General features: G+C 32.0%; 8 protein-coding genes across 10 annotated transcripts; 4 read left to right on the forward strand and 4 right to left on the reverse strand.

Moving 5' to 3' along the window:
* Nucleotides 1–1,574: 1,574 nt before the first annotated feature.
* Nucleotides 1,575–26,391, forward strand: LOC125067870 (SKI family transcriptional corepressor 2). Its single transcript, XM_047676762.1, has 9 exons — nt 1,575–1,667; nt 2,196–2,421; nt 5,533–5,674; nt 6,987–7,241; nt 7,784–7,947; nt 8,316–8,442; nt 8,659–8,815; nt 23,450–23,597; nt 26,321–26,391. The coding sequence occupies exons 1-9, from the start codon at nt 1,575–1,577 to the stop codon at nt 26,389–26,391; spliced, it is 1,383 nt and encodes a 460-aa protein (XP_047532718.1).
* A 2,055-nt stretch (nt 26,392–28,446) lies between these two features.
* LOC125067841 (60S ribosomal protein L17) lies at nt 28,447–32,670 on the forward strand. Its single transcript, XM_047676640.1, has 4 exons — nt 28,447–28,514; nt 28,711–28,798; nt 28,886–29,158; nt 32,429–32,670. The coding sequence occupies exons 2-4, from the start codon at nt 28,718–28,720 to the stop codon at nt 32,636–32,638; spliced, it is 564 nt and encodes a 187-aa protein (XP_047532596.1). The 5' UTR covers nt 28,447–28,514; nt 28,711–28,717; the 3' UTR covers nt 32,639–32,670.
* A 16,304-nt stretch (nt 32,671–48,974) lies between these two features.
* Nucleotides 48,975–86,534, forward strand: LOC125067972 (acetylcholine receptor subunit beta-like 2). Of its 3 annotated transcripts, none has more exons than XM_047676923.1 (11): nt 48,975–49,074; nt 49,490–49,683; nt 50,442–50,570; nt 51,611–51,772; nt 53,020–53,176; nt 53,770–53,897; nt 54,816–54,991; nt 56,517–56,669; nt 59,705–59,820; nt 60,016–60,128; nt 86,298–86,534. In XM_047676923.1, the coding sequence occupies exons 1-11, from the start codon at nt 49,023–49,025 to the stop codon at nt 86,514–86,516; spliced, it is 1,599 nt and encodes a 532-aa protein (XP_047532879.1). In that variant the 5' UTR covers nt 48,975–49,022; the 3' UTR covers nt 86,517–86,534. The 3 variants fall into 3 exon arrangements, with proteins under 3 accessions (XP_047532879.1, XP_047532880.1, XP_047532881.1); XM_047676924.1 differs by lacking the exon at nt 54,816–54,991 and adding an exon at nt 55,024–55,199; XM_047676925.1 differs by lacking the exon at nt 48,975–49,074 and adding an exon at nt 49,182–49,228.
* Nucleotides 86,535–88,652: 2,118 nt separating this feature from the next.
* On the reverse strand, nt 88,653–95,837 carry LOC125067897. The gene is made up of 5 exons (XM_047676793.1): nt 95,796–95,837; nt 94,526–94,657; nt 93,966–94,039; nt 89,664–89,771; nt 88,653–88,815 (listed from the first exon to the last, which is right to left on the reverse strand). The coding sequence occupies exons 1-5, from the start codon at nt 95,835–95,837 to the stop codon at nt 88,653–88,655; spliced, it is 519 nt and encodes a 172-aa protein (XP_047532749.1).
* A 4,503-nt stretch (nt 95,838–100,340) lies between these two features.
* Nucleotides 100,341–105,305, reverse strand: LOC125067861. Its single transcript, XM_047676700.1, has 6 exons — nt 105,171–105,305; nt 103,447–103,528; nt 102,323–102,454; nt 101,727–101,800; nt 101,317–101,424; nt 100,341–100,492 (listed from the first exon to the last, which is right to left on the reverse strand). Exons 1-6 carry the CDS (start codon nt 105,197–105,199, stop codon nt 100,345–100,347), a joined length of 573 nt encoding a protein of 190 aa, XP_047532656.1. The 5' UTR covers nt 105,200–105,305; the 3' UTR covers nt 100,341–100,344.
* A 3,752-nt stretch (nt 105,306–109,057) lies between these two features.
* LOC125067898 lies at nt 109,058–117,337 on the reverse strand. The gene is made up of 6 exons (XM_047676794.1): nt 117,259–117,337; nt 116,820–116,913; nt 113,873–113,998; nt 111,742–111,836; nt 110,196–110,297; nt 109,058–109,196 (listed from the first exon to the last, which is right to left on the reverse strand). The coding sequence occupies exons 1-6, from the start codon at nt 117,282–117,284 to the stop codon at nt 109,058–109,060; spliced, it is 582 nt and encodes a 193-aa protein (XP_047532750.1). The 5' UTR covers nt 117,285–117,337.
* Nucleotides 117,338–121,267: 3,930 nt separating this feature from the next.
* On the forward strand, nt 121,268–125,940 carry LOC125067838. The gene is made up of 4 exons (XM_047676635.1): nt 121,268–121,406; nt 122,559–123,043; nt 123,483–123,593; nt 125,760–125,940. The coding sequence occupies exons 1-4, from the start codon at nt 121,299–121,301 to the stop codon at nt 125,938–125,940; spliced, it is 885 nt and encodes a 294-aa protein (XP_047532591.1). The 5' UTR covers nt 121,268–121,298.
* A 2,183-nt stretch (nt 125,941–128,123) lies between these two features.
* Nucleotides 128,124–141,265, reverse strand: LOC125067823. The gene is made up of 4 exons (XM_047676611.1): nt 141,115–141,265; nt 137,573–137,802; nt 129,660–129,776; nt 128,124–128,399 (listed from the first exon to the last, which is right to left on the reverse strand). The coding sequence occupies exons 1-4, from the start codon at nt 141,262–141,264 to the stop codon at nt 128,252–128,254; spliced, it is 645 nt and encodes a 214-aa protein (XP_047532567.1). The 5' UTR covers nt 141,265; the 3' UTR covers nt 128,124–128,251.
* Nucleotides 141,266–143,652: the final 2,387 nt, after the last annotated feature.

Raw genomic sequence — 143,652 nt, forward strand, 5'->3', positions numbered from 1 at the left:
TCCAATGCCTGTAGTTACACAGACTCACTCAGTCTTTGAACCGGAACTCAACACTACAAAGTATTACTGCATGGCGATAGAATATGTGATAAGTGGGTGGTACCTACCCAGATGGGCTTACTAATACCACTACCACTACCACCAAGTGAATGAAATGATGTTCCTAAAAATTAAATATTTGACTTTAAAGTGGGCAACCCTCTGTATTTAGAATGATGAACATCCCTCTGTTGATTTTAAACATTGGGGGCGACCGAAGAATATCAAGTGGCGATTTATTAGATCCTGACATGTTTTGTTAACTTTTAAATGATGTCTTTTTGAATAATGGGGGGGCGGATTACGATGGATTTCATTTTCATTGTCTATTATTTTCATTAATATTTAATTTTTCTAATTATCTCGTTTATAGCGTTTCGAAAACGGATAAGAAGAAGAATGTCGTATGTCATTAGTTCTCAGAATTTGATCCTTATTATCGACACTATCGATGTTATAAAAAGTGTTTTTAGAAATCAATCGAGTCCATTGATAAAGGGTATCTGATTCGTTTAAGAATTTTTCACTATTCCTCATTGTTTCGGATTTAGCATCCACACTTGCTTAAACTTGAACTTTGAACGAACAAATATATATTATATCTACATATTTTATTACTATTATTTATATTATATATATAGCTCGATTAAAATCTATCCCAAATATTAACGATCAATCAACTAATACTTAAATAGTATGTTCTAATCCTAACATTTGTTAAGACATTTGTGTCGAACGATACGCGGGAATACAACGCAAATTGTTTACAAAAGGCAGATCAACCCTCGTGGGGGCGTTGCTCCATACATTATCGCCCTTGCTCCAAATATCACCAATTGATATTCGATACACTAAATTCACACGCATTATTTGTGTGTTTCGTTTCTTTTGTTACGATTCGACGGTTCACTTTGGTTTATTGACCGGCAAAATATTCCGATTCATACAATTTATTTTATGCGATATAATTATGGCATTCGGTGTGAATATGGCTATTTGTTTTAATTATGGCATTACGGGTTTATTTTTTAGGGTTTATTACTGATTACATTTTTATGTTTTTAATTAAGCGTTATATATTTTTAATTAGTATGTCCGGTTTTTGAATGTACAAGAACGGCGATTTCTTGAAGCGGATTATGATATTAAAAAATATAAATGTATTAAATATTCGATGGTAATTTTTTGTGCATAGTAAAATTAGTCATTTATTGCCAAATATCATATGTAGGTATATATATATTTGTGTGTGTAGAACTTTTGTCTGAGTGATGTCTACGACATGGTTTACTCAGAAATGTATTAAAAGTGACATTTACTTTTCACAAAACAGAGAGTCCCTGGAAGAGATAATTTTAATTGATAAGGACATTTTTGACCGTATGTGTCCACAAAATATTAAATATATATATTAAACAGACACGCATAGACGCGTTATCTATTTTTATTTTAATGTAATTTTGTTTATATTTATATAATATTGAATGACGAGATTAAATTATATATTTTTTTAATTTCTTGCGATATAATTTAGAATGGAGGCAACGAACTTGGCGATGTCACCGCGTGAAACGCTCAAGCCCCGCTCAGAACACAAAGCGCTAGAAATGAATAGTAAACCTAACCAAGTAAGTACATTTTTACAAAGTAATTTAGCATCTTAAAAGATTTTCATACATAATGATCGGAGACTCCATTGAATATCGAACAAAAGAAAACTGTGGCAATTCAAAAATCGAATATCACAAGATTCCGTTTATCATTTATTTTAATTCAAGCCGTTTTTTATTTTTGTAATTGAAATGTCCGATCCTGTAAGTCAACTTTACTATTCGCAGACGTCTATTTGTGAGTTTGAACAATTTAAATTTCATCGTATTTGTTTATTGTCCCTTTAATTTTGCGATATTAATTACCTACTTAAATAAATGATATTCGGGTTTTAACAGCGACCACAGATTTTTTTAGTCTACATTTTGAATGAGTTTCTACTATGGTCACGATATGACTGAGCTGAACTAACTCAGATTACCCTGTGAAGTTGTAAAAAGACTTTAACTGCAAATAAAATTCTAATATCATTTTTTTATTATTAAGTTTGATAAGCCTGCTGTCATAATAGCTCTATTGTTAATATAACATTTTTTTCTTAACAGGTGGGTACGGTGTTATTATATGGCGTGCCAATAGTCTCACTAGTCATCGAGGGTAACGAAAGATTGTGCCTTGCCCAAATATCGAACACCTTGCTAAAGCAGTTCTCGTACAACGAGATACACAATCGGCGTGTGGCGTTGGGCATCACGTGCGTTCAGTGTACACCAGTGCAGCTGGAGATACTGAGACGAGCTGGAGCGATGCCTGTTTCTTCAAGACGTTGTGGTATAACAGCTTTAACAATTTCTTAACTCATAGCTAAAGAGTAAAAGTATTAAAAAGGTCTGGTCTAAGACCTCAATTTGAGAAGGAGTTGGAGTTTATTCCACCACGCTGCTCCAATACGGGTTGATGGATACACATGTGAATTAGACCGATGCATGTTTCCTCACGTTCTGTTTCACGAAGCGAAATTACGTCATCATTAAAAATTTTTTAAAAATAAATTAAACGTAATAAATCTCAGTGACCGTTTTGTACCCCTAATCTAATGATAATCACATATTTTAAACATTGTTCTATCTCAGCGTGAATAGCAGCCATATGAAATAATAAAAAAACATTGTAATATTTCTCCTGCTATGTAAGCTTCGATGCTATGTACATTCCTGTTTGATACACACGTGTTACATTGTTTGACATTTACGGGTACTGCTCCACTTTTAATGGACGCAACGTATTTTATGTATTTATAGACCATTCTTAATAAAAGTAATAGATAACGCAATTTTGTTTTACAAATGTTTTCGGTAGTTTTTCTATTTTCAATTTCAAATAGATAGGCGGACTGGCAATGGCCCACCTGACAGTGGTCACCACTGCCCATAGCCCTGCCCAACTGTAAATACATATCGCCAATGCGCCATCAACCTTGCGAACTAAGTTCTTATATCCCTTGTGACTGTAGTTACACTGACTCACACATTTCAAAACAGAATACAACAATACTGTATTGTTGCTTTTCAGTAAACAAGATGATAAACAATAATATAAGTTGAGTGAGCGGTACTTACTCAGACGGGCTTGCACAAAGCCCTACCACCTAGTAAATCTCCGGTAGTTTCTTAAAACATCAGTTTTTTAATTAGCGATGCGGATTAAAAAATCTGATTAAACAAACCAGTTCAATATATTTTACACATATAGTTTGACTCCACTGCTTAGGGTCGTCACATGTTCTAGTCTATACACTTCTTCGCTAGCGGAAAAATATTTTTGACCTTTCACGCGAAATGTTTAATCCGCTTAAGCTGATACTAAAGGCTTTGCCTTAGATTGAAAAGAAAAAAAAATTAAATAATATTATTAAATATTCGTGATCGAAAATTTTCTCTGGTTAGGAAGTGACTTCAAGTGGATTAAAGTACTTTATATGTACATCGAGCAGCATATGTTCTTCTGGCGGAATCGGATATACTGTCTTCCAAACTAAATAAAAAAAATAAAGTTTATTTGGTGGTAGGGCTTTGTGCAAGCCCGTCTGGGTAGGTACCACCATCTCATCAGATATTCTACCGCCAAATAACAGTACACTGTATTGTTGTTTACCGGTTAGAAGGGTGAGTGAGCCAGTGTAACCACAGGCACAAGGGACATAACATCTTAGTTCCCAAGGTTGGTGGCGCATAGGTGATGTAAGAAATAGTTAATATTTCTTACAGCGCCTTTGTCTATGGGCGGTGGTGACCACTTACCATCAATTGGCTCATATGCTCGTCCGCCAATCAATGCCATAAAAAAAAAACAAAAATTAACAGTAGTATATTACTCTTATTGAATATAATTGTCTAGGTATTATGTATTAATTAGTTATTCCGTTTTATATTATATTCGAATCAAATTTATATTTAAATTATTTTATACAAATCATCTGTGTGTACGTGGGTTTACATATGCGTTAAGTACTAGAACTATTACTTCTATTGGAAACTGAGAAATGGATAATTAAACCAATTAAAATATACTTTGCTCAAGTAGTCTCGAAGATTCAGTAGCTATATATTCAAGTGAATAATTCGCTATAAATAACATTACAGAAGCTTTATTAGTTCGTCTGTAAATCATAATTGAATAATAATGCTATAGCCTATTCCAAGCGGAGAAGAGAAAAAGAAAGAGATAGAAGATAAACTAACCTTAAATTTACGTATTTGGTGCGATTTGCTAATAACTCAGCTAGGTATATTGTGAACTACTAAGAGTTTATGATTGATATGTATCTTTGTTTATAATACAACACTATTACTATTTTTCGCAAAACAATAATATCATAGATTAATTAAGTTTTCGAACGATAATGTCGCGTCAATTTGCTGTCAAATGTCAAATTTGACTTTTCTCCTTTTATAGTTGGAATAGGGTATTACTATTCCCAATAATAGAAACGTTTTAAATGTGTACCTGTCGGTAAGACAATGACATTTACTGCATTATTTTTTACATTAACAGCCTGTAGATTCCCCATTGCTGGGCTAAGGCCTCCTCTCCCTTTGAGGAGAAGGTTTGAAGCATATTCCACCACGCTGCTCCAATGCGAGTTGGTGGAATACACATGTGACAGAATTTCGTTAAAATTAGACACATGCAGGTTTCCTCACGATGTTTTCCTTCACCACCGAGCACGAGATGAATTTTAAACACAAATTAAGTACATGAAAATTAGTGGTGCTTGCCTGGGTTTGAACCAGCATACATCGGTTAAGATGCAAGCGTTCTAACAACTGAGCCATCTCAGATGTAATGTAAAATTAACTAGCCAACTTAAAATGAACATTTCGTTTATATTCTGTGTATAAACGTTATGTTTCGTAAATTGAATTATTATTTATATAATAACATTAAATTTACGGTAATATAATTATATTTACCCGGTTTAAATAAAATATAAGTACTCGAACAACATGAAAACACTTCAATTCTCTCGCGCCGTTGTAATCTTGAGCACTTCTGCTAAAGCAATTCTCAGTGGATTATGTTCACTTAAAGCGTCCCAGTACATAAGTATCGAAGCTTAGGTAACTTTCAATGATACGCACACAGTACGATTCTTCAGACATCCTCACACGTACACCGTTCCTTGTATTGTGATAAAGTCACAATCTTTATTTAATTTTTAATACAGAGGAATATTCATAATTTAGATATATTTTGTCTTCGTAGAAATATATTTTAATATGTATATGAAATATCTTAAAGATGTAGAGTTTGTCTGTATATTTAAACGCAAAAATCTCCGCGTCTACCGACGGAAGCAGCGTTGCATATATACATATAAAAAGAGAATCAATGATTATATTAAAATATAGAGTGCTTATATTATTGTTTCGTTTAAAACAGGTATGATAACCCGACGGGAAGCGGAACGCCTGTGCAAATCGTTTCTAGGCGACAACGCGCCGCCTCGGTTACCCGACGATTTCGCATTTGCCGTCCATCACGAGTGTGCGTGGGGATGTCGAGGTGCTTTTCTACCAGCCAGGTAATATGTAGTTCTAAAGCAATGTAAACTATCTTTAACTACCTCCTTTGTTTAATGGTTAGCTCGTATGGCGTCATCCCAATATATTAAAACATCTATAGATATATATTGGATAATATATTCTACCGATATCATATCACCATTAAATTATTATTCTCGTTTACTGGTAATTCACTATATAGCTATTTATTAAAATAGAGTTAGAGCCTTAGAGACTAGTCTTACATAACCTTCTGGTATTCTGTCACCTACAATAGATATTAATCAAAGACAATGAGATTTGGACAAAGACAATGTTACAACTTTTTAATGAATGATATTTTGCTAACACTGCCCAGTCGGCTCTTGTATGCCATGACCAAAATTAGTCAGGAAGACATAAATATCACAGTTTTAAACGTATTTATATAAACCTTCTAAATAATTAGTATAAAGTTTCAAATTTATTTATAAACATGTTTCATTTGATATTGTATCAAAACTTCAAAGTTCAAAGACTGATTTTCAATGGTCATTTCATAAGATTAAATTAAATGTGAAGGTTCGAGCAATTTAGAATTGTATTATATCGAGAAGAACCGGCGAGAGAGTCAATAATTACTCTTATAAGCGGCTTATACAATAATTAATTAGTTTTAGTAAGTTAGATGTTTTTTTAAAGTTTAATATAAGATTATGGTTATATATTAACGTAGACTTATATATATGTTTAAATTATACCTTATTAATACTTTATTGTATTTTTTATATTATTAGGCAGAATGGTTCAAATTTTTTTTCAAATACTCGAAACTCGAAAGAAATGGTGACAATAATTGTATAGACACGAAGGGGAAAGATAAACTAATAATACCTAGACTCCTATTTATCATAATTAATACATCCTTCCTGAGGCACCGTATTCGTTTCTATAATAAGATTTCACAGTTAGTTTTAACTTTTTAAATAATTTAAAGCTCATATAAAAAAAACATTAATGAATCAAGCATATTACTCAATACAAGATTAAAGATAACGCGTGAACTTTTTGTTGATTTGGGTAAGATGTATAAAAAATAATTGTACTTTATTGACATACTGTAATTAAAATGGTGGAAAATAGTGACTACTTGACGATTCTTCTCCGTAGAATACTTTCCGAACCGGTGACAGCTTTGAACACTGTAACGTGAAAATTCAAAAGTGCTTTTATGAGCCCACTCGAATAAAGATTATTTTGACTTGATTTGATTTGATTTAACATTGCAAGTTAAATGCCTGTAAGAATAAAACGAAATACTTCCGCTTTCATTTGAATTAATCTTTCGTTTAGGTATAATTCGTCTCGAGCAAAATGCATCAAGTGCGCCTATTGCGGGCTATTTTTTTCTCCGAACAAATTCATCTTTCATTCACACCGCGTTGGGCCTGGTGACAAATACGTCCAGCCTGATGCAGCCAACTTCAACTCGTGGAGACGACACATGAAGCTCAGTGGCAGTCCGCCGGTAGAGGTCGTTCACGCGTGGGAGGATGTGAAGGCCATGTTCAATGGTGGAACTAGGAAGAGAATGCTGTCTGCTGCTAGGTAAGAAATATGTTATGTCCAAATGTTAAATATGTTTCGAGATACGATTGTTAGCTGCGGTAGATATTACATATGTCAATAGCCCACGTGCCTGAAATGTTGCTGAAGTAGACGATGTCACAGAAACGAACTCGCTTTTAAATTTCTGGTTAATATACGAGATTAGACGAATAGAAATCTTTAACGTCAAGGCCTTCCACTAGTAGCACTATTGGTATTGCTAGTGGGTAACAGCCTTTATTGTTACAAATAAAAATAAATGCAATTTTATTTACCGTAATACTCTATTGCAGACAACTAATGTAAATATCTCACATTTAAGATTGTTCCACCCCTGGCAAATTTTTATGCGATGTCATTCTTTCACAGCTGATTTACCAAATTAATTCTTCTTATTCACCTAATTTAAAATAGAAAACGATTGAAAGTCCAATTCAAAATCAAAGATATCCTCATAAATATACTATGTTTGATTTAGACACGTGTGGATTAATTGTGAAATACAATCAGTTTATTAAGTTCGGCTTAAAATTGTGCTTCAGAAGAGTACCAATTCGCAGGCCCGAAGTTGAACCCGAGGCGAAGCGTGCTGCTGCCAGTCCTCCAGCACACACACCAGTTCCAAGACTTGCGGACTATGTATGGGGAGCTAGACTTCCATTGCCATACGCTTTACCCTGGTTAAAGCCAACTTTGTGGTCACCGGGTAAGTAGCTATGTTAAAACTCATTAGACTACACAGTTCTATAGTAGTGTTTAGTATTTTATTAATGCCTTGTAGTAAGGAGTTATAATATTCATAAAATAAATTATTGTGAACCTCTAAAAATAATTTGAATAGATAAAAGATATTAAACTGAGCAAAGGAATCTTTTGATATCGTCTCACGGTTATCCCAGATTTTCCCGCGTTTTTTTGAATCAACGACCAAAACTAGATGAACTTTGAATACAAAGAAAACACAAGACTAGGTCCTAAATCATAGGTCCAGATTTTAGTACGTGATCAAGATCCGCTGGCCGTTCTTAGCATTATCTAGCTAAATACCTATTTAAACTGGTAATGTCGTTCTAGGTGCATTAACTGCTTTAAGTAGCGTCGGTGCTATTGAAGAGCCTCGTGCCTTCCGTCCGGTGCGCTCACATCGCTTAGAGTCGCCTCAAACATCACCAGTAGTGTCGCCGTCGAGATCGCCGAACAGGTAAGTTATATAGTAAAAAAATATTCTACAAACACGATTTTTTGTGCAATAATAATAATTTTGTATTACCCAGTAATATAACTCCACATCCGATATTAAATGAATTATTTTAAAACTAGGAAATGAATAAACAAAATCTAGGAAGAATTAACATGATATGTATGCAATTTGGGATAAACAGCATACCTTTTTACATAATAATATATATTTACATAGATCACCAGCAACCTCGCCAAGACAGTCTCGTTCACCACTTCGTTCCCCGCTCCGCTCGCCGCTCCGCTCATCGCCCGCTCGCTCCTCTAAAAGCGACAGAGATAGCGATGAGAGTGTTGACATCGAAACCACGGAAGAAGATCAGACGAAGGACTTGGTAAGTCAAGCGTGTTTTTTAAACCACATATTTTTTCTTATTTTATTTTTAATTTCCATATATAGAAAAATAATATTATTTTAATTAGGTCGTTTACTAAAAGTACCTAGAGTATTTTTATTTCGTTTAAAAAACTTATTAACGTATCTTATAGCAAGCGGTTCTCAACTCTGGTTCCAAGTGCTTTTATAAACCGCGTAAACGTTTCTCAAAGATGCAATTTAATACCTAAGTATTGGAGCAATCGTATTATCTGGCGACATTCGAACCAAACGGAGCTCGAATTGGATCCAATTTAAAAAGTTGGAAGAAAATTTTTCCAATCACAACCCCGGCGTAATCTGCGATTAGACTCCTTTTTGAGTTACTTAGTAGCGTTTTACAAATTTTATTACTCGAAATATAATAATATAATACGAATCTGTTGGCCGGAGAATTTAATTTTATAAATTTATAAGTGCAAACGCTAAGTGCATACTGGAGCAAGCACTGTGACCTACTAGTATATAACTAATTTAACGCAGAATATAATCAAAACAAAATTATTTTCGGCATAACAGTTTGCCTTCCAAATATTCAAATTTAATATAAAAAAAATTGAAAGATGCTCCGATTAATTCAAATTCGTTTCCCAACATTCGCCATTAAAGTTTCAAACTGACACATCCCTCGAGACGCCGCCATTTTGTAGAAATAGCGAACACGAGCATTGCACGTCGTAAACTCTGTAATTACTGGCGTGCCGAATTCAAATGGACTTCATTTCGGTTTTAAATAAGAGAAAATGTTTAATTTAGCGCTGATCGGATTCCCCTGCACCAATTAATTGGGGATTTACTTTTTGTTCGATAAAAACGCAACTTTTTACAATTCCATCGTCCTCTATTGAACGTTAAATAAGCTTCGTTATATACAGTTTTCTTTTGATTTGTAAATATATTTATATTTAGAATATGCAAATGAGACGAATTCATTGTTAAATTATCATTATTGCTTCTCGTTTGTATTAAGCGTATATAAAAAAAAATATATACATCTTCCTAATGTTTTACAATTTGTAAATATGTGAAATGTTGCAAGGTAATAAAAAAAACTCTTTCACTCTGTGCAGTATAACATTGTTCCATTGTGTAATTTTTAACGTTTGAAAGAAAAGAAGAAAAAGTAACCCGCCATACGGTTCACGATGTAACCTAAATACGAATTCAGAGAGACAATTGCTTTCACGAGTTGTATACACGAATAAAGAGGTCATGAAATTTGAAAGTCTATTTGCTAGTTTTACAATATCCGTCTTTTATAATACAAAGTATCATCGGCTACTTGATGTTGCATTTGTTGTTGCGAAATTTAGTGTATTTAGATAACGTAATTATATTATTAGCGATATATTCAACTTCATATATGGCAAAGTTTCATTTTAAATTAATTTTCAATAAGTTAATCGTAATTGAAGTTGGCAATTCACCCTCATGGGCCTAAACGCGCTCTAAAAATTAAATCAAAATACTTTTTTACGAACCAGCGAGATAAATCGCTACACCGATGATCATGATTAATAACAAATCCGTATTTGTCTGTCTGTGGGGCGTGTAATTAACTACCCTCGTCCCGGGAGCCGACCGTATGTCATTCATATGCTTATTCAATTAACTATCGCCTCAGGACATTGCTCAACAAAACATATCATGCTGTATATTACTATCTATTCTTCTTGACTTAACTAATAGTATTTACTTTTGTGATATTCTTTTTTTAAATGTATTATCGCGGTAAATATTTGCATAGTAATTAAAGTTTTACGCATTATTAATTATTTATTTTTTAGACAAAATTTTGGCTGAATGATAATTGACCTTGCCTTCGCGGTCGCGTTCGGTTTCCGTTTAGAAAAATAAAGTGACAATCCTATAATTATGTCAATACGACAACATGCTTCTTGTCTTAAGGAAAAGGTTTGGGGAACGTGGTTGAACATCATTCGACGAATGCAGGATTTCTTCTCGATGTTTTTATGAATATATAATGAAATATAAACACATCAAAATTTTATTTCGCTCGAAATAAGATCATGAACGATCTTCGGTAAAACTTTGCGTGACGAGATACCTCGGCTTTACATTCGCATGTGGTCTGGTTTTAGCGCGTATTTATTGATTTTAGTAGATCTGTCTAATATTCGTATTATTATATTGGTTCCGTATTTTATAAAAATAATGTAGAGATACAATTTTTTTACAAAGTTTAAATTTTTAGAGTATGAACCAAATGTAATTGTGCAGATTTTTGCCTACCCCAGGGCATATTTTGAACAAGATAATTTGAGTAGTTGCGTTTGTCCCAGAATGAATGGGTACAAAACAAACAAATTTACTACTACTACTACTAAATTTACTACTATTGCATAGTGTTAGTAAGTCGTTTATGAAACAAAACTGTAAAAAACATAAACTGTTTCTATATTTTAAAAATACATAAATAGACGTATGTATGCAAAAGGTTATAGTTTATGGATGGCAGCACACTTTGGGCATGAAGCGATTGCCGGACTATTTCTTTCTTGAAGGGAAATTGTACCCGGTTTGTTTCTTCGACTGTGAGACTTAAATTCGAACTAAACAGCATCTAAACAAAATAACAAATTCGTCTTGAACACAAGATAAAAAGCCACACTTTAATCGTTTAAACGGCTAATACGTGACTAAGGCGTAGGGCACACAGCACTGATTTATACCGACATCAAGTGGGACAATTGAATCGTCTAACAAAGTATCTATTAAGAACGTGACCGGCGTGTGAAAACCACCCTTGTTTCGGTGTTGTCTTTAATGTTCGTTCTGAGGATTAAGGTCGATTCGTCTTTGTGATTGGAAATGTTTGTATTCAAGAGAGATCTTGAAAATATATCAGTATTGTTTCGTTTGTTTGAAAGTTTTTACAGTTTAAGATAAATTTAGGCGAATTTATTCAACTAAAGTTGTTGATACGTAGGTAATCTCGAACCTTTTCCATTTTTTTTTATTATTGTAATGTTTTTTTAAAGAGTTTTTTTTTTAATTTTCATATTCAAAGAAAATAATTACATACAAAATTGTTTTTGAAAAATATATAGACACGAAAATGATACTATAACAGCGTCACATTCACAAAACCTATATCTTATATGTGGAATAGATACACATAGAGTGTATCTATTCCACATATAAGATATACTTATATCTATTTTTTTTTTTTTTGTAAATATTGTGTAAGAATTTTATTAAATATTTGTTGAGTTTTTGTAAATATTAAATTAATATATTAAAAGGCACTACCAACGCGTGCTATAAATAATTATTAAAAAAAAAACCATTAACGCCTGTGCATTAAACATTCATAATACAATCCCTAAATTTACTTATCGTTCATATCTATTAGAAGAGCGTTGTTTTGTTTACAAAACGACACAACGTTTTAATTTAATTGAAATCCGCAGTTTGTCGCCGTGATCGAGTGTGCTTGTGAACGCGCCTTTATTTGTATTGAACGCCTTTATAATCGTATACTTGTAGTAGTAACTCTATGAAACGAAAATTTTAAAAATCGACTTAAATCTGTTGCTATGTACTTGGTTGTAGAGCTTTGTGCAATCCCCGGGTAGATACCATCAACTCTTTGAATGGTGACTGAGCCAGTATAACTATAATTAGGAATATAAATTCCTAGTTCTTAAGGTTGATGGAGGATTTATTTACTTTCTAAACTCTTTTGTGGGGCAATGTATACGCTTCTACAACAGGATCCCAGAAAGCGTTCAAAATGCTTCTGTTGCGAAATTTAAAAAAAATGTTAAGGAACGCTTGTGTGCGAAAGGTTACTATACAATTAGTGAGTTTATGTTTGATAGCACACCTTGGGAATGAAACGATCGCCTCCTGGCTGTTTGTACTCATATACAATTATGTATATAATTAATTTGACGTAAAAAAAAAGTCCCGCTGAGTTTCTTTCGCCGGTTCTTCTCAGGTCAGGGTGTTTTCTTTTTCCGAACCGGTGGTAGTGTTTAACTTGACAATCAATAAGAAAGTGTAATACTTCTATATTGAATAAAGGAATTTGAGTTTGAGTTTGAGTTTATTTATTTGAGTCTCCAAAAGATACATTTATATATTTATTAACATTAATAAATGTAAGGTTTTCAAGTCATCCTTTAATTAAAGACCATATAACAATTTTTTTTAAATACATTTACGATGAAAAGCGAAAAAATAACAGATAACAGTAAAAAAATAGAAACTTATATTGAAGAATTAATTTCAAGCTTGTTAATTTGTTGTTCGTTTAAATGGTAAATATTTTTTAAAGCTTCTATGTCTATGGGCGGTGATGTCCACTGACCATCGAGTAGCGTCTGTCCACTACCTAAATTATAAAAAAATTACAAAAACCTGACCATTATAATACAAACATAAATATATTTATATTATAAAGCTGACAACATTGCTCGAAGCGCTTCGTTAAGCCGATTGAAATCTAGACCGGCCTTAATCAGATTTAGGATTATTTATTTCAAAACAACCCGTATTGTTTGATGTTAAGTGATTAAAATATTTTAACGTTGATTGGAAGAGCAGATGTTAATCATTATTTTTATTTCAGTACTTCTAACGGAGAAAAATCTTGCTGAAAATATTGCTAAAATTATTGTTATGATTTTTAAAATATGATCCAAAGCAAATCTTATTTAAAACGAAAGGCTGTTGGAGCGTCCGCAACATTATAGTGGTAACCAAATCAAACTCTTACTTTAATTATTATTATTTATTGACGTATTAATGAATAATAATAATAATTACTACACACACTACTGAAAAATTGCATTCGCTTTTGATTTTGTATTCGCTTTTGTTGCTTTACTGTAATGTTTCAAGAGCTTCATCTGCCTTTTGTATGATGAAATAACGAACCCTAAACTAACACAGTGATGAGATTTTGACAATAGTAATGTAAAAATTCAAGCAAATATTCATCAAAATATCGTATAGTTAGTCGGTATTCAAGCTCTTATTTTCACTCGTGAAAGTGAGTTCTTGCGGAGAGTACTGCAGAATTCAGTAATAATGATTTATACATACTTAACTAGCTGATCCTCACGAAATAATCGTAGATGTTCCCATCTATAGTCTATTCCATTGGAAGTAAGAAAAAAAATAAACAAACCTTATATTTACGTTTTTCATGCTAATTTGCTAATGTTATTTATAATAAAACACTATTACACTTAACTACTCATTTCCATATTATTGTTACTTCGAAAATTTCGATAACAGTTTTGTCGAAGTTCAATACGCCATTTTTTCGCAAATCCATAGTGAATATCATAGATTAATCAAGCTCTTAACCAATGATATCGCGTCAATTTGCTGTCAAATGTTGTCTGTTTGGCCTTTTCCTCTTATGGTTGGTATAGAGTAGGTATAGGGGCGCCAATTACTAAAAAGTGGGCTTTTTCGCAATCGAATCGAATTGCGTTTCGGTCGAAGTTGGATCGAAATATCGGATCGTACCATAACCAATATAGTAAATAAATAAATACGTTATAAATTAGAAGAATTGGCCCTCAAACTGATGCAATGTCAAATTTAATTCGTTGAAGGAAATTATAAAACAAAAGACGCTACAAAATCAAAAGCGAACGCAGATTCTCGATAGCGTGTAAAGTAATTAACAATTTATTAATACGTAAATAATTCATGATTAAACTGTCATTAGTTTAACGTATTAACAAAAATATAATATATAAATAATAAGTGATGTCGTAAATAAACACATTTTTTGCTCTTACATTGCAAACGCTGGCTGAACACTACGAGATAGATCCAAATAATAATATACTACAGTATTGTACACCTTAAAAAGGTCTTCAAAAAAGCCCGCGATGGTATATGTTTATCACTTGGGAATAGCCCACAATAACCATTTTTTATTTTTTTCTTTTTACGAGAAAAAATGGCTCATTTACGAATCGATTTTAAGCAATACAGCGTTAATCCTTATCCAGTTGAGTAACTTAACTACATTGTGAATTTAATATGGATAAATGTTGCCTTTTACAGCATGTAATTTTTATGAATATTTTCGAAGATATTACAGATTTAAAATAAAGGGACATAGCGGTTTGTATTGTCTAATGACAAAACAAGCTGTGTACGTTGTAAGATATTCTGTAGTATATTTAGTATCATCATTGCAACCGTGCGAAGCCAGGGCGGGTCGCTAGTGTTTCTATATTTTGAATTTATCCTTATATCATATTCATAGTAGAATTATTGCACTTTCCTTTTGATTGCCAGTGTATCAGTGATTGAGAAACAATGATTTTTTAAGGATGAGTTACTAAACATACAGAAATAATTTAATAAAAATATTAGTCGGCATGCATCACTCGTTATGTATAATATATTGTTACTAATTAATAAATGTAATGTTTACACGAAACAAGTGGTTATTAACGATTAAATAATTATGCGCTGGCAACCCTTCCTTTGAAGGGATTACCCCAAGGGTCCCCGAGGCGCGTTAATTACTATCAGCTACGTCAATCATTCAGCTCCGACGCCTTTATTTAATAACGGTTATATACAAATAGGTAAATAAATACTTAATCGTTAATCGATATTGAGTTAACACAAGGTTACTGAGTTAATTTTATTTCTTGGTTAAAATTTTGTATTTTATTTACATGTTTTATTCAACTGTTTGTTTTAGACGTGAGTTAGGTATTTCATATTATAAATAGACCTATAAATATAAGCAAGGTCGCTTTCCTTTTCTGTCTGTATCTCGGCCAACTTCTTCTTAAGTATATTTGGCATTTGTCATCCTTCTATTCTCCTCTATTATTCGTCATCCGATCTTTCATATCCATCTCTATCATAACCCTCCTCACACACTTCATTCACGTCTTCTTAGGTCGTCCTCTCCTACCTACTCTACGCTCATGCTCATCACTCTTTTAGTGCCGTTCTGTCAGTAATGTCTTATACACATAATTATAATATTTAAATTGCTGCAATAATTAAAAAAAAAAACAGATTTATTGAAATAATTTCAAAAATGGAACGAGTAAAATAAAATAAAATCCTTATTCGTGTTCTTACTCGCGACGAAAATTATTTAAAAAAAAAAAACGAGATGTATGGAGCCCTAATGATATGTCGTAACATTTTACAATCAAATTATTGTACGAATGCTACTAGCGATGCTATCTATCAAATAAAACTAAGGGCGACCCTCCCCTTTGAAGTGACGTTTTGTTTTTGTTCTTCAATTGTTTGTATTAATAACGTTTAAGTGCATTATAGTTTTTTTTGTAAATAATTTAATCCACCTCCTTCATCAGTGGGTATACGGTTTTGTACAGGGTGACGACGTGGTTCTTTTATCAGTAATTCTGTCACTAAATATCAATACTTTGTAAGTGTGCAAATGTATTTAAAGAAACAATTAATTTAACATCTTACATCACATACTTTTAAACGCAATGACACTATTAAGAGTTGTTTATTTTTCTGTCAGGTCTAGAGTCTAACGGAGGAATCTTCTACTTACCATTGATCCATTTCCTCGTCTAATATGCTTAAGTACATGGGGCGGCATATTATGCCAAACATATAGGCAGTCCCTCTTAAATATCCTCAGCATTGAACCCTTAGTTCCAAATAAGTTTTGTCAGCATTAAATGTAACTCTAATCTTCTAACAGAAGAAAAGGTTCGACCATTGGCATATTACTGTATTTTTCTACCTATGCGTGGAATTATTGATTCTATCTGGATATACATTAATCTATATTAAAAAGGTTTGCTAGATTTTAAAGCTATTGGTTAAAAAATTGGATGTGACAAGCAACCAGTACAATTACTTCCAATACTGAAAGACGTGTTTTAATTCAAATTAACTTAAAACAGGTTTTTTAGAGCCGAGATGGCCCCGTGGTTAGAACGCGTACATCTTAACCGATGATTTCGGGTTCAAGCCCAGGCAAGCACCACTGAATTTTCACGTGCTTAATATGTGTTTATAATCTAATCATGATCATGATTATCTAATCTAATCATGTTTATAATATAATCATCTCGTGTTCGGTGAAGGTAAACATCGTGAGGAAACCTGCATGTGTCCACCAACCCGCATTGGAGCAGCGTCGTAGATTATGTCCAAAACTTCTCCGCAAAGGGAGAGGAGGGCTTAGCCTAGCAGTGGGAAATTTACAGACTGTTAATGTATGTATGTAATGATTTAATCTGATTGATTGTCAATGATCGGTTGCATTTCATGAAGCAATAGGTGACCCATGAGCTTCCCCGCAGATTAGGTATTATCAGCTTTTCATTATATTTCAAATTTAAAATAAGATCGTATCAGTATGAAGGTTTTGCTTATATCTTTTGAATTAAAATGAAATTGCCATGAAATTTTCACATACAATTAGATACTGGTCACCGATACTCGTAGTTTTAAAATCGTCAAAGAATATGAAAAAGGATATTTTATAATAATATATTACGTAAATCGTATGAGCATATAACTCCGGTTAGTTCTATTTGTAAAACAATACCCATCATAATCTACATAAATATTAGGAATTTAATGAGAAAATGTCATGAAAAAATCTATTTCTATCTATTTAAGTTAACTTTCAGAAGTATACAATATATATGTTTGTGATGTGATGTAAGATGGAGGCGTTGGGCGTGCGGAAACTTCTATTAGCACTGGATAGGTCGGTCGAATTCAGGCGCAAAGATTGCTTATCGCGATACTGCAGCCGATTTTATGGTATCTTATCTCATTTGACAGATTAATATCGTCATCTCTTTCTCAAGGTTAAGGTTAAAAAAGGATAGCAAGTGTATCGTTATATTTCAGAATGGCCATCGACTGAAAATATCACCCGCAAAGCGTTTCTGCTACGTCATATTACAAGAACACGAAATTCATCTGTGTTACGTTAATAGTCTAAGTACGAAGCGAGAAGCGCAGTTTATTTGCAACATATCAATCAAGTGCTCATGCTGCGTCTGTACCTACGCGGTATCCACAAAAAGTAGCAAAGAGATTTGTTTGCGGATTTTTCTCATGTGATTCACGGTGACGGTCTAGATGTATAGCTCATTCATCAAATCAAATCAAATCAAAATATTCTTTATTTAAGTAGGCTTTTACAAGCACTTTTGAATCGTCATATAACAAACTATTTTAAGTAAAACTACCACCGATTCGGAATGTAGATTCTACCGAGAAGAACCGGCAAGAAACTCAGTAGTTACTCTAAAATCTAAAAATACAGTCATGTTAGTTAAATACAATTATATATGTATGTTATGTCTCCTGTCTGGAAGTCAACAAGCATTAACTCCACGCTTTTTTATCATCTATATAACCTTGTATCGAATAATATGCCTTCTTTACCAATGTATTTTTTTACAAATGATTTGAATTTATGCAACCGAAAAGTTAAAAATGTGTCAATTGGCTGAAATTTGATTATGTATATATATATTATGATATAAGCATTTTATATAGACTCTTATTATAAACGTGCGAAGCCGGGTCTTGAAGATAGTATTTTATAATAAAACCTTCCTCGAAATGCGTCGCATCTTCTGATATAAATAAGTTATGTTTATATTAGTCGAGTAGTTTCTATAGTTAAGCATTACAAAATCGCCGCAAAAAAAATTTGAAAATGATTTACGTTTCGTAGCATTGCTTACAAATGCCGAGGTGACATTTAATTTTTTTATTTACCTACTTAGTTTTGATGACATTTCGGCCTCCTTTTTATCGGTGGGGCCGAGTGCGGAACATTAATTTTGTTACTTGGCACAATAGACTTTTTGTCGCGCGGGTGATTTATTACAGATAATACTATCTATATTGATTGATAATAATCATATAAATATAATAATTGCATACGTAACGTACTAAAATATAGCCAATATAAAAAATATAATATACTACCTAAATAGTTTTTTACGGAATATTCCGATATGACATTATATGGAACAATTTACTAATGAATACCTTGCCCCAGGTAGAAGTATCTTATATCGGAAAAAAGCTACTGGCCGATTTCAGAGCGGTGCTACCGCTGTATAAGAAAAAAAATATTTTAAATAAGGTTTCATCATTTTGGCGCCAAATGTAGATGAGTGACAGTTTACAATTAAATGAAGTCAAAACAAAACCATTCATAGGTTTTGAAATTCTTAAAAAATCTGTTGAATAAACGTTTATTCAAAAAGTAGTGAAAACTAGTGAGTTTATTTATTATATATAGAAGAAATATTTATTATTCTGCCCTGTACGGGTGAAATTAGAAATTTATTTTGTTACCAATCGCTGCGTTACCACTGGGTCCAATCTAAACAATTCAGAGACCTACTTAAACAAACAGAATAACGTCAAAATCGGTCCAGCCGCTTAGGAATTCAGAGACACGCGTACAAAAGAATTATATGTATATATAAAGATAATAAATTGTTTACTTGAAATAGAACTCTCGTGTGTAAAATCTTATTACACAACTTGTGAGGCTGATATTGCCTTGGGAATGAAACGATCGCCTCCTGATAATTATATATTGAATAATTGTAAACATTTACAAATTGCCAAAAATAACCCGCTGAGCTTCTTCCTCTGGTTCTTCTTTCTTTTCAGACCCGGTGGGAGTTTTTTATTTGACAATCTATAAGTAATTGTAATGCTATCACGAACATTATTATTATATACGTCGGCGGGAAACCACGTATTTAAGAAAAACACGTGTCCGGAAATTATTATTAAATTAATAAATAATATTATGTGAATTCTGAGATGTTAAATTAGTCTGAAATATTTTAGAGTCCATAAATAGGTGTTATATTGAGTGAATAGTGCCCCTACCCAATTTTGTTATAAAAGGCCGAACACCTATATAACAATAACACCATACCGGCGGGGTATCGACAGTTCGCCCGATGACGCTGTAGAGGCCACTCTGGCCAAAAGTTACTGTCCATTCGAAAAAAAAGGTATTAAATTAAAGGTATAAATATTTTGACAGGCTTGTTCGAGCTGTCGAAGCGATCGGACGTCCTCCACTTAGAATAAATTAAAGAAAAATATTTCCTGCGTTTATTTTCATACCTTCGAGAATGGATAGAAATCCAAACCTTGACACTCGTGACGTCAGCAATCTTGAAGTCATGTTTTTTTTAAAAACAAGCTGGGACAAGCTACTCCGTCATATATGAATAGTTGTCGTCCGGGGATACACACGCGTTTTAGGGGTTGGTCGGAAAATCGTTGCATCGTTTACAGACAGACAGAGTTAGATTTGGTTTCGTTTGATTCAATCTTTTAACGTACTTCGTATGTTTTTTTTAAGGAATTTATAAAATAGATTTATAGAATTTATCGGTTTTTTTTTCTGATCTGTAGTATACATAACTACAAATTACCACTGTCACATCCCTAACGCAGCTAAGACACACATAATACAACTTTACCAATAATCATAACAAAAAATCTTAGACAAATTTATCAGTTACTTTGGGAATTTATAATCACCCCTCTCTGGGTTATAGACACCCATGTGTAAGGAACATAACCTACTAGTTAAAAGATAGTTATTTAATCATGTAAATGTCTTTGTGTTGATATTGTTTGACACTGTCAAATTGACGGTAGGTACACCAGTAGACTATGTATGAGTAGGGTCTGTGGCGGATAGCCTTACAGTAATTAATACGTATATAAAGTATTAAGAGGTATATTAAATTAAATACTAACAGTATCATTCGCATTATACTTTACACAAAGTTATCTTCGTAATTCGAGTAAAATAAAATATTAATAAACGTCACGAAGAAAAACAGTAACTATTTATGACAATTTGCTTTTAAAGCGTATCAATAATCAAATATAGCTTATAATAATCGCGTGCACCTCACAATAATTATGAAAGTTTAATCGATGCAGGATTTATTTATTTAATAGGACGCCATTGTGCGCAACAGCTTAAATAATTACATAGAGAGATACGTAAATTTTTAATAAGTGCAGAGCTAATGAAATGTAGAATTGGAATATATATTATTTATTTTTCGTTCAACGCAATAATTTAATGTAATTTTTTTTCCATAATAATCAAACTTCATATTGGTAACTTTGGTTGCTTATATAACACAAAATGTTATGGAAGAGTGGGTCCCTCTGACACGAGTATAAATCATGCTCACTAGAGAGGCCCAACCTAAAATATGCTATGTAAACTGTGGTAACGAATAAATAAATAAATAAATATCTTCTTTAACAAAAGCTGGGACGAGCTACTCTACAAGCTTCTTTAACAAAAATATATATGTTTTTTTTTTTTTATTTTAAGTATGTAGTTCCTTGGTGTTTGTGCCATCTAAATGTTATGTTTTGTTCTATAACAGATTTGCAAGCAATTAATTTGTGTTTAGTATTTATTTTTCTAAAACACGTATGCGAAAGGTCAGGTGGGCTGCTAGCAAATGGTCATCACTGCCCAAACACATTGGTGTTGTAAGAAATATTAACCATTTCTTACAACGCCAATGCGCCATCGAACGTGCCTCTTTCGCATTAACATTTCGTGGAGACCTAACTATTACGGCGTCATACATTACTATTAAATATAAAATAATAATATTTTTAATTAAATTAATTACAGAAAATTTGATACGGTATTTAATATGTTACCCAAGTTCGTGTAAAAATGGGTGTAGATTTTAGATTTTCAAATTATAAGCTTGCAAGTCGGTAAGAGAAATATACTACTAAACAATATTATTAATCAGTTTATGCTATTATGATGTTGGAACTTCTTTGTCCTCGATGAGAGATTGATGTTAATCAAGGTCCAATTATTGTATATACTTATTTTTTAATAATATGCTTCTGACGAAAAGAGGCATGATTTTTTATTTTTATTTTATATTATGTGACATTTCTATAACGTTGTTAAGTCTGTACGTAAACTCGATTGCTTTTAAAATTAAACAACAATAATTACTGCGAGCTTTGTCAGTTACGACACTATCAGTAAAAGTTTTGAACGAGCGCGTGCTTCCAAAATTCCATTTTGCGTGATGTTTTTTATTGACTTTCCAGTGTACTTAAATATAACATATGTTTACACAATTCCATACAAGAAAAAAATATATAATAAATACAATATTATGAATTAAAAAACATTAGATTTTTTTATGTTTACATAATATACTAAAGCCTAAAATATATAATGTGATAAATATTTTTTGAAACTACTCGATGGTAAAATTTAGATTAATTTGAAAGAACATGGTTTTTAAGTCAAACCATATTCGTATTTCGGACATGGGAATTAAAACACGAATACAATAAAACACACACACTCCCTCTGCGTCTGCGTCCAACATAAACACACAAGCATTCATACATTCCATCTATTTGTAATGTTTATAGAGACGGACATAGCAAGACTTTACGACGGTTTTGACACGAATTTTGTCATTTTACCAAATTAATTAAAAATAATGATATATTTCCCGCGTGCGTTTCTATCGAAACTTATCTCTTACTTTTTGTTTTGCGTTTTTAGTTTCAATAATATCAGTAGTTTGAGGAGCTCTGAGAGCGATTGCGCTACAGTTATTAGTTAAGTGATAGACGATATTCGGTTATTAACATAATCGTCTGTTCGTGTCGCATCTGATATTGGATACGAGTACCTCGTGACTGTAATTGAAGTACACACAGCGCTTTAACACGATACACGTTACACACTCGAGTCTGGCTTACTTTGCTTTGGTAGATATGAATATAATTAGACCAATTTACTACTTAAGTATTTATGATATGACAAATATGGAAGCAATTTTTAACTCTAATTTAGTTAATAGTTATTTATTTATACAAAACACAAGATTTTTGTACGAAATGTGTAAATACCAGAAGACAATCAAGTCCCCAGATTGACTCCAAATGTCACTGTAACTGGCAACATTGTTCTAACATAATTTTTTATTATTATTTATAACATGTGTATCAACCCGCATTGAAACAACGTTATGGAATAAGCTCCAAATTTTCTCTTGAAGAGATAAGGGTGCTTTTCTTTTATGTTATAGGTTGGCGGGCAGTTACTTAGCTAAGGATCATACAGATCGTACAGGCATTACATTTCATCTGGCCCCACTGTAGAATGGGTAGATTAGACTATATGAAAATAAATGATTAATAAATTCAACTCTTTTTGGAAGCCTATTTTTTATTCAAAGTTTTAAACAATTAATTCCGCAAAAAAGTCCGCTGAATTTTACTACATTGTATTTTTACTGAATTGACTTGTGGAGCCAGTAAAGCCCAATTTGAGACTAAAAATATTTTATCATAATTGTTAGACATTCAAAGAAATTTGGACATTGACCTTACAAAAATTTTAATCATTATAGTAATTATATATTTCCAAATATAAAATAAAATATGCCCAAATGCAGATTACTAAGTAATCGTAGCTCAGTGTAGCTATTAGTTTTATCAGCAAGGAAAAAGATAGACATTGAAATATTCAGGTATTTCATTGATAAATCATTTATTACAGAGGTGTTCCTGGCCGTGTCGTTCAGCTCCTACCCCACGGCCTGAAGACTGCTGGAGTGGGTTAGTGCCGAAGATAGAGAGGGAAGAGGATCGGGAACCCTGGCGGTTGCCCGACCTGCGCCCCTCTTTGCATTACATGCACGATCGTGGTAACATCTTGTTCTGAGTATTCTAAAGATTCCAAAAAAGTTGAGAAATCAAAACGAAAGGCCGAATTCTCTCATTTAAAACAGTAATTTAAAAGCACAAAATAACATATAGTAGTACCACCCTGTCAATCAGCCATACGTATTGTTATGTAGTCTGTTTGTAGTGTAGTGTCTGTCTGGTTGTGGTGTAGTGTCACTACAGGCACAAGGGACATAACATCTTAGGGAACATGGGGAAAGCTTTGTGGTTAAATGGCGATGGAATTGTTAATATTTCCGACAACGTCATTCCAGGTGGTAATCACTTATTATATTAAAAAAGTTTTTATGAAGTGTTGGAAAAATAAAAATTTCAATTGAGAACGTCATTCCTTTTCTGGAATCTGTTGAATTATGAGTCCGCAAATACTGACTTAAACAAAATCAAATATTTTCATGGATAGTCACGAATATATAGATGTTATGAAAATATAATAAAAATATTTTTTATCATGATAAGCAATTAAAATAGACTTATAGACTAGATATTTAATCTATAAGATCCACTACAGCAAACTAGTTATTAATAAATAAGATTAAACCAGCTCTCCTATACATAGTTTTATACCAATATCATATCCAGCATAATATAATATCAAGAATTTCAGTCTTCAGAAAAAGATAATATTTGACTACAGCTAAATGGATATACTAAACTACTAAACGAGGACGCGATTTATTTGTAATGCTAAACTGAAAAAGAAATCTTACCCAATACACGTAAAACTTATGTCAGAAGATGCATCGCGTTTCGGAGGTTTTAGTTTATCAGAATAAGAAGCTATGCAGTATGCAGTTTCACCTTTAAATCTAGACTCTTGAAGTGTCAAGACTGAATAGCTAAAATAATCACGTATATGATGATGTTCTGACCGCCGGTGTAAAACACCAGGGAGGCTCGAGTAGCGAGCCCTCCCACTCCCTCCTAGCCAACGAGGCCACTCACATGGTCCGCCCTGACGCCGATCATGGACGTACCAGGAGCAGACCCGCGGCATCCCTCCCGCCAGTCTTAGCCGTGGCCGACGAGCAAGCTCAAGCCGGCCCCGTTGCTCAGGGTACACCACGAGGAGGTGACTGACATGTACCCCAGTGCACTAGTGCCTGCGCAAATACAGGTGCACTCTGTACTCCGTCACTGTTATGATCCGATGGGACGGCAAATCCGACGCTACCGGAAAGAGTTCAAGTGTAGGACTAACGGCTTTACTTGTTTTCCGAGGTATGGGTATATACACTTCCAACTTCCAGACTTCGGACTGTTACTGAGAATTTTTTGTTAGAAAAACTCAATAACTTTTGTATAATAACGAGGGTTTGGACTCAGAACCTCGGGATCTGTAGCCTCATATAAAGCCACTACCCTAACGAGTCAGTATACAATATAATCGATATACTTATAAGCGAAATACCATTCACTGCATCATCACGAGATCTCCAAAAGTATAGTTCCGATTGATTTTAAATTTTGCTCAGTTACACTTTTCCCGACGCAGACGCTCAATAAGAAGTTTTAGAAATTTCAACTTCTAGGAGAAGTGGTAATTTTATATGAAGTTTAACCGTTGAAAGTGGGAACGGACAATTTGTAGCACGTATATGCATCATATAAGTACAAAAGCTAAAAATAATAAAGTAATTATCGTATTATTTAATTAATAGTGACACTTTATAATCTTTGAACGTGAATGAAAAAATGAGACGAAAAATTGTATAACGATACTTTTTAAATGCATATTTCCTCGTGCTCGTGACTTGTCATATTCGTTGCTTGTCTAATTGATCCTTCCACGTCGCAATTAAATTCGGCTTAAGCGCCTAGTTGGCGGTCGATACGTTATTGAAAACGTTAAGCGTAAGTTACTAAGTAATACACTGTCGGTAAGGCTTTGTGCAAACTCGTCTGAGTATATGCCACCTATTTATACCAAACAGCAGTACTTTGTAATGTGTTTCTGTTTGAAAGGTAAGCTAAGAGTGTAACTAATACAGGCATAATTCCTATGATTAGTAATGCATTGACGGTTTAGAGAATTATTTTTATTATACAACCAAACATTTAAGTTCTCGTTGTGATGGCGCAAGACAATTAAAATTAACGATGTCATTAAAAATAATTAATTAGTAATCTATGCACAATAATACTTACCTATATCCATAAAAATATTTAATAAAAAGTTGATATAAATTTAAAAAATAAGGTGCGGATTTTTTAAATAAAAAAACAGTAGAGTTTTAATAATTATTACACTTTTTTCGTTGATAAAAAAACATGTCGTAAACTAAGAATATTAAAAATTAAATAACAGTAAATTGCATGTGTAGGTACATATGGAAAACGTGCGAAATAATTATTATCATTTTTTTTTAGTATTATTTTTTATCATTTTCTGTTTATAATAATGTGAACGCATTAAGAAAACGCTAATTTAACTTATTATATTTACTGCAATATGTGTATTTGTTCTCCTTTTTTTGAATTAAAATGATCGGTGATAAAATTAATGAGTAATTGATGGCCTCACTTAAACTATATATTACGGTATACGTCTTACGATGAAAACTTTTTTATTTTTTTATTTTTTAACACTTAGATATGAGTAGTGACTTAGGTATAATTGAACTGGTTAAATAATTTGTTATTTATTTACATGTTTCATCAATTGTTTTTCATTTTGTTTTAGAAAGAGATAGTTGCGCGGCTTGCGTCGCCCCATTACCTCTACTACCGCCCCCTGCACCAGCGCCACACTAACTACATACTGTAATCTTTTAGAATGGAACACAACAGTCAACACACAAAGCGATAATCAAAAGTATCCATAGATGGCACTGTATTGCAAAATCCTTGACATTTTGTAATGTTACCATGTTTATACTGCTTTAAAATTTCTTTAAAAATAATAATAATTACCATTCTAGTCGCAATGTAAAGTCATGTAGAATTATCATTTGTAGATCTATAAATATAGTTTTAAGTAGAATAAAATGTCGAAGCAATCAAAATGAATTTAATTCATGATTATGTTATTAATTTAGAATATTGTAGCTTGAAAATGAGTTACAAAAACTTTTAATTGAATTTATTTAGTACAACTTATATTTTAATTGTAAAGAACTGTAAACAAAAAATGATGTCATAATATTTCCGGTGAGCAATTGTTTTTAGTAATGTTGTATCTTAAATTAAAATAAACTATTGTAAATAATTATAGGTATGTAATAAATATGTTTGAAATCGTACCCAAGTGCAAATCCTTATGATTGTATTTATATCGGTAAGATAGATTTTAGTGTAATTTATTTCAGTAATATCTTACAGAAAAGTGTATAGTAAGTATTGACAATGGCGAATGTCGAAGATTATCGTTAGGATTTACAAATATAAATATAATTTCAGTCTTCAATACATATCATAACTTCCTAGTCTATTATATAATTTATATATAGTATTTATTATAGATGTAACCTATTAGCTGCACATTTATTACACAATAAATAAAATTATATGAGAGTTTTTGTTTAATTCGTGCCCATACAATCCCTACATGAGAAGTTAAAGATTAATGCAATATAATGCGCCTTGGTGATACAGTGCTTACAAATGATCCGCGATGAGAAATGATCATAGGTACTATTGAAATAAAACTAGTTTTTAACGGATTTAATCGCGTATATTAATTATTTTAACATCCCGACGTTTCGAGCACTTTGCAGTGTTCGTGGTCACGGGCTGTCTGCCCGATTAAATCGAAATATACGCGATTAAATCCGTTAAAAACTAGTTTTATTTCAATGTGTAATAATCGCGAAAATCTAAGACAACATTACATAGGTACTATTATTTTAATACCTTTTTTGTTTGGTAAAACTAATTTCTCATTAAACAAATTTGTCCTACCATATGGTATATATTCTTTTTTTTGAATGGGTAGTAAGACCTAGCGTTGTAAGATATTTGCACATACATATAGGTATGTAATTCACAATCAGATCGTGAAACATTGTTGGATTCTATAAAAAAATAATTAATTAAAACCTATAATATAGAATCTATCTTTTGGTTTTATTTACATTATTTAAAAAAATATCAACAAAAAAATTCGTATATTATTAATTTATTAATATTATACAATTATGCTTATAATTTTATAATCTCTCTATTTCACTGTGAGAGTACAAACAGACTGCTATCAATCTTATTCTATGGATCAATTAATATTATTATAAATTTGTAACTCCACAGACATGTTGTCGGTGTCTTTCTCTCTGTGTGTATCTGATCTTTAATTTGTAATATATATATCTCTGTGCATGCATATTTTTATTATCAGGCGGCATCATAATTTGAATATTGTTTGGTATTCCTTTGCAATTTGAATGCCTTTCTGTAAAGAAGTCGAGGATTCCAGAAGAGGTCCAGACAAACAATTAGATCTGTATATTCCTCCTTGAATAGCATATCTTAGACAATCAAGAAATACGGCACCTTAAATTCGTTGGTTTAAAACTAACACGATGATACGATAATTAATGCACACACGTTTACTTTACATTTAAATTTGACTACTTTCCAACCTAACAATACAGCATTGGCGAATAAAAAGCAACTTGGTTAATGTACAGCAAACGAATATAACTTTTTATTTATTTAATTTAAAAAAAATACAATCCAGAGACTCAAGATGTTTTTAAAAAATAGTTTTGTTTGAAACAATATTTTTTTATTTTGTGCGGATAATAAAGCATAACTATGCTTGGTGTTTAAAAATAAAGGTTTTTTAAACATGCAACACTGTTAAACTGTCAACTGTCAAAGTTCGTTAAACGTCAGTTTTAGTTGTCTGTTCCTTTTCCTGTTAAAAATTCTCTTGAGAGGTTGGTTTCTTATGTACGAAATCTAATTTCATCTTAATAAGTATTACGAATTAACTAAAAAATGATCGTGAATTGCAATTAATTAGTGCGCTCTTAATACTACCGAGTTTATTTTAGCGTTTTTGTGTAAATTTTGAATACTATAAATAATAACCTAAATTGTGTGATAGTGACATAAAGCCGCTCTGTGTTTCAGTAACAAAATGGGTCGTTATTCTCGGGAGCCTGATAATCCAGCCAAGTCATGCAAGGCTCGTGGCTCAAACCTACGTGTTCACTTCAAGGTATGTTCATAAATATAACTTACATCAACATCCACATGGAGTGTTTACGCGTTACCAAATATCAACATGGTTTATTTCAAATTTCAGAACACATACGAGACTGCTATGGCGATTAAGAAATTATCTCTGCGCCGTGCCGTTCGCTACCTTAAAAATGTAGTTGACAAGAAAGAATGCATACCATTCCGTCGTTTCAACGGTGGTGTTGGCAGATGTGCACAGGCCAAGCAATTTGGAACCACACAAGGTCGTTGGCCCAAAAAGTCCGCAGAATTCCTGCTGCAACTCTTGAGGAACGCTGAATCTAACGCGGATTACAAAGGCTTGGATGTTGACAGGCTCGTTATTGACCACATTCAGGTTAGCGATTTATTTGAACATTTACTATAATTTTAATTTCGATAAAAAGAGGAGAGGAGGCGAGAGGAGGAGCTCAACAGAGCGACATTCAAAAGCTCTTACTTTTTTTTAAACAATTTTGCGTGAATTTCTTGACTCTCTAATATTCTAGTATTTAGTTTTAACACAGGATATGATGTTCATATTCTTATTGAATTCCAAATATTATGCTTAGTTGTTTGTCTAAGGTAACCAAATCTTAATGGATTTTTTTGATTCATATATATATTTTAATTTAATGTTATAAACTGCAATTTGTAGCGCACAGCACGCTACCTGACAAGTGCTCAATTAATTTAAATTCACATTGGTAAAATGAGTTTAACTTTAGAAGCTATGTTCAAATAATATTTTAACATTTCAAACTTTTTTGGTACAAGATTAGTTGTAATAAGTATATAATATTTATGTTGCAAAACCTCATATTTAAAGTAAATTACCATAGATTCTTGTCCATGTATGGCATTTAGCTTCTAAAGATGACTACTGATGTTAATGTATTCAACTAATTGTATTATAAACCATTAATTACAATTATCATAACAATGCATGCATGATCGAAATTGGTTCAGCTGTTCAGGATCACCAGCTTTTTATTAGTTAGTTTGATATACGAATACATTTCAATTAATAAAAAGGTATCCTAAGATTAGATCGACACCTACAATTTATACTACGCTAACTTGAATTTTAGTTAAAATCGTTTTTTATACCAAGTTGCTTAAAATATGTTATTTTATATGTATTAAAAAAATTGTGAAGTAATATACAAAATTAACCAAGTTACAAATTTTATACAATGCTAAGTAAAGGCAATATTTGAAATAAATTGATTTAAATTATGTTAACTATTATTAATGCAATGTGCGTACACATTCGAGTTAGTATAAATTGTTGGTGTCGATATATCTGTCGGAGGAGCAGGATGCCGAACAGTTGGGTTCGGGGATTGATCCGACATTTGGAAGACTATGTGGGCGTGCAAAGCAACCATTGCATTTGAATCGTCTGTCAAAACATAATGACTCGCATTGCCATGACACTTAAACTCCATTTGGGGTGACCCGCTCTTAAAAGTAAATCAGCCATCAAACGTTATTGCCAACTACTCGATTCATTAATTATCCAAATTAACAACCAAAGTAACCACGCTCCGATATATCTATATAATTTATGTATCGCAGACTAATTTTGTACAATGTGGTAATCTCAATGGAGACTAGCCAAATAGTTCAGGTCCTTTGTTATATAAATGCGATTATATTTTTTAATCCTACGCTCACATTTTAAAATTACTAGACAAATATACCAATATTTACTATTATAATATAATTTTAATAATTTTGAGGTGAACTGTTACATTTAGTATTAAAACTTCTATTTACTCTGTTTAGTATTAAATTGTCACCATTGCCTTACATTGTCAAACATTGTTGCTATAAGAAATGTTACTATTCCTTACATTGCCAATACACCATCAATCATGGGAACTATAATGTTATGTATTTTGTGCCAGTTGTTATATTAGTTCAATTATTCTTCAAACTGGAATACAACAATACTAAATATTGATGTTAAGTGGTTGAATATATGATGGGTAAGTGGTTCCTAGCCAAACTGGCGGGGAATAGACGGCCACTAAGTAAATTTCATATGGTTATTATTATAGCTTATTTAATATCTTTTCATTAATAAGTAATATATCTAAATCATGGTACAGTAGAGTTATGGCTCAGTCATTTAAATGCTTTTTAATGATGACAAATATCAGGTGAACGCAGATGGTTACTTATATAGACCTTATATAGATTACATTGACTAGATTGATTCTTAAAGACTAGAAAAAAAATCCTAAGGTAGATTATGATACTAGTAATAAACATGCTGGCACAATAAAATAAGAAAAACATCCAATCCAACATAAAGATACCTACAATACCAAAGGCACCATGTCTGAAGCTACAAAATTACAATAAAAAAAAACAAAAGAATTATAGGTTATGCCTTTTTTGCTTGACAGAGTATACATTAATTATACAAACTGTTTTCGAAAGGCAAATATTAACAGTAATAAATTTTGTAAGAGTAACTTGGTATCAAGTTGTTCTAGTTTTTTGTTACTTACACAAAATTTGAACTAAAATTCTAATCTCAATTGGCATAATTTAGTAGTTTTTTTATATATAAAGATATTAGTATCCTCGTCGTGATAGTTATTAGTGAATAAAATTTTAAACTGTTTCAAAGATACCAATAAATGGTACCTGATGTTATATATTTTTTCATGGAAAAGGTTTTTATATATCTACAAAGTTGTAACTTACTGTTAGATGGCGCCGTATGCTGTATGTATTACAGGTGTAATGATGTCTGCTATTATAAGTGTTACTTGCACTCAAAATTTTAAATAATAATTACACCATATTGAAAGTAACTCTTTTGGACATTGCTTTTAATTACATTACATTGTATTAGTGTCTGTGTCCAGGTGGGGCGGGGCAAGTGTTAGGAATCTGACTTCTTTATTAGTTAAGACAACAAAACAACCAAATATACTTTCTCATTTATAATTTTTGTTAGTATATGATTTAGAAGAATTTATTAGTAAGGATGCAGATAAGGATTAATATTGATAGTTCATTTAAAAAAAACCTCTTATGTTATTGTTGTTAGTCATTCTTGGTCTTTAAAATTATATAATATAGTTTCTGTAACTATCGAAAAATAGCAGTAGCTAAACCAGAATAAGTAATAATTGAAATAGATAAAAATTTTCATTGTTAGTTTAATTTTTACTTAAAAACTGATTTGATATTTGTATATTTTAATATTACTAACTTTTAGTTTGTGTGAACCTGTTTGGTCATGAAAATGTAACAGATAGAGTTCCATTTGACTTTTCAATATAAGTATTTTCAATATAAGTAGTGTAAGTAATAGGTTTAAACATTTTGATATTTCATTTGACTCAAATCTTTCAACATTCCTTATTATCTCTCATATGCTCATTCTATATTTATATTGTATATAATTTTTTTTCGAGTTTTTTTTTTATTGATGTTATTTGGTATGTTTTCTGGTGTTTAGGGTACATACCTACAAATTGTCACTGTCACAAACCTAACACAGGATACAGACATTAGTGTACTATTTGCTTACTATATAAATAAATTATGTTTCGGCGGTACTGTTGTAATAGAATTATTTTCTAAATAAGAATTTCTCTTCTAGGTGAACCGCGCTCCCTGCCTCCGCAGACGTACATACCGTGCGCACGGTCGTATCAACCCTTACATGTCATCTCCCTGCCACATCGAGGTCTGTCTCAGTGAAAGGGAAGACACTGTAGCCCGAGCGGCACCAGCTGACGATGCACCAGCTAAGAAGAAACTTTCCAAAAAGAAGCTCGCGCGCCAGAAGGAGAAGATGATGAGGGAATAGACATTTAAGGGTTAATAAATGACTTACCACAATATTCTCTTTTAATTTATCTCATAGATCCTTTATAATAGGTTTTTATCTTGTCCTGAAATCTCTAAATATAACTAAATATATTTGGGTAGAAATGGCTCAGTTGACGCAACACAGACCGTACAACATGGACAAGTCTACATTATGGTTCAGTCTCTGGATCACACTGGTCTTCTGGACAATGACGGTCTCACAAAAAGAGACTACGGCCCTAGACGTCGATTCCCTGCGGATCATCGCCGACACGATTGCTCACAGGGAGAGGTCCCGTCCAATTTCGCGGACCAGGATCTGCCATTCCGCTTTCCACGCAGAGCACGACTTCAGCGTATGCTCCAGTGTGAAATTGATGGATGGGGATATATATGTTGCACATATTAGAGCCTTTCGATTAAGATTTACGTAATATATACTCTAAGCTTATATATTAATAATAATATTTCGCGTGAAATTGAAATAATATCTATAATTGTATTCATTTGCTTTTCATAACCCGATAAATTGGCAATACTTATCCAAGTATATATATATCCATATACGAAGCGAAAATGTAAACAGTGCCTAAAAATTATAAGATGTAAAGATAAATCCTGTTTATTCGGGCTTCGTTGATCTAAATTGTAAATAATCTAAAAAATCGGACCAATCATTTTACTAGAGGTACAGTAGAAAAATAAATGTTACATTACGCTATTAATGTGATTTGTAGTTACGGCATTACGATGATCTTTGAGTAAGGTACAATCTATGAAGTTAACGAACTCCAAATGTACGTTTTTGAAGTTTGAGTTTTCTGTTTTGGTCGCTTGGTTGTATCTTCCTTAATTTTGTTAGATGATTAGTGCTAAAACCTGGACGGGGAATGAAAAAAATTAAGAAATGACGACCTTGACAGAGACGTCATAGAATGTGACTAGGACTTACTCCTTCTATCCCTGCCTTAAAGGCCTGTTACATAGTCTTGCAGGGAACCAGATTTTTAAAGCTTTCAATTATTAGCTTGATAAAAAATGTAGACAAAAAAACCGTTATATTAAAAAAATATAAGCATAATGAATCTTTATATAGGTGATTTTTTTTTTAATTTTACTAATGTTGGATATAATATTATTGAATGAACTATCCATGAGATCTAATAGTTAAAGCATTAGTAAAATGTTAAAAAAAAGTTAAGTTTAAGTATCTACTACGAAGATCTCTAAACTAATAAATTAGTATTTAGACGTATTCCATCACTAGAGTTATATATAAGAAACAAAATAGTTCTTGTCATTTTTTTTTATTGCTTATTTTAAATACATTTTTTTTTTGCTGTTCATGGCACGTTTACACCATTTCATCGTGATGTTTTTTATAATTTACAAATTCAAAATACTTTTTGTACAATAACAGTGATACGAATCTACATTTTGACAATAATGGTCGATAATTTTGATATACATCTTACTTCAGTAAAATTTTTTATGAACTTATACTACAACATTTTTTGCAATTTGTTGTCACAGTGAGTTAATGTTTTAACGCATACAGTTCTTTACGAATGTCTTTTAATGCTTTTTCCAGATAATAGTTTGATTCTGCTACTATTTCAGCGTTCAAGCTTGCTTCTTTTCGTTTTCTTTTGGACAAAGTTATTTGATAACGAAGTATTTGATTTTCCGTTGCGAGTATTTTTGCTCTTTCACTTAGACGATACATTTTACTTATACGTCTTACACTTCTTATTTTTAAACTTTAAAGTTTTCTATTATACTCTTTAAGGGCACACGCTTTAAGTTTGGCTTCGTGAAGTAGTTTTTCTAATTTTATATTTTTTTCTTTTAATTCTATTGCCCTGGACATTTCTTGGTGTTGTTTGGTCGTAGCGTCCAGCAGTACTCGTTGAAGATGTTGGTTTTCTTTTAAAACGTCCTTTAATTTGGTTCCAAAATTGAGGCTTGATATTGTATTAGTCCTTAATTTTTGTCGTTTCATAATACACTAGTTAAATTTAAAATTCCGAAATGAATAATTTTAAATTAACCTAAATCTAGTTATCAACATATATGACATTTTTTTTTTTTTTTTTACATTTAAAACCTTTTTCAAACCTATTAAAATAGTTTTAATATTAAAAATATTAACGTAAGACTATCATAAAATTATAGTCCAAGTAATTACAATTGTATGTTGTTTTTTTTATCCCGTAAGGTATTTTAGATATAAAAAATACACACTTTTGTCTCAAGACATCGTTATATTACAATTAAAAAAAATTAAAATCTTGCTTTTACATTTTGTTTTTATGATGTTAACACTACCTTACAAAATAAATTATTATAATAACTTGTAATACCTTTTCCGCTTGCCATTGAAGTATCTTAAAAAAAAAACCGCTTGTATGATGTGCTGTCTAGGTGGAATCTCTTCTTGTTCGTCACTAATCCCCAAGATAGCATGAGACAGTGAAATGGGCAGAATCCTTAAAAGTCTCCAGACCACACATTTATTTCCATCAATCTATGTAAGATGTACTTACCTACGTTTTCATGGATACAAAATAATTTAAACAAAATATGCCATTTGACAATTGTTCTTAAAATTTAAATTAAAGCACCTATTTATGGTATTTAATTGGTGGTAGTGCTTCCTACTCATAACCGGTTTGAAGGGTGAGTATGCCAGTGCAACTAAAACATCTCAGTTCCGAAGGTTGGCGGCGTATTAGTGATGAAAAGGATTGTTAATATTTCTTACAATACCAAATCACCTGTTTACCTTCCTAATTTCAATGTATAATTACATATTTCTAATAGCTTATAATTTTTTAATATATTTACCTATTATATTTTTGTTTAAACTAATACTATATCAGTTTCAAGGTGCCAATAATTGGGTAGCTTACCCTAGATGTTATATAAATAATTATTCAATTAATTTCATGCTGGAAAATTTGCACTAAGCCATTTACTAGTTTATCGAAGAGTACTAAGTAATTGAGTAGTATTGTACCAAACGCCAACACAGTCGCACGTATGTCGCACGCGCGCGCTACAGTCCTGATCTGCGCGTGCGCGCTCGTTGCAAACATTGTTGCAATTCCTGCGCCGCCGAGGAGATCAGACAATAAAGGTATTATTACATTTTAATTCAAAGACCCAAAATAAATTCTGATCAGTTTAAATAATATCTGCTTGTTTAAAGTTATACTTAAATGTTTAATAATATTTTTTATTGGCAATAAAATATTTTAGTGAATAATGATTATTTTCAGTTATTTTATTAATTAATTAATTATTATTTGTGACATATCTGATAAACTATCGAATTCAACATTTATTTTATCGACATACTTTCATATGTGGGAAAGCTAGAGTTATTAAATGATATTTAATTTAGTTATTAACTCAATTCTTATATTAATAAACCAATTATTTATATAATATTCGTAAGAACATTTTGACTTCATAATTTTTAACAAGTTGCCTCCCAATGAATTTTCTTTACTTAGTATTACTTATTTATTCAGAAAATTAATAGACGAAATTGAAATATATACATAAATAACATATAAATCTTGATAAGACTTTTCCAAATATTAAAAATCTATTTATTGGGCGCTAAATATCTAAATATCTAAGATATATTACTTATCGTCATATATTATTATGCCGCCATTATCGTTTTCTTTAAATAAAAAAAAAGAAATAATATTTAATTACTCTTTATATAAAAAAAACAAAGACATTTTATATACATTCAAAGCGTATGTATATAATATAATAGACAATTGTTTTCTTTTCAAACATAGGATATCGAAGAAGCGATGAATAATTTCAACTTATTTTAAAATCGTTTTAAATATTTCATCCGTTAAAATCGAAGCAATATATTCGTATCGTTAAATTAACGTTTTAACAAACGCAAATAGAGAAAGAAATCGAATATTCTAATTTCAAAATTTTAAATTTTAATAGCAGTACTTATAGTACCATTTATAGAACTACGGTATGAGGTACATAGGTACGCAGAACTGGTTCAAGTCCCTCCGCATTACGTATATAGATCATTGACACCAAAACAGTAACGGGGCGCGGCATCTTTGATGGAGATGACCCACATCCCCGCTCTGACTGACACACTCTCACCCTATTTTAAGCATACTTCAACGAAATTACCTATGACAGTGTGGTGGGCATAAGAGTTCTTTCGATGTCAAAAAGTTAATAACGCAAGTTAGTTTAAGTTGCAACTTAAGTCGTAAGTAGGAATAAAGTTAATCTAAATTATATTAGGTAGGTATAGTATAGATACTATAGCGCTATTTAAAATAAAAAATATTGCGATTTAAATTTAAGACGTTGGTAAGTTAGACTTTAGATTTAATTTAAAAAAAAAAAACAATAATGGTATTATTTTGCCGACCGCACTGCACGAATGACAAGGCAGGTAAGGTTCACGGCTGATTTATTTGTAGAAAACAAAAAATAATGTCGTAAGCATTTAATCAAAGATTTACAAAAGACGATACGTATCGCTTCAACTAGAATGAATCTGTCTTAGTTAGAGTAACTGCTTTAAGTCGAAATAATTAATGCGTTTTTAAAAACTGTCAATTTCAAAACACAGATTGCTATGAAAGAAATATGCTACAAGTTCCATTGTTCATATAATAATAAATGTTCAGTCAATGTGTCATAAATGTTGTTAATTACATAACTGTCTATAAAACGTAATGAGCCAATTATTAGTTTATAAATAACTAATACATTTATCAATGGTCAGTTATAAGTAAGGACAATAATAAATATGTTATTATCCCACTGATAGGCAAAGGCTTTTGAGAAGAAGGTTTCGGTAGATATGGCAGATTGTCCAAAATTATAAACCGTGCAGATTTTCTTACAATCATCAGTTAAAATTCATGTCTTGTAAACACTGGGCCATCACGGCACACAGTCAGTTACACCTTCAGATATGTTTTCATTACAATAATATTTCCTAGCAATATTTATTGCATGTTAAAAATAAATACGTTCTAGTTCGCTTTTAAAATCAATTCTGAAACGTCACTTAAATTATACTAAACGATTATATGAGTACGTACGATTTTGAATTTGCGAATTAACGAAACAAAAACTAACAGGGTTTTACACACACATACTTGACCATAATTCGTCTACTAATAAGATAACTAAGATATATTATAGTATGTGTGTACAACTCCTCCCTCTTTCTTATACTCTTCTTCTTCATTTTTTTCATCTTCTTAGGTTAGAGATTTATCCCTATGGCTTTACGAGCACGAGAATAAAACTCTAAATACTTTGTGATTCTTCCGCGTATTTCTTAAAGAAAGAACAAAATAACAGAAAATCAACCAAGCATTTTATCTTCTCATATAAGTGTAAGGGTCACGTATTGATAGATCAATTCTGAAAGATCAAACTAGGAACTCATCGATGAACATCATCGTAAAATGTCGGAAATCGATATGCGATATTTACTGCAATTATGTGTAATATTTAAAACATACATTGTATCAAGCCTTACATTGAATAAAATAAATTTTCTTGAAAAAAGAAAAACAGAAACTGACAGAGTTCTCACAATTCTATTGTGAAGATATAAATTAATAATAATTTGGAGTAAATTAAAATCTAAAACATCATCGCAAGTCGTTTTTTAACATTTCACGAGTGAGTTTCGAAATTAGTTCAAACAGAATATAACTGTGTATCTAGACCATTAGTAGAAATAGATATGCTATAGCCATAAGATTGTACAACCAATCAGATTCTTATGAATTTATGAAAATGACCGCACCGTTTATTTGAAACTTAACTTAAGGCTATAAGCAAATTATTTCTACATGGTAGATGAATTTTTAAAATTAAAAAGAAATAGTTTCATTGTTATTGTGTTAAATATTTTGCTAGATATTTAATTTTAGTAAATATCTAGCAAATGGGCCCCAAATTCAGGTGTGCCCAAGAGCCCCAGCATAGCTTGAGGCCGCTGATCTGGACATACTATTTAATGATTTCTTATTTTAACTAGTCTGCATCGAAAATATTTAATACTAAATGTTGAATCAAACATCGTTAGAAGTGATGTTTGATACAAAACCGGCAAAGTGAATCTGTGAAAATATCAACTGTCAAACTATCACGACGGACAGTCTACTGACTGTCTCCCTACAGGACCCTATTACTGTAGTGTTCCGTTTTACCCTTTGGGTACGGAACCCTAAGAAGTTTAATTTTAGCCACTTGAAATAATAAAACTTTATGTCCATAAAACAATATCGTGAACACTTCATCATAACGCTCTGGTTGGTATTATATCTGGTTCGGTAAATTGTTCGCGCCTTGACACTCACTGTTACCTTGTTACTTTTTACTCACTTTATTAACAAGCTTTTATATTCTAAGTGACCTCTTTGTCTCGCTCCTGCCCACTTGATGGAAGAGGATGGAAGTTTCATTCGTTCAAGGATTTTGTTATTGCATTGTTCTTTCAACTAGGGAGTTGTTTTGTTGAAAAACTGAGCATGAGATGGGTCATTCAAATTGTTTTATATATAAACGATTTGAACTACAATAAGTTATTATTTCGGTAATATCCTAATTGGGAAAGCTTTAACTGGTGGATTGGCTTTCTGCAATCACAGAGGGTCCATGATATCGTATAATTTGTTGCGCGAAGTACTCATGGTACTGACTCGATAAGCAAACAAAAAAATGACATCTGTGAGTAATTTGAGTATCTAATGCATAAACCCACCAAACAATAAGATATAAACACATTATATGATAATTCTACAATAAGTAACGAGTTATGGGATCTAACAATCACCTAAATTTTACTCATCCCGTCAAAATTCGAAGTTTCATCCACACCACCTAGATGTCCGAAAATCCACAACCACACGCGATTTTTAAGGCATTTTTTGCTTCACACAACCACTTTATGGATTTGGGAATCTTAAAGGAAAGAGCATACACATTTCTTAAAGGCCGGCAACGCACTTGCAAGTATTCCGGTGTTGCAGATGTCCATGGGCGGTAGTAGTCACTTTTCACCAGGTGAGTCTCCTGCTGTCACCTCCTCGTTTGCCACCTAAATCATTAAAAAAACATTATGTCCGCTTCTATACCTCAATCTAATAATCGATTTGAAATTTAATAGGTTTACTTTTCATATTAAAAATATTACTGGGGTTATAGATCTCAACGTTTATTTTGACGTTATCGAAGATTGATTTGTGACTTGCTGATGGAAATCATTTATATCTCCTGAAAAAATTATACAAATAAAAATAATTTTCATTCAAGTAGGTTTTTAATAAACACTTTTGAATGGGCATGTTATTTGTTGTAGATCCTAGAGAATAGCTCCGTTGATAAGACTCAATATTTTACTTGGCGATTGGGCTTTGTGCGAGCTAATCATATAATTTATCGGCAAACAGTAATTCTTAGTATTAAAGTGTTTTGTGCTAGTAAAAATACAGACAGAAGGGGTAATTTGAGGAATGATTAATACATCTTAAAGTACCAATAACTTAGGGCTGCGGTTATATCATCAGCTGGGTCATTTGCTAGACTGGATTGGAAAAATATAACAAGTCTACCAATATGCAGAAAAAAAAATGTATGCGAACACGTGTTCGTAACGTAACCTTCAAGAAATTCAATAGCTACAATTATTAAAATCATATTTATAGATTTAAACGGACGTTACTTCACGTTATTCGTTCGAGTATCGAATACTTTTATATCATCCCTTAACATATCTTCAGTTTTGAGAATTTGTTCTAATTATTAACGATTAAAATAAATGAAGTCAAACTTTTTGGTGATGAAATTTTTCTATTAAATGCTATTTAAATGCTCATACTAAGTTATAAAAAAAATCAAGTTTAAATTTCGATTTCAACAGTTGTCTGACTGGACTAATGGACATTGTCGCAGTAAATTCGAGTGTGCGACTTGACCGTCCCCAAGAGCGTTTGATCGTAGGTCAGTGAACATTCATTTGAAATACAAATTGGATTACGACACGCGCTTATTACGATATATAGAATGTTTAATTTTGATTTGTTATTGGAAATGATTTATTTTTGCCAATTTCTGATATAATTACAATTTGTACAGTAAGTAGTACCTATAGTTCATTATCATTCATCATTAGCAGCCTGTAAATTTCCCATTGCTGGGCTAAGCCCTCCTCTCCCTTCGAGAAGAAGGTTTGGAGCATATTCCAATAGATTTGATATCAATGGCCCAAAGCTTGAATAATAAGTGATATTCATTATGGATTTGCGAAATAATGGGGTTTTGAATCTCGATGTAGCTTCCGCCACTTTGGAAGTAAAATTAAAGTGAATATAAGTAGTTATTCGAATGTTGCATTATAAATAAAGATATATAAATCAAGAACTATTAGTAGTGTATGATATAGCTGAGCTATTAGCAAATCGGATGGAATACGCAAATCTAAGGTTTGTTTATCTTCTTTCCTTCATCGTTTGGAATGGACTATAGTACCTTAATTAGGTTCCGTAATATCACTTTTATTTATAATAGTTTAATAACGTATCCACTTAGTCTGTTGTTGTGACTACAATATTATTTTCCATAGTATACAAAATGTGACTATTTAGAAATTATCTCCAAAAATTCATTTAAATTTTTTTATCAATTTAAGGGCTTATTATATCAAATTATTTTCTATAATGTAATCGTAAGTTTGTAGTTTTGAAATTGCGGTCATAAGAAGATATACATTTATGTTTCTTGAAATGATTCAAAACATTGTATTTTAAGAAAAATAGGTACAAGTGTCTCATTTCGTTTTAAAGTAAATCCGTTTTTTATATAATGAAGAGTCCAATAAATTAAATGATTAATAAATGATCTGAATATCAATTGATGTGTAATTAAAATAGTACCTAACCTCTGCTTACACGGTGAGTGCGCCGCTATCGATGGGATTAAATGGTTTTGATACTTGCTTCTTTGAAACTTATTCACTACGTCTAACATAAAGTATTGATGTTTATCGGTACAATATATTATGACGATGACGCTCGGTTAGGTTAGGTTAGGTTACAAACTACGCTATTAAAGTACATTTTATAATCAGTCCTCGACCTCGATCGGTTCCAATAGCATTAGTTCAAAAGTCGCCCGGATCGCTGCTGTAGAAACTTGAATCTGTAGTATATATATAACAAGAAAGAGTATATAATGACTTAATTTATATGTTATAATTGAACTAAATTAAGATCTGAACCCACAATCATCGGCAACGATCCACGCGTTCTAACCACTAAGCCTGAGTTCTGTACCAGTACATAAATAGGTATAAATTTAATAAGCAGGTTAGTGTAATAGGTCGGATTCCTCGTGTTGCGTCCAGTGGCCACCTACAAGTGATAAATTGTAACACTTCCTTACAGTTACGAGTACGTCTGTTATTATATCTACACTATGTCAGTGTGGCGAGCGGTGACCGTTCGAATGTCTAGTTGGTTTCGTGGGAATGAATCTCAGTATTTATATTTTTTATTGGTTAAATATTTTTTGGAAATTGATTATTAAACTACACGCAACACGTCATCGAATTGACGTAAATAATATTTGGAAATTATTTCGTTAAATGAATGAACTATTTCGTTTTGTTATTTGTTATATTTAAAAGATTGCTCCCAGTTAACTCAGTCTACTGAGCCTTACTAGTGTATTCTGTATTTTTAGCATCAGAATACGCCTAGCACCTAGAAATCAACAAATAATAATTAGAATATACACATATTTTTTATTTTATACATCAATCCTATATAAATATTTAGTCATAGACAATTTTACTACATTAAACGAATTTTCTATATTCAATATTATGAACAAATATAAGCATAAATACAAAATTAATCAATACAGTAAAACTCTTCGAAGCTGCTTATTGTGACCATAGATAATTTATATAAAGCAAAAAGTGTTTTTTTTTATTCAAGAAAATGACACACAGATTATAAAAAAATTAATGAAAGATGCTACTGTATTGTCTCGTATACAAGTCGATCAGTTGATGGAACAAAGAAGGGACAAGCAGCGTGATGCAATAAGATATAATAATATAGCAATAAGCAAACCTTCTCCCCCCCTAGAGAGTCAGTCTTAGCGCAACACGGACTGTTTACATTTTGTGTACGTTTTTAGGGTTCCGTACCTCTAAAAAATATATTCCTTTATAAGATCTACCTATCTGTCCGTCAATGCCCTATTCGTCAGAACCACGCAAAGGTATTACGTTGAAAATTTATTTAGGATACATCAGTGCAGTTCATACTGAGTTTCAGGTTCTATGCTAATAATTAAGACATCACATTTTGTCAGTATCGTAAGGAAATAGTATTAATATATATATCTAGAAGAGGGCTATTCGCGCAATCTATAACCTAGGGGCCAATTAATTTCTTTAAATTTATACCTCAAAGATTTTTGAGGTATAAATTTAAAGAAATTAAGATATTGACCGTTGCTTTTTAATATATATTCTGTAATGTTTTGTATGTACGGAAAAATATTAATGTTTTTATGAGAAAATGTGATTCTCATAACGTTGGTACAAGGCACAAACACAATCTTGTTACTCCTGTTACTCGACTGCATAGAGTCAGTAACTCTTTTGTGGGGCAATGTATACGCTTCTACAACAGGATTTTCAAATCACAGAAAGCGTTCAAAATGCTTCTGTTGCGAAATTAAAAAAAATTGTTAAGTAACGCTTGTGTGCGAAAGGTTACTATACAATTAGCGAGTTTATGTTTGATAGCACACCTTGGGAATAACAAAATAAAAAAAATCCAATAAAGTAAACAGACAGACAGACGGCGTTCCTTGTGGTCTCTGAGGAGAAAAACAATCATTCGATTACACCTATAAATCTATGACGTATAATTTTACACCGGCTCTTAAGTGAAAAATAGTAGTTTCACACCTACTCGTACCCACCAGGAAGTCTTGTACAAACGACATTTGATATAGTATCCGTATTTATGACGACGTTACTGATTTATCGTTGGGGTCTATTGTAAGTCTGATATACGATGACGAGTTTCTATGGCTATTCGAACAATAACAAAGGTCTTAAAGTATCATGACGCTGTTTCTTCACGAGTCTTACGAAGTTTCTTTCTGGCGACTTGAGGCGTCGATCTACTCAAAAATCAAAATATTCCATATTCGAGTAGGCTCATGAAATCACTTTTGAATCGCATGTTACAGTATTGAATTAATGTAAAGTTACCAACGGTTCCGAGCGTAGATTCTACCAAGAAGATCCGGCAAGAAACGCAGTAGTTACTTTTTTCCACCATTTTGATTACAGAGTATGTCAGTAAAGTTCAACGTCAGTCCACGCCTTTTTATCTTAAACATCTTTACTGAGTACTTATTTATCAATGTTTTTTGACAGGAGCTTAATTTTTTTTAATAGGTTTAAACTAACTGTGGAATCTTATTATAGAAATGAATACCGTGCCCCAGGAAGGATGAATTTATATTAAATGTATTCACTTTGCGAAGTCGATAACTAGGTGTTATTAGTTTACTTTACTTTGGAATATCAAATTATTTGACATTAAGAGATAAAAAGAAAACAAAATCAAGCGTATTTGGTCACGTAATTTTGTTTTTATTGCTCCATACAATCATTGAACCAAAGTAATGGGTCATTCTTTGAGGTCGGGGCTAGTTTGAGTTAAATTTTTTTTTTAATATTTAGAATATTAAAAAAAAATATTTATTTAAGATTTTAAATTAACATGGTTATTTTTATTACTAACAGTATTTAAAACGGGATATTTACCATGTTCACGTACCAGTCTCGTGAACAAGACATTCGTAGATAATGTCGAAATATCGAGCTCCAACAAATAAAAATAAAAAACATGGTAAATATCCCGTTTTAAATACTGTTAAAAATATTTATTGTTTTAAATACCGGTTATTGTTTATCAAAATGTACTAGTCTAATATTATTTGAACTTTATTGTATTTTTCTGAATATGTCAATAACATATTGAGGCTTGTAGGGTAGCTTACTAATCTTACGTCGACATTAATCACGTACCCGTTGTATGAGAGAATAAAATGACAGCGAAGTCTAGCAGTGGCACAATAAGATTGACATTGGTTACTCTTCCTAGGTACCAGGAAGTCTACGAGTTCGATCACCATTCCCTTCCTCGAGCGTTTGTTGATCCCACTTATATCTCGAGTAATCTTTTATTTATTATACATTATTATTTTTTCTCGTAATTATGGATATTTAGATAATAAAAAATATGTGATACTTATAAAATTTATACGTGAAACAAATATAAACTTCCTACGGTTATTTGAATTTATGGAGTCAGTAGTTTTTTGTGTGTCTATGTGGGAAGTGGGGTCCAAAGAAACGACTTAATAAATGTATGTATCCCAGATAATAACCAAATGACTTCTAAAAATCAAAATGAAAATATTTTTTATTCAGTATTAGGTATGCCTAATTTTTTAATGTTTTTTTCGACAGTACATTTTTTTAATAGGTCAAGTTAAAACTTAAAGTTCAGACTTCTGTTGCTAATTATGATATATGAAAATAATATTAACGAATGATTCTTTGCAACCGGTCTTGTTGTGGTTTGAAGGGCGAGACGGGTATTTAGGAACAGGGGACAGAACCCCTTAATTCGAAAGATAATGGCGCATTGGAAATATGAGGATTGATTAATATTTCTTACGGTAACATGTATGTACGAGTGGTGGTGACCACTTATCATCAGGTGGCAAATTAGCCAGTGTATATGAAATCAAGATATTATTTTTATATTTTCGTGTTTTATCAATTTAGTCATTCGACTACACGCGATAATTTCCTTGATTAACTTTAAAAAACGGTAATTTTATTTCGTTACAATTACAGATACTGAAAAGATGCCGCAGGAGAGGACGATTGTGATTAGAAGAGTACCAAACGCCTACCTCTACCCTTTCAGTCTGTGGCCATTGCCGAAGTACCCTATAACAGGTAATATTTTTGAAAGAAACCAAACCAACGTCCCCTTTAAACATTTATCATGTAATCTCTGTTATTCATTGTTTATTAATGAATGTTAAATATCAAGGTTAATTAAATATTAAAAGATCAATCATCTTCATTTGTTAACGTTACATTGTCAGCTGAAATATTATTTGCGCTACATACGGATTTAGTTAATCTTAAACAGATATACATATAATATACTTGATAGATATAAGGTCAGATTGTAAAAGAAAAACCAGCAGGAGCTCAGGGAAATCAAATGCAAATTCCAGGTAGTGTGTATAGTACTTAACAATTTGTTAAAACGCCAATAATTATTTATTAAAGTGACAGCACTTTTAACGTTTGAATTTGAATTCCCTTTAGCTTTTGTTGCTTCACTCTAACGTTACTTCAATTCCATCTGCCCGTTTTATAATCGGATGATACAAGAAATAACGTATTTATATATTGTATTACATTGACTATTTTATATACAGTGTTTAAAATATAAATATTAATTTTAAATTTGGACAAAAGGTTAATCAAATTAAGCACTTATCCTTAAATGAATATCGATTTATTCCCCTCTTTGAAGTGTTATATTAATATGAACCTCAACAAGACGATTTTTATCAATTACGTTGAGCTGATTTTGCGGGGGATTTCTTTAATCAATTTTTATTTCATGGGCGCCCAGGTAACTGTTTCATCATGTGGTCACAGCCTGTAGATATTAGCGTTTATTTTTTTTTTCAACCATCCCTTTTATCGCCTGTGGCTCTTACCTTGAGAACTGAGATGTTGTCTACCTTGTACCTATAGTTACACTGGTTTGTTCACACTTCAAACCAGCAACTACAATACTAAGTACGATGTTTGCCCGCGAATGTATGACAAGTGGGTGGTATATACCCAGACGGGCACCAAGTAAATTATGTAATGATATAAATATAATTTAAATTGTTTAAATATTTGTAATTGTTACAGAGGACAGAACAGTTGAGTATATCTACAATGGAAAGACTTTAAAAAAACTTAAGAAAGTGGAGAAGAACAAAAGATGAATTGTAATCAATAGATGGATGTCATGATGTATATTTAAATGTAAGGTTATTTTTTAATAAAAAGGCGCGGTGACTATATACAACAGTCGAATCGACTTTTCGATGTCACTCAATGTCTTCTTTTACACAATAATTTTGTTTAGTTCGATAACGAACAGACCAACAGTGGTTTTAAAAAAAAACTAAAGCTTTCTATCCTATAAACGAGAACTGGGAGCTTAATCCAACAAGCGGCTCCATTGAAGATATGTTAACTCAAACAATTTCCTTGGAAGTTTTATTTTAAAACATTTATTTTTTTAATTTTTGCCGTCTCCGATTTTACATCACTTAGAATACATATAATACCATCCAAATCGATTATAATGAACAATTAGATTGAATGAATATAATTTTTGGTCTTAATAAAGTCTTAGCCTTCGATCAACAAGTTAATTCGTAGTTTGGGAAATATTTTTAATACTTTTTTCATTTGTTTTTTTTTTTATACGTGTAATCGATTTTCGATTTATTTCAACCGAATATTTTTTAATATGTGGCTTAGGGATAGTTGTAATTTGTATCTTATAGTTTTAAAATAGCTTAAGACAAAAAAATAATGGTAACTTTTTTAAGTTAGGTATTTAATAAAGGCGTATGTTATATGAAATAGCCAGAATATTCTTTAACTTACTCCCTTAATATATAAATACAAGTTCTATTTACAAATATACTTCTTCCAAATAAAAAATAACATACAGGAATAAAAAAAAGTAATCGCTCTATGCCCGTGATATGAATGAAGTCTTAATGTGACAGAAAAAAATTAAAAAATGATACTTAAATTTTTTTTAACAATAAATTGGTTCCAAATTTATACGTATGAAGGCTGAATGGCTATCTTCTTTGTACCTTTCCAGAATGTACAGAACAGTACAGAACTGTTATTATATTTTAATATAATTTCACATTCAAAAAAGGTTCTTTATTAGCTACAATATATTATATTACTTGTATATAATACATAATGAAATAATTAATTTACAATTTATTTTACATTACATTAGCAGCCTGTAAATTTCCCACTGCTGGGCTAAGGTCTTCTCTCCCTTTGAGGAGAAGGTTTGACATATTCCACCACGCTGCTCCAATGCGGGTTGGAATATGCTCCAATGCAATACATATTTATAATTAATTATTATTTTTTTATTATTTATAAATGAATTTTAAATCACAGTATTAATTTATGTATAATATAATTATTATATGTAACTGCAATAAAGAAAAATATTTTTAATTTGTTTTTTTTTTTCATCAACTACTTTTTATCCGCGGCCCTGCATACCTTTAACTCGAGACATTGACTGCCTCCTTGGTCTAGTGTCTAGACATAAGGCCACAGATCTTGAGCTTCCTGGGTTCAAGATCTTGGTCGGGCACATTAAAGTGTGTACACGCCCATGCCTCGGACAGCACGTAAAGCCGTTGGCCCTGCACCTTAACTCTTTTCGGTCCTGTTGGATTTGCCATCCCATTTGATTATGGAAGTGAGCACACACTTCTGCACAGTTTCGTTTCTTTGTGCACCTTAATGTTAATTTTTAATTTAAAAAAAAAGAACATAATTTCCAAATTATGTTCTTTTTTTAAATTGTCAAGTGGACTGCCTAACGGGTCACCTGATTGTAAATGGCCATCGCCCATAGACATTGGTCAACTTGGGTATTATAAGCTACTTATCTATACTTCTACACTAAAATATTATAAGCGTGAAAGTATCGCTGTCTGTCTGTCTTTCACTGCCAAACCAATGAACCGACTTTGATGAAATTTAAAGGAAAGACATAGGCTACTTTTGACATGACAACCAACCCCTAAAACGCGAGCAAAGCCGCGGGCGACGACTAGTATTTAATAAATAGAGAGTAAATATAGAGAACAAAACACGATAGACTAAAAATGTTAATAGACAATAGTCACCGTGTAAATCTTCGCTTAACTTTAACTATAAAGTAACATTTAACCATAAATACATTTTTTTACAATATGTATCCAACTTATGCCATCTAGTGAGTGATATTGAAAACTTGTGCCTCGTAGCTTTCAATTTACGCTTCAATCGTTCGCAGCGCTAGCATCACTTCTACGGGCGTAGAGCCGTAGACTATTGATTACGCATGCGCAATGCATTGCCTTAATATCTAAGGGTACACCAGTTCGTAAACATTTAAAGATACTAGTCAAAAAGCAAAATGAAATTAGGGTACTTGTGGTTATTTCTGAACTATGCTACGTGTTGCTTGGGTAAGTTGTATTTTTGATTTATGATAATATATAATAAATTGAAATAAAGGTAAGTATACATCTACGTCTCTATAAAAGAAAATTGCCAACTGTGTGTTAATGCGTGTTGACGACCAAAGCTTCTGCAATTAGTCTAACTTGTCTACAAAAAATGGTACGATGATATTTGTTATTAAATTACTGATGAATTGCAAACCGTTGCCAAATCAAAAATGGCTAATTATTTCATTGAAAACGCACCATATAACGCACCTTAAAATTTGGAATATAAGTTCCTAATTACTTGAAAATGTAATATATACATTTAAAATCTTAAAATTCCTGTACAAATTTAAATAATTACAATAAACGGTCTTTGGAAAAATAATGCAATTTAAGCTGAAATCACAAATAATTTGGCTTTAAAAAACTCCAGGTGTTAAGTTACTAGAAGCGAATCCAGACGTAAAGAGACTATACGATGATCTGCTCAGCAACTACAATCGTCTTATACGACCGGTGATGAATGTTAGTGATATATTGACGGTGCGACTTGGGTTAAAATTGTCGCAGTTGATGGAGGTGAACCTCAAGAACCAGGTTATGACTACCAACCTTTGGGTGGAACAGGTGAGATAGAATTTACATTAATGATATGTTGGTAGATACTATGAGTCTTATGTTGGTAGATACTATGAGTCTTATGTTGAAGTAGTATGAAGTATGTTTTGTCCAAACATGAACTATGTCGTGAGTAAATATACTAGGCCGTGAATAAATTATGTTTCTTATAGTTTTCTCAAACACCATATTCGTAAGCATATTTTTTGATTCAAGCTAATTTAAGATGACGAATGACGTGCATTTAGATATCGTTATATAATTTCAATGTTTAATTAAAAAGATAAACATTAATTAGTGTTACTATAAAGGCATCAACATTCATTCCTGATTATATCTAGGTTTTCGAAGTTGTAAAATTTTTAAGGTTAAAAATAAGGAACTGAATAATTGTCCTACCTTTTTTTTTAGTGAAATACAGTCTAAGGAGACTGGCTAAAAAATATAATCTTACTTTATAAACATGAGTATTTTCGTTTGTCTTTCTTATTTTCAATAATTATAAAACATTTTAAAATTAGTTTACTTGTATCAATTTATCAATGTTGTGTTCATTTTTAATTGATATCAGTGAGAGTTAAAAAGTATATATATATTTTTTAAATAATATAAAGTATATATGTTGTAAATTTTCCTTTTTAAATAAAAAATAAAATACTGTTGTGATTATTAACGTGACTCGTGTAATTCTGATTAAAACTAGTATATTAGGATATACTTCAAATTAATTCCAATTAAATTGATTGAACAATTGCTATTAATTTCAGAAATGGTATGACTATAAGCTGCAATGGAATCCAGACGATTATGGCGGAGTTGAGATGTTGTACGTCCCTTCAGAACATATTTGGCTGCCAGATATCGTTCTTTACAATAACTGGGACGGAAATTACGAAGTAAGTAATGTTTTTAATGCATTTTTCAGGTTCACGAACAGAAAATTAAATGTAAAAAATCACTATCTCCATTTATAACTTTTGGTCTGTTTATTTCAATTCGTTTTAATAAACATTGATAGCTTTCGGTCAGCCTGTATGCTGAATACTACCCATATCAAAGAAAATACACTCAAACAGTAAAGTTTAAGCAAGTCAATCATTTAATGTACAGTTAATTTACTTTGGGTCTGCCAACCGCCCATCAGATATTCTAAGACCATACAGCAATACTTAGTATTGGTCCGTTCCGGTTTGAAGGCTGATTAGGTTGGTTTGACACAGGCATATGGGACATAACATCTTAGCTCCCTAGATTTGTGGCACAATGGTTAATAGGTATATGTTATAGCGCTAATGTCTCAATAGACATCATTGGCGATGACGAACACTTACATGAGGTGGTACATTTTCCGGTCTAGACTATATTTAAAAGTAAAAATGTTTTGTTTATGATGGTGCAAATATTTGGTCATATTTTATAAAGTCAATTTTTATTAATAGTTTGGTTAATCTACATAACTACGATCTTACTATAAAAATAAATCTCTATAAATAATAATTTATTATCTACTCAGTGACGCAATCAGCCAACAGGGTTAACATCAAAAATGTTTTAATTATTAAAACAACAGCCAGCACCGAGATGGCCCAGTGGTTAGAACACGTGCATCTTAACCGATGATTTCGGGTTCAAACCCAGGCAAGCATTTTCATGTGCTTAATTTGTGTTTATAATTCATCTCGAGTTCGGCGATGAAAAAAAACATCGTGAGGAAACCTGCTTGAGCTTGTGTCTAATTTTAACGAAATTCGACCACATGTGTATTCCACCAACACGCATTGAAGCAGCGTGGTGGAATATGCTCCAAACTTTCTCCTCAAAGGGAGAGGAGGCCTTAGCCCAGCAGTGGGAAATTTACAGGCTGCTAATGTAATGTAAAATGTAATGTATTAAAACAACTAAAAACTATACAGTAAATAAATAATGTTTCTTATAGGTGACACTAATGACGAAAGCAACTCTAAAGTACACGGGCGAAGTCAACTGGAAGCCGCCAGCGATTTACAAATCATCTTGCGAAATAAACGTTGAGTATTTTCCGTTTGATGAACAAACGTGCTTCATGAAGTTCGGTTCGTGGACGTATAATGGCGCTCAGGTAATATTTAAGCACTTATATAACAATTTATTTTTGGCTCTGATTCTGGAATTGACAATTTTAAGCATAGTTCCCTTATATGTGAAAAGTATTAGCGATGACTTTTTGTATCTTGTGACGTCATAGCTTGTAAATATTAACCTCAGTACATAACTGGTTTATTTATAAAAAAATCTGATCATATGTTTTTTATTTTATCCAAAGAGCAGTCATGATCATAACGATTTTTGTTAATTATCACTAATCTGTATATTATGTATATCTATAAATTTATACGTATGCTATATTTTTTGACTACAATTACGTAAAATTAGTTATAAAATACTTATAGAAAATATGTTAAAAAGTACAAACCAATTTACTTAAACTTATTTATATACACAATAATGTTATAAAATATGACACAAAGATGTATAAAAAACCGTATTGTGTGCATATTTTTTTTTGGAAACCTTCAATTGAATTGCTGGTTGACAGGTCATTGACAATATTTGATAATATAAGGCCGACTGAGGGAATTAATTTGTTATTTGAAACTGCTAATAATGGTCAGAACATAAATTTTAAATATAAAGTGACGGACCTTTTGCTTTCATTCATAGTTAGTTTTTAATGCAATACTTTCTTCATAAACGCATAAAAATTTAAAATCATAACATAAGTAAAGCCTGTAAAAGTCCCACTGTTGGGCTAAAGACTCTTCCCCGTTATTAGGAGCTTATTCCATAGCCCTGCTTTAATGCGGATGATGTATACAAAAACCCCACGATAAATTGTAAACACAAATATATACACTTAAGAATAAGGTGTTCTAACTTGGCTATCTCTTGCTTAAAATTACATAAGCTTGATTTTATGTATGTATGTATATATTTTAATAATGTTTTTTTCAGTTTAATTTAACAATTACTACTTTTATAAACATACCATTATAATGGATTCTGTTTAGTTCAAAGTTTGACTGGTAGAGAATGCCAATCTATTTAGGTCCACTTTTTGTTCCAACTGTGTTAGAAAACAGTGTATATAACATTTAAATATTTAACGCCTACATCTTGTATGTAAAAGCGTACATGCTCATGCAATGTCACTGCAGAAACGACAACTAAACAGCCAGATATGGATACATTTGTCTATGTAGGTCTCGGTTTAAAGGTGATTTTGTATTGAATCCATTTTTGTTTCTTGGTCATACTGATAGTTTTCTTTATAAAAATCAAATATATCACTATTTGTTTTTAACGCAGGTTGATTTAAAACACATGGATCAGCTACCGGGAAGCAGTCTCGTGCATGTCGGGATAGATCTAAGTGAATTTTATCTATCTGTCGAATGGGATATACTTGAAGTACCAGCTACTAGAAACGAAGAATATTATCCGTGCTGTCCTGAACCATTTTCAGGTAATTCACATATTGCATAGATTCTTTCGCTTGTCCTTTCTCTATTTCTTTCCCTTAAACCAAATTTTTCTTATTTTCCTCTTTACCTACTTTATAACCATCAATTACTATCGAATACTTCAATAATCCTTCTGCAAATTTAATGAATTTCAGAAATTCTAAAATTAAAACAATCACTATGTCTTATTTTAATTTTAGAATTTCTGAAATAGCGATGTTAAATGACTTGGAATGTTTAAAAATTAAAATGAAATCTTTAAAGGATTCTTATAGATAGATATTGATCTACAGATGTAAATTTATAATCAACAACTTATAAAATTTTTAACCGTAATTTAATTGTAAATAATGATAATTTTATTTGTCTATAAGATTCCTTTAAAGATTTAATTATAATTTTTAAAGATTACAAATGATATGGTGAAAACCCATATCATTTGTAATCAAAGTTTTACGCTTGTGAATATATAATTTAGTGAAATTAATATGAAAGACGATTATTTAAACGGTATGTATTAGTTCACTTAAATTAAGTATAGGTTTATTATTATTTTTCTATATGTTTTCAAGTGTGTATTTTGTGTTTGTTTCAGATATAACATTTAAATTAACAATGCGAAGAAAAACACTTTTCTATACAGTCAACTTGATAATTCCATGCGTTGGTTTGACATTTTTAACCGTGCTCGTGTTTTACTTACCATCGGATTCGGGAGAAAAGGTAAACCAATTGGAATACTGTCCGTGTTCTGATTATTTGCATCTCTGGTTTAGACGAGAATCATCGATTACTTGTAAAGATTGTCATCTCATAGTCTTGTGATTCGATAAATTTTCAAAATTATTTATCATAACGTAAATTGGGATCGGTCTGTACAGTGTGTGTATGTTAGTTACTTGCTAAATACAGAAGCAAAAGTCGTTGGATACGGTTCCTGTTCTGTAATATTATAATCACTTTCTGCTTTTCAAATTTCTTGACGTATCCAACAATTTTTGTTACGTCATTTGTATTTAGAGTTTCCGTTTGATTATTTATGTATTTATTTGCACTTAAGCATTCAATGTGTTTGCGTTTGAAGTTTCAAAATTAATCATTCAATAATCGCTTCCATCCTTCCATCCGATCATCCATCTTCCATCTCTGCCTGCTCCACAACCGGCTACGGTCTTTTTTGATTCATTAGTTAGATGTGTAAGTGTGCTAGTATCATTACTATGTTTCTGCTTATCATTTACTGTTGTCTTTCCACCAGGTAGTTATAAAAAAATCATTTAAAAATATTTAAAATCAAATAGCGTTAAATAATATTTACTTTAATTAGGTACTCTTAACTTAGTGATACATGTAAAATTTAATTCTTAACTGATAGATTTTTAAATTTAAAGTTTTAATTTATAAAAAAAGTACTCTTGATTTATATTTAAATGTCTAATCTTAATTACCCTGATTCCTAACGTTATTTTAAATCCCAAAGCCTAACTACCAATTGGATATGCATGTGTCCTTCTTGTTATTTTTTTTTTGGGCTTATTATTAAAATTATGTTGATTTTTATTTTAAGCCTTACTAGTGGAAAGACAATATAAATTAAGCTAACTGTGTACAATATCATTCAAAAAGGACTTTTCTCCTTAGATATCGCTCTGCATCTCCATCCTGGTGTCCCTCACTGTGTTCTTCCTTGGTCTGGCCGAGATCATCCCGCCAACATCCTTGGCGATCCCTTTGCTTGGGAAATATCTACTATTCACAATGATTCTCGTCTCGCTGAGCGTTTGGGTCACTGTATGCATTGTAAACGTCCATTTCAGGTAAACTATATATATTTCTTTCTCTCTCGTAGATTTCGTTAAGCATCTCAATTCTGGTTTCGCTGACAGTGTTTTTCCTGTTAATGGCTGAAATTATACCGCCAACGTCTCTAGCGATACCGCTGTTAGGGAAGTATTTGCTGTTCACAATGATTTTGGTGTCGCTAAGTGTTTGGATGACGGTATGCGTTTTGAACGTACATTTTAGGTGAGTGTGTGAAGTTTGAACGCTGCCCTCTTCTTACTATCCCTCGCTATATTTTCAGTTGTTTCTATTTCTGTCTTCCTTGTGTCCGTCTTCTTGTTTCTATACTGTGTTGTAGAACTAGACCTTTTTATGTGTATGTTATGCAATATATTAATTAATAGTAAATAAGTTGCACAGAATAAATCAACATCTTCTATTATATATTTTACGATATTCTTCGAATAATAGTTTTTATTTGTTTGAAATACGCGTCCTAAGCGGCCGAATACAAATGATTTAATGACATTAGGATATCGAAACTATATTTTTAATTTGTTCAAACTGAATATATTATTGGAATACACTTACTTTTGGGATAATAGCATTCAGGAAAGGGCAGTTTGTCATGAAATGGCTTGCTGCGAAATTGCAAAATAAAATAGATGGTCTAAAATTCTGGTATAAAGGCGCGCCTCATAAATCTATGGTTCTATTGTAACGTTTCGATAACGGAACAATGGGGCGTTGAAATATGCGATGTTGGACTGCAACCGGTTCGCTTTTATTGAATGCGTGTGCTTATGTCGTGATGAGCATTTAATGGTCTATTGAACTATCACGGGAATGTGTCGAAAGTTTAATTAGAGGGCAATCATTTTAAGATTTTTGATTTTATAATAGGTAAATTTTCTTTGACTATTTCTTTAAGTCTTCTCATTAGGACGATTTTCTCTTATCGCGTGCTATCAGGTTTTTTTTTTATTAAAGTGAGTGTATAGTTTATTGGTTGTCAAGCTCCGTAGCAATAATAATATTAAATATCATTTTTAAGAATAAAAGAAAACGAGAGTGTCGTGGGACGGCACGAAGTTCCTTCAGCTATAGATACAGTAAAAGAAACAAAATAAAAAATTATATAGTTATGGAAATGAACAATTTTACTATTAATTATTTTTAATGAACTTCGTTCTAATAATACCGATCTAAATTAAAATTTTCATTATTGTAATAAATACACTTAAATTAATAATATACTCTTCTTAAATTGGCTTTCAGAACTTTGAAATGGTTGGATGAGTCTATGTTATAGGCTGTTACCTATTCGCTTCACGCGACGTAAATCTAAAACATAAAATTTAAATAAAAAAATGACTTATGTACCTTTGCTTTGATAGTATTTTATTATCGCTAAATATTTAAAGTTAGAAAACCCTTCGACAATATTGTTGAATGTATATTGTCTAAGCCCGCGTTTTAATGCAAAATATAATCAACTCAAACGAATATATAATATTTAGAATTGTATTTTTTTCTTCTTGTAACAAAAAATGTATATAGGTCACCATCGACGCATACAATGTCACCCTGGATGAAGAAGCTGTTCTTACAGCTGATGCCGAAGCTCCTCATGATGAGGAGGACCAAATACTCATTACCTGACTACGATGACACCTTCGTTTCGAATGGATACACGAATGAATTGGAAATGAGGTTAGTTATTACATTCTAAAGTGAAGTGGAGTGAATTATGAATGAATGTTTGCGTGAATGAATTAAATAATTATAATTTTTTTGTGGTGTATGTAATCAATATATAATTATTATATTCTTTATTGCACTAAAATATGTTACAAAGATGGTACAGTAATATATGTACAGGCAAAGGTGGATTTATCTCTAAAAGAGATTTCTTCCAGTCAACCTATGGAGGTGAGTGACAGGGTGATGTAGCGGGCAAAATAGTGCATACTGTAGTATAAAAAATATGAAAATATAAATACTTACATAATTAAATATATATATATCTATGTATATTAATAAAAATAAAAAACAAACAAATCATTGTTTGACTTTACTTTTAGTTTCTATGAAGATTTTTTATTTTGTTAGAAATAGAAGTTGAAGTTTTATAATTATGTTAGAAAATGAGATTTACTAACACAATTATAAAACTCATTTTCCAAAGTTACCATTTTGGCGTTTAGCCTTTCTTCTTTTTCACTGACTATATGGTACTAAAAGTTGTACTTTATTGCAAGATTTTATTTGATTGCACGTGTTCGTATGTTTGGGTTAAATATTTGTATTTATTTATAATCAGAACCGTTTTATTCCATAACATCTTAGTTCCCATGGTTGGTGACGTATTGACGTTGTTAGGGATGGTTAATATTTCTTACAGCGTTTATGGGCAGTGGTGCTCACTTATCATCAGGTGGTCGATTTGCCAGCTACCACAACCATTTTTTTCAGTCTTTCGGTCTGGTGAATGGTCTGACAATACAATGTGGTCTACTAAATTTTATTATTTCCATGTATATAATAACATATGTATTAACATAAGAATAAAGGTCTTTACTATATAAAAAAAAGTTACTGTATATCATCACCGGTTGGAATGTTAGCACGAGTGCTAGGCTTCATGGATTAAATAAAAGTTTGTGATTCAAAATGTTTTTTTTTTAAATAAAAATAACATTTTTTAAATATAAAAGCGTGCGTTTTGCCAAAAGCTCGTCTATAACGAATAATACAGTTTATTCAATCCTCATCGTCAAAGCTTAAAAATGTTTATGTTTTTCTTTTAACAGTAATCGGGGCTTGCGATATTTTGTTACATAAAACTTCACGTACCGCTGGGCATGTGATGTTAGTAATGGATTTTTTGGAACTATTTGTTTGGTTTACAAATTTATTAACTAAGCGATGTGTATGATTAAATCTGTTTTGATAGAAATACTCATTACTTTTAATTCTGTCCTTCATTAATTACATACATACATTAATAGCCTGTAAATTTCCCACTGCTGGGCTAAGGTCTCCTCTCCCTCTGAGGCGAAGTTATGGAGCATATTCCACCACGCTGCTCCAATGCGGGCTTGTGGAATACACATGTGGCAGAATTTCGTTGAAATTAGCCACATGCAGGTTTCCTCACGATGTTTTCCTTCACCAACGAGCACGAGATGAATTATAAAAACAAATTAAGCACATGAAAAGTCAGTGGTGCTTGCCTGGGTTTGAACCGGCAATCATCGGTTAAGATGCACGTGTTCTAACCATTGGGTCATCTGGGCCCTTTGCCTTCATTCATCAGTATCCCTGCAACCAGGGATCGTGATATCCGATAGCAGTACCTCCAGAACCTCATCTGGTGAAATAACATTTTATCTCCTTGTTTTCCCGTTTTTAGATACTCGAACTGTTAAAAAGTTCATCGATTAAGATGTAATCTACGTTACAAGAGTGACATTTTTGAATGATAAAAGACATTGTGATTTTTTTACGATTCAAACTTTTATTGTACAGACCATTATGAAAGGATCGGAGCGTGACTATTTATTTCTTTTTATAAGGTTCTTATTTTATCGTAAATGTTTATGGGACGTAAAATGTAAAATATTTTACGATTTAACCAACGATGTTTACGCCGCAGGCAATGGTTCGCGTATTAGCGATAATTTTAGTCAATATTCCAGCGTTATTTGCGAGTAAAGCTTTGAACGTACCGAGAGAAACATACCGTATTTTTCATATGCTGTTCCTGTAACTTTGTATAAAATAGAAGTTGAGAACTGTACTTATTTATTCATATGTAGCTGCTCATCCCGACATTCTACTCACAATAAAATCGAAAATTTCAAAAATCCTTTTTTAACTGATGATTACGTAAAATAAACCTATAGTTCATGTTTAAACTTGTTAGACTCAGTAGTAATGACTGTACATTAATATACAGTCAGAACCAACGATTTTATAAGTACAGATTTTCAACAACAAATAAGCGTACCACCCACCACTTACCATTTACTATAACAACAAGCAATACTTGGCATTGCGTATTGCGCTTTGACAGCTGAGAGAGCCAATATAATAACAGACACAGGGAATTTGTTATGTATAATTGATACGCATTGCTAGTGTTCTTACATCAGTTAATGTATCATGAAAAATTATCATCAAATTTGCTTCATATACGACAACATCAACGAACTCGTTCTTTTTTTAAATCGATTAAACATCATAATAATTTTCGCTACTAAATAGAACTTGTCTAAAAGATTTGTAGTCACGATTATGATATCATTTTAACCAGATATGAATTCATACGTAACCTCGGTGTGTCTACAACTTATATCAAGAATTGTATTTCGCGTTTTCGCGCATTTATCAAGCGGAGCACGTGTCGCCCCCTAAATTTGTTCCCCCTTAATATAGAAATAATGAGTCTTATATTTGTCAATAGACACTGAAATTACTATAAAGCTTATTGTAAACAAAAACGCCGGAAAAGTTTACAAAGTAACGTATCGTTAAATGATCGCTTATTGGCAATTTCTTTCTAATTAAAAAAATGGAAAACAATTTCTAGAGATTCTTTCGCCGTTTTATACAGGCCTGGTCTATATCTGGTATTTATTTTCTGAATTGTAATTTTATATATATATTTGTAATCGTAGACTACTGTATAAGCGGGGCGTGGTTTTAAGTTCTGTTTCCAAATCTTAACGAATCATTCTTTGCAGCAGGGACAGCCTGACCGATGCGTTTGGAAGCACGAAGGGTGATGATGGCGACTATAGGAAATCACCAGCGCCAGAGGACGATATGCTCGGAGCTGGGGTTCATCAGAGACCTTCAGGTAATAATGACATATTCTTTTTTCAATTAAACGAATTTTTTAGCGCTGTACCAAGATTCATTACATTTAGGCAATTTTTTTAAATCAAATAATGAATGTTACATTATGCAGCTGAACACAAATTTACTTATTTTCTTCTAAAAGTGGTCTTCGTTCTTCTAATAGTGGTGTATAACAGTGACTCTTATCCCACAGTAACGGAGTCTGAGAATATGTTGCCCCGTCACCTGTCTCCAGAAGTAGCGGCCGCTTTACAAAGCGTGCGTTTCATTGCCCAGCACATTAAGGACGCTGATAAAGACAACGAGGTGAGTGTACTTCCTATACTAATAAACACAATGGACATATTACACAACACAAAGAAAAGTCATACATACTATTTTTTTTGGAGAATTTGGTCTTGAAACCTTAACATCCATTGGTATTTTTATTATTATTAATTCTTCCGTAGTTATCGTTCGTGCTGTGTTCGTGTTGTTCGTATCATTGTTGACGTCCACTCAGGGATGATAAAGGTTTTAGTCTTCTTTAAAATATATCACATCTATAAAAGAGATTATGGGACACTTAAATTAAAAACGTAAATGTACTAAAATTGTTGGTAAAGATAAGCCTTAAAAGCTAGGTATCACAGAATATTTACGATTATATTATTTTATATCCAAACCGAGTACACTCCAGTACAACAGAATACTCACTAGAAAACCCCTCTTCGGCGGGCGCCACGGGATCGCTTTCGTATGCTACCGTGATGAATGGCCCTTTCTGAAGGTTTCTACCGAGTGTAACAATTTAAAAAAAACGGGCTTAAGCTATTAAAATTGATTCACTGTTGCGTGATTTAGTAACAAATTTCTTAATATACAGGCTATAATATAATATCGTAGTCACAGATATTTTAGATACTTTAAATAATTCTAATTATATTTTCAACACATATTAATGTTATTCTCAACGAAAGTGTAATCACGAAATTAACTATAACACAAACTTGAAATTTGGCACGTAGGTTCCTTATAAGCAACATCCGCTAAGAACGGATTTTACAAAACTCCACACCTAAAAACGGGGTACAACGGGGAAGGAATGTTGTATTTTATAAATTTCGTGCGGGCAAAGTCGCAGCTACAGGTAGTATTCTTATATATACCGGTCGCTGCATTCCGAACTCATTTTTTTTCTATAATAGTTATATTTGCTCTAATTTACATATTCATTGACATATATATAATGTTGTATAAAGATATAAAGTGTTCGTTTAAATTTTTATAAATCTTTAATGCGATGATATTGCCATTACGGGTGAGACACGAATATTGCGTTTGTTGTTGACGAAATTTATAGTAAAAATGTCGTTTATTTATGGTTTGTTTAAATATTCACGACCTCGTCGAGTCGTAATAGTATCTCTGAGCGGGAAAAATACGAGCGATGAACGATAATGTGAGATAAATTGTCACTTCGATATTATTTAGTAGAAGTAAACGTCAAGTTTATAATTTAAATGACGTTTTCGAATTTAAATAATTTAAAATTGCTTTATAATCATACTAGCTGTCCCCGCGGCATTTTTCGCCTGGAATTCGTCGAATGCATAACAAACTGACAGAGTTACTAACGCGTTTATTATGTTATATTACAGATTAAGTCATAGATTCGGACCGACAGATGGATTTCGATTACGTTTTTACGATTATTAGCGTCTATTTTTTAGTCAATACAAGTAATACTTTTTATTGTATTTAATAGTCAGGCGGACTGACAAATGGGTTATTTGAAATGGGCAAAGACAATGAACCGCTATCCTTGGAACAAAGTTATGCATTAATATTTTTAATGTAGATTGTATTGTTTTCAATCTAGTAAGATCATTCGTTCATTCAAATCATTTAAAAGAAGTTTTTCTTTTTTTTTTTGAAATCCTTTCGCCTTTGACATTGGAATATCACTAAAGGGAATACCGACAAAATAGTCACGGTTCCTAATTAAAAAATCTTACTTTTCCAGTTAATTATTTCTTCAATCACGATTTGACCCCTGTTGAACCCTTTCAGTATTAAAGTATTTTTTTTTAAATTTTGGGCTACGTAATACACCTTTTTTGTCTATTCTTGTTGAGGACCTTGTAATATAAAATATCTATTCTAAAATTATAAATGCGAAAGAAACTCTATCTGTCTATCTGTTTGTTGCTCCGTCTGCTTTTTGAAGTTTTGTATGAACTCAAAGGGAGGACATCGGCTACTTTTTATGCCTAACACCTTATGACCTATCTCTACAACCGGAGCGGAGCCGCGGGTGAGAACTGGTACTCAATATAATATACAATAAATATTCTTATATAACGATCGTTTTATTTTTGGTTCTATATTGTTCTATTAAGATAAAAAAAAACGAAAAAGAAAGAAAGCTAAACCATTTTATATACCGCGATGCACCAACTATGAGAGCTAAAGCTGGGTTTCCACGGTTTGTGGTTTCACGCCAGCTCCGGTCTATGCGGAGCAGGAAGCAAGCTGGCATGTATTCTACTTCAAGGAGCGAACCCAACGATAGTCGGTAACATCAAAGGCTTATAATTGTCACAGTGGGTGGCCATTTTAAGATACAATTCCTTAAATCTGTATTTGATATCCTCGTTGGTCTACTGGCTGAATATAAGGCCAAAGATCCCAAGGTTTTGGGTCCAAAAAAGGTAGGGCCGCTAAATGGTTTTTTTTAGGCGAAAAATCTCAGTAGCAGCCCGGTGTTTGGAAGTTGGTACACTTCTGCGCCTTGGAAAGCACGTCCTGCGCCTGTACTCTTTCCGGTCGTGGCGGATTTGTCGTCCCATCGGATTATGAGCGTGAGAGAATAAAAAGTGCATTTACTTCATGGTCTTCCTAGAGTTTGGCCGCCGTGACTAAAATCAAATCAGGACGATATAACAAGATAGCAATCTGTTTCCCCGTATAGTATATGACTCACTAACCCTTAAATCTGGAACACAACTATGCAAAGTATTGTAAATCTCCTTATTGCTTACTAAAATTAACAAAAACAAAAAAAAAAAGCGAACAAAGACGATCTTATCTCAAACTCTTCCAACCATCCTTTGAGGTACTAGAAAGAGAATAAATGAAGTGGAAAGATATAAAGAGAACAAAGCTTAAAGATTTTAATTTTGAAAACATCACCGTCGAGATGGAAAAACATCTTGAAGTCACTTAAATATTTTGGAGCATGAGACTCCAAGAATATATAAGAGGAGCCTATGCCCAGCTTCCCAGTACACGTTCTGAAAATCGAGAATTACTATATTTTTACCCACCAACTCGCATTGGAGCTTAGAAGAATTATCTCCAAACCTTGTCCTCAAAGAAGGATGGACTTAGCCCAGCTGTGGGAAGTTTACAATTTCATGAATTACTTACTTTAAGTATCTCTAAGGCCTTTACTTAAAATAATACTAAGTATAATATTGTGATTTTAAAATACACGCAAATTGAACAGCACTTCATGCTGGAAGCTATTTATAGGAGAATTTTCATTTTTCATTGTTCCCTCCGCACTATGTACAGTCGCGTGCACAATTGCTTAAATCATAAAAATCTAGGGCGTGTATAAACTTTTACGATAAGAAAACTCGGTTCGGGAGCGCTTGTTGCAAGTATTTAAGATTAAATTTCGGGATGAAAACTTAAGTAAAGGGAACTTTTGGCTTAATGTCTACAATATATCACTACATATTATAAAACAACGCCCCCCCTGCTGTTTATTTGAACATTTTAAAAAACTACTGACCGGATTTTTTATGAGGTTTTCAAACTCTGAGCTGTACTTGATTCCGCCGCGTAAACTAATAGAACTATATATATTATGATATAATAAGCCGAGTTGGCCCAGTAGTTAGAACGCGTATATCTTAACCGATGAATGCGGTCTCAAATCCAGGGAACCATCATTGAATTTTCATGTGCCTAATTTTTGTTTATTCTATTTGAGAATTCATCTCGTGCTCGAAGGTGAAGGAAAACATCGTGAGGAAACCTGCATGTGTCTTATTTCAACGAAATTATGCTACATGTGAATTCACCAACCCGCACTGGAGCGGCATGGTGGAATATGCTCCCCACCTTTCTCCTCAAAATAGAAAGGAGGCCTTAGCTCAGCAATGGGACATTTACACGCTGTACATGATGTGTTATGATATAAATTTTCTATGTACCTTATTCTACCCGTGCGAAGCCGGCTCTTATAGGTAATTATTAAGTTTAAAAAGATATTCATGATAGCTTGGAAAACGAAGCCGCGAATAAAAGGTAGTGTATTTTATTTATATATTTTTTTCTCTTTGATTAAAATGTTTAAAACTGGTTTCCTTAAAAGTTATTGGTATGTTTTTTCTTTAATTGCGTATTAAAACTTTTAAACATTTTTCCCCCGATTGTACTTTCGATAAAGTAATCTTGTACTAAAAAAATGTAAGGAAATTTTTCGTTCATCTAAATAATATCGTAGAAATTACCTGCCAGTTTTAATTAATGTTATTTTGCTTTATTAAAGGTTATTGGAAATTGAAATAAATTGTCTTTGACGATTTTATCTTAACTTTCATTAATTTTTAATCTAAAAGATAATTAAAAATCGTGCAAAAATACAAGATTACATTTAAAATATTCTTGATTAAAAATATATTAAATACAAAAGTTACTCGAATTTGAAATATAATTTATTTACATCACTATTTCATCCTCACTTTGGTCAATCTAAATAATTTATTTATATTAAAAAAATAAAATAATGATGCTATTTATTTATTTACAAGAGTAGACGTTAACAATTTATATCCAATGGTTACGTTCCAAAAGAGATACTTAAAAATCCGCTCCTGTTAACACCGCCAGGCACTGCTATCGTACATGGTAGTTCTATATATAGCACGTCTATCGGTACACACGTAATTATTAATTATCTTGCAGAATTTCAGTAATAATTAAATCCTTTGAGATAATTCAACCTTAAACAATGCATTTTATTAGACTTATTAAATGGAACATGATCAACGACTATACTTTTCCTAAAAACTAGTCTAAAAAAATTAAACAACATAATGACAATATGACCACACACGCACGAATATGAAATTTTAACGGAGTAATATACCATTACCGAGAGAGTTCATTTTAATCATCACTCAATTTTTATGTGCTTAATTTGTGTTTATAATTCATCTCGTGCTCGGCGGTGAAGGAAGACATCGTGAGGAAACCTGCATGTGTCTAATGTCAACGAAATTCTGCCACATATGTATTCCACCAACCCGCATTGGACCAGCGTGGTGGAACAGCTCTAAACCTTCTCCTCAAAGGGAGAGTAGGTCTTAGACCAGCCGTGGGAAATTTACAGGCTGGTAATGTATGTAATGTAAATACCATTACCATTAAAAAAATTGCCTTCTTACGTGTCCGCGGCAGTCAAAACAATCTTGAGGGTGTTTGCAGATAGATGGGAATCTCCGATGCCGATGGAATATATATAAATATAATATTTGAATAAACTTTTAATTATTCTTATAATGTCGATATTATGATTCGAAAAGCACAAAAAGTCGAAAGTAAAAACAAATTAAACATTGAACAGCCTGTATAAGGATTCACAACAGTCCAGCAACCCAGTGACCCAGTACCATTGTTTCTCGATCTCTCCCAACAAACCGTATGTTCGAGATCATATGATATTTATATTGTTTGTTAATTTTTTAGGTCATATTTGCAGTTTCATTGTCGCTTACCCGTGTGATGTTTTTATGCTTTTCAGTTTAAAAAAATATTACCCGAATTCATACATTTTTTATTGATATAAGAAATTCGAATAGTAACAAGTTACGTATTATTATTTTATGATCGTAAAGTGGTAGAAATTCGACCATTATTAATATTGGAAATTTAATTCTAACAATTTTAATATTTCATTTAAAGTTTTTATTTATACGAATATTATAATATGCGAAAGTAAATTTGTCTGTCTATTGATCTTCACGACCTGAACCGAATTGGATGAAATTTGAAACGAAGGAAGTTTGAATCCCAAGGACGGACATAATCTAAGTGCCGGCGACATCTAGTTATCTTTGTAATTTTATGTAACGGAGACTTAATTAAAATTTCAAAATTCATTGAAAACATATATAAAAATGATGACCTAAGTTCAATATTAATAACTGCGTGGTTGACGACTTCGCTAACAAAAAAAAAAATCTAAATGCTTAATAATTGAAATCCTGAAACGTATTAATAAGAACATATAACATTCATTAATAAATAAAAAATAGATAAGAAAGGACGAGCAAGTGAGACCTCTCCCCTTGATGGTTAGCATATTATAAATTAGCGCCGTAAGAATTTTCAACCACTTCTTGTATAACTAATGCGCCACCAACAATGGGAACTGAGGTACTATGTCCATTGTGTCTGTAGGTTCTTTGGTTCACCCTTCAAAGCGGAACACAAAAATACTAAATCTTGCTGTTTGTCGGTAGAATATATAATAAGTTGGGGACAACAACCCAGACGGCTTGCACAAATTCCTACCAATTAAAGGGCTATTATTACGGGCTATAACAATGTTTGCTATTAAATAATAATACTTTTAAAATTAAATCAGTCGAATTGTTTACCCAAACCAATTGATTTAGAATAAATTGAACCTCTATATTTGACATGTCTGATTTTCACATCATCTATGTGAGGTGTAATTTTTTTGTTTTTAATTAAAAATCTCAATTGAGAAAATAAATTTCTACTTAAAATTATTAATAACAAGAAACAATCATTGTATAAAGCAACAAAAAAATGATTTTAATTTATTAAGACACTTTTTTTTTCTATTTTTAGATCTTTAAATTCTATTTAAAGATTAGCTATAGAGCTTTTATTTAAAATGTATTTTTTTTTAACTTTTTTTTTATATAAATATTGAAAGGACTACGCATCCTTTGATCAACAGCCTCGGGGATTCTACCGGCAACAGAATTGTCTTATATGTAATGATATTCACTAGAGATAAAATTTGCCAATGTGAAATATTTTTTTATCGTTATTCTTCCATTACGTTCATAAAATTCTGAGAAGTAATCCGAATATCCGGTAACAATATGATCACAATATTATAAAGTTTAATATAAGTATAGAGGTATAAATAAATTATAATAAATTTGTTTTATACATACAATTATTTCTTCCTAAATGTTTGGATAATCTACTAATTCTCCTCGAAATTTTAGATACAGTGATTAATCAAATATAAGTGAACTCACTCTAGTAATGACATATTTGTAAAATAAAATCATATTCCAAGAAATGGGAATCTGAAAGGTCCGGTTCGCGATCAGTCATAACGCACGCACGGCTTAACTTTGATTTTTGAGGCAACCCTGTCTGAGTTGGTTCACCCTATCATCATTTATATTACTGCTAACAGCATACTTATTATTGTTATGGTTCGAATTGAATATTGAGTTGATGTAATTAAAGTAGGTACTATATAGAATTAAAAAAAAAACTCAGTAGGTCCTCGTTTTCTATACATATAATAAAAATGGAGTGTCTGTTTGTAATATTGAAATAACCGCGTTTTACTAAATGCATATGTATGTATACACGGTACATATACCTAAATAAGATTTTTTATAATTTTTGTCTGTCTGTCTGTCTGTCTTTTTGTTCCGGCTAATCTCTGGAACGACTGGATTGATTTTGACGGGACTTTCACTGGCACATAACTGATGTAATAAGGATTAACTTAGGCTACCATTATTTTAGAATGATATGTAAATTAATAATAAAGTCACGCTTTTTTATTAAATTCAAATACGTACGAAGTCGCGGGCAGAGCTAGTATTAAATAAAATACATAGTGAACTATCAAACAAAGTACACGTTGTATGGAAATCATCGAAAACGAACGCGCATTTTTATTATATATATTATCTATTAAAAAAACACGAACAGCTGGAATTAGTCGTTTTTTACACTATTTTATATTTAAATCGAAAATCGCGGGTGCGACTCACAAGAGAAATACTCAAAGGTAAAATAGAAAAATACCTCAATATCGTAAGGTAAATAAATCGAGACCTTGAGGATACGAACTGACGAGGAAATCTTGGTCGCCAGATGTTTGTGAAATTTATTTGTTCGAACGAACGTAGCACGTGTTTCGTTGATTTTGCTGTTCTTGATTGTTGGAACTCGCGTACGTATTCGACACAAAACGGCAGAGTAAATAAACTAGAGATATTTTATTTTGTATTTGTAACTAATTCGAGCGTAGATGTTTTTTTGTCTTGTTGATATTTAATTAACACGTTTTGAGATAGGCTAGGGTTTGCGAACATACAGTCTGGTTTTATTAAAAAAATAAATAAAACAAAATTGATGCCATTCTCAGAGCCACACCAACGTATATGTTATTTTAATTTTACATCGTCGTGATATATTATAAGCATGTCATAGTACATAGACACGAAAGCGTAGTTGAATTAAGATGTCATATGCAAAAACTGCTTTTAGGAATAAGATTCATTATTTGCCATCATCACTAAGAGACGAACTTATACGATTACAAAATTGCCAGCGCACTTGTTCATAGACTATCCCAGTCTATGAACAAATGCGGTGGAAATTTTGGAAACTAAGAATGTGCCTTGTTTTTGTATTTTCGGTGATATCCTCGTTCTGAAGTGGTTATAACAAAAAGTTTAATTAAATTATGTAACATGACAAAAATGCTTAAAAAAATATCTTGAATTAATAAATTAAGTCTAATAAATTATATGAAATAAGTTTAATAATTTGTCAGGCCATCGCGTCACGACTTAAATAATGTCAAAAGCTTCGTTGGAAAATCGTCAGAGTTCCTAACAGTGTGTGCGTCTCAAATCTGCACTGCAAAGCGTGTACTAGATTTTAATTAAAGCAAGGCACGTAAACGTGAAGTTCTTTATAGACCACGACATGAAAGAGATAATTATGATAAAAAATTGTGTAATTATAGACACAAGAGACGTACAGATAGAAAGAATAAAATGATGTGTCACAACATATTGCAGACTTATTATAGAATAAGCGTAAAAGATAAAAACATATAAATAAATAAATTGGACAACATCCCATACATTACTCTGATCCCAATGTAAGTAGCTAAAGCACTTGTGTTATGGAAATCAAAAGTAACGACGGTACCATAAACACCCAGACCCAAGACAACATAGAAAACTAATGAACTTATTCTACATTGACTCGGCCGGGAATCGAACCCGGGATTTCGGTGTGGCGTATCCATGAAAACTGGTGTACACACTACTCGACCACAGAGGTCGTCGATGCAGACTTATTATACAATAAGCATAAAAGATGAAAACATATACACTTAAAACGGATTCATTGGTAATAAAAGGGTATAATAAATGGGAAGATACAGCAATTAACAAATGACGTCACACAGCATGCTCCCAAGTGGTAAGCCGTTCAATAGAAGCTATTACTACGCCCTTAGATGCCAAGATTGGAGCATTGATGTTGAAAGGAAGTTTAATGTTACTGCCAGTGACAGTGTCTATGTGCGAAGTCACTTAACATGTTGCCAATTTCTCGTCGTAAAATAATTAAATAAAAGTGTAATAAATTAAAATATTTGTAAACAATGACTTACTGTTATAGACAAGAGAAGGCTTACTTTTCGCCTTCGCCTACTTTACTATGTTACTGTCATTATTTGCCATCTTAATCGTAAATACACTATCATCGCGGGAGCTCGTTCTTGGTCGTAACATACTTGAAGACCATGAGAAAAAACATACATTGAATGTACCAGAAAAACGTCGTCGCTACGGCTCATATAGAAGAACATCATTATATGGCAATATAATAAAATCACATCATAGACATTCCATCATACGCATTAACTCTAAATATAGGACAGTTGTTAATATGTTTGTGTAAGCGAAAGATATGTATTATCAAACTACCACACAGCACCTTAATTGTGCCAGTGTGATTTCAGGAACAGCGGTTACGCCTTAGTTCCCATGGTTGTTGGTTGGCATACAAATTGATCGCGTAAAGACTAGTTAAAATTTGTAACAGTGGCCATGTTTAAAAGATGCGATTTATCGTGATGGCGAATTAAAATGGTCGTTTACATTACTGTTTTACCTAAACACATCATTGTAATCCGCCTTCTATCGATGGAATTAGAAGGAGTAATATGAAAAACTCTTCAATAAATCCATCAAGTTTGGCTCATTCAGTATATGTTTTGATGAGTCTTTTATAACATCAATAAAATATGTATTATAGTAACAGCCTGTTAATTTCTCAGTACTGGGCTAAGGCCTCCTCTCCCTTTGAGGAAAAGGTTTGGAATATATTCCAGGTTTATGGACACACATGTGCAGAATTTCGTTGAAATTTGACACATGCATGTTTCCTCCCGATATTTTCCTTCGCCTTCGAGCACGAGATGAATTATAAACACAAATTAAGCACATGAAAATTCAGTGGTGCTTGCCTGCAATGGAATCATCGGTTAAGTTGCGTTCTAACTACTTGGCCATCACGTTTCTTATATATATTATAAATGTGTATCAATGTGTTAAAAACTTTAAATTTATTTATTTCGTCGTCACGACATATCGTATTGTGTAACGAACTCAAGTCTGGCTACAGAGAAATTTCAACATTAAATATTCAAGAGGTATTAGAGGATAGAGTGTTAAAATATTTTGTCACTTGGTGAAGCTTCTAAATCATTGTTAATATTGTATTAAGTCCGTACTAATTACGTCTCCATCATTCAGTTTAACATTTTAAGGCATTTGATATATTTTAGCTTGAATTTATATAGCAAATAGTGCATTGTTACCTCTGTATTTGGCTTCAAGAGGAGTAGCCTGTAAATCTGCCACTGCTGGTCAAAGTTTTGCCCCACTTCGTCTTCATTTAATGGGCTTAAACGATTGCACTAATGTTTTAATGGTTTTGCAATACAATTGATTGTGCGAGAATATTTCGTAAACATTTTAATAACAGTATTCAATATATACGTATATTACACAACTTAGTGCAAATTTAATTTATGGATATACGCCATGAGACGTAATAAGTCATTTACTGGTTTAAGAACCTGTAGATGACTATACTATATACCACTATACTATACGCCATGAGACGTAATAAGTCATTTACTGGTTTAAAAACCTGTAGATGACTAATTGCTGAGCAAAGACCTCCCTTGTCTTGAGGAGAAGTTTTAAATCCCACTACTGCTAGCTGGTGGATAGACATGTGAGAGAATTTAATCCGCTACGTGCTGATTCTTCAAATTGTTTTTCTTCACCGCTAAACACGAAATGAAGTGTTAACACAATTGAAGTACTTGAAATCTCAATCGGGTTAGAGATCGAGTAATCATCAGTTAAGATCGCGTGCTTAAATTCAGGTAATATTTGTAAGAAATCTAAACGACTTGTATTAAATAATTACTGAATGAGAATTTTGTTCGGAGCTTTTTTCTTTAAACAAATAAAATATTTTTAATTAGGGATACTATATTATTTTCATTTTATGTTTTACTTGGTAGCAGGGCTTTGTGCAAGTCCATCTGGGTGGTACCTACCCACTCATCAGATATTCTACTGCCAAACAGCAATACTTAGCATTGTTGTGTTCCGGTTTGAAGGGTGAGTGAGCCAGTGTAACTCCAGGCACAAGGGACATAACATCTGAGTTTCCATGGAAGGTGGCGCATTGGTGTAATGTAAGGAATGGATAATATTTCTTATAGCGTCAATGTCTATGGGCGGTGGTGGCCACTTACTATCAGTTCGCCCACTTGCCCGTCCAAAATAAAAATAAAACCTCAAGAAAATGCGAATGCTAGGGGGAAGTTGCAATTATAAGCTAGGCAGCTTATAATTGCAATTTCCCTTTTTAATTGCAATTTTTATTTTTGAATTAAATTTAATATTATTAATTATAATTTTTACTGAGATTTTTTTTGAGTAACAATTTTGCATTCTTATAATGAATACTGGCTAAGCTCCAAGTATTGTACATGGAACCGATATGTTCATAAATTTTAAGTTGATCGAGTTTAACTAATTATATAGACGAACTGATAGACAAAATTATAATCTTGGTTGTGTCGATTATCATAAATTTAATTTAATATATTTTTATAGTTGAACTTTTATAACCTAGACCTCGTTGATGTGATTTCGTCGCGTCCACTCTACGAAAACAGTTATGGTATAGCCATTTTGTACAAAACAAATTCGAAAGTCACCGCAGAAAACTGTTAAATGTCAGAAAGTAATAAGCGACATTGTCTACAATAAATAATAGTATCTATGTTTATGCTATAGTATCGTTTAAATGGTAGATCTTTGTGGATGGGTAGATGGGTCATCTGTGTGGGTTATCCCCTACCAAACATCAACATTACTCCATATTAATGTGGTACGGTTCCCTTAAAATAAATTGTAAAACTAGAATTATTATTTTGTATTTTATAGTTGTATTTTATATATATATATATAAATAATTTTAAATGACAAGGAGAAGTATATGAATAAAGATAAACATCAGACGGAACACACAGCCAACAGATTGTAGTCTAGTACTATGATGAAATTTTTATCTCAATATTGAGTTGCCTACGTGAGTAATGCTCGAGAATCACGGCGGCGTATTTGCAGAGCTTATAACGAATCCGCTCACTCAGCGAGGGAGTGAACGAATTATCCCCAGGGCCCGGTGAGCTGTAATGAACGAATGAATGTTTTATTAAACTCGGCACGACACCTATAAATGAGTAAATATTTACATATTAAATGTAGGTTTGTACTGATTCAAGCGCACGATCGATGTTTGTAATTCCATAGCTTTATATCGTTTCTCTTTTATTAAAAATAGTTATACTTATTTAGGATTTAAAAAACTCAGAAAACTCTGTTTGGTACATACATAGAAACTTCTAAGAACCGTGACAAAGTTTTTAAGTTTTTTGTCGTGAAATGTCGTTTTTATAGCTTCATGAAGTTCTTTGCCTGACTTTAAAATAAATCAACACAGTAACTCGATATATATTTCATATTATAAAATAAATATAATACTTAATTGCTACGTATGTAAATCTTTGCATACAGTCGATTCGATCATTTGCATTATCGCCAACGTTAATCCAATAGACTATTAGAGTTTGGCCAACGTTCGCGGTCCCAACTACACCCAAAGGAGCTTGTGTAAGATCTGAAGGTATTTCCTCCGGGAGTGAGGATCGATTGCGGCAATTTAAATCCGCTGATTTCGTCGCTCGTAACACGTAATGAGATAGAGTAATTAGATTTGGCTCGATCCCCGAGGCCGTTGATCAAATAATGCGCAATGCCTGCACGATTCTTTTCGTGGAAACACGGCACATATATACATATATTACCGTCAGAACTATTCTCAGGTGAAACTGATTTGGTACCGTGTCAATTTTCCTAACCTACATAATTTGGTGAAAATGCTTTTAAAGCCCAGATGGCCCAGTGGTTAGAACGCGTACATCTTAACCGATTTCGGGTTCAAACCCAGGCAAGCACCACTGAATTAACATGTGCTTAATTTGTGTTTATAATTCGCATTGGGGCAGCGTAGTGGAATATGCTCCAAACCTTCTCCAAGGGAGAGGAGGCCTTAGCCCAGCAGTGGGAAATTCACAGGCTGCTAATGTTGTGTATGTAATGCTTTTAGCTCCTGATCTAAGTACAAGAATAATTTTAACTACGAAACGATTTGACAGTAACATTTACAAGACCGACTTTATTGGGGTGGTGTAAAGATTTTTCAGTAACATCCACTTTGGTAAAATATCTTGCGTTCTACCAAAAGAAATACAATGTTGCACTGTGTTCTGTTTTAAAAGGTATTATTATTTAATAAGAGAATTAATATCAACTCACTGAAGGGCTTATACTTTAGCATACCTATGTAATAACATACTTTTAGCAAATGGACCACCTGATGGTGAATAGTCAGGAGCCCAATAGACATTGGTATCGTCAGAAATATTAACCATCACAACATAGCAAATGCACCACCAACTTTGGTAACTATGATGCTATGTCCCTTGCTTGTTATTATAACAATACAGTATGTTACAAGTGAGTGGTACCTCTTCACACACAAAGCTCTACCACCAAGTTGTTTTATCTTATATGGCGTAAATGAAAATGTTTTCTTAACACATACATTAGATGCTTGGCAAGCTATACTAAGTCAAGCTTCTACACGTAAATAATCTAAAATTAAAACAAACTACATTACAATTTGCATACTTTAAACTAGTTGTCGCTTCCGACATGGCTCGCTCTTTAAGGGTTGGTTGTCGGGTGTGAGGCATTAAAAGTACCTTATGACCTTCTTTGGTGTTCAAGCTTGCTTCATATCAAAATTTCAGAAAGAGCCGTGAAAGAGCAACAGACAGACAGACAGACCGAGTTAATTTTGTATTTATTATATTAGTATAGATATACACGAATATTCACTGGCGGCGTTCATTTGTCATGTGTTTGAAATGTAAATGGATTTATTACGCTTATTGTTTTGATCAGATGAAATATTTTTAGTAGTGTTTAAACAAAGAACTTAGGGCTTTCCGGTGTCAGAAGGTAGCACCCACCCATCATAATATATTTTACCTTCAAGCAGCAATATTTAGTATTGTTGTGTTTCGGTTGTAATGGTGAGTGAGCCAGTATAACTACAGGCATAAGGAACATAGCTTCTTAATTTCCAAGGTTGGGGGCTTATTGGCGAGAAATTCTTATTGCACCAACGACTATCTATGGGTAGTGGTGACCACTTACCATTAAGTGGTACTTTTTCCTAACTATTAAATACAAAAAAATATAGTGGCATAACCTAGCAACAATTTATACGACCCAATTATAAGGTTCTTAGAAATTGTTTGAAAAAAATATTATTAGGTTAATTTTCTCATTAAAGTGAAGCTCATATTTACCGTTTGAATAAAACATCGCTAGAATGAAGCGTAAGGAATCTCAATAATTAAAAGTCATCATGTAAATTTTGTTTTAATTTGAATTTAAGACTGCGAAAATTACGTCCCTGTCTTATAAGGAATGAGTGAATGTAATTTTGTGAACATTAAGCAGATTAATATCGTTAATGGAGTTCGGTCCTGTGGAGGTGAACGAATTGTTCTCTAGAGAATGGTGAATGGGTATGAAATAAAGTTTGAATTTAGAAAATTAATGCATTGTACGAGAAGTTTGTTTCAACTATACGTAATATTTTCTGTTCAATGGGTATTATTGTAAATGGAGTTTTATTGTCTTAATTTATTTTTGAAAGTATTGTATGATAAAGCACGCTTGATATAGCGTTAAGGGGAAGTCACATTAGTCATAGAATTGATAGAAAAAAAAGAAAAATAGGTTTTCTTACACATGTTCGTTTTGTTATGTTCATATACGATATATAAATAAGTATAATTATATTTAAGCAGTATGTGGTAATAACATGTACATCTTTGATTGATGAAAAAGAGTAAATACTGAGTTACAGTTAGATTCCAAACTGTTGGTAATTTGACTTTGAAAAATTGTCTTTTAAAAAGTGCTTGTAAGACTAAGACTTCAAGACGGCATTGAATAATGCATTTTCAATTTCATTCACAATTTTACTGTCTTTGTGTGTGTAACAACTACGCTTGACATTCACCAAAGGTAAATTACTACTTTATTAGTGTGCGTGTACTTAGTTGGCCACTATTTTTGCGATGCGTTCTTTTTTATATGACAGGCAGAGGGCATTGGAAGTGGTCACCATCATTGACAATGGTGCTGCAAAAAATATTAACCATTCCTTTAATCGTCATCGTCAACTTATGTCTATAGTTACACAGGCTGACTCACACTTCAAACACGAACAAAACAATACTGAGTACTGCTGTTTCGCGGTAGAATGTCCGATGAGGGGGTGGTACCCAGAGGGGCTTGCACAAAGCCCTACCGCGCTTTGTTTGTCTATCTAGACATAAATAAATAATCAAAGCTAACAGAACATATCAAAAGCATTTAACTTTTTCCATTTAAGTGCTTCATTTAAAATGGCACTAAATGAAATGAATTTTATTTTCAGTTTGGCATTAAAATCATTCTGACATCAGTCTTGACTTCGATATATTTTTAAAAGTAGTTTTAAAAGTATTGCTATTTTTTTATTAAGATCTTAATTAGGTAGGTAATTTTTTATTACCTAACTACCCAAAAGAGTATGTATTTGAGTTATTTTATTTCACCGTATAATCAACTGAACACATTTGGATGTATGAGGTGTCGTTAGAATTATCATCCTGAATGACACTTTGAATAAATGACTATAAATAAATTAATGAATTTAGGGTAATATTGTTTTTAATTTAAAAGGTAATATGTGAGGCATGTTATTTTACCGTATATGTCTCTAACACATAAAAGTTAAGCTAAAAATGAACTAGACAGCGTAACTATCTCAATTTTTTTATGTATCACTTTTTATTTTTATTTTACGCTAGAGCGAGTAAGCTTACTGGTGCCTTAGGCCAATAGAGAAATTGTCTCTTGAAAAAAAATAAAAGCCGCATAATGTAATTTGTATTTAAATTACAAACCTTTTTTTTTTAAAGTGTAACCCCGAATATAAGATTAAGTTGGAATAGATATATTTTCATACACATTTTTTCTTGAACCTTTGATTGTGCTTAAAAACATGAGATTACCTTTTGTAACATGTTTTACTGAGAAATAAAATGTCGTCCCGAAATTCGAGCGCCTTTGTGGCTAAATTTTCCTTTTATGGACGCGGCAACTTCCACGAGATCTCATAATCGATAATCGATTCATATTATTATTACCATTACCATTGTGGTAACCTTACCTTATATTGTAAGTTCATTTCTAAAATTAAAGTTATAATAAAAAGTGTCAGTTCGTGATGGCTATCAGATAGCCATAGATAGACCTTAGATTCAAAGGTCTATCTGTGCTTCTTTCTTTCAAATGTCAAATTAACAATGTCAGAAAGAGATATCACTTTTTACTGAACTCCCGTTGAACAAATTGTATAAGTAAGGTCGTTGAATACTAACTCAATAAACTTAACAATTGTTCAATGTGAAATATTGGAATTTTCTAAGAGTCATCGTGGGAAAATATTTTTAAAAAATAACTAACAAAGCAACGTAATGATAAATTTTGAATAAGGTGTAAAAAAAAAATTGTCACGGGACATCCAGTTGGAACGAAGTTACTATTGCTGTATATTATGTATTAAATAAAAGACTATGTAATAAATAAATCAACAACGTTAGCGAACGATTAAATGTCAACAAATAAAATATTTATTAGAAATTCCGAGTGCAAAACAATAAAAAAATAAGTTGAAATAACTATATATAAAGAGATATAGAAAGAGAGAGAGATCGAGAAAGAGAGGGAAAGTTCATTTGGGGGGGGGGTCATTTGGGGTCATAATGAATTTTCCTCACGTGACGTTTCTGCCAGTTCACACTACCGTAAGCTACGTAAAGAAACTTCGTTGCGAAAAAAATAATTCTTTATTAAGGAGTTGGATCTTTACCTAGAAATAGGTTACAAAAGACATTCGCGGGCGTTTACCTTTGATGATTATTTAAAAGTTATAATCCAATACATCACCGTACGGTAATTGAGGCAAAGTATGAATATACGACGTGAGTACGCCATATTTCTGTAATATTATCAAAGAGAATTTAGAATTGCTAAGTGTTCATCAGCTATTAAACTTCGTAACTTCATATACCAAAGAACAATGACGTTTCAGTGAAGAATGAAAAGTTTTGGCGTTTATGAAACGATGTCGGCGAATGTACGAAGTGTTTTTTTAATTTATGAACCACCTAAGCATAGTCTTGAATACTTTGAATAGAAGAAAGGCTGTAGAGACATGTACGTAAGACTAACTTCACTAAAAGTTTCGTTGTTAAATTTCGCTCCAAGAAACGTTGAAGCACTTATAATTTTCTTATTAAAACTTTTCGAACTTTTGAATGGCGTGAGTATAATATTTTGATTACTTTTTCGGGTTGATTTATTTATTACTTGAATTATTTTGTTTTTTTTTTTATTCAGTGTTGATTGATTAATTTTTTTTGTGTATTGATTAGGCAAACTGGTGAAAGGACCGAAAGGAAAGGATCGAAGGTCACCAATGTCAGATATAAGTGATAATCTATGCGTTAATAATGGTTATGGAAATGGTTTAAAGTCCGCCTGGTGGTGTAAAAAGTTGCGAGATCGATTCTGACCCCTTGGACTATTCTCGTGCCCAATCTTAACTCGTCACCAATGTCAGATATAAGTCATAATTTATGCGTCAATAATGATTATGGAAATGGTTTAAAGTCCGCCTGGCGATGTAAAAAGTTACAGGATCGATTCTGACCCCTTGGGCTATTCTCGTGCCCAATCCTAATACAGCTTTAAGCTTATTCCTTATAATGAGGCATTGTTACAATTTTATACATAAAAAATGGGTCCCAAACCTTTTGACTAAGATGTTATGAAACGATTGGTATTCATAGTATCTATTTTTATCTCGGAAAAATGAACGTTGTCTGAGGTATATAGTTGTTTACAATAATTCTACAATTCTCTGTTCATATTGAAACTACGAAACGGTATTTAAGTGATTCATGTAAAATGTACTCGATAATAATAATTGAATTACAATTCACGCTTAACGAAGCGGGTATGTTTTATTAATTTATTAATTAAAAAGATAAAGAGATGACTGCGGTTGTTTGTATATTAAAATATTAACGAAAGTAACGTCTGAATAGCACATAGCTTGACCAAGGAGTTTTCATTGTTAGATTAGACCATGTAATGCGATTTGATGGATACATATGTAGCAGATAAATATACATAGGATTTTTCTTATCTATCTTCCTTTACTGCCGAGCACGAGATTATATAAAGACACAAACTAAGAACATGAAAATTCAGTAGTGTTGTCAGGATTTTAAAACTACAATCTTTGTTTAAGACTCATCTAACCTCTGAACCATCACGGATCTATATAGTATAATTAGTATTAGAATATGCTTAATTTGTCATGTACCCATTATCAAAACTATATCCTGCATGATCTTCTTTTGATTACCTAAAGATCCACACTCAATCAAAAACCAATAAAACGGTCAAATCGAACCAGTTCTATCCGGTTTGATCCGGCCGCAACTCGGCCAATTCCCCATAATCTCGCAAGAACAGACAAACGAAATTGTTATTCCGGACACGTTTTTACGGTCTTACAGATAACCGTGGTTCATTTTTGAGAAGCCGATATAAATAGCACCCGCTGGGCGAATAAATTTTAAAACCATTTCAGTGGATTAACCAAGGAATCCGGTCTGAATGTGGATTTATCTTCGGTGCCGGAGAGCACTTAAATCGTCGTCTTTTTAACTAGGTCTAGAGTTCGTTTGCATATCCGTTAGGTTATTTGAGCTCTGAGATACGGGATTGTCGAATAAATATTTATTTTCCTCATAAAAAAAATCTTACTTGATTAATATATTCTTATTAAAGGAGGCTTATATTTATGTGTGTTGATTTTTTACACTGATAGGCACGAAAATTGGCCTCTTAATTAGCTAATTAACTAACTGTGCAGCACATATTATAGTGCACAAGTTTGTGTGCGTAAGTACTCTCATAATCGGCTAGGACGACATTTTTGACACAACATGACAAAATGCAGGACTTACATGATTTAATGCCCTCTTGACACAAATAAAAGGCAGAATAAAAAAAAATACATGATTTAATTAGAATTTCTTGTCAGAAAATAATTTTTGATTGCCCAACCTGGGTTTTTAATCCAGGACTTAGGACTTTGCACTATAAGTTAACTTAGTAGATCAACGAGGCGTTCGTTCACATAACATTTAATCATAAAACATTTGTACTAAGCTTTAAAAATAGTTCAAACAACACTTCAAGATAAAAAGCGAATTGTTTCAAATCTTATATTTACATTTAGAAATCGATTAGAGCACTTAAATCGCTAATTGTGTTTGCGCTTCTTTTTTTATTAAGTAGAATTCAAATTGTTACGTTTTAAAAATACTCAATTCGATTTGATTTTCCCTTCAATCTATATTAAAGGCGGCTTATCTTAATAGTAAAGACCTGTTTTGAATGTAAAATTAAGTTCGATAAATTATGACAATTTATCAAATTAGAGTTTTATTATTTTATATTCGAATGATAATTTATGGCTTTCGCAAGAATAACTTGAAAAATGTTTTTAGTCGAACACTGAGAGGTAGTCTAGCTAGCCTTCCATGATGATTATGATGTCGTCAATGTCGGCCAAACTCAAGGAGACCAGCACACTACACAGGACATATTATTATAGTCCATAAGTGTGTGCGCAAATGTGTGAGGATGGTCTTGACCATGGATATGGATGGATATAGAGGAAGGTGACGACCAAAGAAACGATGGACGAATTGTGTGAAAGACGATATGGTTAGAAAGAATGTTACTTGTGAGATGACGTCTGACAGAGAAGTATGGAAGAAGAATGTCTTCTTGCGCTGCGTCGACCCCAAGTAAAATTGGGATAAGGGCAGGAGGATGTTGACAAGTGTGTGCGCAAACACCTGGCACTGTCTATTCTTTCACTGTGATGATCAGATGGGACGGCAAATCCAACATGACCGAATTCAGGCGCCCGAATAACGGCCTTACGTTCTTTGTGAAGCAGAGTGTATCCAGTTCGAACTTCCAAACTCCGGGCTTTTACTGAGATTTTTCCGTAGAAAAGCCCAATAACTTTTTATAGGTTTGACCTGAGGTTTGAACCAACTTATATCCAGCCACTAGAACACCGAAGCAGTTAGTCCTTGTCCATATCCTTGTCATATATCGACATCACAAAAATAATGCAAAAAATTTAATTATTCCAATTTTATAAGAAATGTTTTTAATCCAAGTATAATAAAGGGAATAAAAGCATTTTTAAACTAATAGATCTCAACAATCAATTATCACGTTCAGACTGCATTTAAACTTAATGAACATTACCGAGAGTTAAAAGTTCTTGTAACTTTTTCTTTAAAGAGTCTCATTTAACGATGAAAAATCTTTTTTATTCTTATAATGTTACCAGGCGACTAAAAGTTAAATAAAATCGTTTTTATTATGATTTTTGACTTAAAGTAACAATGCATGCCCCACGGCTGGGCGAAGATTAGTTTATGTGTATATTTTATAACAAATCAATCAAAGTCGAATTTTTCAAACATTATAGTATTAATATTGTTAATATTGATATTATGTTATTAATTGTTAAATGTTTTTAATTTTTTGGAACGAAGAATATCGTCAAGTTTATTTTGCCATTCAAAAATTGAAATAATTACTCATAGGAATTGAATATTAAGAGATGGCATGGCCATAAGGATACGTAAACTTTAACCAATGGTCGCAATTCACATCGAAACGATCACTATTAATTTGTATGCTATATTGTGCTCCAAACTATATATACCAATCTGGAATGAAGAAGCTTGGTGTTGTTCTGGAATGAAGAAGTTTAATAGAAGAAATATTTTTGAATAGTATTTGGAAAATTGCAGAAAAATTGGTGCCAAATATTGGCGATGTTGTCGGTACAGCACCAATATATAAAAAGAACATTTAAAAGGTGTGGTGAAAAAATATGCATAAACACACGAGTTGGAAGTTACATCATATAAAATCTTCTTAAAATAACTCCAAGATTTAAACGGCTTATTTCCTGAAACCGAACGCGACAACATTCGAAAACTATAAAAATATGAAATGCTAACATTTCTTGGAAAATCTACTTAGTGCAGTATCCTCAAGTTTAATAGTCGACTCAAAATCTACTTTAATACTAGTAGCGGTCATAAAACTATAACTGGTGTCGCCGAATATCGGAGACCATTATGAGAACTGCAGTCAGAACGGATATTGAATTTCGATTTACCGGTTAACGGTTGCAAAATATTACGCTGTAGGTATAATGTTTTTGGAGCAAATGTTTAAAATTATTTCTTATAAAGCTATTTTGCTTAAGCCAAGAGTCAGTGTTCAAGTATTCGAATAGTGGTCGAACTAGTCAATCAAAATAATAGAACAATGCACCAAACTCACGGACAACACGTCTGGAGTTATTTATATATAAATAAAATTTTGTAATACCTCTCAGAAGATGTAGGTACAAGAAAGAAAGAACGCAGACTGCATTATTTACTTCAACTTAATTTGTATTCGTGGACGTAATTTAAAAGCTATTTCTTATGCTTAGCTTGAAGCAAAATTTATAATATGCATCAACGTCATATGTCAGTTTTAGTATAAACAAGATCTATTTAAATATGTATACAGTCCTCAGAATCTAATGCACTTAAGCCATCTAACACCCCGTCCATTATAAGACTGAATTACGACATAAGACATTGTAAATTAACATCAGAGCTCCCCACAGAAATAAACCCAGCACAAAGTGTGGTGAACGAACCAAGTTGCTAGAATTACACTGAGTGCAACATTCCCTGGGGCACGGCTCACTTGCTTCCCACTTACAAACTGTGTTGTACTACACGACATAGACTAATGCTAACCGTTGATATGAAAGTCGTTCTTAGGACAATAAATATATTTATATACAGCTCTGAGATAAAATGTCCGATTGGAAAGAAATTTTATTCATTTAATCTATCTAAATTGTAAGAGTTTTCTATATAGTTGTGTTTATAAATGATATCACGCATGACATCGATACAAATTAAAAGGAAGGGACTCTTTGATCAAACCATACATTTTGTAGCACAAATATTTATTCAAATAATTTAGCTGATTATTTTGAAAATCATCAAATGGACATATTTTATCCCTGCTGCCACAGTCGAGAGTTTCCGTACAGGAAATTGTTGGGCGTCTCATCATAATGAAGCTACTCAGGAAGTAACTCCGTCTGTCTGTGTCTGTCCATATGTGTCTATTGCTCTTTCGCGGTAAACTACTGAACTGAATTTGATGAAGTTTGGTAGGAAGCTAAGCTTAAACTCCAAGGAAAGGTATATATATTTTTATACCTAATACACGGACGAAGCCGTGGGCGGCACGGAATCACGTAAAGTCATTGTCCTTGAGCCTTGCGTTTGTTCTCTCATCGGATTATCGGAGAGCTTGGGAAGAGAGTGTACTGGTGCCTACGTTTGGGCATGAATATATCCTATGCAAGATGAGGATATCATCACGCCATGCTCATTTCCATTAAAATCAGAAAACAGTTCTTGTATTAAATCGCTAATGACAGCAATGCTTTTAAAAACGAATTGTTAAAAATATATAACCTCCGAACACGAATGAATTATAAGTATTTTACTCTCATTAAGAATAAATTAAGAATTCCCTATAATCATTAAATATATCATTTTGTAATTAAACACGATACACTCAGTAATAAATCATTTCCGAGAACCCGAATTACATATACATATATTTTTATTTTTACAGTCGATTGTTATTTGAAGTAATTTCGGTACGATGTTAATTAAAGTCTGTTAATTAAAGTTCATTGCATTTTATTTTAATATTTATGTACGTATTACAATGAGCATGAAATAGTCTGTGCTCAGAAAGAGAAGTTAATGTATTACGTGGAAATTATTATTTATACTTGGTGGTAGGGCTTTGCATCCTATACCCTACCCCATAGGTACCCTATAGGTACCACCAAGTAATAAGATAATCCACCGCCAAACAACAATATTGTGTTTGTAAGGGAATAAAACAAACCGAAAGGGGCATAACATCTTAGTTCCTAAATTGGTGGAGTATTAGCGATTTACGGTATTGTCAATATTTCTTACTACGCCAATATGTGTAGGAGGTGGTCACACTTACCACCACTTACATAAAACAACAAAAAATAACTTCAAATTACTAATAGTTTATTATCACTGTAAACGTAATGAAACTGTATTTTATTGTTATAAATAAACGAATAAATGTAACAGTTACATATTATGATACTGTATTTAAATAAATATATAATTATGTTAAATAAATTCTTCGTATCATTTAATTTTCAGTCAAAATGCATTAATAATATTGTTTCACTTAAAAATTACCGAATTTCGTATTTAATAACGGTAATTGTTTCAGGAAATATTAAATAATCGCTCGTTATGATTCTCAACAGTAACGCGAGTCGACATATATGATGTTAATCAGTGAAAACGCATTATTTCCTGTTGTTTTATAGATAAACTGATACGTAATACACATTTGTCGTTATTTGTAACTTTTTTTTTTTATAACTCAAAATAGGCAAGCAGTCTTAAACCAACCGTTTAAAAAAAAAAAGATGTACGTAGATTGTGTTCGTTTATCATAACAGAATTTATATGTTTTTATATTTTATGTGGTAGACGGACAATGATCCACCTACCATCATAACTGCCTATTATTGAATTTGACACTGTAAAAATATTAATTAAGACTTAAAATTCCAATGCGCCACCAATCTTGGGAACTGAGATATTATCTTCTTATATATTCTGCACATGAAAAAAAACGGTTATGATCTCATTTTGAACAGCTCCAGCTGTAGATGTGCAGAAAAATAAAGAAGATTCTTGATTGCAATTTACCAAATTGTTCCAATTTAAAAAAAAAAAAAATTTAGAAGGCGGATAAAACCACCCCCACCCATAAACAATGGTGCTCTTAGAAATAATTACCATTCATCGACAATGCTCCACTAACCTTGGGAGCTAAGATTCCCTTGTGCCTCTACTTACACTAGCTCACTCACCCTTCAAACCGGAACACAAGAATACTGAGTACTGCTGTTTGCCGGTAGAATATCTGATGAATAGGTGGTACCCATCCAAAGGAGCTTGCACAAAGCCCTACCACCAAGTAAAATATTATAGTAAAGTAAAGTAACAGCCTGTAAAAAGTTCCACAGCTGGCCTCCTCTCAATTTGAGGCTTTGAACTGTCACCGTCAATGCAATGCGGTGCAATGGTGGATACACATGGCAAAATTTCATTGAGATTAGATATAAGCAGGTTTTCTCATGATGTCTCTTCGCCGCCGAGCATGGGATGAATTTTAAACGCAAACTAAGCTAATAGAAATAAAGTGGTGCCGTGGTTTAAAGTCGCAATAATCGGTTTGGATGGTCCATGGACCATCTCAATAGTAAAGATTATTTATGGTTTTACTTGTAATAGAAGTTCCAGAGAAAGGAATTTCAGAAACTTTGTACCACCTGTAAAAGTTTAAAGCGTTTAAAATAAATAGCTGCACTCAGAAAAGGAATTAAGCTGGATTCATTATTTTAATGTAGTTTCTTGAAAATGTTATTCTTCAAGAAACGACCTAACTGTTTTACTATTTATCAATGGTTCCTTACAAAGGCTTCGATATTGTGTAACACTATATTGGGATAATAATACGAAAATATTTAGACGCGGGTTTGAATCCGCAATTGGTTAAGAACCCGTGAAGGGTTTTAGCCACTGAACCATCTCAGATGGGCATCATGCCCATATACCATTGTACGAATATGTCAGTGTACGGAAATTTGAAAAGAGATTCACACTACATTATCAACCGTTTATGCCTTTCGGTTAAGGACACTCAAACGTTTAATTTCTGAGAGGAAATTGTTCTATAAAATGTCTCTCATTCAGGCAGTGTTGAGAAAAAAAAAATGAAAAAAGAAATCTTTCACAGTTTTCATTCCCTTCAAAATGGCTTAAAAAGAGAACATCCGGAAGTTATCAAACAAGCTTGCTAATTAAATACAATCCTAACCATAATTGAATAAGATTCACTTACGTAACTTAAATTGTCAAGAATAAAACGTACAAAATCCATCGTGACTAATCGTTTTAGCTTGATCAAATTAGGGCTATTCGATCGCTGAGCCGGATATCAAAAGGAAACGCTAATATTCTTTTTCTACTTCGAAATTTCTTCAATAGACAATTGACAGACTATAGATTTTTATCAACCTTTGTTCCTTTGTTCTCTAGTTAATTATAAATTAGTATCCATTTTATGGTTATCAATTAGAAATTTTAATCAGTTTAAAGTGAATTATTAATGTTATTTTTATTGTATTCGTTATTAAAGTCTTGAACTGTTGCTTTGTACCGAATATGCGTATATCGAAGTATATTGTTCTGATATTCAAAAGTGTGTATAATTAGGGGGTTTATAAGAGTTTATATTTAAAGAGTAATTGCGATTTAAATTAAAAAATATTATTAAAGAACTATTTTTAATTTAAGATGATTTATAAAGATTATTGAAAGAATCATTTCTAGATACATTTTTTTGTCTGCAGGTCGTAGAAGACTGGAAATTCATGTCTATGGTCTTGGATCGCTTCTTCCTCTGGCTCTTCACCATCGCCTGCTTCGTGGGCACCTTCGGCATCATCTTCCAATCGCCATCTCTTTACGATACTAGGGTACCAGTGGACCAGCAGATATCATCTATACCAATGCGTAAAAATAATTTCTTCTATCCCAAAGACATTGAGACGATTGGAATCATAAATTAATGTATTTTGATTATTAATAGTAATTTAAATGATAATATACTATTTAAAATATAACTAAATGGTTATTATATATACTTATATACTAATTATTTTTAATAGCTATTATGTTATGTAAATGTGTTCTCGTTTTTATATTGTTGAAGAGAAACTTCTCGAACCTTTTAAATTACTCAAAAGTGTTATAAGTTCCACTCGATTTTTTTAATTTTATTTTGAGTTTGAGATTTGTTCAGTAACAATAAATAATAAAAGGTATTAAATTCTTAATAAATATTTTTATTATTATTTAACTTAGATAAAATTAATAACTTAAAATAATATAAAATAAAAGTATTTTAAGTGATTACGATCATATAGCGTGTGACGTGAGTTATGTTATAATAATTATATATTTAAAACTGATTAATTTTACCTAAGGCTGTGATGTTATACAGCATGTTTTTGTTAACGCAGACGGCTTGGCATGATCTTAAGCCTTGGCAGATAAAGGACGGTCATTTGCTTTGTAATACTGTGAGTTAAGATTTTTTAGTTCAATGCGTATTATTACATAGTAAAAGGTTTATTATATGAAACTGGGTTGAACCTGACATAAAACACTCTGTATTTAGGCTTTTATCATAGTGGAAAATAAGGTAGTGTTAATTTAAGGCGATAAAGAACGCACACATGTAGACATGGTAGGGACACTTCTATACGACAGAAATGCCGGACACAGGTGAATACCGATGGTGGTTTTTCTGATGGTAAGTGTGGCCAAAAGACATTAGCATCCAACGATTATGAGAACAAAAGTGTAATGTCCTATTTGAATGTAAATACACTGGCTCACTTACCGTTCGAAAAAGAGTACAGCAATATTAATTTATTGTTTTAGTCATTAATTGATGGTACGTAACCAAATAAACTTTTGTAATATTTTCTTATATGTGCCAAGGGTTCTTTAATATGATAATTTTTAGCATTTAAAAATGTATGGCTGTGAATTATTTTCTAGACAAGTAGTTTAAATAAACGAAAATTCTATCATCGTATATTATAAACTAAATATGTAGTTAACGATTAATAAATTTAATAAATATATCATTTAATGTTTTTTATTTATGTGTTCCTAATTGTATTCCTAGTTCCTAATTGTCATGTATTTAAATATAATCTTTTGTTTATATTTCGAACGAGGACTGCAGAGATTAAAAAAGGAATGACGAAAAATTTTTAGTGTTGTGATAACTTCCGGGGCATTTTAAAGTAGTTAATAAAAAGTAAAGTAACAGTCTGTAGCTATCCCACTGCTGGGCTAAAGCCCCCTCTTTCTATTGAGGAAAAAGTAAAAAAAAGTTTTTAAAATTTAATCGCAGTATATTTTGTTGTTTGATGGCTCCAACGTTAGTTTACGAGAAAATAAATCAATGTTTCAACTTGTATTTGAACAAGTTCATGATTATGAACAATGGCTGCGAACTTAAGCTTGCGAAGGAATTACGAACGTTCTAGATAATTGAAGTTTTAAATTTAATAAAGAATTACAAAGAAAACATTTTTCTATGAGTTTATTTACCTTCACTTGTTAGCTAGTTATGTGTTTGTCATGCAATTATTTTTGTTATCATTTCCACCCCACCGTCAATCTTGATCTGTTATTTGCACTCGTTTTTGGTGTGACAATAAAATCATATATTTAATAATATTTAAATTAAACAAAATAATAATTGTCATATCAGACTAAAATTAAATCGCGTGAAGTTACTAAACGTAGCTATTTATGTATAAAAAAAATATTAATTTAACTGAAACACATAAAACAGCCAGTAAAGGTATTATTATTGTACACAAATAAAGTTAGACTATAATATTACATAATATTTACACAGATAGCGTTGTCGTTAGGTTAAATTAAAACTATTAGTTAGAAAAACAACTAAAGTAAAATAAACCAAAATTATCTCCCAAAGAGCTGCATCTCATGGTTTTATTATTTTACTAGATTCTCTCGGTAACAAAAACGTGTGATAGTATGTAACAAAAACATGTATATAATGACATGATGATTAAAGATGTATAATTAAAAGACTGTATTTAAAAATATAATTTATTTTCTAATTAATTCAATTCAATCTTACGATTCATAAATATAATCTACGTAATGACTTGCTTGTGTTTCGTTTCAACCAATCTCGTGATTGCATCAAAGAGGCTAAAGGGACAGAGGTCAAGGTATTTATCACAGTCACCTCTTAGTCCATCCACCTCTGCTTTGTAATATTCCTCATTTAAGCCTTCCTCTTTAGATGTTGATGGCCTTAAAATAACAAAATGTTACTAGATAATAGTTATAATATAAGATTTAAATTGATTCCATTGAAATACAATACACGAGTACATTCTTGCCTTTGTCTCCACTAGCTACTAGAAGTACAAAACATGCCTAAATTAAAATGAATATGTAATTACGATTCGATTAAAACAACCTAACTACTCGATTTACTACGATTATACTTTGCATTATGCCCTTTATAAAATATAGATTAATATATCCGTTTATTACAATACATGCAAAGAACCTCAATATAGAGTTAAGATTCAATGAATAAACTTAGTTGTTGAAACATTATTATAAGAGTTCCCCTTAGAGAATTTTTAACAAATATTAGAGAGCAGGTGAGTAAGGAAATACTCTCTTCTCATGTACTGTCATAGTACAATTGGAAGGATATCAAACAGTTCAAGTTAGAGGAACCATTGTTGTATCCAAATTCTGGACGGAAGTCTAACACCATCAGATTCCTAATTCAAGATGCTTTTCGTCGGGTCAGAATTCGAACTGTTGAATGGACTTATGTTGAACCATATCACTCAGATATGGTTCAACATAAGTCCATCACATAACACTTAGTCCGAATTTGAACTATTATTTTTTTTTGTTTATATTTTGGTGCTTTTTATTCTATTCGTACACCTTCGAGTATTTCAGCAATTATAATTTATGAAATTGTTAGTAATTCTCTCAAGCTGATTTGGTCTTAGTTTTTGAACCATTTTTTATTTAATTTAGCGTGTAACAATGGAGCTGACATATATGCTGTATATAGAGCCCCCTTAAAAATACTAGAATAAAAAAATAAAAAAAAAATAATATTAGATACTTACGTAAATATAATATGCATTATATGTCCCAGAAATCCATTGTGATACAGCGGCGTCTCGGCGGCCTCACAGATGTTACGAAGCATACATTCTTTGCCTTTCATACCGTGCCTGAAAATTACAATAATTGTACTACATGTCAATAAAATATCCAATGAAGATTTTGAAATTTCACTGGACACGATACTAATTTAAAAAAAAAATGAGTTAGCAATGAAATAAAAATAATTTTAATCCCTTTAAGCGATTTTGGTAACGATGGTTCATTTTTTTAGAGAATCGGCCTCTACGCAGGAGGTATTATGGTGTGTAAGTATAATATTTCCCCATGTGAACTACTATGCGTAAACGCGGGTGCTCTCTCTATTTCCTCAAACTTATAATTTCTATGGGATGCAATAGAACACGACAGGTGACAAGTGAGAGTTAAGTGAGTTTACTAACATTGGGAACCAAGATGTTATGTCCCTTTGCCCATAGTTGAACTGGCTCACTTACTCTACAAACCGAAACTACAATACTAAGTATATTTCAGTTGCGGTACAAAATATATAGTTCCCATTCAGACGATTTTTTATATGTTTATGCAACCTTAAAAACTTATTAAGAAAAAAGTTATTTGCTTTGGACTTCTCGCAATATTTAATGTTGATAAAATATCACATTTATAAACAAAAATTAAATACACACTTTTTTATAATTAATATAATTTTGTATTGAGTGATATGTTTTATTTATCAATATTTTATTTAAATAAGAATTAAATATTATTAATAGGCCAGTATAAGAGTAACATATAAATACAATATAATATTAATAATTAAATTAAATTAAAAAAGTATGGATTTCATTTATTGGATTTAAAATATATAATTCAGAAGTGAGATACGGGTACGTCACATACGTCAAAGGATTTCCCGCAAAAAGCATCTCAAGTCAATTATTATTGATATACATGAACATACAGGTCTTTTTCTAGCATGTATAAACATTGCTAGAAAAAGACAGCTAAAATATTATATATGATATATTTAATCTTAGGAATACAAAGTCTGATTGTCAGGATGTAAATCTTCAGGCAAGGAAGGATTTTCACAAAGATTGATGCAATGAAACGTATGCGTAATATTTATTTGTAGCCATTGTAAATTTTTTTCAAGTATCAAGATTTAGTTGGTATAATGTTATATACGCCTTGTCTTGTACTCTTATTCTGTATTCTATTCTATTCTGTATTATATATATATATGACGATCGCTCGGTTCGATGCCAAAACTACAACTGATACAAGAAAACTTTTTCTGTTATATTAGTAGATCCTCAAACTGTTGATAGAATCGGAAAGTTCGAGATAATTGAAAGTAGCTCTATTTATGTTTCCAAAGCGAAGAAAGTATACAATAACTTTAGTTTATTTAATTATTATTATTCAATGTATTTGTTTGTGAGCCGAGATGGCTCAGTGGTCACCCCAGGTAAGCACCACTGAATTTCCACGTGCTTAATTTGTGTTTATAATTCATTGCATATCTAGACACGCGGTAGCGTGTCAGCCAAGTTCTAGTAGCAGAACTGGCGTGCAGCACCGTGTGTAATATTACACGAACCATTTGGAGCCACTTTTGACCTCCTCATAACTCAAAAACTATTTGACATAAACGAGTCAAAATTGGCTCATATATTGAGACTCGCGAGATACATATGTGTTCCTAATTTCATAAACGCATCTCAAACGGTTATTTAGATATTAACGTCTAAAAATCGTCATTTTTATCACTGACTGACCTATAGATCAAAACTATATCCTACTTCCAGGTGACCTAGAAAGTTCAAATTTGGCATGCAGGTAGATAATTAGGCTAATATAAAGGAAAAAATCTGAAACTGGTAATTTTTTATCTTTTATTATAATTTTTCAATTATTGGGTCTATTAGGAACACTTATATACTTAGTTCCTGTAATAACTGTAATAAAAAAAATAATGTAAGAACCAGCAATCAAAACTTATGACAGCCGGTCTTAATGTGGATTTTAAGGTCTTCACGTGAATATATAACAAGTTGAATACCACCCTTAAGTTTTTTAAATCCAAATATTTCCGTTTTAGTACTTATGAGTATAGCCGACTTTCGTATTTATTACGTTATTCACTAGCATTTAGTGCACATCAATGGTGCAAAATAATTATACTTAAAAAAATAATAATAATAGGCATTTCGGTACATTGGGGAGGTCGACAACAGCAATAGCACACGTAAAATAACGATTCAATTTAAACATATTTTAATTTGCGAACTAGAAGTCAAAACTAAGTTACAGATATGAAGTAATGTACATATATGTTCAAAGGAAACAATTCTCTATTTGCTTAGCATATTCTACTACTATACACAAATTACAAGGCCTTCGCTTTGACGGTGCTCTTTTCGACATAGGCTCCTCTATATTAAGTAAAGAGCAGGCTTACGTTGGCCTCTCCAGAGTTAAAACCTTAGATCTAGTACATCTTATCAATTTAGGTCCAAGTCAAATCAAGACACAAGAGAGCTCTTTTGTAGAGTAAAACCGTCTGCGCACGTTATACCACCCCTACTTGGCCAAATTAAGTATAAACAGAAAACGCGTAAAAAAAATCAGGACACTGAATAGGCAATTCACTCGAACATTTCAGAGGTACCTACAAGAAAAATAAGAAAGTATCAAAAAAAAGACAATTATACCCCGTAAACGTAGGAAAATAGAATAGCTTAACAAAAACCATTTGGAAATAATTTTGTTATTAATAAGTACCTACTAATAATTTATATACAAAAAGTAGTGATATCCCATCAAAAACATAAATGTAAAAATGAGAGCCAAGTTAAATATTATGATACATACCTCGGTTGTTGACTTCAACGACAAAAGAAGTGAGATCTAAATTTGTGCCAAGTTAAATAGTCCTTTCTGAAATTTATTTATAACTACATAAAATATCATTTCTTCTTATAACTTGGGATAATATATTGTTGCCTAAGGTCTGACTTGGCTAGTTCTTATATGTTTATAAACACAAATTGTAGTTTGTGTTTAGAATAACAAATTATAACTCAGAACATCTAAGAAGAATGGAGGACAGCTCAGTATTGCTTAGTTAGTGTTAACGTACATTAAGAGCTGCGATGGTCCAGTCACTAGGAAACATGAATCTTAACCAGATATTGCGAGTTCATATCTAGACAAGTACCATTGAATATTTGCATGCTTAATTTGTGTTTATAATTCATTTGTAAAGGCTTAGAACTTACGAAGGCTACAATATAATTCGTATATGAGAACTAGCCAAGTCAGACCTTAGGCAACAATATATTATCCCAAGTTATAAGAAGAAATGATATTTTATGTAGTTATAAATAAATTTCAGAAAGGACTATTTAACTTGGCACAAATTTAGATCTCACTTCTTTTGTCGTTGAAGTCAACAACCGAGGTATGTATCATAATATTTAACTTGGCTCTCATTTTTACATTTATGTTTTTGATGGGATTACACATTACGAGGGAATATATGTGTCTAATTTAAATAAAATTTGCGTGGTGGAATTAGCTCCAAAACTTCTCTTCAAATGGAGAAGAGTCCTTAGCAACAGTGGGTCATTTATAAGCTGTTACTTTTACTTTATTTATATAAAGTAATTCTTATCACTTTGAATGCCATAGACATCTTCAAAGTTTTTTTTTAAATAAATATTACACTTAACACTGATTTGCTATTGGAGCAATACTTTACTAGATATTTGAAAAGAAGCCCTTTAAAATACTATGAAAGAACGCATGAATAGATTGATAGATTACTTTGTTCGATACTGTTTGTTTTAGAGTAATTACCTATTCGATTGGGTCGGGTAGTTTAATAAGTTTGTAAATACTACGGTCTGTTATTTTCTGTTCATTCAAATCAAAATATACTTAATTCAAGTAGATGTAATTTTACGTGATTAAATTAAATTAAAAGTTCGTAACGTAGCGTCGAGAAGAACCGACAAGAAGTACTTCCTTTCCGACAATCATTTGTGTTAGTACGTATTATTGAAATCTGTTCAGTCCTTTGTTTATATAAACGTTGAATGAAGAGATGCAGTTAATTGCTTCCAGATGTTTCCTGGAAAAGCTTTATTTCTAGTAACTCTAAATGTGGATTACTAAATATATTTATAAAAGTGTTGAATATAATTAAAATCGATTTGTTTCATATATATGAGCGTATAGACGGATAGTTTGAATTTGTATCTGGAATTGGTATAATGTTATGACTTCTTACGTACTCTTTGAACTTGGTTTCGAGGATCGTGTAAGCCAACTCTCTCGTGACACTGCGTGTGTGACGCGCTGTCACTACCTGTAATGAAATCGTGGAATGTGTTTGATGAAAAACCGACAAATGATTTTATATACGCAAATTCGTACGGTAGGCTTTTGTTTGTGCTCAGGAGTTTTTTATAGTATAGGATGCTAAGTAGTTACCAACGCCCATAGACATTGGCGCTGGAAAAAGTACATCGCCAATACGCCAACCTTGGGAAGTAAGATGTTACGTCATTCGTGTCTGGAGTTACACTGGCTTATTCAACCTTCAAACCGAAACACAACACTACGAAGTATTGCTGTTTGGCGGGACAATATAAGGTGATACATACCCAAACGGATGACCAGATATTTGAGTACTGTTACTGTACTCATAAAAAATAAATCGCCTTATGTATATATTGATAGTAACCTCGATAAATAACATCACGAAATATACCTTTAAAATATTTTTCATAAAGAACGTCCCAGACAAAATAAAAATCTAGGATTTCAACAATTTCTATATAAATCAACTCACTGGTAAGTTCGGAAATATTACTTCATCCAGCTCAGTAATGTTTGTGACGACAGCATAATTAGACTCGAAGTTGTAAGACACGAACACGTTCTTGTCTGGAATGTCGAGAGGTACAGCTATTGCAATGAACGTCTGGAATGGAAGGAATTAATGAAATTAATTTAGTGCTCTTAGCTGAGAAAATTCAACAATAATTTCCCGTTAAAACATTTATTGGGAATTCTTTTGTTTTTTTTTTTTTTAACACGCGGTCAGACTGGAGTATGGCAATCTGATTGGCGAAGTTCAATTACACAAGTGAACTTAAACAAGATTAACAATTAGATAAAAATCAACAATAAGTTCCATCGTTTATGCGTGACTAATAAATAGGATCTAAGATATGTCCCATATGCCTGCGAAATTACTCGATCATCGTTCAAAGTGGAACAGTAATGTAAATAGATATATAAACATACTACGTAGTCTAATCGTTAATGACAATAAGCAACATTCAACTTCAACATCAATCGCATTCCATTTTTCATAAATATGGAATAGTCAAACTCATAAAATGTTCTTTATTGATTTTTTTTTTTTAATTCAAAATTGCAAATAGCCTTACATAAGTGGCCAACACTGCCCATACAAATTAGTACTTCAAAAAACATTAATATACTGAGACTTTATTTAAGGCCAATAATCAAATCTATTATGTAACGAATGTTTTGTTACTAAATATTTAATTCTCGATTAAAATGCATTTGGTTTTAATACTTGTAATGATTTTACATTACGTTAAAATTTTTTGGTATGATATTGGATGGCCATTGGTGGAAGACAATGACGTGATCGGCAACCAATTACAATGCAGTTACTTATTGTTTGTTCAATTATTAAATTTAAAAATCGAATTATAATTCGTATCTGTATGATGAATATAAATTGCGAGCAATAATCTTATCAGAATTCCATGTTACACCATAATAACCTGCAGTGCTATTCTATAAGAACTCACTTATTACTTACCTATAAATTGTAGGCAGATTTATTATATAATGATATCATTTTGATGAGTGTGTAGTATCGTATAGTGTCCTTATGTTATAATCATTTTAGTAAATGTCGCATAGTACCTTTTGACGTTCTAGTTGTCAGTTTTTAGCTTCTTTATATAGAATAGTTCTCTAATAACTGTTCCTAAATGTACTTAATTGTAAAATTTTAAAATTGTTATCTAGAATATTCCTAAGGTTATATAATCATAATTAAGTCAGTAATTATATCTTACCCCGTATAAACTCGTCGGTGGAAATATAAGGCCGCGTTTCATTACGTCATGACTCTCTGAGGATGATACCAAGACGAGCCTGAAAAAAAATGATACCTTTTTTAATTAATAGAATTAAAGAGTCGTAATGACTCTGGATATGTGAATTGCAATTGATTATTGCAGGTTCTGAGTGACTAACACTTACTTCACATATTCCCATTCGTAATCATTATCATATTGTTATAGAACGCGAACATCTTAACCGATGATTGCGGGTTCAAACTCAGGCAATCACCACTGAATTATCATGTACTTAATTTGTGTTTATAATTCATCTCGTGCTCGACGTGAGAAAACATACATGTGTCTAATTTCACCGAAATTCTGCCACATGTGAATCCAATAATCCGCATTTTAGCAGCGTGGTGGAATATGCTCTTAACCTTTTCCTCAAAGAGGGAAAAGGCCTTAGCCCAGCAGTGGGAAATTTACAGACTGTACTTGTATTTATTGTAATATATAAAAGTTGTGAAATACATATTTAAAAATATAACATGATTGTAATGATGATGTCCTGGCTGATTTTGGCTAGGGCAACCAATCAAGGCAAAGATCAGCAAACTACGCTAACCTTATTTTAGTGCACAAGTGTATGGGATCTCAAGTGCAATCCCTATTCCCTCACACTTAGAATCCGATGGAACGTTAAACCGACACAATCGGACTTTAGGCGTAGGACCTATGGTTTTACGTACTTTCCAAGAACGAAACCTAACTAAGGCTTTTTCAACAGTAAAACTCAATAACATACGTAACAAAATATCGGTCCTCGGTTTCAAATACATATATGACAATGACTGAGAGTACATTAACCATTTTGTAATACGTGGTTCAGCCCAGTATTTACGGAAAAGGCTAGAAAGAATACTAAAAGAAAATCTAAAATAATAAAAATAAAATGAACGAGGAAAGTTTTAGCGTAAAATAAATAAAATATCCCGACTAATATTATTGTTAAGGAGAAAAATATATAAGATACGAAATATGAGCGCCTTTGAGGAGGGAAAGGGGATTTAAAATTAAAATGAAGTTTGCGTTCAACGGTTTGAGGTTTAAGAAATGTTTGCTTCCTTATATAATGGGTTTTGTATTCTGGTTTATGTTATGGATTATAACAGAAGTTTTTTTTTTATATTATAGCTATGCATATTAAAAATGTTATTATGTATTATATATTGATTTATATGCTTTTTTAAAATACATAAATTTAGTCTAGTTATCGTTTTGCAAACCAAAATACTTCTTTCTATTAAGTAGTGCTTGAAGAACTCAATGCAGCAATTTGGCGCAGTGGTTATATAAGATAAGCCATTTATATCTACTGTTTTCTAAGCTAAGTCTGTTTTATACCATAGCCTGAGATAAATTTAAAAAAAATATACGTAAAATATCAAATCCAGGCGTCATGAAATTTTAAACAAATATGAAACAAATTTGTTCTAAATTCAAATTACTCACATTACTAGTAATAGTTCATTCCACGCCATAATTTAGAATATCACAACACTTAAATTTTGAACAATTTACAATTTTAAAATGATGTGACAACTTGTTTTATTATTAAGGCATAGTTCGAAAATATATTTTAAACAGTTATGTTTATTTGATATTTATGTAAATGACTTCTCAGCCATGGTAGGTTTAAAAAAAAAAAACATTCATAAATAAATTCGAGATTTGTCTGCAATTCCAAATTTGAAAATCACTTTTAACTTTTTTTACTTATCTACGTATCCCTATTTGTCTGTCGTCCTTTTTTCACATGGAAGTTAATATTGTTATTAATATATATTTTTAGAAATGAATACAATTATATATACATAAATATCGTTCAAAGTCTGAATGTACAATGCAACAAATATTACGACTAGTATAAGAAATACGTGTAGCTTCCACAATACCGCACTAAAGGTCTTATTAAGCCGTTATTTGACCTGCGGTCGTTCGAAGCGCTAATTTTAGGTGACAATGAGCTGACCGAGTTAAAACGACTCTATGATAATTGTACTAAAATTATCATGGATCGTGACCCAACTTATAAAAAGAAAAACCTGTAAAGAAATTCCGATAATTGATGTAACATTTGAAAGTAACTGCTAATATTTAAAATACGCCGTTGAATTAAATTTCTTATTCTAGTTCATTTTATTTCAGAAAAATAGAAAGTAGTACTGAATTTCTTGTTCATTGGTCTTAGTAAAATCAAAATTCCGGACTGATGCTTTTCATTGAATTCGATTCCGTATATTGATGCGATGCGATGCGATGATACGAGCCTATTTCAAAATTAAATATTTATTTTACAATATAATTTAAAAACAAAGTGATTCTCGTTTATTCGAATTTTAATAGAAACATAAATAAATGATTAATTGGTTGTTGAATTATGTGTTTCCAGTTCCACGCTTTTTCACGTATTTTGGTACAAATCACGTGTGATCGAAATTGGACCGACTTTTTTTGATGAAATTCGACGATTTCTTTTGTTCACTACATTTTCATTCCCTACCTTATATAATATGGGTTAAGCATTATTGATATTAAAATTTTTGTGCTTTATGATTCATCTCGTTTTCAACGCTGAAGAAGGTGAAAATGAAATTCTACTACATCCACGAACCTGAATTGAAGCAGCTTTTTTATGGAATACGTTGGCGGGTAAATGGTCTACCTCATTGTAATTGGTCACCAATGTCCATAGACATTGGCGCTATATGAAATTTTAAACATTGCGCCATTCTTACATAACCAATGCGCCACCAATCTTGGAAACTCTGATGTTATATCCCTTGTGCCCCTAACTACAGGCTCACTCACAAAAAAACTACAACATACTAAGAATTGCTGCTTGGCGCCAAGGTCTTGCGCCAAGTATAGATTGGTGGAATTAATAATTTTTTTTAAAATTTTTGAAACTACTTAGAAAATACTCTTTGAACACCTTTGTTATTGTTACGATTATTAGCACTTGTCTTTTATAAAATAATTTTGGAGGATTATTATAATATCAAGTTTTTATTTTTTTACGATATAGGTCTGATGGTTAGTGGTAGCCACCGTCCATAGACAATGCAATTGTAAGAAATATTAACCATTCCTTACAGCACCATTGCGCCATCAACCTTGGGAAGTAAGATGTTATGTCCCCTGTGCCTTTAGTTACACTGGCATTAACCCTGCAAAACGGAACACAACAATACTGAGTACTGCTGTTTGGTGGTGGAATATCTGATGAGTGATACTTACCCAGACGGGTTTGCACAAAGCCCTACCACCAAAGTCAAAGTCAAAGTCAAAAATCTTTATTCAATATAGAAGTATTTACACTTGCTTATTGATTGTCAAAAATCTACCACCGGTTCGGAATTTAGCACCTCGGACCTGAGAAGAACCGGCGAAAGAAACTCAGCGGGATATATTTTTCTTTTTTTTTTAGCCTTTTTCCATGTACAACTTTAGTTATTTGAAACAGCCTGGAGGCGATCATTTCATTCCCAAGGTGTGCAGTCAACTAAAAAGTCATTAGTGTTGTAATATCCTTTAGCACACAAACGCTCTTTAACGACTCGTTTGAATTTTATAATTGAATAATTTTGAACGTTTTCTGGGATCCTGTTGTAAAAACGTATACATTGCCAAAAAAAAAAGAGTGAGTTCATTCATATATTGAGTTCTCATTATGATTTCATTCAGCTTTATCTATTCATATATAGGTATCTATATTTTTATAGTGTTCTTTTAATTTATAAAGTGAAAAATGTATTTGAATTGAACATATATAATATACCATATAAAGTAAAATAGAAAATAACTGACGATAAAATCTAAATTCTGTTAGATTGAAGTCGCAAGATTAGTTATCGAAGAGGTAAATGAGTTAATACTTTACTTGCCGCTAGCTCATCGATTTTACCATCAAAGCTTTTCATATCGATCGTCCTATTTCCATTTTATTATCATGAATGAAGCCTGTAAATTTCCCAGTAGAGGCTAAGGCCTCCTTTCCTTTTGAGGAGAAGGTTTGCAGCAAATTCAACCACGCTGCTCCAATACAGTTTGGTGAATACACATGTGGTAGAATATCGTTGAAATTAGACACATGCAGGTTTCCTTACGATGTTTTCCTTCACCTTTGAGTACGAGTTGAATTATAAACACACGCACATGAAAATTCAGTGGTGCTTGCCTGGGTTTGAATCATCGTTTAAGATGCACGCGTTCTAACCACTCCATCTCGGCTCCTATAATGAATATCTTGAATTCAATGAATTACCATGGAACATATTTTCCTTGTTCCGCAGCCACTTTATAAATCATTTTTTGAAAAACAGTGACATCAAATTCACGACCTTTTCTTCGAAGAGTCGGTTACTTTACTCTTTTTCTATTTGTATTTATTATAAAATTTACCCAAAGTATAATGCAAAAATCGCACCATTCACTAATTTTAAAGGGTTTTTAAAATAAGTAAAGACAATGAAAAAAAAAAAAAGGTTTATGAGAGATTTTAATGTCGTATTTCAACGAGTCTGGTCACAACGTCAAAGAGACTAAAAGGGCAGAGGTCGAGATATTTGTCACAGTCGCCTCTCAGACCGTCTGCCTCTGCTTGGTAATACTCGTCGTCTAAACCTTCCTCTTTTGATGAAGACGGTCTGAAATTAATCAAATAATTTATTAGCAAGTGAATACTATATTTTTTAATAAATATAATGAAACACATTAAAGTAACAGTTACAACATAATATTTTATATGTAGATTAATATATGTCAAATATAATATCGTGCAAAATATTAACGGATGCAAGTAAAAAAAATAAAATAATCAATACTAAAATACAAAAAAAAATACCAGTTTTATAAATGTAACATAATTTTTGTACTGTTAATGATATGTACAAAGGTTTACATAAGTTGATTTGGGTTAAGAGATTGTTTCACAGTAATAAATGGTCTTATGTATGTGATGTTATCAGAGCTATGCACTTGACATCGGCCTCTTTGGATGTGTCTCATGCATTTTAATACGAAACGAATAGCATAGTATAACATCGTATCCTTGCGATAAAGGAGGTTGGTATTTAATCGTCTGTTTTATCAATGTACCCATAGTGCTATTATATAAGAACAAACAGAAAAATCATTTCCGAAAGTGATTTATAATAATTGTTACTTAGGTATTAAAATAGGATAACATCTAAAGTTTTTAAATCAAGAGTGAGATATGAAGTGATTTCTTACAGAATAGCACAGTAGGTTTAGTTATGCCACAACTTAAACAGAATACTAAATAATCACCTAAAACTTGAAATGAGTAATTTTATCCGATTATTTTTGGTAGTTAGCCAAATATTTACAAAATGTTCATTTACTTAATTTGCTATTATAATTTTGCTCATGTATGGTACATTTACAAACTGATACTTTACTATTTTATTTCACACAGATAAAGCTGAATTAAAGCGTTTTCGATACTCACGTGAAAACAATATGCATTATGTGTCCCAAGAGACCGTTGTGATGAAGCGGCGTTTCAGCGGCCTCGCAAATATTCCGAAGCATACAGCTCTTCCCCTCCATACCGTGTCTGATGCAACAGATTATTATAATTTTACTCGAGAATTACTTCAAAAATGAAAACGAAATATACGTGAAAAGAGATTTCTTATCAAAGGGTAAATAGCTGGCAAACATCGGATGTTCCTATCCAATTCTAAATTCCAATAATCAGAATTTTAGAAAATCTTTTCATGTATTAAGAAAAATTGTAAATAAACTCAGTACCTGAATTTAAAACGAAGGAATATAGCTTTCAGTTCATGATATCGTATGTATGTTTAAAAGAACGTGCTTCGATAACATTTCCATGTTTTCAATCAATGAACTTACTCTTTGAATTTCGTTTCCAGAGTCGTGTATGCCAACTCCCGTGTTATGCTTCGGCTGTGACGTGCAGTAACCACCTGAAAAGAAATATTTGAAAATGTTTCAAATATAACAAAATTGTAACATGGGCATTTCTGGACTGATACCAAAATGTCTTCTGAATAATTCGCTGTCAAACTGTTATTTTGTTGTTTATGAATTGTAATGTAACTTGACATGGTTCAGATTTTATATTATATATTTAATCGATTTAAAAAACATATTTAGACAATATATTAAATAATAATATCAGCTAATGTATTGATTAAGAAAATAACGGATAAATCTATATATTTATTTAATTTCATGAAACATCGATTTTTCTTTTTTTATTTATTATGACGTAATGTATCATTGGCAAAACTTATTTTTGCGGAAAAAATAGGAAGCAGTCGGAAAATTGTATTTTTCAATTTTACGAATTTTAAGTTTAGTAAAAACGTTTTTTTTTTTAATGTTTATTTTTAAGTTGTGTTCAATGTAGTTCTAAGTGTACATTCAGAAAAAAATCGAAGTTGGTTTTGTGAAAAAAAATTATAATTTTACTAAGGTTAACTTACGGGTAGATTTGGGAATATAACTTCATCGATCTGGGTGATGTTGCTGATGACTGCGTAGTTGGACTCAAAATTGTAGGAAACGAATACATTCCTGTCCGGTATGTCGAGGGGTACGGCAATAGCAAGGAACGTCTGCAATTAAGAATAATTAAAACACGTAAAGAACATTGATCATGTTATGGGATGACATTTTGACAGAGGTGACCTCTAGGGGCAGTAGCTATCAATTTTAATATAAGAAATGAATTGTATGAATTTATGTACAATATAAATGCAACAATAAGAAATTGAATAAAATTGAATCAATGTGTAAAAAAGATCACAAAAAGTAAAGGCTTTTTTTTTCTTCCAGAATAAGCAACCGCACGGGAATTATCGTTTACAAATGTATGAACAAACACAAGTACCTTGTCTATTTTCTCACTCTCATAATTCGGCGGGATGTCAAATCCAAAATCATTTTTTTTTTTATATAAATACTATTCCATATAGTTTGACAAGTAAGATATAGTAATACATTATTATTAACTTTTTACAATTACACTATAGAAAAGATTTTTTATATGGCAACATTATAAGCAAAAAGGCATTCAATTAATTAAACTTCATATTTCTTCTTGAGTTCTGTATTTCAAACGAAAACTTTTGAACTTGAAACAAACATTTTCGTTGAGTTGAGTAAAATAAATATAATTCAAAACCGGATGACATCGAAACATTTGTATAATATTTAATTTTACAATAACAAAAACTTCTGTCTTTGTGCATTATGTCAAGAATCATTTAATTCAAATACTAAATTGAATTAAAATAAACTCAGCGTATCTTTAAATAAGGAGACGAATTAAATATTCTTCTAAACAAATCTCAGAGATGACAATATTTAAGAATTAACTAAAAGTCAAAGACCCAATGAAAATGAAACAAATGTTGGTAAGTGGTCACGATCGCCCATAAACATTGGCACACAACACTGTTAGAAAATTATTATAGAAAATTATAACAATTCCTTACATCGCCAATGCGTCACCAACATTTGGAGCTAAGATTTTATATCCAATCTTGTCTTTGATATAAAATCTTATTATAATATATTTATTTAAACGTAAACTCGCCATACTTACTCCATATAAACTTGTAGGTGGAAAGATTAGGCCTCTCTTGGCCACATCGTGCCCACCACAACGAGACATATACAGTGCAGTCCTGTAACACACGTACATAGTTAATTCACACACATTAAAGAGTAGATCTTAAATAATGGTTAATTATAATGTCAACAGTATTTTTAAATTAATTAAAATAATAGTTGTGAATAAAAAAAATGTATTTTATAATGGATTTTCTTCCACGTTCTAAATTAACATATTCACATTATACCATATAGCTTATGAGCTATATGTTGTATAGAATATTAGTATAGTTTCTTTCTTGATTCTAAAATATGTATAATATAATATAATTTAGCAGACCATCAGCAATTAGAAAGAATTTAAGTAAAAAGTAAAGTAAGTGCCTTGATAAAAATATGTATCTGATAAATATAAATTGTGTATTAAGGAATAAATTGTCTCTAGCTGAATTTATTCGATAAAGTGTAAATTAAAATTAACATAACATCAACGAATCGTAACTAAAACGACCAAATAGTTGTTCTAGTAGTATTCTTATTTTGCATTGCATAAAACCAAAACGACGTCTTCGAAGCGGAAGAAAAGATTTAAAATTAAAATGGAGTTTGCATTCGACTCAAGTTCGTCTGGAGGAATTTTTACTTACCTAAGAAACGTTCGTAAACTTAGAATTCTATTTGTAAAATATCGAGAATATGTAAAATTTATCGATTCACGTTTTTAAATTACGAATATATATGTACCTACTGTGTAACTTTTGTTGGTTCTATTAAATTTTTGTTTACTTTATAAATGTGTAAAGAAAAAAATTTAATTTTCTTTCATTTAAAGTCATCGAACGCGCAGTGACATGACAAATTAATTTTGTGAGCTATGAAAAAGATAACCTAGAAGCATCTCGTGAAAAGTATCCTAATTATGATTTAGGAACTGACATTGTCAATGATGACATTAAAAGTCGTTTCTTTTCTTACATGGGCGTAAGTTTATCGTAAATCAATAAGTAAATACACACTTTTATTTCATTTTTAATTATTGTTATAAAAATTAACCTTCAATTGTGTTTGACATACTGTGTCGCCCTAATCACAAAAATATCAGACAATATTTTACATTTGTATTAGTTATTGTTAGGTAGACAGCCAAATGGGCGCTGATTGTATGAAGTCACCATTGGCTATCGATATTTCCAGCGTAAGAATTTTTAACCACTCTTTACATCGCCAATGCGTTATCAACCTTGGGAACTGAGATGGCATGTCTCGGGTAGGTAGGTAGGTTACCCAGCAGGCTTGCACGAATTAATATTACTATATTAAATATTGATAATTATATTTTTAACAAATAAAGAACTACTCAATAGAAAGTATGTAAATAAATTTATATTGTTTTAATAAATATTTTCATAAAAACCACAGATAAAAAATATCATTTAGTTTGAATATTTATAACTCTTAATCCAAGTATGGTACTCTAGTAATTCCTATCATTTTCTCAGTATTACCATGACTAGGATACTTTTCATATGAATTCTGAATCTGAAAAACCCGATCGATCGCTCGTATTTGTTTATTTTAAGTATTTACAAAAAATACATTCGTATAATCCTATGTGATTTATTGCAATGTCTAATTTAAATCCGAAATCATAAATTTAATTAAAACTAAACTATATATTATGTTATTATGAATTTAAAAAATAGTAAGATTACTTACAGTAAAAGTACAGTTCGAGTCCACACCATTTTGTTTAAACAACAGTGTATTTACTGATAAGTTTTTTTTAAATATTGTATTCTGCCTTTCACAAATTTATGATGATTTAATTTACACGACGTCTAAATATTTATCACATATTAAAAAAAATGTTTTTTTTTTTTATTAAATTAGAACGTGGCTTGAATTTTGTATTCCAAAACGCAGATGTTGTTTATCACAGTACAAAAAAAATACTGATTGTCCAGTGGACGCATAGCATTATGCCGATCATATGTATGGAAATTTTGTTGACTTTGTAACAGTACTAGGTGACTATGAAAAACGTGCTAATATCAGTAGCGACGTTGTCTTTCGTTGGTATTTCAACTTTATTGAACCTATATATCATATTAAGAATGTGCAACGATTTAAGATAGTTCGAGTATTTATTGAGAATGAATTGAAAATCAATAACAAGCTCAAGAGTTTATTTAGTCTAATAAAATGTGTTTGACTTCCATTGCTGGCTTCATACTTTTATTATATACAATTTACATTGAACGTTTCAACATTTAATACAAAATACGCAAACAAATAAATGACTATAAATACAGCTACAACATGCATATTTTTACAAATATGGATATAACATACATATTTTAGTTAGTTGTGTATCATCCGTCACCAGTTCATTCAATAAAACATTTGTACATTCGTATAAACAGTGGTACATAAGCTGTAATTTATCACTTTTTAGATTGAAATGACGAATTACCAATTTTTGACACGTATTTTATAAAATTGACACTTGCAGGGATGTTCTCTATTGGCTGAGTAATACCGAGACTAGGGCGTAAGGCGTTTTAGTAACTGCCTTCTGCGAATTTACTCTTCAATGTCTAAAAACTCAAAAGTTCATTATATTTTATAAAAAAATATACCTTTATGGAGATTTTAATTATTTAACGTTTTAGGGAGTACCAATTTTCCAAACGCCTTATTTATGTTATCAACTTAATTGTTTCCCTTAACTTACAAAAACCTTTCAAATATTCATGCGTACTGTAAATTTCTTGAACTGAAATGCTTCGATGATCTATTGGTTAGCTAACAAAAACCACAGATCCTGAGAGATTGATGACATAAAATCTCAGGTCTTACCCGGCAGTTGGTATTTGGAAAGAACGTAAAGCAAGTCATACCCTATTGGTTATATTCCTGAACAGTTTTCGGTTATGCCAAAGATGTTTTTCCGTTGGGTGAGTGAAGGAATAAATAATGTCATACTTAAGCATTCTAAAATATCCTTGGCAAATACGCTGGCAAGCGCCAACTGCATAACGTCCCTTGATATTGGTCGCCATGGCTCTGCTCTGCAGCCATCGAACTAATAATACTCAAAGATCAATATGAAAAATTCAAAACAGCAATTGAATTATATACGACTAGTATTTAGACGCTTATAATACAGGCAACTACAGAAAGGCATGTCAACAGTAATTTGGCGCTTCGAATGCAAGCAATAAAATCGCTTCGCAAACAAAAGGGGGCGCAAACATTTTAATTGGCGTCGAATAAAGCGATGCTTGCTCACTGTTTATTTAGTTCAGATGGATATCAAGGCTTTTGAAGCACGAATTATTATTTTTACATTAGGTCAAGCGAAACTTCAACGGTTATTTAAAACAGGCATTGGATAAGTAACCTGCCATTAATATTTTATTCGTAGATTTCAATTCGTGCTAATTTTTTTTTGCCTCTTTTGTGCTTGGAATTATTATTGGTTTCAATTTGTTGATTTTTGTAAGCTTCATTCGGAAAATATCAGGTTCATTCCAAACTAATAATTTCCCTTTAAAATTAAATATTCTATTGACATTTTGAATTATGACTATCAGTGTTACAGTGAATAATTTATATTTATACTACACTAGTACTATTACCATAATTTATACTCATTCTCCGGTATCATAGCTGGAAAAAAAACAGTTCACTGCGATCAGAGTCAACAGAGAAGATTCTAAGGAATCCTCCACTAGACTAGGGCGTGTCAACTTTCTATTAAGAATTAAACACTACAGAGAATTGATTGACAAAAAAATTAGGTATACTTTAATTAACCTGACCCAGAATTCGATTACGAGAACTTTAAAGTTGCTGTTCTACAAATCGAATCATTAGATGAAGCAGTTAATTTGTACAATCGTAATAAGCGAATTATGTCCTTATAACAGGTTTTTTCCTTTTATTAAATATTAAGTTAAGCCCGAAACAAACATTAGAAGCAATTTATCCTAGTTTCGTTTACAACGTTTTTGCATCATCAATTTGCAATTCTGTCATGTCAGCACTACGTAAAGCAAGTGAAATGAGAATTTGACCAAGAAGAGCGTATAGTTATTTCTCTTTTCAACCTTACGATACAGAAAAAGTCACAAATATTATTATTACATTAAGATTTGCAACTTCATTCCTTTTACAAAATTATATCGTAATTAAGACTAAAAAAGGGACTCGGACATGTCTGCATTTTGTATTCTTTCTGTAATTTGTTTCAAAGTTATATTTTTTAACTTTTATTCACGAAATATATTAAATCATAATATTAACTAGTGTTGGCTCATCATTATCTCTAAAATTTTAGGAAAACATTATTAATTCGAATGTTTCGAACATTGTTTTTTTCTACTGCATCATAATTTTTATCTATTAATATATAGATCTACATTTCATTATATATGTACATTCATTCACTATACATAAATGTGTAAATACGATTTTTAATCTGAATTCTCAAATCCTATATTCTGCTTTGAAACGAATAGTCAAGCAATTTACCTATACGCCAATATTTACCGCGTCAGCTATACCGATTGATGGTGCAAACGAGTTGAAAACGCCATTGAAATTTGACTCTTATGACAATATGAACAGAGTTCACTTAGATATTTTAAATGTATTACTTGACAGTGTTATCGATAACGATATATTGATTGTACGCCCGATTAGTGTGTTTTTCGTCCAAGTATGCGTTTTAGACGGAAGAGATAATTGTTTTTAGGGAATGAATAGCACCATCATAGTATTGAATATTTCATGATATGAAAGCAGCTTTTATGGTAATTACGAGTTGCGCTTATGTGTTAGTTTATGTATATACATCTCGATCGTATGATGTAATGTTATATATATGTGAGTGAAGTGAATTGCAGGTTTTTTTTCTACTACAGACTGAACCACTACTTGGTGGTAGTGCTTTGTGTAAGCTCATCTGGGTAGGTACCACTCATCAGATATTCTACCGCCAAATAACAGTACTCTGTATTGTTGTGTTTCGGTTAGAAGGGTGAGTGAGCCAGTCTAATCACAGGCACAAGGGACATAACATCTTACAGCGCTTTTGTCTATGGGCGGTGGGGACCACTTACCATCAGGTGGCCCATATGCTCGTCCGCCAACCAATGCCATAAAAAATCATCCTATTGGCACTTGGCATGACGATTTATGATTAAGGTTCAGTTGCTATATTCGAAAACGATTCGTTTTGCTCACTAATCGTAACATTATCGACAAGGCGTAATTCAAAAGTGTTCCTATAAACATTTTTTGGTAATGTGTATGTGATCTAAAAATTTAAAGCAGCTTTTCTATGGCTCGTTTTTCGTAACTGAAAAATGATCGGTACTGATGTATATTAACGATTCAATGAATTAAATTTATGAATGCCTCATATACTATTTGCCAATTTGATGCCATGCCAATCCAAGTAATAAAACTGGTTCCGTGTTGTATTTGTAATGTCATAATTTATGTTCATGACAAGGTACGAGTTACATATAATTAATTTATTTTGGACATTGCCATTCTCGTGATTTAATGAAAGAACAGTTAGCAAAAATTATTTATTATAATACCATTGAAATTCTCTCGATAGGATTGATTTGACAAAGATTGATGTAGTCCTCGCATTTGTTCTCCAGGCCCCAGTATTCCGCCTCGTAGTAGGAATCATCAACATCGTCTTCTGATATGGACGCTGAAGGCCTTAAAAAAACATACTAATGTATATAAAGGAATTCAAACTCAGCGATTTTTTTCCCATAAATGGCTACATCAAAAGCGGAACGCCCGTATACTAAGCACAAATGTAATTGAAAACAAACAAACTAACAGTTCATTTTAAGGAAACGAATTTAGTAACCCGTATTTGTAAAACGAAGAAGGCAAAATTTGAGAAGACAAAGGCTTTTAGTTTTGAAAAGAATAAAATTCGACTGTATAAATTTCTTTTGGAAAACAGATGACGTACTATTCAGAGGTATCTAGATTTCTCACATCCCTTAAATGTCTGGTACATTTATTAGATTTCATCTGTGCCGCAATGTTTCACAGTCACCACATGTCCTGATATTACTTTCCTAATATGAAATATTCCACCAGTGGCTTGGAATTTTCAAGTTTATTATAGAGACCGTAAATCTCTAAATCGTTTAAATTTTACAATGTCAACACTATGGGGTCGGGGTTTAATGAGCTCAAACCGTTGCACCAATGTTTGATTGGTTTGGGAATGGAATTGCTTTTATTCGGGTTCGGGTCGACCATATTAGAATATTTCATGATAATTTGAATGTTAATTCTTGTAATTAGAATAATATAATGTTTCATTGCTGGTCAAAGAAATCTCTTCTCGTGGAGCGGTTTTGCGGTTTTATTCACCACGCTGTTCCAAAGTACATTGTACATTGGATGTTGATACACTTCTGGCAATTTTGTTTTCCATAGCATACAAAATTCCTCACGATGTTTTCATTCATTATATAGCACGAAATGAATTTTGTTAACTTATATGACACTACATTTATCCAAATACACCAATTTTTTATCCGAAATACTTGTTTAATGGCATATCGAGTTATACAGTCTATAAATATATATGTAAAAGATATGTAAAATTTAGAAGAACTTTCATATATAAACGTCTGATGTTTACCAGACAACGAATCCGAGTATTTATAAGTAACTTATCTTAAAGTGACTCACGTAAGAATAAGATGGAGTAAATCGCCTAGGACGCCGTTATGCAAGAATTGCGAAGAGTTCTCACAAATGGTCCTGAGTAAGCATAGCCTCGGGTAACCGTGTCTGAAAAATAGACGTAAAAATCAAGGAATCGTCCTTTAAAGAGCGATTTTCATTGTCTTTAAATCATTAATGTAATGTTGAAGAGTTTAAAATACATTGAGTTTCAAGAGCTTAAGAAGTATCCTTAAGATAATTGGGTTTTAATTGAATTTATGTGTTTTATTCTGTGGTAATTTTATGTCTTAATAAAATTATAAAGTTTGTAATTGATATGAGAATGAAGGCTGGATTTTTTTCCTTACGCGCCCATGATATCACTATTAAGATTAACGTTGGAAAACCTTCAAACATACTCAAACACGTGTTATTGATGTGTTTGTTATCAATTACCGATCTTAGAATTATTTAAAAAACATCTTCTAACCATTTCGCCTTCTCGACTCTTTTAATATGAAGCTAATGAATCAAATGAATGTTAATTAAACCTTGCAAATAGATAGATAAAATTTTGTAATTGTATTTGAATAATTAAATTGAAAAAAAAATAAACATCTATCAACATAAATTACAAAACAGATAATATGTTCAATAAAGTTAGTTAAAGAAGAAACCAATGAAAGAAAACTTCAAAAGACTACTGAAGAGAGCCCACCACTCAATAAAGGTGTGTAGAAGTATCTCAAATCGCAGTATTTTATCATTACGTATGTATCTGGCGCTAGCTAGTAATTTATTTGAGATGTTCAGTGGGTCGTGTTCGGCAGTAGAATTACTGGATTAGGAAGCTGGCATGTACCGTCTCTTTATTAGCTTAAGTTTAACCTTAAATTATGACCTAATATATAAGAAAGATAAATTCTTGGCCATTTGGAAATATTTCTAATTTTGTTTTAAATTACACGATGATGCTGGTATAATTTTTAATTCAATATACCTTGAAAATTTAAGATGCTCGTTATAGCTTTGTATCAGTAGATGGCGTTAATTGGTTATTTTGTATTTATCGACATTCTTTTACTGGGTGTGTATGCTAAAGACTCGTTACTATTGGCTAGAATATTAGCTGCAGATTCCGAGGTATTAGGTTCAAAACCCCGTGTCGGGCTAATAAAGTGTCCTTGGGTGCTTTTGTTTTGATTTTTTTTTATGATATAGGTTGATCTGGTTCAATTGTGCCACGTGATGGTAAGTGGACACCTCCATCCATATACATCGATGCTGTAAGAAATATTCAGCATTTCTAAGCTGGACAATGCTCCACGAACCTTGGGAACTAAGATGCTATGTCCCTTGTGCCTCCACACTATACTGGCTCATTCACCTTTCAAACCGGAAGACAACAATACAACGCAAAATTTCCATTGGTAATAGCAGAGGTAGCATAAATCGGTAAGGAAGACATCAGCATTTCTAATAACATAGATCATATATTAGTTAAATATAATATTAATTAAAACCCATACATGAAAATACATGAAATTACGGAACAAATTCTTTTTTTTACCTTTCTAGCATATCCTCAATAAATATGTACAAACTCCGTCGAGTTAAAAACTGTTTGTTGTCTCTGGATTTCCTTAGGTGAGGGAGACTTGGTGCCTGGAAATTATTAACTTCGTATACCATCGGTTTATATTTTGACAATTTAAAAGTATAACCCGTACTTATAATATTAATATGGATCACAATTACAATTTGTCATGAGAATTATGACAATATCTTTATTTATAGCATAATTTATTGAGAAAAGCCTTCAATTGATCTGATTACAAAGAAATTAGAAGTTGGTCGTATCAGTTATAATGATAAGAAATCGAGGAATTTTCAATATTTATGAAAACAAAACAAGATATGCTTGTCAAGTCTGAGGATATTTATATTTACTATGGAGAGTCAAAGTTGCTTTTCTAATATAAGTAACTAAAATAATTTATTATATGATGTCTTCTTTTTGTTTTTAGAGTAACTTGCAAATTTAAGTAATGTGTAAAGGCCAAAAATGTACTCTCTTGTTTATAAAATAGGACTAGCAAACACCTGATGGTAAAGGGTCACCATCGCTCAAATAAATTTGCGCATCTAAGAAATATTTAGCCATTTCTTAGAACACCAATGCGCTAACCTTGAGAACTAAGATGTTATGCTCTTTGTGCCTGTAGGTGTATTTTCCCTTAAAATCGGAGTACATTGATGTCGAGTGATGGTCAGTTATTGTTTGGCGATCGAATAAAACTAAAACATGTAAACAAATTCAAATGGATCTAAATAATTTGCCATTTTTTAAGGCTTTTTGGCAAACGGCATGAGGTTCTCTCACGCCGTCATGTGTTGCCGCCGCTGTCTTCCACTTTATGTGCGTGGTTCGTAATGCATATACTACATATCTAGTACCTAATTATTATTGTTTCATAAGAAAATACCGATATCCATGTCTTACATTCACATCCCGATTTCGTGACGGTTACATATATTTATTTTTAATAAAAAACATTATAGATAATTTGGTAACACAAATGCTGGACCATCTGTATAAAACACCTTTCATACAATTTCGGCCGATGTAAATGTCATCATTACAATTCATTACAATCGGATTGTCTACGGTTTTGCCAAATTAACACCGATGGCCTCAATTAGTGGATAGCTCTGGCCTTATCATTACGGTAAATAATTGAATTTCAAACAAGACCCGACATTTTCATTTACACGTATTTTATAAGGTAAGCTTTATAAAATACGTGTAAATGAAAATGTCCCGCACTGCATAAATCAGCTCTTGAATTTTTTACTTTCTCAATCATATGATTAGAAGCGGTTCATAATTCGTGCAGTATGATTTCATGGTGTGTTCTTAACCTTATATTTCAATATTTCTGTTAATTATGACACAGGAAATTATGATAATAAATTGGAATAAGTTCTATTTGATATTTATTTTTTAGGGAGACAGATAACCAAAAGAGTTACTCGTTAAATACATGTATTATGTACAAAGCCCTGGTTCTGGCGGAGTAGAATATAGCCAGTACATTTTAACCCGTTGGTATCTTAAGAGGCTTCCAAGGAGTTTTTCGTTAAAAGCACCCATCAATCGAGCTCGTAAGTACCACGTGCAAAAGTTTTCCCAAGAAGACATAACGTTCGGCAGGCGAAGGGCCGTAAATAATTCCAAAAAAATGGGACGTGTATAATCGAATTATGTCAAAAACACATGTTTACAAATCTTTATAGATAAATATCAGGTGTGCGTTTGTTCATAATTCTATTCCTCCAAACGGCTTTATCGATGTTGATTCATTGCAGTATAAAAATTACTGGAAAAAAAAACACCTTTGAGGTAACTTTTATGACTTATTTCTTTCCGAAATGATAGTAAATTTTTGGTTAACAATAAACAAGTGTATTACATATTTTGAGCTAATTTTAGGGGCTTCGCCCGCATTTTAGCGGCATTGGTTTTAAGTATGCAAAAGTAGTCTATGTACTTCCCTGGGGTTCAAGCTTGCTTTGTACTATCATCAATTTCGGATAAATGATTTAGCCGTTGCAGCAAAAAAGCAGACAGAGTTAGTTTCGCATTTACAATTTAGATTTTGAGTTTAACTTCACTTTGGACTATACTGTACTATACTTACGTCAATATCTCCAAGCAATGGTTCCAAATAGGTTGCATTGTCCACGTTATAGTAATTCGCTTCGAAAAACCAAGCGACGCTCACCAATGTGTCACCTGGTAGCGGTACAGAAACAGTTGCGAACACCTATTTAAAAAAAGCAATTTTAAATTTAGATCCATTCTTTAGTAAAATTTATTCAAAAAAATATTAATATGCCACATATAACATCAATATATAAGGGTGAAACTAATGGATCTTAGCCAATTTCGAAATATCTCGTAGGTCTACTTGCTAACATATAATGCTGAAGATCCAGAGGTCCTGGTCTTGCTGCGTTGGTAATGTATGTATATACATTCGTGCCTCAGGAAGGTAAGTAGATCCAGTAGTGAAGCCAGGACCTAAATGAGGTTGGATCCCAGGTCATAGGTTTTAGAATGCTTTTTTGCATTAGGTTGGATATTGCTTGCTGAAAAGTTTAATTAGAAACATAATGGTCCACTTAATGATTTATCACGGAACAAATGTGGTGCTTTTACTCTTGGGCAGCTTGAGCCTTTTAATCTACCACTTCCCTCTTCTTTGAATCTACCACTTGGTCCAGTGACTGATCTTTCCCTAGTTATTTCAGATTACCATCCCGTAGACTATGAAATTGAGGAAATCATTAAATTGAATTAAGTATATTTTCGATTAATTAACTACTTGTATTCATATTTTTTTAAAACATGAACGCTATAAGCTTATCAAACACCCTTAGCGTTTAGCGGATGCTTAGTTAAACACATATTTATCTCTTTCCGTCAAAATTATTTTGAAATTCAAAAATGAAAGACAAATGCTTTGTTTAAATTCTCATCATCTAAACATCACTCATATGTGAATTTGTATTCCCAGTTTTATTAAGATTACCTTATCGATTATCGCATTAAATTATCGGAGTTTAAATAAATGTCATAATTTTTTTTGGCAAGAAAGAAATACAGTCAGACAAATCTTTTATTCGTCTCACGTACACTAAGACATCTTGTAAGCAAGAGCGTCACTCACTCAAACTAATGCATACCGATAATAATTTGACGTGGAAGGGTGCGCCTTCGTGAGTGAATAGACAGATCTATACGTAAAGAAACAGCATGTTAATACTCCACAGCTAGCCAAAGTTTTCCTCTCCCTTTTGACGAGAAGATTTTTAGCTTACTCTATCCTACTGCTCCCATGCGTGATAATGAATAAACGTAGTAGATTCTCATCAACGTGCAGGTACCTTTAAATACCAATACCAATTAAGCACATGAATTTAATGGGTTTCTCCGGGCTTGAACTCAGAATCATTGGTTAAGATTGTTGTCACCACTGGACTGTCACGGCTTATAATTTATTAAGCCATGATATATGAATGTATTTGGTTATATATTACACCAAATGCTCCGTTATATGTAGATGTATTTCATATAGATGTCAACATAATTTTCTAAGTTGTGAGATGCATTTGGTAACTTGCCAAATGAAATCCTGCTTCCGACCGGAATATATCGAATATACGAAGAATCAACGAAGATCTAAAAGGGTTCGAATAACGTTTAATCTGTTAACGTTGCTACTTTCGTTATATAATTTGTCATAAAACATTAAAATTGTTTTATAAATTAGGATTTTTGAAATTCGATCGTTTTATTTTTTAATTTACATTGTGAGATGACTTCATGCAAGCGCGTTTGGGTAGGTACCAACCACTATCACATGTTCTACTGCCAAACAGCAATACGTAGGATTGTTTTGTTCCGGTTTGATGGGTGAGTGAGCCAGTGTAAATACATGCACAAGGGACATAACTTAGTTCCCGTTGGTGGCGCATTGCAGTGATAATGGACGGCTGATATTTCCAAAATTGCCATGGGCTGCCAAGTCTATGGGCTGTGGTGATAACTTACTACCAGGTGCTCCCTATGTCCGTCTGCCTACCAATTTTAAATAATTTAGTATTTTAGTAAAACGCTTGCACATATAGGAAGAAAGTTCTCTCTAGTTCCAGTGCAAGTGTCAAAATAATTTGCAACATACAACGATCATGACAAATGATTAATTGTTTCAACACAGAATTACATAAAAACTCAGTATTATCGGTTCGGACTTAAACGCACTACGCCTCTTAATATTACATAACAAATTCCACCCACTGGACCATCTCGTCTCGGTGCGGCTGACAGGTTGATAATGTCAGAAGTATTAAGTTGTCATCCCGCAGAAGCGCACTGAAAATCTTCACACGTGTACTTCTGCTTTGTATTCAAACATATGAGCCATCGCTCACAGCCTCCCACGGACTACGCGGGAATATTAATTCATATTCGTTGGAATTCATACTGTGCGTCTATTCATAGCCGGTTGTTGATGTGTATTAGTTTTAAATATGTGAAGTTTGGTAAACGAATGTTTCTTTAATCCAGTAGCTAGATTTGAAGGATCATGAGGGTATTAATGCTGGTTGGCCAATAATAGCGAATAGGTTTTGCTAATTGGCGTGTATTTTGGTACAAAAAGTCAACATATATATATATATATATATGTTGACTATAATGTAATATTGCATAACTTGCTCTTTATAATGTCTTTAAATAGTTGTCAGTCTTTTTTTTTTTAATTCTTATTTTAATATTCAGCATCCTATCAATTCGGTTTAAAGATTATTATTATTTAATCCAAAAGTTCGCCTTTAAAATATTATACATACGTTTTGATTAACCGGACTTTTAGTTTCTTTATTTTTTATAAAATAAAATCTTTCCAAAATTTTACAAATTTTTCGTGGAATAATTTTTAAGTGGTCGCAAATCGTGGCATAATCTTACGTGTTTTTTAAGATATGTTGAATCGTGAAAATAAGCCGTTTTTAGTGTTGCCGTATTCTAAAAAGTATTTAAAGTAATCTAAATGTATATGTATATAGAGCTAATATACTTACTCCCCACTGTGTGCTTGGTGTGAATAATAGATATCTTCTTTGCCTTTTTACTGCTGTTGTTCGTGTATTAAGTGCTACATGAAGTACACAGATACTGAAAAAGAATAGGTTGTTAACTTCTAACCGTTAACTGATAAATTCAGTAAAATGATATGCGTAGTGCAATGTGAATTGTATTACAGCTTGATTTATAAGTCTTAATGTCAAATCAGTGACAACTGGAGCAACGTCACAGTGAAGCAACAAATGTGAATACAAAAATGATTAATTAAGGTGACTTTTAAGGCGCTTTTAAAGCACTATTTACAAAAGGACACAACATTTGCTACTATCGAAAATTTGTATTCGCTTCTGTTGCTTCACTATAATCTTCCGCACGCTCCATCTGGCTTTTGTTTTTTATATACTTGACATTTTTGAAATGTTTAGATATACGTACATAATTAATTTTCGATTTATCCACATAGCTCCAATCAATACAATCTTGCTAATTTGTTAAACGACTATCCGACTTGGAATTAACACCGTATATGTTCAAGAATATAACAGTATATTACAAACGAACTAAAAACTAAGCCATTATTATTTTCTGCTATACGAAATTGAATTTTAAGTTATAGATAATACGGTTAATTTAGATTGTTTGCGTGATAGACGATATGTGATGCTAATGTGAGCTTAGCGTAAACATCTATATCACGGTTAACGTTCGTCATAGGTTTATTGGGATAGCAAATTTGTTAAGCTGCTCTTTCTATGTGTGTACATCTATAAACATTTAATATTCATATTAAATAAAAATTTATTGAAATTTTATTCATTTCAACAGACCCTTTTTACGATTCCAATTCTGTTACCGATGAAAAACGCCAGTTCCGATACGTTTTTTATTTTGAATAGGTTCGTTAGCTTAGTGGCTAGCTTATGAAATCGGTAAGAATATTGAGTTTTAACGATAAAGTCTAAGAAGCAGGAGAGTTATGACGTAATTGACAGTATTAAGCTCCTATTAGTTCATCTCTTTCTCTCCTATTAGATCTATTAAGGAGTGAGTGAAAGATGTTGCATATGTGATTGTACACATACTTGTGAATTACAATGTATATGCAGTCCCATATATTTGGTATTTAAAATAGGATACTATGGCTAATATTGAGAATGCCGAAATCGAGATAGGCTATTGTGGTCAAAATTAGAATAGACTACCGTCGGAATTTAGCTAGGTTTGGTAATCACTCAACTGATATTCTACCGCCAAACAGCAACGGTTAGTATTGTTGTGTTCCGATTTTAAGGGTGAGTGAGCCAGTGTACCTACAGCCATGGAAATAATATCTTAGCTATCAAGGATGTTAGCGCATTGGCGATGTAAGGTATGTTTAAAATTTGTAACAGAACCAATGGCTACGGGTAGTGGTGACCACTTACCATCTGCCCGTTTGCCCGTTCGTTAACCAATATTTTAATAAAAAAACGCTAATGTAGTCGGAATTGAGATACTAGTACTAGTATAAATGCTACTCGTACTATATAGGATCGAAAACTGATGGTTTCGTGTTAATTTAATTGTCAATTCCTATTGGGTATTTAACTTTCTGGAAATGTTTGTTTCGAGTATTTAGATTAATTTTTCGATAAAATGAAAAACACGTTTTCTAGTAAAAACTAAATCTTAAGGCTTCTGTTACCATTTATTCGAGAGATTTTTATGATAACATTTCGGCTAAAATAGGATATTCATCTATCATGAATTATTACACAATCACGAGCGTATTTTAAACATCAAGTTTTCTAAACTTTAGTTTAGGATATCATAATTATTTAAAATTTCAGTTATATGCGATAACTGATTATGTACGAACATCAAGCTTGTCACCGAATGGAAATAGTCTGAAACGCGCTAATTGGCTGAACCAAAGGAAGGCACGAAACTTATAATCATGGCTTATCCTTATTAGTGAGGGATTAAGGGTCAATTTTGTTTAATAAACGAGAACAAAATAAACATGTAAATCCCGATATGTATTCAATGATTTAAGACAAAAGAGTTATGAAGTAAATTAATAAAATATAAAAAATCGTTCACGTACGAGAAACAAAACAGTACGACTGTAGTAAACAATGTCGCAAAATTCCTTCCCATAAATAAAGGGAATGGCACACACGATCAACGTCACGAACAGGAAAGATAGACTAACCGTATAAAGAAAACAAAAAAAACATCAAACGTTCGTATGCGAGTAAAATTTTTACGCAAACATCGCGTCTGACTCATGGGGTACCAATTACCACATCAAAAGCCTTCACGTTCAGACATACCAATGGGGAGAGGCTAAATAGGATTTTGCGGTGAACGTAAGCAAATAATAGTGCAACTAATTTCATTTTAGCTCCTACCGATCGCATGATAATGTACTTGGATATAATTCATATTGTATTGGATAGTGTATTAAGAGTTGACATTATTTAATACGTTTTTATTTCAATACGCTTATCAGAATTATTATATATTTTAGTAGAAACATTGTATAACTTCTTATCTAGAATATACGTTATACAGATAAACTATAAATTTGAATTATTTCATTCAATATAAAAAATATTTGGTGACTCTCTAATTTTGTCGTATTATAATAATGTTTTATATAACTTATTACTATTCAAATGTGTGTGTTTGCTGCTCAATTGTTCCAAAACTGCAGAACTAATTCGAATGAAACTTTATGCATAGGTAGAGTATATCATAAAGTACGGCATCTACTACTTAATCTATTTATATCGTATTCATAAAAAATAATATCATCTATTAAAGTCACAGTCAGCAAGGCGGGCATGAACTAATTTTATACAGTAAATTTCAATGAGTTCCGTTTGATATTTTATTGATAAAGTATTTTAATGGGGGAATTGATTATAAGTCCTTATTATTTAAAAGTTTTGTTTGTTGAAAGCTTTATTTTATTATTTAATTTAAAAATATTTGGATGGAAAATTAATGAGTGATTAATTATAGTTCAAATATTGTTTATTGTACATCAAATTAAAATGCAATTATAAATAAGGCCAGGGAAGATTTACAAAGGTCTTATCGCTAAAAGCTATCTCTTCCAGACAACCTTTGATGATAGAACGTGTGGGTTTGGAAGTATAGACACTAAGAAAATATTATATCAATAAATAAATATAATATACTTAAATATTTAAAGTCCATGAGATAAAATATTTGTACGAATATATAAATGTACTATTTATATTATGTGATTGCAAATTCATTTAACATTTGAAAATAATGTAAAATAAAAAGTTACAGTGTGTAAATATCAAATGCTTGACAAAGCCCTTCCCCCTTTTTTGAGGGTAATACTACTATCTGACACATGTTTGCTAACGATGTTTTCCTTCACTTCGGATCACGAAACAATTCGGAACGCTAAAGGGCATGGAAATTAATTGATCGGTTTTGAATACGTAATCATCGGTTACCGAATAAATTAAACATAATTTAAGCTAAGCTGTGTTTAAGAAAGAAGAAACAAGATTGATCTTTACAAAGAAGACCAATTTCCACTTCACCTACAATATAGCGCTTGTCAAAAAGACCTGAGTATGTACCTAAAATCTAGTTAGCGTGGAAGCTTAAATATGGATTATCTTACATGTATACACACACACATAATTGGACTATATCCTGGGCTATAATGAAGGGATAAGGAAGGACTACAAATGATCCTACTTCTTGATTAAATATATAAGCTATTACCGTGGTGAGTCTCAATAATAATAATTGGTGTTACGATTAATCAATAGCGGATTGCCATCCCTGCTAATATATATTTCTAAATATAAATAAACTCATTAAGAGAATAGACTCATAGCGAAGGGAGTATATAGATATGATCTGTGTAGTAATATGTTTAATTTAAAAATATAACTCAAACAAGATGTATGTTCATAATAATCAGGTATGCAACACAGAATACTTTATCTTGTTCTAAAATGCGGGTAATGTAATATAAATCAAAGATTAAAGAGTTGTGGAATGTTATAGATAGTATTTTACTAAATTAGTTTCTGTTCGCGACTTCGCCTGCGTATAATACTGTGGCAGTAAGGTTTGGCCTTATTTTTTTATAAAATGTGTTTGCATAACTTTATGGCGTTTGAGAAGTAAAGTAAAACCGTAACAATCAAACAAGTAAACAAACTCACTTTCCAAATTATAATATCAAGAATGTAAAATATATAAAATTGCTAAAAAGAAATATCTGATGGATTCTCATTGCTATAACACATCCGTATTCAGCATCTAAACTAGTTCATAGATCACGAAACGGCGGGCGTTCGCAACCCAAATCGCTGGCAAAATATAACGGTTCATTAGACGCTACGAAGGCTCTAAGTAAACATTCTACATTTTATCTTACACAGTATTCACACATCGACGGACACGTTGCACGTTACGAATCAGACGGCTATACGATGTTGCTGAAGTTAATTTTGCTCAATTTACTGTTAGCGGCATCCGAAGCAAACGAAAGACACAAAAGGTACCTCGTCTACCCGGACGGCGGCCCCGCCAGAGCTCAGGTATCGCTTTTTTATTCTCATCAATGAATGCAAATTTACATAACACAGATTTTAAGTTAAGTAAATGACGTTTTCTTCCACCGGATTCGGCTTAACGAAGCGATGTTTTTTATTCGTGAATTCAAATGCAATTAAGTCTCGCGCCTCGTCGTTCTTTTTGAGCTAATTTTTATTTATCTTTTGATTCCGAAGGTTTTAGTGTATCAATGAAATAAAATCAGAATGGATCGGTGTTTGTATATATTCTTGATTAAACTTAATAACGTCGGAATAAAATAATTAACAATTTATTTGTTTAACTTTAACGATTCATTCAAATTTAATTGGAAATCGTATTAAGAAGTATTTCATGAGCACGACTAAGACGTAAATATCATTAAAATAAAACTTCGTGGCACATTTGTACTACTTTGTGTAGACTTTAAAACGTTATTATCTCGAAGAATCCTTCAATTACGAAACAATGAAACAATTTATATGAAAATAAACACTTCAAAGTACAGCAGTTGTGAGATATTACTTGCGTCTCATTATTATTCAAGTTTATTTCTTTGTTCTAATTTTTTTTTTTAAATTAATTTTGTTTATGATATTTTCTTTTTTCGTTGTTTAAGTTTCGACACGATGAGAACAAATAAAGGAAATACTTTTATATTTAATTTTATGAAGAGCCTTTCAAAGAGCGGCAATTAAATAAAGTATTTCAATTATTTAACAAAATTATTTTAAAATTAACTTTTTTTTTGTTCGCGTCTTCGAAGTAGGAGGGAAAATATTTATAATAAAATATGACCCTATTACTGCTAGGCCTTGTTAAAGAGAAGGGATGGATGTTAATAAGCTACCTTACAATAAGGTTTAATATCTACTAAAACTAAACGACGCGGAGAAAGGACCAATTGTATTAAATAATAAAACCAGGGCAGAGAAATTGAGTAATTCCATTTGATCGTTTCTCGATTCTAGGTTTTAGTGGAATGAAGTGATATAGCTGTAATATAATCGCCTTGATTAGGCGATGGCATAATTTGTGTCTGATTCTAATTTAATCGATTTCAGGATTAAATCTGAGCTTGGTTATGCTCTGTCGTTAAATAATAAATGCTATTACAATAATTTACGATTTGAAGTAATTCGAACGTTTCGTTTTAGTTTATCATCGGTTTGGGTGTCCCTGTTGATTTAAAAGAAGCTTCTGTCACAGTCGGTACTGTCATAAAATTTCAATATGATTTACCAACAAATAGTACTGAATACACGAGTCGAATTTATGGATTCGCGAACACGGTATCGAGAGATATGGGCGGTGAATTATCAGAAGATGCTGAAGAATCAAATGATATTGACTCAGACACGTCTAGAGATATAAACGACATAGATGATGATGCCGTCAATAGTGGTAATGATACGTTAGTAGATATAACATTTGATGATAAAAGAAGAAAACGATCACTTATGTATTCAGAAGGTTATTCTGGAAATTCTATTGACAAATTAGATGTCAACACTGAATTACCTTTAGAAGAAGCGATTAGACGTCAAGAAATTATTGATGAAAAACATTTAGAAGCAGAAGAAGAACCGCAAAGGATGAACAGATGGGATTTCTATAAAATCATGGAACACATGATCGAAAGGTAAGGCTTTAAAATGTATTCGTACAAATAAATGAATAAATATTTAAAAATATTACTATGAGCATACCGAACGTAGTTCTCTTTAAATAAGAATTAAAAGTTTTTCAATACCTCGTTGGATGTTGGACGACTTGAGTAAACTTTACCGAGTCAGAGTTCGTTTCATTCGTCGCATTCTTGAATTAAGTTTGTTGATTTCTGCAAAGCCGGCTTCGAGTTATTGTTTAGGTTTTGTATACATTGTTTAAAAGTTATGAAACTGAATCAGATGACAAACAGACTTAAATGGATACCAGAGTTTAACTTAAAGTTATGGATTGTTGGCTGTTACATTTAACCTAACAGTGCCCCTTAAAATATATTTTCAGTCAAAGAAGAAGAAGTCAAAGCTGTCAAAATTAATAATGTTGTTTTATAAAATATTTAAAAAATTCTATAGGTACGGCTATTCAGGTAGACCTTGCTTGCTGCGGAGCATCTGCGAGGCAGCTGAGGTGCCTTTCACATACGAGAACGGGTTGCTTGGAGAAATTGGTCATATATTATTCACGTAAGTGCCCGGCTACTTGTAGCCTATAAAAGCTTAATAAAGACGCCCGCGCCGGCTCGTAATACATACGTAACAGAGATTTTCTACAGGAAATGTTGGAATTCTTAAGATGATATTAACGGAATCCATTAAATAGAAAGTTTGGCATATATCTTGATTGCCTTGTAAATTTTTTATATATGTTATATTTTAATTGTCACGTTACTTTACGCAATTTTTAAATGATATTAAATTTTGTTTAATTTTAATAATATAATTACTATTATTAAATCTAAAATAGTAATAAATAAAACGAATACAACTTGACTAAATATTGTAAAACCGCCGAGAAAAGAAAGTATTAATAATATTAATATTTGAAGTCTGCTTCAAAATGAATGTTGAAATATTGCATTCGTATAATGTTCTCATTTATTAGTTAAAATTTAATCGTTATGCAAATAGATATTACGTCATATTTTTATAAGTAATTGAAATGGCAATCAAAGACGTACGAGCTCATATCTATTTAAAGCCTAAATATATATATATAAATTATATTTTTTAATTAAATTCAAAGTTTTAAGAATTGATTTACATGAAATCCTACAGATTAAAATTTAAAACTATGTAATAAAAATATATATGTATATACAATTTCGAGCTTACATAAATAGAGCAAAATATATCATAGAAGTATCTAGAAAATAAATATTCATAATAGTCTAGGGCTACAATGTTTGATACACCTGAGTTTTTTTTTTAATATAAATTAGTTTTATTATAATTTTGACTTAAATACAACAAAGAACAGAGTTACAGTTACTCAAACTGGATGTGACTTCTTTCTTATGTACGCTTGTGTATTTTTGACTATTATTATCAGTAGTACTACTACTAAACTTAAATATATTTAATATACCTCGCACAACCACTCTGTGGAACCAGCTCTCGCCGGCGGTTTTTCCGAACCGATACGACTTGGGAATCTTCAAAAAAAGAGAATATTATTTGGACAATTTTAATCCATATTATAATTTCTTTAGTCGTATAAATTTTATTTCTTGAACTCTGGCATAGAAACGATAACACGGTCTATTCTTTTAACTCAAATCACTTAATTATGATACCATTGCAATAATGCTGCGACTTGCGAGTGTTCAACAAAACTCCTTCCTCAGTAACAGAAACTGTTTTTAACATTTAAAACCTTATTCACACTGTTGATTCATTTATCCAATGCTTAAGGAAAAATATTATATGAAAATATGATGAATAAATTCTGAGTAATCTACAAGTATATATCCACAAACCGTAACGGACCATCGTCGCGGAATAAGTTCCAAATCCGTCTTGACAGGAGAAGAGGCTTTGCTAAGCTTTACTGTTAAAGAAGACGTACTCCTACTTTATTTTTTAACCGATTACGGCGAACCCAAAAGGAAGATATTTGATCGTAAGGTTGTATGTATGTTAAAGGACAATATTAGGTTCTGTAAACTTTAATTTTTAAGTAAAATTTAGTAGGCGGTGATTCGATATTCGATTTGTGCGTAAAAAGTGAGTGTAAAATTATAAGAATGCGTCAAGAAACTTTTCGTTACATGCAATGAAAAATATGACGTAGAGAGGAAGACAGCCAATACAATTCAAAATTCTCTATTCGCTATATTCAACATAGTAAAATGTCACTTTCTTTTTGATTGTCAAAATTCGGATTCACATTTGGAAAGTAATACTGTGACAATATAATGCGTCGTAGGTTTACAATCATATTTATTTTTGAAACAGCCTAAAGGCGATCGTTTCATTCCCAAGGCTATCTATGAAAGCATTCATGTTACAATAACTTTTAACACAACAACGTTCTTTGATGGTGTTTTTGAACCATACATTAGAATCCTGTTGTAAAAGCGTATACATTGTCTCACAAAATAATTACTAACTCTGTGTATTTGAGTAACAGCGGTGCCAATTTTATGTTACTTCCTTGTCTTAAAGGCGTGCACTTCTGAATTTCTAGAAACATCTGTATTTTTACGAACATACATTACACTATCAAGTGGATAATGAAGCGACAGTTAATACTTTTATTGCCTTATTTTATTATATTTCTAACCTAAAAAATATTTAACTATTAATATATTATATAAGTAAAAATTTTATTTTATGTTTACACTTGCTTAGGCCATCAACGACTAAAGACAGCTTGTCACATCACACTGACAATGAATACCACGCGGCAGAGAGGCTCGGAAGGGAAGCTGGCAACAGCTGTGAGATGATGTTCCCCGAATGTGAATCATCGATACTGGAAACCTTTACTGGTATTGGAATGGAAACCTTGCACAAATTTGGGTTGTTTTAAAATTAAATATTTTTAAATTTGTACTGCGTTTTATTTAAAAAAAAATGTTATTTAACAAATTGATGTTATGACTGCTGTGGATTCCTCTCTCCTTTAGAAGATTTTCGTCAAAATTACACACATTCAAGAGTTACACACATTCGAGATAAATTAAAAACACAAATTAAGCATATAATAATTCTGTGGTGCATACTTAGGATTGAACCCACAATGACTGCTTTTGAACTAAACGGGCAATATACCAATAAAAAAATAATTTTCCAAGTCGTTTCTCATACATAACGGGGTAGCTGAGGTAGCAAATACAAAAATAAAACAACCGAATTGATCACCTCCTCCTTATTTGAAGTCTTTATTTCAAATACACCGAACCGACGAAAGTAACTCGACGGGTATCATTTATTTTGTCAATATTTATTATTGCTTACATTTTTCACAACAATAAAGAAATAAACAGAAGGCGATCGTTTCATTCCCAAGTTGCGCTATGATTGATTAACTCACTAATTGTTGTAATACCGTTGGTATAAACCTTCTCAAAAGGAGGCCTTTACCCAGCAGTGGGTAAAGGCCTCCTCCTCCGATATTAACAGGCTGTTAATTTTATATCTGTTGTGATAACATTTTTTACAGAAACGTTTCTTTACATCACCTTTCATATTGGAAATCTATTAAAAATCATAATAAACTTTATTCAAGTAGGCTTCTACAAGCACTTTTGAATTGTAATTTAAATAAAGCTATCACCGGTACTAAAGAACCGGCAAGAAATTTAGCAGTTATTAGCTTATATTACGGAGTTCGACAAATGCATGTTTGACAGCTAAATTCATGAAACACTAGTTTGATTTGGAAAATTATATATGATTAGGTAGAATAATTTACAAAAGGAATCCCAAGGAGCCGAGTGGTAACTATTTAACTAATCCAGCAAACCATCGGTAGTTAGTTAATGGGATGCATTTCGTTTCATACTCATTAGCTATGAAACGGATGCTTTCCTCGGTCTAGTGGCTAGTTTATAAGACTATTTCACAGTTTCAGAATGAAATCCCAGAATTGAGCCATTTAAAATATATTCGATTTTATGGTTTGGTAGCTGACCAGCAGCTTGAATTTGGTGGTATACCCGTGCCTTGGAAAGCGCATAAAGCCTTTGTACCAGTGCTAAAATTCATCGGATGAGGATGAGAATGGGGTCATTTATATCTCTAACTGTTTTCGCTCGCGTGTTAGGGGTCAAGGGTGTCGGAAGTTTTAGGTATAAAAGATATTCTTGTTTGAGGTTCAGGCTTATTTCAGACCCAATATCTTCGGTTCAGTGGTTAAGCCGTATAAGGGTAACAGACAGACAGTCAGATAGAGTTACTTTCGCATAATTCAAATTTAATAATATTAGTAAAGATGTCCTTCTTCCTAAAATCAGTGTTAAATTTTATTACGCTCAAATATTAGGTTTATTTGTGTATTCGTGTCACTTTGGTATTCATAATTATATATATTTATTTATATATTTGGGTTTAATATGTTAAATTTAATATAACCCATGTATTTGTTTATTACAGTCAATTAAAACGTACTTCATTATAACACAGAGTTATTTAATTTTACTACAAATACTAAGTTAAATATAAAATTATTGGCTCTTACAGACTGAAATATGAATTGCCATTTTACCGGATTTAATTGAATATAAAGCTACCACCACTTCGAAAGCTACATATCGAATCTATATTTTACTGAACAGAACGGGTAGAGAACGCATTAATTTTGACTTAAATTCTATTACATAATCACCCATAGCTGAACCCATAGCGGCTTTACCAGCGCCAAATTTATAAAACAAACATCTTCCAACTCTCGATATACCTCCTCAGGGGATTAGTTTAAAAAAAATCCGTTCCTAGCAGATGTCTACATACTATAAGGAACCTACCTGCCAAATTTCAAGTTGGTAGGGGTTATAGTTTATGAGATTTCGTGATTTATCAGTGATACCACTCACTTTCGCTTTTATATACATAGATTATATTTATAAGCCCTGCTTGTAATTCAAAGACCTCTAAACTTTTTATCATCTATAAATAAAATATATAAATTTAAAATATTTGTAGTATTAAATTCTTTAATATAAAAAAGATAAAGATTTATATGTATATTATTTATATACATATTGAGACGCAACAGTATTCCTGTTTTGTTGAAAACATTCCCGAGGGAGTTTTGAGCTTCAACGTTATAAATAGTCAGAAAGGATTTACCTGAAATAATTTCTTATAAGATTGTCTTTAGAGATTTAAAACGTGTATTTTTAATGAATTACTGTAAATAAATCTATTAGAGATAGAGTACAATTATTATACAATAAATGACAATCTTGTTGATTTTGACCGGCTTCGTATGCTTCGACGTAATTTGTGGACTCTTCGTCTTTTTCGTCCGTTACGTCGTTGATTGGACTGAAATAACAAAATGGAATAATTTATTTAATTATATTTGTATTTACGTGTAATTATGAATCTTGTTATATATTTTTAATACATATATTTCAGTGATAATATTTATATCATTTATTTAAAGTTATGACATTTATTTATTGCGGTATTTATATAAGTTTTTCGGCAGTCTATGCTTGTTACTTTTAATTATATTAAGCATCATAATTTACTTAGTGGTGGGACTTTGTGCAAGCCCGTTGCGTAGATCATCCGCACCTCAGATAATTAGTATTGTTGTGTTTTGTTTTGAAGGGCAAGTAAGCCAGTGTAAATGGCATAAGGGGACGTAAGGAATGGATAGCATTTCTCATAGTACGACTCTTTGGGCGGTGATGAACATATACCTATTTAATAAAATAGAGTAAAAGAGTCACACAAAAAACTTTTTCAAAATAACAAAAAAAATGAATAATGAATATAACGATATAAAATAATCGTAGAAACAAAAGTTTTACTTGATACGGGTTGTTTGAAAGATAAGTTTTCGTTTGATTAGAACTAGGGGTATAAGAAGCAAAGTGTCTTTGACCGAATTTTGTCAGGGTGAGCATTGTAACAGTCTCGCCGAGTTCGTAAATCTTGTACATTTAGTACGTACATGATCATAGGAATGGTCTCTATTATTATATAATAATATTATAATTATATATTTTTATTTTTTTACAGACAGGCACCACTGAATTTTCACGTGCTTAATTTGTGTTTATAATTCATCTCGTGCTCGGCGATGAAGGAAAACATCGTGAGGAAACCTGCATGTGTCTAATTTCAACGAAATTCTGCCACATGTGTATTCCGCCAACCACCATTGGAGCAGGGTGGTGGAATATGCTCCAAACCTTCTCCTCAAAGGGAGAGGAGGCCTTAAGCTCAGCAGTGGGATATTTAAAGGCTGTTAATGCTAATAATAACCTTACGAACAAGAGTATATTGTATGAGACACAAATACTATTACCAGTGATATTTTACCTTGTACTTACTTTGTGTCGTTATAACCAGTACAAGGGTACAGTACTTTAGAACCTGTGCTGGACAGAGCATTGATAGCGTGAGAAATGTTCTATATTAAAAGTTTGACCTTGAAAAACTTTCATCCGGCGACGGATTTGTCTATACATTCCTTTTTTAGAAAGAATATGATTGAAGACATATTTTTTTCCAAATACACGAGAGTATGAAGAAAAGTTCGTAACTTTTGAAGACGGCTAAATATATACTCACTTCAGGATAAAAGTAGCTATTTCGTGCAGAAGGTCCTCGTTATTTACCGAGTGAAGTGGTTCGGCTCCGAGCTGACATAACGTTCGTAGTACACATGACGTACCGTTTTGTCCAAAACTGAAAAATATTGTATAAAATTGTTAGTTATATCCTGTGACTAGCTGTGTTAAAGTTCGAGTATCTAAATAATATGTTCTAGTACTTGGTTGCATAGTAAGATATCCTGTAGAGAATGACTAATCATTTTTTGTGGTAGTATGATTTACACATAAGTTTTAATTTATCAGAAATCTGAGAAAATTCAAGTGATTATTATCACACGCAGATTTTTTTATATTTTGAATATTAAAGAATTCATCAATTATTTACTAATTCTGAGTGATTTCCAACGTAAACGGAACTCGGAACCAATGTTTTTGGCTCAGCTATTCATAGGTGACTCATTTTGAAAAAAAAAAAAATGTTATACTTGTAATTTAAATTGTCCTTATTGCTTTAGTGTGTTGCAATAAAACAGTTTCATTTTACTTTCTTAATAATTCTATATATAACCAAGTGTATATAACCAAGTGCGTAAGACTTCGCAAGATAGGCTGATATGATTATGGATTATTGCTTCACTTCCAAGCATCGTAACGTTCAGTTGTCAACTAGAAGTTTCTTCGATAAATGGGCCATCACACGCAAAACTAAATATTGTAATTGGTACGGTAGCGTATACATATACATAGATACATAAATAAACCGGATTCAACGAAGGATGTAAATTTTTTGAATTGCGCTAAAACTCGTTTTTTTTTAGAATATTCCACTAATTTATGAGGTAGATGCTACGTAATGTTATCAATTAAGTATTTTACAATGTCACTTGAGTGAAGGTTTGTAGCTTGTTCAACCACGCCATGTGGCACAATTTCATCTGATACAGGCCTTTATTACAATATTTTTTTTAACGATTAAACCGGGATAAGTTATAAAAAATAATTAAATCAGCACTGTTCGATAACGATTGTCGTGTTCTAGTCAATAAACCATCTCGATTCATTTTACTTTATCTAGAAACTTCCTCGTCTTTTTAGTATCTATATATTTGTAAAATAAAATATCTTCTATTTTAACATATAATCTAAGCTTATTATGTTTATATGAATGAAGGTAAAACATATAATTTGACATTCAATACTTTAATTAAAGTTTTTTATAATTATTCAAGAGTATGTATAATGAAAAAAGCAGATAAGGTTTTTCAAAAAGCGGAAATAATTCCTTAATAGTACGTAGTAGTAGAAAATACTCGTGATGGTCCAGTGTTTACAAGACGCGAATTTAAACCAATGATTCCGAGTTCAAGCCCAGGGCAAGCACATTTAAATTAATTTACTTAATTTGTGTTTATAATTTATCTCTTACATTGAAATAAAACATCGTGAACCTGCCGAATGAGAATCTACCACGTGTATCCATCAACCGGAATTAGGGCAGCGTGGTGGAAAGCTCCAAACCTTTTCCTCAAAACGGAGATAAGAATTTTGCCTTTGGAATTGAACAGGGTCTCTACTTTTGTACATTTATTGTAAATATATTTTGATTTCGTCCAATTTCTTCATAATATATACATATATATATATATATATATATATATATATGTATGTATATATTATTTTTACTTTTATATATATATATATATAAATAATCTTTATTCATTAAAAAAGAGATTGAACAGAGCAGTTAAGTTTAATAATTGGTTTGTATAAATTAATCTTATTTCAATCAATTGGGTGTAGTACTGCACTCCTCGCTAGGTTATAAAATAATGTCATAAGGAGTATAGAGTTTGAGTGTTTCTTAATCATTGTGTACAACATGTGAACACGTTATTAAGATTTACGAAAATTATACAATATTATATTCCATAGGTATTTTTATAGTGTGTGTGTGTGTGTGAGTATATTTGGGTGTTTTTTGCTTTAATAATACTTGGTTAGATATTTCTCAGTTTCGTTTTAACTCTTGTGTAAAATCAATACAAAACGTATTGCTTGTAAAAAGTAATCACTGAAATAAGTATATAGCTCTCTGTATATATCAGTGTTTTGTCAGACTCGATAAACAATCATAAATTACGTTAAATGACATTCGGAAAATGGATATTGACAAAGGCAATATATCCGAAAATTGTTTCCTGGTAAATTCGAATGTCAGACTGTAATTAATTATTATCATTTTTATAGGTTTTTTTTAATTTGTATATAAATAAGCAAAGAAACTGATCAGTGCTTCTTTTATCGACAGTGCAAATTGCTTCGGTAGGTACCATTCACTTATCATTTATTACCACCAATTTTGAGTGAACTAGTATAACACAAGGTATAATAGGTCGGTAAGGAATGGCTAAAAAATTTTACAGCGTTTATGTCTATGGGCAATGATAACCACTTACCATCAGGTGGCCCATTTGTCCGTCCGCCTAGCTAAGCCATAATAAACTATTTTTCTTGTAATAAAAGAGAGATATAGTAAATGCTTTTCATTAAAACGAATTTCGAAATAATAAGTAGTTCACGAATTCCGCGGACTGAAGCCATACAAATTTTATGCAAATATTTTAGTATGTATTTTGTATGGTTGCACAGATTCATAATAATTGAGTACCTCTCATTTGACTCTCACAAAAGTTCGCGCTGACAATATTAAAACCATTGAATGATATCTTATACTGTCCCTTGTGCCAGTGTAATCACAGGCACAAGGGACATAACATCTTAGTGCCCAAGGTTGGTGGCGCATAGGTGATGTAAGGAATGGTTAACATTTCTTACAGCGCCTTTGTCTATGGTGTGTGACCACTTGCCATCAGGTGGCCCATATGCTCGTCCGCTAACCAATGCCATAAAAAAAATTCTTATAATCCTTCTTTATATATATTCTACTTGAAATATATGTATAGATTTGAAGTTTTAATATATTTTCGATCGTATCAGAAATACAACTAAATAAACTGAAGTTTCCTTTTTTTGTCTCCCTCCTTACAGCCACGAACATACATCATAGCCTTTTCTTGTATAGATTTATTTGCTTATAAAAGGTGCGCCCCTCCATATTTAATTGTTATTGACATTAGATTAAGTGACGCGCTAGTGCTTACAATTAGAAAGCCTAAAAATACAAATTATACCATAATTGTTAAGTTTATTTTATTAAAAATAGGGCGTGTCTCTGTGAGCGAGTAGGACGTTATTTCTCTGTGTACCTTTACCTTTTTTATGATTTAGGGAGGCGGATCAGCAAATGATCCAACTGATGGTAAGGTAAACGTGCATTGGTCCACCTTATGGTATGTACTCACCACCGCCCATAGACAATGGCGCTGTAAGAAATATAAACTATTTTTAACATCACCAATGCACCAACCTTGGTAATTAAGATGTTATATCCCTTGTGCCTGTACACTACATGTGCACTTGCTCACTCACCTTTCAAACTGGAACAAAATAATACTGAGTACTGCTGTTTGGCGGTACAATATCTGATGAGTGGGTGGTACCTACCAAGACGAACTTGCGCAAAGGCCTAGTATATCCTTTCTCTGTATTACCTAATTTTTAAGATATGTAAAAGGTTTCTCAAACACCTCATACAATTCGTGAGTCTTTTCGTCCATTATTTTGAACAGAATTCAACTAATATAATTTATTCACGTTAATGTCACGATCTTTATTAAATTTGACATTAACGTGAAAAACAGATTCAGTAGTCAGTTCAATATATTAAAAGAAGCTAAGATTTTTTCACGGTGTAAAAAGTTTTAAAGTCGATCGTTTAAGAAACGAATACGAATAAAGAAAGATAACGAAAAAAAAAAACGAATTTGAAATTTTCAACTTCATCGTGTGGCTACTTTTTGTTTCCTTTCGGTGCAATCAATAGTTAAGCTGGCGGATTGCCATCTTTCGTTAATACGAGGTAGTGCACGCTTAGTCAATTAGACGTCTATAAAAAAAATAATGTCAGCCAAAATATTGTGTTTACAATTGTAATGGCGCAGAACTTGAAAGCTTGAAACTTCGTACCTGTTTCATGACTTTTAAATTTTTGTGTAATGCCACCGAGGACAGACAATGGCGCTGTAAATATTAACCATTCCTTACATCGCCAATGCGCCACCAACCTTGGGAACTAAGATGTTATGTCCCTTGTGCCTGTTGAACTGAACTCACTCATTCTTTGAACAGGAAAAACACGGAGTACCACTGTTTAGCGATAGAGTATCAGATGAGTGGATGGTACCTATCCAGACTGCTTGCACAAAGCCCTACTACCAATAAGTTACTAGGATACAAAGGTAAGTAAAAGTAATACATTGATAGATCTATACTAATAAATGGGAAGATTTAACTGGAAGAGTAATATAACAAATTGGCATAAAACTTGTGCCCGAAACGCAGCGCGTTTAGGAGAAGGTTTTAGTATATCACATCATTAATATATGAACAATATTATAAACTAGTAGCCGCCCTCGGCTTTACTCGCGTTTTAGGGTTTGGTAGCCTATGTTTTTCCTAGGGTTGAAGCTTGATTCATTGTCAAATTCATCACATTGTATGTGCATATAGGTACGATTTATTTATTTTCTGAATTTAAAAAATACGATTTATATTTTTATTCAATATAGAACTTATTTGTTGTATTGTGTATTTGTATATTATTTGAAATATAAATTATTACGTCAATGTTGTAGAATAACAATTTGTCGGTCCGGGCATTTTCCAAGCGGACGTTGCCAAAAATTATACCAGCAGTGCGATTCTATAAGAGTTCACTTCGGGTCTCAATCGTGAAATTTCGACAAGCGGCTTACGGTGATACGCCATTCTGATACGTGTATCTAATATATTTTATAATTATAATAGTTAATGTTTCATATGACATTCTGGCATATCACGCTCGTGTTTTGTTATAATTTTTTCGATTGGATTCGTTTCGACTTTCATCTCATACTAGAAAACTTTACGCGTAGACAGATCTTCAGAATAGTTCGCAGTTTTTCTTTAAGATAAATTTTACAGAAATCATAATTATTCATGTTTAAAAAAAAATGTAAATTAGGCTCATTATACGTTTTTATATACAGGTCTTCACCAAAATGTAATATAAAATTTCAACATTTCTTCTAAATGAAACGATTTTTTTGAGTCAGTGAGTGAAGTGAGTCAATCTTATTACACCACACTGCTCCAAAGCGGGCTAGTGGACACATATGTGGAAGATTTTCATCCGACACATGTATGTTTTCTTAGATATATTTTTTTTAATTAGCACAAGGAAATTCAGTTGTGCCTGCTCGGGCTTGAATCCACCATCATCGATCTATCACGTGTTCCAACTACTGTACGATCTTGGCCCCTTGTGCTTCGGAATATTCCTTGTTTGTAAATTATAATTGCTTGTATTCCTATATGTTTCTACTTTGAAGACGATAATATTATATTTCTAAGATAATCTTAATTATAAAATAACAAACAGCGAAACTCATTTTCCCGTTTCCTGGCCGACGAACGAAAAATATACTTAATTAAAGTCGCGTTCTAAATTTTATAATAATGTATTTAGGTTCTTTGTGTAGAGACCAATTAAAGAAACAAAATTGGCGTATACGGGCGTTAACAGTTTGAAAAAGTGTTACAGTATAGAATGACCTAACCTCATTATTCCTAATGTTCTGGTTCAACTTTAGTGGCTTGCAGATATAACGTAAGTTTAACCTACTTACAGTGAATACATACAAAATTGTATTTTTTTTTTTAATTTATTATGCATGGCACAGACACTACCTTTGAGTATACTAAAATTCATGGACAAATTAATGGTAATTAGTTTGTACTTTTACAATGCAAGTGTGTCGAAAAGGTGAGAACAAAAAATCAACTGGAACGTCAGTTTAAAATAATTGAAAAAACTCGTTTTGCTTCAAACGCGTAAATCTTAACTGATGATTTCGGGTTCAAACCCAGGAAGACACCACTGAATTTTCATGTGCTTAATTTGTGTTTATAATTCATCTCGTGCTCGGCGGTGAAGGAAAATATCGTGAGGAAACCTGCATGTGTCTAATTTCAACGAAATTCTGCCACATGTGTATTCCGCCAACCCGCATTGGAGCAGCGTGGTGGAATATGCTCCAAACCTTCTCCTCAAAGGGAGAGGAGGCCTTTAGCCCAGCAGTGGGAAAATTTACAGGCTGCTAATGCTAATGCTCTAAACACTCTGAGTTTATAAAGCTTACAGAGTACCATAACCGGTGTATTAGGTAAATGTCCCATTGCTGGTCAAAAGATTTCATTCCCCCGGAGTGGTGTACTGATCATCTATTTTCTATTTGTATGTCATTTTATTTTAATTAAAATATGGTACCAGATTGATAAACTATCCGGTGGTAAGTTTGGCACTGAAACAAAATATTAACTATCTCTCGAGTTGCCAGTTGTACTACCTTGCGACTAAGATGTTTCATCCCTTGTACTTGATGCAAGTACATTGGCTCCTTCACCCTTGAAACTAGAACATAACAATACTGAATTGGTACTAGCCTAAACGAGCTTGCACTAAACTCTACCTTATGAGATCAATTATAAACACGAATAAACCATATAAAAACTGCGTGGTGCTTGTCCTTTTAATCTCTTCAATTAAGATTAAGATGATGAACCATGAGTTCATTTCAGCTAACAGTGTATTACAGTGAATATTTAAAGACCGTGAGTGGACACCATCTCGGTTAACATGACAGTACATTGAGCAGAATTCTTTAGCAGAAAGGTAAATAACAAGGGATATGTAATGGAAAGTTGGCAACATTGATAAGTCCAAAAGCGTTAACAGTTCCAAGCATTGTAAAGTCTGCCAACCTAACCATAATAATGATATTAAACTATGCAAATTTTAATGCGGACTTTATCAAGAAACAAAGTGATTTAAGAGGATGGTTTATATGTATGTATAGTATATGCATAAACTCATTATAATCGAGAACTTCAATTTTCCAAGAAAGAAAAAAAATCTTCAATCTAAAAGTTATATAGGCCCTTATATGGGTACACGATGATTAGCTAACTAGCTAGTAATATAACTTATTTAATACTAGCGACCCGCACCGGCTTCGCACGGGTGTAATGCTGCCACTAAATATACTACAGAATGTCTTACAACGTTCACAGTTTTTCAGTCGTTAGACAATACAAACCGCTATAAATGTCCATATATGGGCCATATCTATATTAAATGCACAATGTATTTAAGGTACTTAATTGGGTAAAGATTAATGTTGTATTGCTTCAAATCGCTTCGAAAATAAGCCATAATTCCTTGTAAAAAGTAAAGGATAAAAAATGGCTATTGTGGGCTGTAATTAACAGATAGATTGATTGACATCGCTGACTTTTCTGAAGACATTTTTAAGGTTCAGCCAGCGTTTGCTTCTAAGCGCAAAATGCCTTTATTTACGACATAACTTTAAAAACCCCTAAAATAATCAGTGTTTCTCTACTATATTGTGCATGTATTATACTTATAAACTTTTCTCTTGAATTAATCTATCTATTAAAAAAATCCTTTGTGTAATTTTAAAGAACTAAGCACTACACACTACACACTAGGGACAGACAGCGGTAAGCGACTTTGTTTTATACTATGTAATGATACCTTAAGTGCAGATTAGTAAATATACCTATATTTTTGGTTTTTCCCTGGTGTTTATAGCGAAGTCTTCAAGTGTATAATTTAAAATAGTAAAAGATTATTTTGTAAGGTATTTCGTTTTTTTTTGGAAAATAAAATATTTTGGTCAGATAAAACGGAACCCAGACCTACTATTTCAATCAGTAATAGCGTAATATATATTTTTTTAAATGACTCACCCGTTCAGGACTCCTTCAACATATTTGTAAAAATGGTATAATTTTGCATTATTCTCATAATCCGCTTCTAATTCCCGTTTTTTTCTTGCTGTGCTCACGTAGCCTGAGTTAGCGCCAAAAATGTCAGTTGGTATCTGAGTTCTATTCCAAGGCAGCTGAAAATTAGCTTGGAATGCCCAGTTCACGTTGATAGTCTTGATCGGAGTTGGTGTACCCAAGCCGATGTTCAACTGAAATATTAGAGTTCTGATTATTTACATATAAAAATGTTTTATAGTCTGTTTGAGAATACACCTCATTACTGTTTGACCAATCTCCATAAACATTGGCATATTTTTTTTTCTTCATAGAAATGGTTTTGTTGGTATATTTTTTTTCTTACTCGCTATTAGGTGACACTGAAGCATAATAACTATATCTTTCAACCTATCACCATAGCTATTAGTTTAAACATACGCAGGTGGGTCTCCTTAGTAATCCTAGTATGATAAAAAACACCTATATTATTTAATACTTCAATATGAAAATGATTTGACATGACGTTTAAATGAGTCCTTTACCGTAACAATGATAAGAATAGACAATCTATACAAATTGACGCGTAAAATGTTAGCAGAACGACAGATTCGAGCTTCGTTTAATTATTATAGACAAAAATATTTAAATGCAGATCTTCAAAAATATATAAAACCTCATGCTAACTTCTCAACTAGGATATAAGCACTGAAGAAAATTAAAAAATGATCCTTTGATGTGTTAAACAGATGATGTTCTGAGACCTAAGAGATGGTTCAAAAAGATGAAGTACATAATTTACATGGACGTTCATCATTTTTGAAACAAGAAACGTGTAAATCAATTTACCTAAATTGACCTGAAAATATATTTTTCATAAGTTTACTTTCTCTAATAATATTGCAATCCTCATTCAGCATCAAAAGGTTGTAAATTTAAAATAGGAAATGACCTTATTTTTCACATGAACATATTGAGTCCTGTTTTGTTATATGCTACACAAAACATCACCACGCATAAGTGTACTTGCGCAAGGTTGCAAATGGTTCCAGCTTAATTAGAAAATACGGTAACAGTACACTGAACAGTGTGTTACTTGTAAATGACACAGGCAGACTCTCTTGAATCTTTGACGATATAATGCATACAGATTATACATTCTGGTAATATATAAATGCAAGACTGCATATCTTAAATTAATAGTTCAGTGTTCTTATAAGGATTATCAATGAATTTTGAAAAATCCAATTAATAATAATTTTAAAAAAATGACGGAGGCTTACCTCGATCAGCTTAATATCAAAGATTAGTTAGGAAATATTCTGTGTGTGTATGTTTGTATATATATATAACGTTATATATTTTGTGTAGTAAGTTAATTTTATTTTAGAATAACTGCTGTGGACGAAGTCGTTAAGGAAGACATAATCATCAATCGTCTAGTTCCTTCTCCTAGTGAGTAGTTTCAAGCCTAATAGAAATATTTTACTTTTGGTAAATTTTAATTTCGTATATTTTTTAAAATTTTCCTTCTCAAAACATTTCCATAGGACTTTATTCTAAGGTTACAGACACGTCATGGCTTAAGTGCAACATTGAATGTACGAATTGTATGAAATAATTGCGCACTGGACTTGATTTCGTAATTTTAATTAGATATGTGTAAAATATACAAGTTTATTATTGTATTTTAACACAAAAACACTGGCATTTTTTTAAACAGATAGATAGATGGCCAAAGAGAACAGATATAGCGGAGGGACCACTTACCTAAGTGGTCTCGTTCCCACCTCTATTAGATATTGAAACGATAAGATATAATAGCACCATCAATGTGCGCCAACCATGGGTAAGAAAAATGTGTCCCTAGTGCCTGCTTTTTTTAATTCAAAATCGGCAACAATGTGCTTTAAATTTTAGAGAATTATGTTATGTTAAATATTTCGTTCCTGTACATTGGCTCATACACCCTTCAAAATCTTAACAAAATAATGCTACGTATTGAATATGTTATTAGTGAAACCAACTCAGACGGTATTGCAAGTAATCCTTACACTATAGTCGCTTTTAAAACTGCATATATCAATACAAATTATTATTCTTTCTAAGTCTAGGTCTCAGTCTAAGTCTTACTAGCTCGATGGATTCTCAAACAGTACTACTTTGTCTGAATAAATCTTATTAATAGTTTCTTACGATTAAATCTAAAAACGAAAGGGTTATTGATTTTCATCGCCTCAAGCAGGGATCAAACACACTCGCGCGAGGAAAGGGAGCGTAACCGATTGTATGAGTATCTTTGTTGTAGTTATCTCGCTTCGTCGCACATGTGTCCGTAGCTTTACAGATGATTTCGCGTCGTTGTTATTTTCACCCCGCTCGGTCTCACAGACGTGGCCGTTTCATAGATGATTCAGCGTCACTCGGTCGCTTAGTTGAGTTCAATCACCTAACGCCGTAGGTTACATTATAACGTCATAATGTTTTTAATAGTTAATTTTATTTTCTTATTACTTTGAAACAGAAAATTATATTACCATTATTATGACCATTAAGGGTTCCTAAATGTTATCTTTAACGATGTCGAAAACGCTTCTATATTTGTGCAGCTCAGTAAAAATTCTGTAATCTATCCTAATACAATTAACACGAAAGTAACTCTGCCTGTCTATCTGTCTGTCTGTCTGTTTATTGTTATTTCACGGACAAACCATTGAACCGAATTTTATGTAAGTTGTATGAAACAACTCAACTCAACTCAACACAAAGGACATGGAAAATTTTTTTATGACATGACGAGCAACCCCTAAAAAGTGTGCGAAGAAGCCAACGAATTCGAAGTCTATATATATACGATGGTGACCACTTACCGTCAAGTGGTACACTTACCCTTACCTATATTATAAAAAATAGTTTAGTATGTCGTGTTAGCTCCATTTTCGTTTGTGTTTTATACACACATACAAGATATTATTAGACTATCGTTAAAATATTTGTTATTTTTTGTGTTACACGGTTATTTTTTCTGTAGATTCCTCATGATTCTATTACTTTTACTTGGTGGTAGGGCTTTGTGCAAGCCTGTCAAGGTAGGTACCACCCACTCATCAGATATTCTACCCCCAAAAAGCAGTACTCAGTATTGTTGTGTTCCGGTTCGAAGGGTGAGTGAGTCAGTGTATCTACAGGCACAATGGACGTAACATCTTAGTTCCCAAAGTGGTGGCGTTACTTTACATATAAAATTAAATGAATATGACGTATATCCTATTTGTAAATTATATTCTTATATTAATTACATTAATTAATATTCTTTTAAATGTATTAAAAAATAAAGTTAATAATATTAGTTGATTTTTTTTTCATAAAAATGTCCAAGAACTACCGCAAAATCAATACAGGACGTATGGGTTCCGCGAAGTCGGAAGCTTGGTGTTATAATTTTACTACCACTACCTAAGAGTCTAAGCTGAAGTTCATAAATTAAAAGTTGCCTATAAAATAGAATAAAAATAATTTTATCTTACTTGCAACAATGTTGAATTGGGAAACAACAATTGTCTCCGACTTCTATGTAATTCTATGTCTTCTAAACTGAGTTCACTTGTATGTACTGTTATAAGAAATGTTATATTCATAAATACAGTTATTATAACGATACTTCCTTTGGAACACATGTTGTACTTTGTACATGCAGCCGTTAAATGCCAGCGAGGCGGATATCGTTTGAATCACTTATCACGTATCGGCGATAACATAGACATAGCAAATGTCATATTGAATAGATTTTTTTAGCTGACAAGCTATGAACTAAGATCATAAATCCTAATTTATTTATTTGCTATAAACTTTATATCTCAGTTCTTTGTCTTTTTTTCTATTGTCCATAATAAAGGTATAAATTAACTTTTATTAATTTTATATTTATAAAGTATAAATAATACATTTGAATTTTAAATGTAAGAAATAATATATTATAATATTGTTTTATTTAAATGTTTGGTCAAATAAATTAGCTCGTTTACTAGGTTTTTTGTTAAATGTTTCCGATCCTTTTTAACATCACTAGGATCGCAGGATAGCGCTAAAAATATGTTAAACATCAGAAACATCCCCTCGTCCGTCAATATTTGAATTGTAAGGTAGTTATTTTTTACAATAGTATGACCATTAATTTATGACACAATACTATAGAAAAAGTAACGAAAATGTTATTCTTAAATTTAATATTGCATACTATTTAATTTACGTTAAATATATAATTAATTCTGACGAATAATACCTACAGTTTGAAAGCGACTGTTCTCTATAAGCCGTGTGTAAACACGTAATAGAGCCGCCTACTTCGTGACGCCCGCTGTTAGGTAAACAAATTAGTGCAGTGCGGAGTCATGTGACTCCTGAGATTTAGACATAAGGCAGCGTTTATAATGATGAAAATTTCATTCCATCATAATAAATGTTTTGATAACGCATCGAATATTTACAATTGTGTTTATGTTGTAATTATGTCGGCAGATAGTGCAGATATATATATTCAATTACACAGAAACATGCATAGTATAATGTGTCTACAAAACTCGTAAGAAAGAGCGAATCTAGATCAGCACGGACATGATGCAACTATATAATTTGAAAATAAATATAACTGTTATTTTCAAAACATTTGAGTAACATATTATTTGAAGAAATAATTGTTACATGAGCTACGTTTTAACTAAAAACCGTAAGATATTTAATTAAAACGATTTGAATTTTATATATTCGAAAAATATATTTAAACTGATTTAAAAACAATTATCCATTAAGCCTTTATAGCGCCTTATCGAAACCTCCACGCAAGCATAAACAAAAACTTTTAAAAGTTTTAACTCAATCGGATGAACGGATGAATTTTCTAAAACAAAACTCAGCTTTAAATTTATTAGTAATATTAGCACTAATATTGTAATTTTCCTGTTAAATTAAAAATGCTGTTCTTGCAATGTCTTACAAATATATATGTAATTATTAAGTTTGAAATTTTGTAGTACTTTGTAGTAGCGCCTTGTGTAAGGGCAAAATTTGGGTAAAATTTAGCCACTCATCCCTTATTCTGTCTTATACATACATATATAGTTTGTATTATTGTTGTTTGTTCCGGCTTAAAGGTTGTGTGAGCCGGTGAACTACACAAGGCAAGGAACAAGGAACAACACATCTTAGTTCCCAAAATTACAGTGCCGATGGCCATAGGCGATGGTGACTTACCATTAGATGGTCATCTGGTCGAACTATAAAAAAAGAGAAATATTTATTGTACAAAAATGCACTCGGTGCCAATCTTAGGGCGTGTTGGAAATAACGTGAATTTATGCAAACAAAAAAATAAAAATTTAATTTTATGATACCTATATGAGAGAGTACTCATACATACAAAAAATCGAGCACATACATCCGAATTATATATTTGGATATTCTAGTAAGTAAAACAAATGCTATTCAAATAAAAACAACATTGTTGTAATGTTGTAATAAAAATAACAATTCGTGGTGAAATCTATCGTAATCACACATCAGTTCACATAGTATATTTTATCAAAAAGTTACCGCAGATCTAGTTGAATATGAATTTTAAATTAATCGGTACCATAGTCGGCATCATGAAACGTTAAACTGTTATTATAATTTTACGGTCGGAATTTCTCGATTTGTGGTCGTAGAATTGTGTTTGAATATTTAGTTGTATTTAGTTTTATTCTTTTTCAATTTCAATATAATATAGAAAAAAGACGGCTATGCACTTTTGTTCCATTTTCAACTTATGTTGGAAGTATTAAAATAAAAATATAACCGTCACTGGATGCTTAGAAGATGCAAGACATAGATAAGACAAGATATTTATTGAAAGAATTTATAATAAAGGAAATCCAATGAATAAATTTGGATTAAAATTTATAGTAGTAAAAATATATACTTTTCTTAGTATTATGATGCAACGCAATGAATATATAGTATACGTGCCACGTATACTTACTCAAGGGAGTGCGGCGACGGAGAACCTTATGCTGTTTGCATTCATGCCA

Source organism: Vanessa atalanta, chromosome 12, assembly GCF_905147765.1.
Source record: "Vanessa atalanta chromosome 12, ilVanAtal1.2, whole genome shotgun sequence".
In the NCBI taxonomy this organism is placed as follows: Eukaryota; Metazoa; Arthropoda; class Insecta; order Lepidoptera; family Nymphalidae; genus Vanessa; species Vanessa atalanta.

Bases quoted from the DNA above. Each gene is read 5' to 3' on its own strand.
- LOC125067870 (XM_047676762.1), top strand. From the start codon at position 1,575: ATGGAGGCAACGAACTTGGCGATGTCACCGCGTGAAACGCTCAAGCCC. The intron at 2,422-5,532 runs GTATAACAGCTT...CGTTTAAAACAG, and splicing joins TGTTTCTTCAAGACGTTGTG to GTATGATAACCCGACGGGAA. The intron at 7,948-8,315 runs GTAAGTAGCTAT...ATGTCGTTCTAG, and splicing joins GCCAACTTTGTGGTCACCGG to GTGCATTAACTGCTTTAAGT.
- LOC125067841 (XM_047676640.1), top strand. From the start codon at position 28,718: ATGGGTCGTTATTCTCGGGAGCCTGATAATCCAGCCAAGTCATGCAAG. The intron at 28,799-28,885 runs GTATGTTCATAA...TTCAAATTTCAG, and splicing joins ACCTACGTGTTCACTTCAAG to AACACATACGAGACTGCTAT. The intron at 29,159-32,428 runs GTTAGCGATTTA...TTTCTCTTCTAG, and splicing joins TCGTTATTGACCACATTCAG to GTGAACCGCGCTCCCTGCCT.
- LOC125067972 (XM_047676923.1), top strand. From the start codon at position 49,023: ATGAAATTAGGGTACTTGTGGTTATTTCTGAACTATGCTACGTGTTGC. The intron at 53,898-54,815 runs GTAAACCAATTG...TTTTCTCCTTAG, and splicing joins CATCGGATTCGGGAGAAAAG to ATATCGCTCTGCATCTCCAT. The intron at 60,129-86,297 runs GTGAGTGTACTT...TTTTGTCTGCAG, and splicing joins ACGCTGATAAAGACAACGAG to GTCGTAGAAGACTGGAAATT.
- LOC125067897 (XM_047676793.1), bottom strand. From the start codon at position 95,837: ATGAAACGCGGCCTTATATTTCCACCGACGAGTTTATACGGG. The intron at 94,658-95,795 runs GTAAGATATAAT...CTTCCATTCCAG, and splicing joins CACCGACGAGTTTATACGGG to ACGTTCATTGCAATAGCTGT. The intron at 89,772-93,965 runs GTACGTAAGAAG...TGTAATTTTCAG, and splicing joins CTCGAAACCAAGTTCAAAGA to GCACGGTATGAAAGGCAAAG.
- LOC125067861 (XM_047676700.1), bottom strand. From the start codon at position 105,199: ATGGTGTGGACTCGAACTGTACTTTTACT. The intron at 101,801-102,322 runs GTAAGTTAACCT...ATTTCTTTTCAG, and splicing joins TTATATTCCCAAATCTACCC to GTGGTTACTGCACGTCACAG. The intron at 100,493-101,316 runs GTGAGTATCGAA...GATTAATTTCAG, and splicing joins ATAATGCATATTGTTTTCAC to ACCGTCTTCATCAAAAGAGG.
- LOC125067898 (XM_047676794.1), bottom strand. From the start codon at position 117,284: ATGTGGATAAATCGAAAATTAATTAT. The intron at 116,914-117,258 runs GTACGTATATCT...ATTCTTTTTCAG, and splicing joins ATAAATCGAAAATTAATTAT to TATCTGTGTACTTCATGTAG. The intron at 109,197-110,195 runs GTGAGTCACTTT...TGTTTTTTTAAG, and splicing joins TTACTCCATCTTATTCTTAC to GCCTTCAGCGTCCATATCAG.
- LOC125067838 (XM_047676635.1), top strand. From the start codon at position 121,299: ATGTTGCTGAAGTTAATTTTGCTCAATTTACTGTTAGCGGCATCCGAA. The intron at 123,044-123,482 runs GTAAGGCTTTAA...AAAATTCTATAG, and splicing joins ATGGAACACATGATCGAAAG to GTACGGCTATTCAGGTAGAC. The intron at 123,594-125,759 runs GTAAGTGCCCGG...ACACTTGCTTAG, and splicing joins ATTGGTCATATATTATTCAC to GCCATCAACGACTAAAGACA.
- LOC125067823 (XM_047676611.1), bottom strand. From the start codon at position 141,264: ATGTGTTCCAAAGGAAGTATCGTTATAATAACTGTATTTATGAATATA. The intron at 129,777-137,572 runs GTGAGTCATTTA...AATATTTTTCAG, and splicing joins GTTGAAGGAGTCCTGAACGG to TTTTGGACAAAACGGTACGT. The intron at 128,400-129,659 runs GTGAGTATATAT...TTGTTATTTCAG, and splicing joins ATAGCTACTTTTATCCTGAA to TCCAATCAACGACGTAACGG.